The sequence below is a fragment of the Hypanus sabinus genome, chromosome 8, assembly GCF_030144855.1.
Source record: "Hypanus sabinus isolate sHypSab1 chromosome 8, sHypSab1.hap1, whole genome shotgun sequence".
NCBI classification, from domain to species: domain Eukaryota; kingdom Metazoa; phylum Chordata; class Chondrichthyes; order Myliobatiformes; family Dasyatidae; genus Hypanus; species Hypanus sabinus.
This window is the reverse complement of record NC_082713.1, coordinates 39,528,017-39,672,195: the sequence shown is the minus strand read 5'-3', so window position 1 is coordinate 39,672,195 and position 144,179 is coordinate 39,528,017. Positions and strand designations below refer to the sequence as shown.

At 40.2% G+C, this 144,179-nt stretch overlaps 2 protein-coding genes across 2 annotated transcripts; both read left to right on the top strand.

The window, feature by feature from the left end:
• The first annotated feature begins 23,922 nt into the window (after window positions 1–23,922).
• Window positions 23,923–25,236, top strand: LOC132397718 (transcription initiation factor IIA subunit 2-like). The gene has a single exon (XM_059976487.1). It carries the CDS (start codon window positions 24,764–24,766, stop codon window positions 25,103–25,105), a length of 342 nt encoding a protein of 113 aa, XP_059832470.1. The 5' UTR covers window positions 23,923–24,763; the 3' UTR covers window positions 25,106–25,236.
• A 7,166-nt stretch (window positions 25,237–32,402) lies between these two features.
• Window positions 32,403–132,342, top strand: arhgap20b (Rho GTPase activating protein 20b). The gene is made up of 15 exons (XM_059976988.1): window positions 32,403–32,548; window positions 81,360–81,445; window positions 90,147–90,317; window positions 90,898–91,047; window positions 91,143–91,184; window positions 93,730–93,814; window positions 96,357–96,434; window positions 103,023–103,089; window positions 105,156–105,344; window positions 111,421–111,599; window positions 112,082–112,243; window positions 113,758–113,867; window positions 120,350–120,539; window positions 123,332–123,449; window positions 127,646–132,342. Exons 1-15 carry the CDS (start codon window positions 32,465–32,467, stop codon window positions 129,373–129,375), a joined length of 3,441 nt encoding a protein of 1,146 aa, XP_059832971.1. The 5' UTR covers window positions 32,403–32,464; the 3' UTR covers window positions 129,376–132,342.
• Window positions 132,343–144,179: the final 11,837 nt, after the last annotated feature.

Here is a 144,179-nt window from a genome sequence, read left to right as displayed (position 1 = left end):
AGATTTTGATGATCTTCAGAAACCTTCAGGGCTTTTTTCCCCCTTTTGACAACTATGACATTTCTAGTCTAAGAATGGTTTTTGCCTGTGATTAATTAGTTGTTGTATCTCCTGATCCTTGTCATCCAAGTTATCCAATCCCTTCAGGTAGAGAAACCAGGAGACTCTTTGATGGTGATGGTGACTTTAGGCCAGCGGACACTCTGTGGACAATGTTGACTGGAAATGGTCAGGTTGTCAGTGAGTTTCTGACTGAGTAGAGCTTTCTTTTCAGGGTTCTTGAAAGCCTCAATATTGATTTTCCAATGGTTAGTGTGTTTCTATTCCATCACCGTTCAGGGACAGTTTGATAATGAGAGCCGACCAGATTGGGCCATGGTCAGTCTAGCCATCTTTGGCATGATCTCACAAGCTAGTATGTTGTAAGGCAAATTGTAAAGTTGTTTCTGCTATTTTAGCTTAAAGCAAAGAACCAGTGAAGGGAGAAGCAGTGCAATTAATTAGGCTTCAAAACAGGCGTGGAGCATGGAGTGAACAAGCACACTTCTTTTGCACAACTTGTCAATGAATGAAATGGTTTCAATAGTTAAGTTGTAGTGTGCAGAGTGGATGCATTGAGTGAGGCAAAGTTTGTGTCAGAATTGAATTCTATCAGGAATCCACCTTGTTTTATTAAGAAAGCCATTAGCCATTGGGTTAGTGAGTTGGGGAGGGAGGGTGCTTCGGTGGAATGGGGGTGAGAGTTAAAAATAACATGTCTATTCAGTTAAAAGCAAAATGACTAAGAATACTTGAGAGACCAGAATTGAGTTCCTAATATTACCAAGAGATCTGAGTAAATCTCTGACCAGATCAATGATAGGGCTGGGGTTGGGTGGGTGGGGCTGAGTTTGTGATGGGGTTTGCAGAAGCCAGTTGTTAGTGAGCTCTGTTAATCCTTTTGTAGATGTCACTCAGATTTGCAAGAACATTTGCAGAGGGGATTAAGCAATTTTGAGTTGGAGGAATTGAAGGTGGAGTTGAGCATTTTCAAAGCAGGCTTGATTAAGAGAGGAACATTAACAGTTCAACTCCTCAAGGACCGAACAAGCAGCCATTGCTGATGTATCCTTCGGAAAGCAGTGACCCAATCCTAAATATTCAATCATCCAGTCCGTCCCAAGCAGGCCATGTATAAAGATGAAAGGAATTTATTCTCCAATGAAGATTTGAAAGCAGATCTAAGCTATTGGACCTAATAGAATTTTTAGTTACTAGAGTAATACTTTACTCATATACTTTCACATTGAGAAAACTTCTGGAGAAGATGGCGCCGAGCTGTCTGTCAGGTTTGTGGCTCAGACTTAGGCTCTTAGATTCAGCGGGATGGTTTTGGGAATAGTCCAGGGAGTTTAGGGACAGAAATGTGAAGGGATTAGAGGTCAGAGGCAGTAAGTGAAGAGTCAGGTGCAGGAGCTGATGATTGGAGTCCAGGTCAAAGACCTGTGTTGGGTCAGCAGGTGATGAGGACGTAGACCAGTTAAGGACTATGTTTGGCTGTTCACAATGATGAAGAACCAGTGACCCTTCAGGTAGGTGAGTCTCAGGTTCTGAGCTCTGTGGGAATCCAGAGGGTGAGACCTGGAGTTCAAAATCCTGTGCTCGGCGAGTCCTGGGGTCGATATCAGAGGTTGAAGCCTAAAGTTGAAGACGGAAGTCGACATGAAGGACCAAGGCCCTGAGATAGCATAACCGGATGTCAGAGGCCTGTTGCCTGCGAATCTGTGAGTCCTAGCCAGACAATGCAGGTTGGGAACCAGGTGACTATGAGTCTGAGAACCCAGGTCCAAGGATTGGAGTCAGAGGCCTAGAGATGGCCTATCTTGGGACTGGCGACCTGATTGTGTGAATGGGTGTCAGGGAGGGTTGGAAAGGCACTTATTTTGCTGTTATTCCTGTGTTTGGTTGTTCTTGTTGTTGCTTGTGTTGCTCTGCTAGACGTTCTGGACATGCTACTTTGGGACCGGAACGTGTAGCAACACTCGCAGGCTGCTCCATCATATCCTTGGGTTGTGTTATCTGTGAACGCAAACAACGCATTTCACTCTGTTTCTGCATCTGTGTGATAAATAAATGAATCTAAACCTGAACAACCACGATCTTTAATGAGGAAGCATACAATCAAATTTAAGTATCTGTGGATATTTTAGTGCTTAAGGTCAGAGTGAATAATTATCTGTTGGACTGGAAACGCAACAAGACCACAAGTACTAACACAATGACGGCATCAATGACATCTTTTCAGCAGTTTTCTTGCTCAAAGTAATAAAAACTTGGCTGTACTTGGTGTTTTATCACTATTAGTTTTCTTGCTTTTGACCCTGTTGGCCCCTTAAAATCAATTCTCCTCTATCCAGCATGGAGGAGCTAGTTGGGCAGGACAGTCTGACTTCTGACAAACATGGGTCCTCCTCCAGCACAGAGGTGGGAGGTGACTCATTTTCTGGGCCACAATTTCTTTCTAACTGTTAACTAGCAAATAGCAATGATGAACAAGAGTTGAAAAAAAAACTACAGATTCTCCCCATCTTGATAAAATCTTTTTACTTCCACTGGGCCAGAAATGAATGGAGCTTATTTTGAAACAGAATAAAAGTGGTACACGCATCATACTTCACTTCCTTATACATCTCACTGTCTTCATTACTCTGTAAGTAATCGTTCAACGTGTGCAGCAGGATGTTGGAGATCTGTTGTAGCAAGTACAACCTTCTTTGCAGCTGTATGTTGGGGGAGCGGTATCGGTGCTGGTGATGGAAAAAGACTAAATATATGTTGGATCCACCCTTGGCTACAACCTGGACTCTTTTGAGTTAGTGGCAGAGAGGAGGTCGCTAAACAAACTGTTATCCATTATGGACAATCCTCTCCATGACCTACTCTTTCAAACAGACTCATTCAGTTCTGCTGTCACAAGGACCGTCACAGAAAATCTTTCCTACCAAATGCAATAAGCATACCCAACAGTTCATCTCTGTGTGACAGGGGAACACACGTCACAGTACAATAACAAATGAGAGAAGATCTGCAGATGCCGGAAATCCAAGCAAGGCACACAAGATGCTGGAGGAGCTCGGCAGGGCAAGGTAGCATCTATGCCAACCTTTCAGGATGACACCCTTTGGCAGTAGTTTCTGTTTTATTATTGCACATTGGTACATTATCATTGAGTATATTATCATTTTGTACTTCATTATTAGTTAAGTCTGCACACTGCTAAGCGTGTTTTTAAATGTTGCTGCTGTAATGAAAGCTTTTCTCACTTAGGATTAATAAAGTACTTTATTATTATTATTATTATTATTATTATTATTATTATTATAGCAATTATTATTATTGTTGTTATTTAGTCACTGTTGGTTTTGAAGAAACAAAATGATCCACATCACAACCTCACACACAACGAACAAGGTAAATATCCAGAGAGCTTTCTTTCATGGTGATGCTTGAGAAGCAGAGGCCAGCAGGGTGGTACTATGGCCTACTGAAGCAGTGTTGGGGAGATGGGCTGAAATCTGTCTTCAGGTAGTGTCTGTGTGGAGTCTGGATGCTTTCTACCCTGGGTGCTCAGGTTTCTTCTCAAATCATAAACATGTGTGGATTGGTAGGTTAATTGGTTATTGTAAGTTGCACCGTAGATGAATTGGTGCAAATGTGGGGGGAACAAAACAAATGGGGTTAATATAGCTTCTTGTAAATGGGTGGTTGATAGCAAGCCTGACTTGGTGGGCCCAACAGCCTGTTTCTGTGCTGGATGAATCTATGACTCTATGGAAGTGTATGGATGAATAGAATCCTTTGAATAATGTTATGACATGCCGTATAAATGTTGCTTTGGTTTCAGACGCCATCCAAAAGACAGCACAGCTGATATTCTGTCAGTACTGGACCAAAACGTCAGTAGTGATTATGTTCTTAAATGTTGGTGTAGGAATCTTTTCAGAAGCAGACAAATCAGAACCAACATAATTCAAGTGTTGATCAAGCAAATAAAAATGTGCAGAAAAATATATCCCTTCCAAAGATGCAATTAATCTGAAAGTATTTTACTGTTTTACTTCCTGTTCCTTAAACAAAGGCACACTACCTTTTTTCTATTTATAACAGTTCAGAGTGTTGATCTGAATTGTCGGTAGAGTGTGGATACAACTGATGAGAGATTGACGTTGGGCTTTTGTCCACTGTTTTCTATGGCACATATTTACAAGAGTTGGAGAAAACAATTGAAAATCCTGAATTCCCAGTTGAATGGGAGATGGGTGGGACTGTTTTCCATTTCCCTCAAATAGCAAGTCAGAAAATTTGTTTCCATTTAATATTCTCAATAATTATTTGACTTGTTTTATAGTAACTAAAAATTTACTATCTCGATGTCCCAAAGGGCAGTATCTTTAATTGCCTTTTAAAATCTGTTACTTGTTTCTAATTAACCCTTTATGATACGAACCAGCCTTACAAATCTCCCTAATTCAGTTTGTTTGGGTGATCACACAAAGAGTAGCAGCATACCTCACTGCCAGCGGTTTTGGATCAGCTGTGGTGGATGGGGCAGAGGATTACCTGCCATTAGTTACGCCTCCCAGTCTTGACATAATCTCTCAACCTAGACTGGGAAGTTTACGTGGGATAAGGAAACGACTGGGCTGAAGTGTAACATGCTCTCTGTCAGGCCGAATGATCTGTCAGTGAAGTGCATAATTAATGAGATAACCAAGAAAATCAATGAAGGCAGGGCAGCAGCTTAGATCTATACCGACTTTAGCAAGTTTTTTGACAAAGTCCTGTTTGGTAGGTTGGTTCAAAGGTTAGGACATGAGGAATCCAAGACTGGATAGGCTGTAATTATTCCCACTGGAACTCGGGAAGCTGATAGACAACCTGAAAGAGGTTTACAAAATTATGAAATACATACTGAGATATTCAGTCTTTTTTTCTAGTGCATGGGAGTCCAAAACTGGAGGACATGCAGTAGGTTTAAGGTGTGAGGGAAGAATTTTAAATGAGAGGCGAGGAGTCTTTCACACAGAGGATGGTGGTTACATGAATAAGCTTCCAGCTGAAGTAGTAGCAGTAGCAATGCTTAAAAAGAATTTGGACGGGTACCTGGATAGGAAAGGAGTGGAGTGACACAAGGTTGAATGCAGGCAAGTGGGATTCGTGTAGATAGACATCACGATTGGCACGAATGAGTTGGGGCGCTTCTGTGCTGTACAACTCCACTGCTCTCATCAAACCCATCAGAGCAGTATTCAGGAAGAACAAAGCTGTTTGAAATGGTAACTTCCAGGAGTAACATTGAACCAATGTTCTGATGCTCACGAGGAATTGAAAAGAAATCCCATGAATATATAGGGAATGTTCTACAATATCCTGGTCCATATTTATTCTCCATTAGTTCATTCAGAACAAAATTACCTCATTATTACAATGGTGTTTGAGGTATCTTTATGTGCACATTACAACAAACTCTATATTTTAAATGTTTTTTTTAATTGGGAAACATTTTATCATGTCCTGAGATAATACTGCAGCAAATTGTTTCACAACTCAAGCAAAAAAATTATCCTCAGTTGGAATACGAGAAAAAGACAAAATGATGCTTGTAGTACTTTATCAGCTTAGGACTTAGGGGTTAAAGGATCAGAAAAGGGTTGAAGGAGGCAAAAAGCAGTGACCGGATCTGTCACAAAAAGTCAGATTAAGCAAAATTACTTACAGGCTTCCAAATGATAAAGAGTACATTGTATTTTAAACATCATTTTCTATTATATTATTATTGTGAACAATACAAAAAGAAATGGTGATAGAGGCACTGGACACCTTCGGGGAATTGTGAGTTATGGGGAGCTGGCATAGAAAGGGTATGAACGCTGGGTGGATCATTTATGATCATATTGACCAGTGGGCAAGCTTTGGGGGGACAGGTTGTTAAAATCTGTTCCTATTTCTTTCTGTTCTTGTGTTTTAAGTACAACTAACCATAAAAACGAGTTGCATTAAAGCGTCAGTGGAAAACATTAGAAGATAGTTTACAAGGTGTTGTCTTGTTTGGTCTACAGTACTGAAATCTTCTTTTCCTAATCTTCTCCCTGATGTGACAAAAGGTGGTTAAGTGAAATTCAAAGCTTTGTTTAATCATACAGCTCAGTTGTAGGCAACTAATTGCCACAGATGACATTAACATGTTCATTACATCAATTAATTTTGTAACTGAGGCAGATCAAACATTACATCCGACCTCCGTTTTCTTGGAATGATGGGGATAAAGGGGAAAAACCCGACAGGAATTCTCACCCCTTTTGCTATTTCACAGAGCCATGATAACATTGATGATGTGTGGATATAGCTTGAGGACTTGCATTCAGCTGTGATAACTCCCATATTCATACATCCTGTTGACAGTTACAGAAATTGAAGCTGATAAGTTTGGCAAGACATTGGAGTTTTCTTTCTTCTGTTGACACATCGGTTCACACATTTACTTCAACAGCTTCCAGAAAATTTTGAACACTATTATAAAAGTGCAATCAGTTGTACTAGAAATCTGCACAAAGAGATTTTATATGAATTTATTCAGGAAAAAAAAACAAACTCCTCTGGAATGTGGTTCATCCATTTAAATGTAAGAAACAGATTTATTTAAAAGCAGAAACTGAACCCATACCATGCACACCCCTTCCTGAATTTCTGAAGGAAATCATTGACATATTAAGCAGGTTTATGATACACAATTTTAGATCAACTGCACCTTATCAGTGCTCACAGGTATCAATCAGTTGAGTATAATGGGAACATGGTATCCATGTCAGGCAGCTGAGTTTTTTGGCCTGAAATTGTTGCCATTAGTCATTGGTTCTTCTCAGTTCCCCTTTACTGTCTGTCAATATTGGAAACATTCCTCACTAAGTATGGCATAAATTGCATAACTTATGCAATGGGCACTGAGGCTGTCTACAAGAAGGGTCAGAGCCTTCTCTACTTCCTGAGGAGACTGAGGTCCCTTAACATCTGCCGGATGATGCTGCGGATGTTCTACGAGTCTGTGGTGGCCAGTGCTATCATGTTTGCTGTTGTGTGCTGGGGCAGCAGGCTGAGGGTAGCAGACACCAACAGAATCAACAAACTCATTTGTAAGGCTAGTGATGTTGTGGGGGTGGAACTGGACTCTCTGACAGTGGTGTCTGAAAAGAGGATGCTGTCCAAGTTGCATGCCATCTTGGACAATGTCTCCCATCCACTCCATAATGTACTGGAGTACATTCAGCCAGAGACTCATTCCACCGAGATGCAACACTGAGCGTCATAGGCCTGTGGCCATCAAACTTTACAACTCCTCCCTCAGAGTGTCAGACACTCTGAGCCAATAGGCTGGTCCTGGACTTATTTCCACTTGGTATAATTTACCTATTATTATTTAATTATTTATGGTTTATATTGCTATATTTCTACACTAATCTTGATTGGTGCGACTGTAATAAAACCCAATTTCCCTCGGGATCAATAAAGTATGTCTGTCTGTCTGTAAATAATTTCTCAGTAACAGATTCCTGGGATGCACAGGAGCCTGCGTATTGCATTGTACAATGCAGTGTAATTATTCAATACAACACCATTTCAGTGTAAACTCAGTAGCCACTTTATTAGGTACCTCCTGCAGCCAATAAAGTGGCCATTGAGCCTATGTTTATGTTTTCTGATGTTTCAGCCCATCCACTTCGAGGTTTACTATATTTGTTGTTCGAGATGCTCTTCTGCACATCAATGTTGTAACATATGTTTATTTGAGTTACAGTACTAACACTTCCTGTCAGCTTGAACCAGTCTGGCCATTCTCCTCTGACCTCTCTCATTAACAAGGCATTTCCACTCACAGGATGTTTTTTTTTGTTTTTGCACCATTATCTATAAACTCAAGTGACTATTGGGCATGAAAATCCCAGAAGATCGGCATTTTCTGAGATACTCAAACCACGCCATCTGGCACCAACAATCATTCCATGGTCAAAATCACTGAGATCATATTTCTTCCCCAGTCTGATGTTTGGTCTAACCCTCTTGACCATAGCTGCATGAGTTGCTGCCATATGATTGGCTGATTAGTTATTAGCATTAATAAACAGGTGTACAGGAGTCACTAATAAAGTAGCCCCTATGTAGAAAATTAGAGTTTTAATACATCCTACAATGAAAGAGCACCCAACATGGGCATTCAACCAGAGTACAGAAGACAACAAACTGTGCAAATACAAAAAGAAATTAATAATAATAATAATAATAATAATAACAATAATAATAATTTTAAATAAATAATAATAAATAAATAAATAAACAAACAGATAAACAGATAAATAAATAAATAAATAAATAAATAGATAAATAGATAAATAAATGGATGGATGAATAGATAAATGGATACATAAATAAATAAGCAAGCAATAAGTATTGAAAACATGAGATGAAGAGTCCTTGAAAGTGAGTCCATTGGTTGTGGGAACATTTCAATGATGGGGCAAGTGAAGTTGAGTGGAGTTAATCCCCTTTGGTTCAAGAGCCTGATTGTTGAGGGGTAGTAACTGTTTCTGAAACTGCTGTTTTGAGTTCTGAGGCTCCTGCACCTTCTTCCTGATGGCAGCAGTGAGAAAAGAGCATGGCCTGGGTGGTTGGATCCCTGTTGACGGATGCTGCTTTTCTGCAACAGTGCTTCATGTAGATGTGTTCAGTGGTGGACGAGGGCTTTACCCGGGATGGACTGGGCTAAATCCATTACTTTTTGTAGGATTTTCTGCTCAAGGGCATTGGTTTTTCCATACCAGGCTGTGATTTGGCCAGTCAATATACTCTACACCACACATCTATAAAAGTTTCTCAAAGTTTTAACTGTCATGCCAAATCTCTGAAACTTCCTAAGGAAGTAGAGGTGCTGCCGTACTTTTTTCATAATTGCACTTACATGCTGGATCTGGACAGGTCCTCTGAAATATTAACACAAAGGAATTTAAAGTTGCTGACCCTCTACACCTCTGTTCCTCCGATGAAAACAGGCTCATGGACCCTTGGTTTCCTCTTGTGAAGTCAATAATCAACTGCTTGGTCTAGCTGACATTGGAAGAGTTTGTGGCTATCACGCCACTCTGCCAGATTTTCAATCTCCCTCCTGTACGCTGATTCATCACAAAGATGGTGCCGAGTCAGCATATAGGATGCAGATTGATTCAGTCTATGATGGTGGTGTTATTAGCAAACTTGAATATGGCACTGGAGCTGTGCTTAACCATACAGTCATTAGTGTAAAACAAGTAGAGCAGGGGGCTGAGCACACAGGAGGTCATTGCCAATCTGAACTGACTGGGGTCTGAAAGCGAGGGACGTGTGGATGCACTGATTGTCCACTGGTGTAGAAGAGGATCTTCACAACTCCTGTCAGTCTTGTATAGTCATTAACGAGGCCCTGTCTGAATCGGTCCGAGTCTGGATGCTATAGAGAGTGCAGAGGATATTTACAAGAATGTTGCTTGGATTGGATGGCATAACTTATGAGAATAGGTTGAGTGAACTTGGCCTTTTTTCCTTGGAGAGATGGAGGATGAGAGTTAATCTGATAGATGTGTATAAAATGATGAGGGGCATTGATCGTGTTGATAGCCAGAGGATTTTTCCCAGGGCTGAAATGACTAACACAAGGGGCATAGTTTTAAGGTGCTTAGAAGTAGGTACCTGGGGTACGTCAGGGGTAAGATTTTCACACAGAGAGTGGTGGGTGCATGGAATGCACTGCCGGCAACGGTAGTGAAAGCAAATACAATTGGGTGTTATAGGAGCCTCTTAGATAGGTACATGGAGCTTAGAAAAATGGAGGCCTATGAGTTAGGGAAATTCTAGGCCGTTTCTAGAGTAGGTTGCATGGTTGGCACAACATTGTGGGCCAAAGGACCTGTAATGTGCTGTAGGTTTTTTGTATTCTATGTTCTGGTACTAAGAACAACTTTTCTTTAAAATTTAATACTTACCTTTCTGAATGATGGTCTCGGTGACTTCTCAACCTGCAGTCACGAGCCTGATCTGTTAAAAGCCTGAAGTTTGCAACCATCCTTCCCTGATCACTAAGATAAACCTTCTCCATTCCTTTCAACCGCAAATGCAAACCTGACTCTTGCACACAGCAATTGATCATGAATGTCCCTCCTCTTCAATCCCCTTTTTATGTCCTCCTCTTCCTAGAATGACAATCCTAATCTCAACCAGAATCCAGACCCAACCCACAACTTTCTTGAACTTATTTGCATACTCTGCTATTTTAGAATGCAAGAGATAAAGCTTTTAAGTTCAAGGACAATTCTGCAGCATCTGATATTTTGGGCACCATAGGTTTTTCAGCAGCACAATCGCAAATAAGGTTTTTGCTTTTCTCCTACAAATACCAAATTAAAGTTCCTTGGATTTTAACCTTCTTCAACAAAAAGTTAAGATTCAGACGATGGTTTATATTTATTTCTGTTCAATCAATATTTTTGTTGACCTATTTTGTTTCTTACTGAGAGGCAAAGATTGGTCTTGACCTGAAACGTCGACTGTTTTTCCTTCTTCATGCTGTAGATGCCGCCTAGTCTGCTGAGCATTTTCATGTGTTGTGATGAATAATTAGACACCTGATTCTAGAGTGAAAATATTTAAAAGATAAGATGAAACAAACCGCAAAGTTTCAATGAGGTGACGCCAAACTTGGCTTTGAAAGGCAGGCTGATTTGATCTTGCTTTTTCATGTGTGCAACTCAGCTGTCTAACATGGATACCACAGGGTGCACTCAAGTGACACCATGCTCAGGACAGCATATCTCACGTACTTCTGAGTTAATTTGCATCATTTTTTTTTCTTTCTTGACATGCTGGCATTCATTTTGTCCCCTCCATTTATGAAGGTGGTCTTCTGCTTTCAATCCGTTTCTGAGCCGTTGCTGTTGTCAATACTCTACTGCTCTGCCCCAAGCGTTTTACTTGAGTAATGATAGAAGAACTTAAAATGGCGGAAATACAGCTTTGAATTACTCAGAGCAGCAGTAAGATGCAGGAAATAGTGGCTGCACCAGGGAAGTGGGTGAAAAGAGCTCTAGCAGTGTTTGTTCATTTTTATAAGCTGGCCAAGTGAACAGGATGTATTTTGATACTGCAAAAGCAAGGAAGGTTTGGAAAGATAAGGAGTTGCATGGCTTTGAAACCTTGGCAAAACAAAAACACAAAACAAACTGTGGAATAACGTTAACAGTCTAGAAATTGGCTTGCATCTTTTTTTCACAATTGTGCTTCTCTCAAAAACAAGTAATAGACCGCTTTGCACAAAGAGAAATGAGACCTAATTGGCTACAGTAAATTAAGCCCAATTGTTGGGACCAATCAATGAAAGAAGCAGGGCTCCCATATCAGATGCTGTGGATGTTATTATCTGCTTGCACGCAGATGGTACTTATGGACAATCGTATTTTCTGCCTCCTTTTCTAAATGAGACATTGCGGATAGATCACAAATCTTAATTTTTTCTCCTCTGCAGAGTTAGATGTATATGCAAAAGGACTCTGCTCATGATGAAAAGAGATGAGACTAGCAGCCTCTGCTCTTACAAGTGGGAGATAATTTCTATATGCCACAAACAGGGGTTTCTGCTGTGAGTGGCATGAAGGTGAGGCTTCGTGTATTGTCCACATGCAAATTATTTTTGGGATGGCATGGTAGCTTAGCAGTTAGCATAATGCTATTACAGTGCCAGCGACCTGGATTCAATTCCTGCCACTGTCTGTAAGGAGTTAATAATGGTTCCCCCGTGACCACGTGTGTTTCCTCCGAACGTTCTGGTTTCCTCCCACATTACACTAACTGGTCATATGGGTGTAATTGGGCAGTGGGTCTCATTGGGCTGGAAGCCCCTGTTACTGTTCAGTATCTTTAAATAAATAAATATTTCTTGCCATTAGGAACGTGATCTGGTTAAGCATGGCATCTGCCTGCCCTTACAGCAGAGCAATCTGATGATTGGCAGCATCTCTCTATTCATAGAGAACTCCCAGCTATTCATGCACAACATCCCTTTGCTAAAAGAGAAAATCAAACTATTTTTGTGACACCACTGGAAATAGAAATCTGCTTGTGAATAGGATCTTGCTGCTATGCAGGGAAAATGTTATTCCCCTGTCTGACATTCATACTTTTGAAGACCTTCAACTGGAGATCAGACTTCTAGATGGGTCAATGTCCGATAGCATAGGGACAGAAAGGCATTGATCACTCCACTGTAGCTGTCTCCTATTCCATGTGAAGATTATTGTTAAGCCATTATAAAGAAGTGGGTATGAAATCACAATGTGCCAACTCCAGAAGACCATAAGATAATAGGAGCATCAAATCTGCTCTGCCATTCCATGATGGCTGATTTAGTATCCCTCTGATCCCCATTCTCCTGCCTTCTCCCTGTAACCTTTAAAGCCATTACTAATTAAGAAACTATCAACCTTGGCTTTAAATATAACCAATGACAGCCTCCACAGCCAGCTGTGGCAATGTGGCTTCCCCACCCTCTGGCTAAAGAAATATCTCTGTTCTAAAGGGACATCCTTCTATTCTGAGGCTGTGCCCTCTGGTTCTAGACTCCTCGACTAAAGAAAACATCTCCTCCGACTGGCCCTTTCAATATTTGATAGGTTTATTGAAATTTCATACAACCTCCCACGAGAGAATGGAGGTGGCTTTCTTCATGGTTTTGTCATCTCTCGGATTTGGGCAGGCCGGTCTACTGACGCACATTTCTTGTCCACCTAAATTAACCTTGAGATGAAAAGATCTCAGTTATGTTCCTCCACTGGGAACACTGGGCCAGTAAGGAAGCATGGTCCCATTCTCTGTATTATGAAGTGTTAAATCCAGGAAGTGTAATAGGCTGTAGCAAAATGGAGGCATGCTGCTGCTGGGGGACACTGGGCACTGGACTGTGTGATGTGCTGTGAATGGATACACACTAAATATATACTGAGAAATGGAATCCCTTCTTGAAGTGCATCTGCCATTGGAAATCTGGTCCCTTTTAAATGAAATGAGTCAGTTAACTCCTTGTATTTGATATTATCTTGTTCCACAAGCAAAAACACAGTGCCTTCTTTTAGTATGAAACAGTTCTTTGTTTCTGTCAGGCTCACAGGCTCTGCATCCCTTCTATTGCCTCTGTTTATTTTCAAGCAGCAGTAATTTTGAATACAGCAGGAGCTTTGAATAAACAAATTTTAGTTTTTGCATTCACTGTGACCAATTACCTTTTGCCTTCCAAATTATAAATGGGACCATTTCATTGCAACTAACCTATCACATTAATTTTTAATTTGAAATTCTGAATTGATTACCTATTGAAGGCTGAGGATATAAGTTATGGTCAGCCTTTAGAGATTAATCTGCTTTTTTGTGTTTGTGCTCAAAAAGAAATTGAAAACTCTTGGTGTTTTCCAGATGATAAAATGCGAGACTTCCTAGTTGTGGTATTTTTAGAATGAGTCAGTATGAATGTATCTATTGCTTTGCTTCTAGACTTTGCCAAACAATAGGAACCAGGATTGTTCATTATTGAAAGATTGTTTTACCTAATGAATAGAGGCATTTGAAAAATCTGTATATCTTGAAGGTCAATAACAATCCAGGAGGTTCCTAATTCCTCAGACATCCAGTACCAATTACACATTAATTGGCTCTTCAAATATAATGTTTCTAGTAGTTTCAGCCCACTTCAAATAGTTTTTAATGCAACACTTCCCATTCCCAGCAGCAAGGCTTGGCTCCACCTGTACTCTGATGCATTCATCTCGTGCTGTCAATTGAAATGCTGAGACTGTGACTCATGCATTTCCTCTGTACAAATCCCTCACTCGTCACTCAGTGCGCCTTGTCACTACGTTTTCCTATTTTCAGCTCTACTCTTCAGAGTACGGCAAAAAACAAACATAGGAGTTAGGAATCATAGCAGTTCCAAATTCAGAAACTGCTCAGCCACCATCAAAACTGTATGTTCCTTCAGACGATGCTATTTGAATAGACTTGCTTGACCAGAATTTGATGCTTACACTCATTGGCCTTTAACATATAAGAATAGTCCTTTAATGTACAGGCTTGCTGAATATGAAAATTAAATCCATTATTATTGATTCTCTTAAATAAACCAAAATGTGATTTATAAGATGTTGAGAGGGCCGTGCAGATTTAGTACAGACTTCATTTAATATAACTCACAGAATAAAATTAACATGCAATTAATATACAAAAAGATAAATGATAATAACGTTTCTGATTGCATGGGCTAGTGATTGTAAAATTGAAAAGAAATGTAACTAGCATTAAAATGATGCTGCCCATTGACCCTGCAAGTCCATAAGAGTGTTTCTCAAGCTGACTTGATATGAAAAGAACTGTGGTTTGATTCTTTGGTCTTTAGTGTAGTTATGCACAGCATAATTTCAGGAGTCGCGTAAGAAGCACAACTTCCTCCTGTGGCAGGAGTGCTCAGACTGAAAAAAATAGCCATTATATTAGTGGCACTGAATTGGATCAGTTGTTGCTAAGGGTGGCAGGATAGTCCCAGAAGGAGGAAACCTGCTCTTCTTGCTGATTTATTGACTTGATTATTGTTGAAAGAAGATGTGAACTACAAGGGAAAGGAAGGAAAAGAGAGAGAAAATTGAAGTGTTTGAAGGACTCTCACCAAAGAGGAGGGGCTCTCCTCAGTGCCTAGGGCCATCTGGTATGTCAGAGAAGAACGCATGGTTTTCTTCTGTTCAGGACTTGCCGACAATTACTCTGGTAAGGAATATTCCAGAAGGCTACCTTCCTACTGTTAGACTTACTTTCCTGGCTGAGTCCAGTCCTCTTCTCTCATTGTGTCAATTTGTTGTAAAAATGTCAAAATATACTGCAGTCAGATTGATGTCAACATGAGTTACTATAAGCACACATCACTCGTGCAGATGTCAGCATTTCAATTCCACATTGTGTTCTATGCTCCTCTGAAGTGCTAACCATATCTACTGATTGTTTTCACTTTTATTTAGTCATCTAGCACATAAAACGTGCGTGCAATTGTGTATTTTGACCATTTTCCTTCATTGTTCAAAGTTTCCAGTATTCACTTAAACTGGTCACCAGATTTTTGATACTGTTTGAAGAGGCCGTCTTCCTGTTTGTTTTTATGCTCAATGTACTTGGGTTTTCCATACACTCCAGGAGACTGATGCTCATTTTTGCCCTGATTAAATTAATAGCCCGGTGCACCAAACCATCTTATATTGTGCTTGATGAAGTCAGTTCTCAGGATATCAGGGATGTATTATTACAAACACATATCTCCTGTTTTATTTCTCTTTATCTCTTTCTCGTCTTTCTCAGCTTGATTGTGTTTTTACTCTTCCCCTTCTCTGATGACTATGCTGATGTTCATTGCCTTCTTTCATCTTTAGTAATGCTGATAATCCCTCACTTAAAAGAAAATTCAAGATTCTTGATATAGTGGCTGAACACACTCATCACAGCAACAATGTTGATCATAAAGGAACAATGCCACAGCCTGTTCAATTCCTTCTGAAGATTAGAGTCGAAGGTCCACCCAGCTAGGCATAATCCCAAATCTTATGATTAAAAAGAACTGGGGTAAACTTTAGGCTGGAAGGTGGGGTGAGGGTGGGGAGAGGAGGAGCAAGAGGGTGGGCATGCCACAGCAGATCTTATCTTAGCTTTCCAGAAACCAAACCTCATAATCTTCCCTCCCGATGACATCATGTCAATGGATTGTGCATGAACCACTAACCTATTCTTTATTTTAATATTGGCCATGATTTGTAAGTAATTTTTTGAACTTTGATTTTCACTGGTTTTGACTCAAGCTTATTTCTTTTAGACTTTTGGAGTACTTTGGTAGTGAAAAGCCACCTAGGTAAGCCCTTTTTTCAGAACTAGATGAGATTCCAGGAAGTGCTCTGGGGTGACACAAAAAAATGTCCTTAACACATTTTTTTATTGTAAGGGTATTATCGATTGTGTAATGCTGTGCTAAATTATACTAAGCAATCTAATTTCTGTGCTGACCTTATAATTCCAAACAGGAGAACATTAGCTGAGATTTGTTAGGGCGTATTCTGGAGTTACGGTATATAGCAAATACTAATTTTAACAGCAGCTGGGCTTCATACCTGAACATGGATTGTGGACTGAATTTAAAATGTAGCTCTGAATAACAGCTTTCCATTTGACTGCAGGAGCCTGCATATACATGAATGTGTCCCAGCATCGGTGGGAGTTAACATTCATTTTGAGTAACTAGGGTATGTGTGTGAAGAAGGAGGTGTTCGAAAACTATATGTAATTCAAAGGAAGCATTGTAGGTACATTGTCTCTATAGATTTGTCTTGGTTGTCACCTTTGATCTTTAGCATATAAAAATCCTCATGTTATATTGGGTCAAGCTGGGCTCTTCGTCCAAATATATCTCACTATGATGCTTGTGGCTTGCTTTTGCTGAATAAAACACCAGCTTCTGTGTCTCTCTGCTGACTTTGTTCACATCACACTTTTAATGGACAATGGAGCAAATGGAGGAACGTTCATGCTGGATTGCCCATTTGCCAGATGTTCCCATTCTTTCATAATGAAAGAAAATTTAGCTGATGATGATGTCATCTAGATCTAATTTACATCCAGAATTGAATTAAAAAATGGCATTTAAATAATGGCATCATAAAGGATATTTAGGAAAATTAAAAATGGAGTCAGATTTAGTTCAAGAAAAGGTGACTATGCTTATGAATGCCAGTCATCTCAGGCTATGAACATTGTTGCATCTGTTTCTTGGAAAGTGACTGGGTCAGGTGTGGGTAAGATTGCTGATACTTACATATCTCCATTTGCATTTGCTTGCAGCAAGACCTGGAAAACATGCAGGCTTGATGTGATGTCACAAGTAACATTTGCACCGCAGATGTGCCTTTCAATAATAGCTGAATGTCTAATTATCTTTGTCACTCAATAGTATTATCATTTCAATGCCCCTTGCTAAAAACGCAAAAGGAGTCAACTATGGTCAGAAATATAACAACTGGCTTCTACTGTAGCAAATCTTCTTCATATTCTTTTCCCAGTAATTACAAGGCATGAATCGTTTATAATGGAATATTCTTCACTCCATGGATGCATACAGATCCAACAGTACTTAAGGAGCTTAATAACTTCTAGAACAAAGTAACATGATTGGAGTCTATAGCATCACCCTGAACACTCTCCCATCACTATGGCAAAATGGACAATAGAAATTCAACCATACTTCTCGAATGGCATCTTTCAAACTTACTATTCTCTGACATCTTGTAGGGCAAGGCAGCAGGCAAATGAGACTGTAACCACTTATAAATTTCACTCAAACTAAAATACAGTCCTGACTTGGAAAGAAATTACTTACATCATCACTAGGTGTACTAGGTGTACATCCTGCTTATTAGAGTCAGGATCAGATATCAATTATTAAAAGCTGATTCTAATCAGAATCAGAATTAATTTTAATATCACTGGCATATGTCATGAAATTTGTTGCTTTGCGGCATCTGTACATTGTAATTGTACCAAAACTATAAGTTACAATAAGAAATAAATTAAGTAAGTTGTGCAAAAAGAGAGTCAAAAATAGATCGAGCCGGTGTTCATGGGTTCAATATCCATTCAGATATCAGATGGCAGAGGGGAAGAAGCTGTTCCTGTAATGTTGAGTATGTGTCTTCAGGTTTCTGTACCTTCTCCTTTTGAAGGGTCCCACTTGGTGACGCAATAATATCAGCGCTGGACTCCGAGTTCGAATCCAAGTTGGATTGAGCGTCGAGCTAGCAACTCGGTCTCATAAAAACAAGAATAGTTTGCTACGGAAACCCTGTCATGACGGTGCCCTGATAACTCCACTGCCGAGTTAAGGTCTATTTTCCTTCTTCTTCTTCCTTTTGCAGAAGTCCTCGATGCTGGGTAGGCTAATGCCCATGATGGAGCTGACTGAGTTTACAACTTTCTAACCCTGTGCAATGGCCCCTCCATAAAAAATGGTGATGCAACCAGTTAGAATGCTTTCCATGGTACACCTACAGAAATTTGAAACAGTCTTTAGTGACATACCAAGTCTCCTCAAACTCCTAATGAAATATAGCCACTGTTGTTCCTTCTCTGCAGTTGCATTAATATAGATCTGGGATAGAACTTCAGAGATGTTAACACCCAGGAACTTAAAATTGCTCATACTTATCTTTGCTGATCCCTCAATGAGGAATGGTGTGTGGAAAGGAAAGGAGATTGAGAGGGGATCTGATTGCAACATATAAGATTATTAAGGGATTGGACAAGATAGAGGCAGGAAATATGTTCCAGATGCTGGGAGAGTCCAGTACCAGAGGGCATGGTTTGAGAATAAGGGGTAGGTCATTTAGGACAGAGTTAAGGAAAAACTTCTTCTCCCAGAGAGTTGTGGGGGTGTGGAATGCACTGCCTCGGAAGGCAGTGGAGGCCAGTTCTCTGGATGCTTTCAAGAAGGAGCTAGATAGGTATCTTATGGATAGGGGAATCAAGGGATATGGGGACAAGGCAGGAACCGGGTATTGATAGTAGATGATCAGCCATGATCTCAGAATGGCGGTGCAAACTCGAAGGGCTGAATGGTCTACTTCTGCACCTATTGTCTATTGTCTCTTCATTTGACGTCCCCATCTTGAAGTCTACAATTAATTTCTTGGTCTTATTGACATTGAGTGCATGGTTATTGTTGCAACACCACTCAACCAGCTGATCTATCTCACTCCTGTATGCCTCCTTGTCACCATCTACCAACGATAGTTGTGTCATTGGTAAGTTTATGGATGACGTTTGAGCTGGTCCAGTTGTGGAAGTAGAGAGTAGAGCAGTGGGTTAAGCACTCGTTCTTAGTGTGCGCCAGTGTTGACAGCAAGAAGGAGAAGACGTTTTCAATCTGCACTGTGTGTTCTCTCCTGGTGAGGAAGTCAAGAATCCAGTTGAAGTGGAGGAGCTTGTTGATTAGAATTGAGAGTGTGGCTATGTTGAAGTGTTGAATGCTGAGGTGTAGTCAATTAACAGCAACCTGCTGTAGGTTTTGCTATTGTCCAGGTGATCAAAGGCTGAGTGTAGAGCCAGTGAGATTGCATTTGCTATAGTGTTATTGTGGCGATGCGAAATGGCAACAGGTCCAGCCAATCATGTGGCAGCAACTTAGTGAATAAAAGCATACAGACCTGGTCAAGAAGTTCAGTTGTTGTTCAACCAAACATCAGAATGGTGAATAAAAGTAATCTAAATAGCTTTAACTAAGGAATGATTGTTGGTTCCAGAATGGGCGGTTTGAGTACCTCAGAAACCATTGATTTCCTGGGATTTCCATGCACAACAGTTTCTAGAGTTTACAGAGAATCATGCGAGAAACAAAAAATATCCAGTGAGCTGCAGTTCTGTGGGAGAGAGAAAGTGTTGTTAATGAGAGAGGTCAGAGGAGAATGGCCATATTGGTTCAAGATGACAGGAAGGCAATAGTAACTCAAATAAGTCACGTTACAACAATTATGTGCAGAAGAGCATCTCTAAATGCACAACACAGCAAACCCTGAAATGGATGGGCTACAATAACAGAAGATAACAAATATACGCTGAGTGGCCATTTTATTTGGTACAGGCCTCTGAGTGTACATCTTTACTCAATAGATTTCAATTGACAAACAACCCTGCAAATCTTACCTTCAAATGGGCACATAGCTGAGGCTCTGAAGTGTGTCTCGCTGTGTTGGAACATTACTTCTGCCTGAGGAATTGAGAAAATCTGAAATAAAGTTAAATTAAGATTTTTTAAATTTAATGCAAATAAGCCATGTACATCTATCAGAATAATGAACAGGAAAATGTATTTATCAGTTTTTTGAATATATATTCAATTTAAGCATTTCACAAAAAGCCACAATTTCAATTTTGTAGTGCTGGAATTTGCTTTGAAGCTTTCTTAAGTGGATTTCCAAGCAGTTCTCTTGATTTACACTTCAATCTGACCTCAACACATTCAATAGCCCACTTATGAATAACTTTATAATGATTGTGAACACTACAGACTGGAATCCAAACCCCTTTCCTGTTAAACATACTATCCTCTAGAAAGCAAGACGGTACCTAGAACAGGCAGATTGTCTACGAGTAAATGTTAATATTAATTTTATTTCATCAATTGCAAATATTTATTTTGTGGCATGACCTGGCCAATTATAAACCAATTCAAGTATATGTTTTTGTCCATTTTTGACAGGAAGCAGAACTGGGCTGAGAAGTGGAAGATGGAGTTCAACCCAGTGAAGTGATTCACTTTGGAAGGTCAAATTTGAAGGTGGAATACAGGGTTAGTGGCAAGATTCTTGGCAGTGTGGGGGAACAGAGGGATATTCAGTTCCTCATCCATGGATTCCTCAAAGTTAGCCTGCATGTTGATAGGTTGGTTAAGAAGACTTATGATGTGTCGGCCTTTATTAGGGGATTGAATTCAGGAACCGCGAGGTAATGTTGCAGCTCTATAAAACCTTGATTAGACCACACTTGGAGTATTGTTTTCAGTTCTGGTCGCCTTATTAGAAGAAGGATGTGAAAGCTATAGAGAGATGCAGAGGAATCTGAAGATTTACCAGAATGTTGCCTGGATTAGAGAGCATATATTATGAGGATAGGTTAAATGAGATAGGGCTTTTCTCTCTGGAGCAAAGGAGAATGAGAGGTGACTTGATAGAGGTGTTCAAGATGATAAGAGGTTTAAATTGAGTGGATAGTTAGAAACCTTTTCCAGGGGCAGAAATGGCTAATAGCAGACAGTATAATTTTAAGGTGATTGGAGGAAAGAATGTTGGGGGGAAGTATGTCAATGGTTAAGTTCTTTACACAGGGAGTGGTGAGTGAATGGAACACCCTACCGGGGTGGTGAAAGAAGCAAGTCTATTAGGGGCATTTAAGAAACTCTTAGGTATATGAATGATAGAAAATTGAGGGCTATGTACAGTAGGAGGGAAGGAATGGATTGATCTTAGAGTAGGTTAAAAATTGGCACAAAGATGTGGGCCAAAAGGCCTGTAATCTCCTGTGACATCCTATTGTGTTTTATGTAAATCCACCACTCTACCTCATATTTAAAGAGCCTACAGACCTCATTCCACCATATCCACACTCTTATCCAAAAATGATTAGCCCTCAACCCCTCCCATGACTCCGACTGAGGGGAGTAAGTTAATACAAGAGTGAGTATGTTGGTACCTGATTCAACCAATGCAAGTTACTCTATCTAGTAATACTCCCAAGAGTCAATAGCCATTATACCTGCCTCCTTAATATGACCCAGAAACAGATAATACCAAAAGGACAAATAATTTTACTGTCAAACATAAAAGGATAGCTTTCAAAGCAAGATCCTTGTCAGAAAATAGAGCAATAGCACCCGGATAACCAAAGGGAAAGATGCTGTTATTTTTCCATTGATTGAGATGCTGATATCTGTCGATTCCCAGCCAACAGAGGCTGTGGAGTGGTCATGATGTATGCATTGTCCGCAAGTGCCCATATTAAGCACACATAAAGAGATTTTGGATTTCTCTATCAGAAGCTAAGTGACTTAAGTTCAAAATGTTTCAGAACTGGAAGTTCCACCAAGTGCCAAGTGACAAGGGAGGGTTAGCGCGGAGGAGGTAGCACCAAGGTGTGAAAAGGTATGTGGGAGTGAAGGAGGTGGTGCAAGTATTAGCTGGTGAGCCAGCTGCTGAACCGTTTGATAGTGGATTGTCAGAGTTTTCCTGTTGGTTATCTTAAAATATATACATCCTGAACGTTGTCTGATAGGGTTCAAGAGAGAGAGAGATGGAGAAGGAAGAGGGGAGAGGTTTTAGTGAGAGAGAAAAAATTTCAATATTATTCTCAGCTACAATTCTGTCCTTGATATGAGTGTCTTGACTTCATCACACAACAGTCTATTCAGACTGGCTTTTTAATAATCAAAAAGACAACTTGTTGACTAAAAATACAAGGCAATGGGATCAGCAAATATTCATTCTGAAGTTCATAAACTTAGCACCGAGGAACTTCTGACATAAATCCAAAACCTCATCCTCTGCATCTGGGTAGATGATGGCATGGCCAGGGGACTTCAGAGATGATTAAGGAAGGAGGCAAATATGGCAGAAGGACACCTTAGCCATCACCTCCCAGTAGCTTAAGAGATTGTGCTGCAGTTGCAATGTGGAACCCATCTATCTGGAGGTATGGTGGACCTGACAACTTCAAGAGAAATGTAAGGAGCAGCGTCATCAATGATGCCTTTTTCAATCACTCCAAAACCTTTGGTTCCATCACTTGGGAGAGACCCTGGAGTACACCCCTCAAATCTGATTGACACCGTATTACCTGCAAGCCACATTCCTAATCAATGGGTGTGTAACAGAACTATCAGTATCAAGCAAAACCTTGCTTTTTGGACTTTTTAAAAACCTTCTTGCTGTAGTTTATCTCCAAAAAGTTTTCTGCTGAAGTGTAAGTAATCTATAGAGCTAATGGGCAATTGTTCAAATCACCCTGCCCCCACTCTGGCAACAAAACCAGTAGTCAAGTTGTAGTGTGCTTGTGACACGTTCATTCATTAAGGAGACATTGAGTGGCATTGTGGTGAAGCTAGGAGAACTCATCTCACAGGACCAGAGACCCATGTTCAATTCTGACCTGATGTCTGGAGTTTGCATCTTCTTCTTGTGACCATATGGCTTTCCTCAATATCCAAAATACATACTAGTTGGTTGGTTAATTGTCCACTGCTAATGGATCCTAGTATGTGTCAGAATCTGGGGGTTGGTGAAAAAAGGTGCAGATGTGCATTTTGAAGGAGGCAGGGTAAAGGGTCATGTGAAAACAGCCGTTTCCCCTTATTGTTCAACAGTAAACAATAGATTGTTGTGGTAGGAAACAGTATCGCAATTAAGCATTCTGGTATAACATTGCAACTTTCTAATTCTGGAAGGAAGCATTATGAATTTTAGGATCTCTACATAATGAGAGACAACTTCAATGTTCTTAATGGTGCTCAGTTGTCTGAATGGAAATATAATCCTAAAATTCTGATGACTAATGCATTCCAGGATATTAGCATTCCTTTTTTAAAGAAATTCATTCCTTTTTACTAGAATATTAATCAACCAAAACTATTTGATACAGATTAAGTCTAATCATCTTTAGATGCTGCCATGCATAGTGTGTGCCACACACATATACGTGGCAGATAAAATTCCAGATAAGGCAATTCTGTTTTTATTCTTAAGACAAAATGAATAACTGAACAGTGTGGCCCTACTTGACTTTGTCATCTAGTCATTACAAAAAGTTGCTTTTTATTTGGTTGACAGCTGGTAATTCTGAAATTCAGCAGTGTATTAGACTTCATTGGATGTTATATGCAAACGGGATGGATAAAAACAAGCTGCAAAATTTTCCACATAGATGATTCATTACCATCATTCACCATCCAAGCCTGCTTGAGTGGTGGAGTTGAACCACAGTAAATGTCAATGCCCACATTGGAGGAGCAATAAATGTGCTTAAGTTGCAACTTCTGATTGTGCATCATCTCCAGAGTTTATGGTAAGTTTCTTGGTATTAACTTCTGACCCATCTCTTCATGCCTTAAAATGGGTTGTTCTGGCCCATAATATAAATTATAGAATACTCCATACACAACATTGCCATGGGTTTAATTAATAACAAATTGTTTGATCAGTCAACATTCAGATTATTGTTAACACCAATTTCATTATGAGAACAAGTTTGTACTATAGATTTTGCTAGAGTTATAATTACTAGAATGTTATGTGGATGAGCCTTTGATTCTGAAAGTGATTTAAATCAGAGCTTCAGTCCACCAATATCTGGTTTTTGAACATTTTATTCAGGCTTAGGATATGAAAAGTTTCAAATATGAAGTCAGCAGCTTTGGATTGATTGTGTCCTTGAGCATGAGACAATGGTTCCTATCAACAATTTACCATAACGTAATGGATAATGAAGCAATGAGGAATCTAATTGGATCCATCACTAGGCAAAACTGAATTAAGCTGAATTGGATCAGTATGTTGTGAAATCCATAACTGTAGAAGAATGTATATGAAACAGAAGAATATGCTTTTGACAAAATGGGTTTGAAACATAATGAATTCCAAAATAATTCTCATTTGCAACAAACTATATGAATTAGTAGATTTAGCAGAAAATTAAAATCAAACTTTTGATCTAGGCAGGTTGCTGCCAGCAAGTTTCTTTTCAACTTCACTGCTCAAAATTAATGTTGGCATTAAAAGCATTTTACAATCCAGATGACAGATGTTAGATGTGGAACATTCTGCATACTGACAGCTAGAGCTGCTCGTGTCCATAAAGACCATAAATTGACTTCTTTCCATCTGCATTCTTTGACTGTGTGTAACATCGCTCGGTCTGTAATCCCTGGTTAATGTGGAAGTTCAGCGAAAGGGAAGAAACATCAGTGTTCATTCTGAAATATCAGTTCATACACTTTCATGGAAGTTAATTAATTTAATGAGAACAAGGCACCGAAATGAGCACCTGGTAAAGTTTTCAGCTCTGCTGTAGTAAGGAATCCCACAGCTAAAGCTACATGGCAGCAGTGATGGCGTATCAGCTGTACCAGAACACGACGCAGGGGAACAGTCTGCAGGAGAGCCTGGATGAGCTGATCCAGTCCCAGCAGATCACCCCTCAAATGGCTCTCCAGGTCCTGTTACAGGTTGACAAACCAATCAACAACGCCTTGGCGCAGAGAGTACGCAATCGAGTCAACTTCAGGGGCTCTTTGAATATGTGCAGATTCGGTGATAATGTAAGGACATTTGTCCTGAACGATGTGGAATTCCGAGAGGTTACTGAACTCGTCAAAGTGGATAAAGTGAAGATTGTAACTTGCGATGGCAAAAACACTGGTTCGAAAGCTGCAGAGTGATTTGTCACCAATGAAGGCCTTTTGCTGAAGCAGCATCCAGACTAGATGTATTGTGATTGATTCAGCTGTTTTGGACAGCAGTTGGCTGATCTCTAACTGCTTCATGAAACAAATAATGGGGTATAAGTGTATCCCTTGGATGTACAATATCAGTGAGAATGTTACCTTTTATAGACAGTGTAACTTTTTTATGTTTGAAAGATGAATCTCTAATAAAGTTTTATGTAACCTTTCTTTGCTCCAAAAAAAAGGTATGTAGTCAGTATCTAGTGCAGGGTGAGTCTGCTGAGCTCATGCTGGGGGATACTAGAACTAGTGAAGTTGCTAACATATTGAATTGGCATTCACTCTTCAATATAAGATCAGTGTATCTCCCTTTGTTTCGTTTCAGGTTCAGTCTGTCTTCAGGAATCAAACAAGATTTGTTAAAATTCAGTGTTTTAAAGCCATAGGACCAAAAAAAACAAACTGTTGGAGCAGCATTGGACCATTTGGCTGTCTTGTTCCGACATTCTATCATTTATTATCCCTCTCATTCCCATTCTCTTGCCATCTTCCAGTAACCCTTAACACACTAACTAATTAGAAACCTATCAACCCCTGCTTTGAATAGGAACAGCCAGCATGGCTTTGTCAAGGGCAGGTCGTGCCTTACTAGCTTGATTGAATTTTTTGAGGATGTGACTAAACACATTAATGAAGGTAGAGCAGTAGATGTATGGATTTTAGCAAGGCATTTGACAAGGTACCCCATGCAAAGCTTATTGAGAAAGAAAGGAGGCATGGGATCCAAAGGGACCTTGCTTTGTGGAGCCAGAACTGGCTTGCCCACAGAAGGCAAAGAGTGATTGTAGGCAGTCATATTCTTCATGGAGGCCGATGACCGGTGGTGTGCCTCAGGGATCTGTTCTGAGTCCCCTACTCTTAGTGATTTTTATAAATGACCTGGATGAGGAAGTGGAGGGATGGGTTAATAAGTTTGCTGATGACACCAAGGTTGGGGGTGTTGTGGATAGTGTGGAGGGCTGTCAGAGATTACAGTGGGACATTGATAGGATGCAAAACTGGGCTGAGAAGTGGCAGATGGAGTTCAACCCAGGTAAGTGTGAGGTGGTTCATTTTGGTAGGTCAAATACGATGGCAGAATATAGCATTGATGGCAAGAATCTTGGCAGTGTAGAGGATCAGAAGGATCTTGGGGACCGAGTCCATAGGACTCTCAAAGCAGCAGCTGTGCAGGTTGACTCTGTGGTTAAGAAGGCATACGATGCATTGGCCTTCATCAATTGTGGGATTGAGTTTAAGAGCCGAAAGGTAAAGTAGCAGCTATATAGGATACTGGTCAGACCCCACTTGGAGTATTGTGCTCAGTTCTGGTCGCCTCACTACAGGAAGGATGTGGAAACCATAGAAATGGTGCAGGGGAGGTTTACAAGGATGCTGCTTGGATTGGGGAGCATGCCTTAGGAGAATAGGTAGAGTGAAAATGGCCTCCCTGGAGCGACGGAGAATGAGAGGTAACCTGATAGAGGTGTACAAGATAATGTGAGGCATCGATTGTGTGGATAGTCAGAGGCTTTTTCCCAGGACTGAAATGGCTAGCACAAGAGTGCAGAGTTTTAAGATGTTTGGACGTAGGTACAGAGGAGATGTCAGGGGTAAGTTTTTTACACAGTGTGGTGAGTGCGTGGAATGGGCTGCTGGTGGCAGTGGTAAAGGCAGAAATGATAGGGTATTTTAATAGACTCCTGGATAGGTCCATGGAGCTTAGAAAAATAGAGGGCTATGGGTAACCCCAGTAAATTTCTAAGGTAAGGACATGTTCGGCACAGCTTTATGGGCCAAAGGGCCTGTATTGTGCTGTAGGTTTTGTATGTTTCTATGAATATACCCAAAGGCTTGGCATACACATTGATTGTGGCAATAGATTCCATGGACTTACCACACTCTGCTAAAGGAATTCCTCCTCATTTCTGTTTTAAAGGGACACCCATCTACTCTGAGGGTGTGCCCTCTGGTGCTAGACATCCCTGCTAAAGGAACCATCCTCATTCACTCTACCTAGGGCTTTCGATATTGAATAGGTTTCAATGAGAAGCCTCCTCGTTTTTCTAAACTCCATTGAGTACAGAAAGAGTGCCAAAAGATTACCATTATGATTTAGCTAAGGCAGAAGCGTATCCCAAACATATCCCTATAGATCTCCAATTGCTTGGTCAAGTTCAGTATTCTAACAGTATTTACCAATGATGCTGGGAATGCCCACGAAGGTAACTATTCACTAAGAGCATTGGAACAATACCATGCTTCTTACAGCCTGTCCTCCTTCATACAGTAAAGATAAGAGATAGGCTTGGCATCTCCTCATTGTAAACTTTGCCCCCAGCTGCTGTGCTGCTCTGGGAAACTTTGATTCCTAGATAGAAAGAAGAAATAATACCCACAAAGCTGGCTGAAGTGGAACTGTACTTGATATTTGTAAAACGGTATGTACAATTAGAAATGTAAGAAGCACACTTCATTCCAACACAATGATTGCTGACCACATTTATTATATTTTCAATGCTGCCCCAGATTGCTATTTGAAGTAGATATTGTGATACAGAACTTTATAATGAAATGTGAATAAACCAACACAGCTTGAACTGAAATGCGACACTCTTTTCCACACTGCCTCAGAAAAATGTAATTAAATACTCTGGTATAAAAGTCACAGCCAAATCCAAACACGCCAGTCATCCAGTTCAGCTTTCCCGTTCACCGTGAGGCTCAAAGGTCAGTCTTCACATTTTTGAGTTTTCCTTGTGACTGTCTCTTTCACAAGCTGGATAACTGGGGTAATGTTCGATGCTATAGGAACATGAATATTCCTGTGTCACATGAAAATAAAACGTTACTACTCACTGACACCTGGGTAAGTGGTGACTCAGTTTGCAGCACTCTCATCATTTAGTTGGAGTTATAATAGAACCAGATCTTTCAGCCATGTCGAGCTGTTATGATGCCTGGTTGCAGAGAAGTGCACCTTGACCATAGGCTCCCATTCCACACTAGCACCCTCACTGACTCCCATTCCACACTAGCACCACTCTCATAGACTCCCATTCCACACTAGCACCACTCTCATAGGCTCCCATTCCACACTAGCACCACTCTCATAGACTCCCATTCCACACTAGCACCCTCATAGACTCCCATTCCACACTAGCACCACTCTCATAGGCTCCCATTCCACACTAGCACCACTCTCATAGACTCCCATTCCACACTAGCACCACTCTCATAGGCTCCCATTCCACACTAGCACCACTCTCATAGACTCCCATTCCACACTAGCACCACTCTCATAGACTCCCATTCCACACTAGCACCACTCTCATAGGCTCCCATTCCACACTAGCACCACTCTCATAGACTCCCATTCCACACTAGCACCCTCATAGACTCCCATTCCACACTAGCACCACTCTCATAGACTCCCATTCCACACTAGCACTCTCATAGACTCCCATTCCACACTAGCACCCTCATAGACTCCCATTCCACACTAGCACCACTCTCATAGACTCCCATTCCACACTAGCACCACTCTCACAGGCTCCCATTCCACACTAGCACCCTCACTGACTCCCATTCCACACTAGCACCACCCTCATAGACTCCCATTCCACACTAGCACCACTCTCATAGACTCCCATTCCACACTAGCACCACTCTCACAGGCTCCCATTCCACACTAGCACCCTCACTGACTCCCATTCCACACTAGCACCACTCTCATAGACTCCCATTCCACACTAGCACCCTCATAGACTCCCATTCCACACTAGCACCACTCTCATAGACTCCCATTCCACACTAGCACCACTCTCACAGGCTCCCATTCCACACTAGCACCCTCATAGACTCCCATTCCACTCTAGCACCCTCATAGACTCCCATTCCACACTAGCACCACTCTCACAGGCTCCCATTCCACACTAGCACCCTCATAGACTCCCATTCCACACTAGCACCACTCTCATAGACTCCCATTCCACACTAGCACCACTCTCACAGGCTCCCATTCCACACTAGCACCCTCATAGACTCCCATTCCACACTAGCACCCTCATAGACTCCCATTCCACACTAGCACCACTCTCACAGGCTCCCATTCCACACTAGCACCCTCATAGACTCCCATTCCACACTAGCACTCTCATAGACTCCCATTCCACACTAGCACCCTCATAGACTCCCATTCCACACTAGCACCACTCTCATAGGCTCCCATTCCACACTAGCACCCTCATAGACTCCCATTCCACACTAGCACCACTCTCATAGACTCCCATTCCACACTAGCACCACTCTCACAGGCTCCCATTCCACACTAGCACCCTCATAGACTCCCATTCCACTCTAGCACCCTCATAGACTCCCATTCCACACTAGCACCACTCTCACAGGCTCCCATTCCACACTAGCACCCTCATAGACTCCCATTCCACACTAGCACTCTCATAGACTCCCATTCCACACTAGCACCACTCTCACAGGCTCCCATTCCACACTAGCACCCTCATAGACTCCCATTCCACACTAGCACTCTCATAGACTCCCATTCCACACTAGCACCCTCATAGACTCCCATTCCACACTAGCACCCTCATAGACTCCCATTCCACACTAACACCCTCATAGACTCCCATTCCACACTAGCACCACTCTCATGGGCTCCCATTCCACACTAGCACCCTCATAGACTCCCATTCCACACTAGCACCACTCTCATAGACTCCCATTCCACACTAGCACCACTCTCTGAGTGAAGAAGTTCTCCCTTAAATATTTTACCTTTCATCTTTAACATATACCCTCTAGTTCTAGTCTCTCCCAATCTCAGTGGAAGAAGCCTGCTTTCATATACCCTATCTATACTTCTCATAATCTTGTATATCTCTATCAAATCTTCTCTACTTTTCCTGTGCTCCAGGGAGCTAAGTACTAACCTATTCAACCTTTCTCTATATCTCGGGTCTTCACGTCCTGGCAAATATCCTTGTAAATCTTCAATCTTATTGATAAATTTCCTGTAGGCAGGTGACAGGAACTGCATACAATACAACAAATAAAGCCTCACCAACACCTAAGGCAAATTCAAAATAACCTCTCCCCCTTCAACCCTTGTACTCAATACTTAGGCGACTTTGTGGGCTCACTCCGGCCTCATACCTGTGAGCACAACAGTCTGGCGTGACAGTCTGGTCTGAACTGTGGAAGGAAGTGCTGCAAAGCTAAAGGGGTTGTCTGCTCACAGGCGACTGTTACTAATACAAAGCAGCCTCTGCAAAGAAGCTGTGTTCTGCTGGCTGTCTTGTTGCCCATTACCCACTCAGAGGAGGAGCTTAACACCCCAGAAAGGGGATAAACCAGCTCACTGATTTGAATGGTCCCGACTCTAGGCCATGGGGATAGGTTAATGCTGGCCATAAAATGTCAACAGGGTGTTCATCCTTTGGGGAACATAGCACAGAGGCCTTATCTTGACCTCATCAGACTCTGCCTTAACCGTGTTGATATCAAGAGGAATAGTTTAACTGCTCACCATGGAATCCTTCTCTATGTATTTTCCAAGCAAATCGCGAAGCACAGAGCTGGACACAGAACATTTGCAATAGTAATTTAACACTTGTATATTCTGCTGTTGGGACCAGTGGGCTGAGCCAGCAGCCATTCAGACGTCAGCATGTCTTGGATTTTGCAGAGTGTTCGGCCAAGTGTTGGACTTTGGACGCAGGTGCATCTGACCGCCTCCTCCTTTGGTGCTGAACCCCTTTCTGATGTGATGGAGAAAGCGGATAGGGGAACTATTCGAGCTGTAATGCAGGGTGAGCCAGTGTGGAATTGATGTTCCCGTGGAGAATAGTATTATATTTTACTTTTATTTAATGTTTTAATTAGTTGTCAGCATTTCAATTTGTTTTCATTTTTTTTAACTACTTAACTATTAGGAACATCTACAATATGTTTAAAAGTTTGTTGGGGAAGCTGCAGGGTCTGAGACCCTCCCCTCTTGTCTCTGCAGGATATCTTACAGGTACAGAAGCCTAGCATGGCCCACCTTCAATATTCAGAATATTAAACCTGGGCAGTCAGGACTTCCCGGCAGCCTGGCGGATCTGAGTTGGCCTAGTGCAGTAATTATCCCACAAGCAACATCTGACAAACATAATCTGGCCTTTATCTGATTGATGTTTTGAGGAACTTGCTGCATGCATAGTGAGTCTTGCAATTCTTGCACTATCTCAGTGATATCATACAAGGCACAATGTAAATACACCCCTGTTTTCTATAATATAACAGCTTCCACAAAAATGCAGAATGTTCAAATATTCATTCTACTCAACAGTTTAGAACTCACTGCCATCAGTCTTCTTTCGACCTGTAGATTGTTTACTCTGATGGGTGGTTATGATTCAGATCTGGAACGGGAGCACCAGAAGCTATGTTTAAAGCACAATTAATTTGCTTCCTGCTCTCTTTTGCTGGCTGCCCCTGCTGCCCATTGCTCACTCAGAGGAGCAGTTTAAAATTCAAGAAAGTGGGACTGGTGTGTGCATTGGCAGATAAACCAGCTGACTGATACCAGCCAGCCAGAGTCTTGGCTATGGCCATAGGATAGAGTCAATAGTGGAAGTGTCAATAGGCTGCTTGTCCATGGAGGACAAAGCACGGCAGCCTAATCCTGACACAACTAATGCCTTCATTTTGTCAACCTTGTACTGTTAGCAAAAGCAATAGTTTGATTTTTCACCATGGAATCTTTCTGTTACGCCTTTTGCAAGCAACTCACTAAGCATAGAGCTGGGAGCTACTAAGGCAACAGAGACCATGCTTTGAAAGTTTAACACTTTTGTATTCTAGCACTGTGATCAGAATTTATTAACAACTGGGATCTGATTTAATTTACTAATTCATTTCAGTGTTAACATACAATGGGGTAAGATTGTTAATACTGAAAATCAAAAGGAACCTCTCGTCAGAGTCTCCCTGTTTAAAAGTAGCTTCTGTACTGTTAACACAGACTGCTGTGCCTTCAGCACTAAAGGGTTACAGTAAATGAGGCACAGCTAGATGAGGATGCCCTTATTTAGTCAGTGAGGAGGAACAGCCCATGGATCAGAATAGGACTCTGCCCCAGCTCAGAGGAAAGAAAAACTGTGCAACTCTCATTCAGAGATCAAACAGCAAGTCCAGTCAGATCATTATCAGGGGATTTATGCAGACTGCGAGAGCAAATACACTGCACAAATCATTCCTCCCGTTGGACATGGGAAGCAAGAAACATGTGCAGTTAAGGATCGAGGCAGCATCATGACTCCTCAACAGAGTAACGGAGACGAGAGGAAACAAAAAGAACGTGGAAGTGAAATGTTTGGAAAATCAGAGACAGAAAAGGTTGGTTTGAAAAGATAATTCCCAGCCACAGACGTAAACTTTCAAGAAGATCAAGGGTTAAGGTAGTTTTTTTAGATAAGGAATTATAGATAAGGTTTGATGTAGCATGAATCTTTATCCTTTATATATTTATATATCCCATGAAATATTCTTTTTAATATAAATGATGTAGAGTGTCAGTTTTAAGAAGCTAAACTGCTACAGTTCTCTATCAACAGCAAGTTAAATTGAGATGCAGGAAGAACCCGTTTGAATTTTTTGGACAGTACTTTTAATATGTTCAGTCAGGTTAAACTAATGAAATTACAGGAAAATAAATGGTAATAATAAATATTTTATAAACTATTTCCAGTGTGATGATAGTACTGAAACTTTTCCAATGCTCAACTCATTGATAATTTACTGATAACTTCATTAGTCTACAAACCATTTGTATATTAATAAGTTAGTGGTTAACCCACTGTTGACTTATGGACTGTTTTATTAGTGTGGCTGACCCATGAATAACTTATGGTATTCATTATTTTAAAGCGCATTTGCAAACATCCTCTGTGGCATTTCATTCTGCAGAGAGCGGCTTACTGTAGTTACTGTTGCTGTATATTGTTCACTACGGTTCTTGCAGTATATATTTCATGAATAATTTTACCATTGGGTGTGGGAAAAGGGGTCCAGTTATACTCAGGAAACCTTCCCGGAATCTTTCGGATCTTTGTGGGGAGAACGTGAAACCATCTATTGGTCCATTTGTTTCAGTTTACAACTTTCCTGGTCTTAATCCTACAGTCAAGTTGAAAACGTTGCTCAAAAATTTGCTTTTGGTACTTTAAGCTTGCTTTTGATGTGCGGAGGAACAGCAAATATTTGATGATCTTGTGCTGGAAAAGTCAAAGGCCCAGGTATTGTGCACAAGTTGAATGGTTTTGTGGAACGTCAAAACTTCGGACAATCTGCCTCATTACGACCTTACACCTTATTGTCTACCTGCATTGCACCTTGTCTGTAACTGCCAAGAAAGTTCACCAGCCCCTCTAATTTCTCAGGAGGCTAAAGAAATTAGATGTGTCATCTTTGACCCTCACCAGTTTTTAACAATGCATCATCGAAAGCATCCTTACCAGATACATTGTGGCTTGGTCTGGCAAATGCTTTGCCTGTGACTGCAAGAACCTGCAGAGAGTTGTGGAAACAGAAGCTGTGGATTCTATTTAAGCTTCTCACTACCTCAGTAAATTAGCCAGCATAATCAGAGACCCCACTCATTCCAGATATTCTCCGTTCTCCCCCTGCACAAGCCCCCATCAGGCAGAAGATACAGCAGCCTGAAAGCACACATCACCAGGTTGAAGGACAGCTTATTTCCCACTGTTTTAAGACTATTGCACGATTCCCGATTCCCTGTACAATAAAATGGAGTTTTGGCCTCACAATCTACCTTGTTCTGCCCTTACAGTTTATTACCCCACTGCCTTGCACTTCCTCTGTAACTGCATTGTGTATTCTGTTATTCTTTTACCTTCCACTACCTCAATGCACTGCTTTAATGAATATATGTATCTGTGTGAATGGTAAGCAAGAGAAGTTTTTCACTGTACCTTGAACATGTGACTATAATAAACCACTTTACCAATTAATTTACTAATTTATCAGTCTGCCATTATGAAGAACACAAAGAGAACCAAGTACTGTATCTTCAGTAAGGGTGCGTTGATTGGGTGTGCCGTGAGAGAAAAGTCCCCAGGTGGTTCTGGAATGAGTAGGGGATTGTTGGGGAGGGTGTGATGTTCAGGCTGTGGATCAATGAGTGGTGAACAGTTGGGATCAGATGGTGACTTATAAGGAAATCAAGTTGGACAAGGAAATTGGTGGAAGGATCATTCTGGAATATTGGTGGAGAGGTTGGTGGGGGTCAGGCATGGAGGTTGGTGAGTGGAGGAATCTAGTGAGGTGGTTGATGGAAAGATTGAGTCAGGAGGCTGTTGGGAGATCAGCCATAGAGACTCATATGAGTATCAGGCTGGGAAGTGGTTAGTGAGGTCAGTTGATACTTGGAGGTTACTGGAGTGAACCGATCAGTTTGGGAGGTGACCCAACTGGGAGTTTTGTAGGGAGCTCACCCTGGGAGATTGGCAGGGAGACTAGGCCAATGATTGGGTAAACTGGAAAGGTGGGAAGGGATTACAGTTGTGCTGCTAATGCCTGAGGACTGGGGTTTATCAGGGATTAGGAAAGGTTTCAGAACTGAGGACTAGGTCGTAGAAGTTGTTACCCTGGAGTGGTAGGAGTATGAAGAAGAGTATAAACAGCCCAACCAGCACTGGACTCATGGGCTGTGACCTGCTCAGTCTTGTACGGAGCACTGAAGCACAATGCTTGTAAAGCATTGTTGCCCTTGCCATCTGCAGGCTTTACAGTGACGGAGAAGAACTTCCTTGTGCCTTGCTCCCTACCAAATACTACCGTGCATTGTTGGGCTTCTCCATGCAGGAATGCAACAGATTGATGAAGAAGCCAGAACATACCTGGTCTTCAAATTCCTTTCATCTTAAATTTTCACCCAAACTACAAGACTTTGTAAATTTTATAAGAGGCACCTGAGACTATTGTTCACTATGTGAGGAGGTTGATTCTAAAAATTCAGAACCAACCCCCTCACATAGTGAACAATAGTCTCAAGTTTTACATTCTCTCTGCATTGTGTGCCATACATAACTCTTAGTTACTGGCTTTGAGACTCAGTACAAGCTATAAACACACAATCCAGCATGTTATTGATGAAATATCACAGTGTTCTACTTCTGGATAAACTTTTATCTTAGATGAGCTGCAAACCCAAGGGCCTGTCTGCTTTGTTAGGAAGAACCCACATAATATCAATAGATCAGAATTCTTGACCGTTAATCACATTGATGTATCCAGAGTCATATTGAACATGTTGCATTTGTTTAAAAATAACTTCAAAAGAAAGCAATTACTTAGATATCAATGCTTTAGTGTCTATGGAGAATGAAGGAAACTCATCATTGTAAGCTTTCATAAGCCTTTACTTTTGTTATCCTGAGTGGGGGTTAAGCAGATTGAAAACACTCCATGTTCACAGTTGGGATGAGGTTTTGGTGCTGGTGTGCAATGTCTTTTCTCCTGCAAACATAGCAATGTTCACTTCCTCCAAAAAGGTCTTTGTCTCGTCTGTCCACAGATCATTGTCCCTGAAGTACTGTACGACATCCAGGTGGTCTTCTGCAAACTTGAGATGTGAAACAATTTTTTTTTGAGAGCAGTGATTTCCTCTGTGGTGTCCACCATTCTTGTTCAGTGATTTTCTTACAGTGGAACATGAACAGAGACTTTAGCAAGTTCTAGAGATTTCTGAAGGTATTTTGCTGTGACTCTTGGATTCTTTTTCACCTCCTTCAGCATTGCACATCATGCTCTTGGGGTGATCTTTGCAGGATACCCACTCCTAGGGAGAGTAGCAACAGAATTTCCTCCATTTGTATACAATTTCTCTTACCGTGAACGGATGAACTTTCAGGTCTTTAGAAATGCTTTTGCAGTCTTTTTCTGCTTCATGCATCTCTACAACTCTTCTTCTAAAGTCCTCTGAAAGTTGTTTTGATTGAGGCATGGTGCGCATAAACAGATCTTTCTTGAGAAGAGTAGGCTCTGTCAGTAACCTGACTTTATGTGTCTTTTTTTATAGGGCAGGGCACCTCTACAACCTATACCTCCAATCTCTTCTCACTGATGGAACACTTGACTCCAAATAGCTTTTGTAGAAAGCATTACCGCAGAAGTTTACATATACTTTCCAAAAAAACCCTCTAATATTGGATCATTTTTCTCAAAAAATGGATGAACAAGTATAATGTATTTCTGTGTTATTTATTTAACTGAGTTCTGTTTATCCACTTTTAGGATTTACGTGGATTTGATCACATTTTCAGTCATATTTATGCATAAATAGAGAAAATTCTGCAGAGCTCACAAACTTTCTCACACCACTGTACAAAAGACAACTTGTCATTTAAGGAGGCATTGGAGATGCCTGTTTGCTTGGGGGCTGAATATAGCAATAACTGGTATGTATGTGAAAGAAGGATGATTGGATACTTAGGCAACTTTCATGTCTTCAGGATTTCATCAAGTGCTTCAGGCATAATCGACTATATTTGAAATGTAATCATTGCTGAAGTATAAGCAAACACATCAACCAAATTGCAAATAATAACGTAACAACAGGTTGATCTTACATAACCTGTTCTTGTAGTGCTGGTATTGGATAGGAGAGCAGATGAACTACTATTTGAATACAAACATTGAATCTTTTATACCAACTTAAGCTGGCAGATGGTGCCTCAATTTAATATATCATTGGAAAGACTAATTTTGCAAATGACTTATAAAATATTATTCAGTTATATTATCAGAATTAAAAGTAATTACTTCAGATAGGATTCCTTCTAAGCCATGTGTATTAATGTCAAAAACTAATAGATTGTGTGGGCAGATTATTTGTGAACGTGAAATAATTCACTGTTAATTGATTAATGCAAAGAAATCTTTTTTATTTGTTGTTACAGCCATAAGCTTTCAAACTGAACATATTTCTCAGGATAATGTTTACTTTCTTCAGAAAAGGAGATCGTATTTGTTTAACTAAACCTATTGACAACTAATGTATATTTCTAGCTATAGTTATACTATCTACTCTAACTTCATGCACGTCTATCATATATAACTGTATCCAACAAGGGAGTCTTCTAAACAGTGCAAAAATGCTTTACATGCATTTGCTATGGTGAAAGATTGTTCAGTGGCAAATACTTGTAAAAATAAAGAGCATAAGCATGTTTGGAGCTTGAATTTAAATTAAACCAATGGCGAAATAATGGCTATATCATCTTTTGGGATCCAACTTAAATTCTAGCCTAAATGATGAAATAAAGGATAATTTTTCCCCACTAGTTTGCTGTAGGTATCTTAAATGAATTAAATTTGAACAGTGTCAATTCAGTTCCCTGTGGACATAATATACCAGTTCTAAAAAAAACATACAGCAGTCCTAAAGAGCTGCCAAAGACTGATTTCTGTCAGGATGATAAAACATTACAGAAGGTACATTCCCTTGAAGTTGTGACTAAGACACAATCAACAGAACATTTAGTCCAAAGAAAACTCTACAACACTTAGAGAAAGTGTTTAATACTGGCCCAGGGTGCCGGACATGGAAAGAACAAAGCAAAGAAACCTGTTCTCCGACCTCACTGAAAACATCACTGAACACCTCATGCAGTCAGTGCAGTGACCTTCTCTAAACAGGAGAAAGGGTCCTATTTCTCTCTGATAGAATCTTTCACCCTGCTAAGAAAGAAAGTAGTCACAATCATACTGTAGATATACTTGTAGTTCCAGGTTTGAGTCTGAATGTTTGGAAAAAGAAATGTATAACAACACATTTAAATTTCACGTTCATCATTACAATCTAAGAATAGTAGCCAAGTTGGTATACCTTAGTAAATAGATTCTTTGCTTGTTAAAGCTGTCGTGACTTAATAAGCCTACTGATGGGAATAGCCCTTCAATTTTGCTCATAAGTAGTTAACATTTTCAGCAATTGGAGAAATGGAAAAATCAATTTGCAAAGGTCATAGGAGCATTGCTAAAATTGATATTACATTTGCTTGTTTGGAAATGTAATATGTGGGCTAGATCCAATATGTACCAAATCCAATATTTATCTTATAATTTTACAATTGAGGCACATCTGCAATTAAAGTGTCAGTGACTATAGCTGTGTTTAGATGGCAATGTTTGAAATCATAGTCCTTGGATTTTGCCAAGGCTCCAGTTTTTACTGGCTAGTAAAACACTAAGTATGTTAATGATGATGTGTTTCAACCTATGTTTAATTGTCTCCTTCCAGCAACAGAACATTTTTGGAAATACTTGTAATATTTCAAAATCTTGAAATAAGATATATGATCCAGCATAGTGACTAATTGATATCTATAAGTTGAAGTGAAAAAGTCCTGAATTCAATATAATGAAAATGCAATGATGAAGAAGAAGCAGAAAACATACTTGGTGCACCTGGTTGACCGATGTGAGTGGAGCACCAACACAAAGGTTGTGTACAAGAAGGGCCTCTATATCCTGGGGAGACTGATATCCTTTGGAGTGTGCAGGCCTCTCCTTCACATGTCCTACCAGTCTGTTGTCACCAGTACAATCTTCTATGCAAAGGTGTCCTGGGAAAATGACATTAACACAGTGATGCCCACAGGCTCAATAAACTGATGAGAAAGGCTGGCTCCGTCATAGGAGTCAAGCTGGACACACTGGTCTGTGGTAGAACAAAGGACCCTATGGAAAATCCTGGCAGCTCTGAACAATGTTTCTCACCCTCTGCATGACGCCTTGGTAGAACAGAGGAGCACTTTTAGTAATAGACTAAGACAACTGTGCTGCTCCAAAGAGTGCTATAGGAGGTTATACTTATCCTTCTCCACTAGGATCTATAATGAATTAACCTATAGCCGGAAAAGTAATGACCCCCCTCCTCCCGTTAGACTGTGGTAACTTATTTTTTAATTCTTTCTACTAATATTTAAATCTGTGGCTTTGTAATGCCATTGTGACACTGTAATTTCCCTTGGGATCAATAAAGTATCTATCATTCTATCTATCAATCTATTGCTAGTAGCATATTTGCAGTTTGGAAAGAGCCACAAGGAAAGATGTATGTCACAAGAAAGACTGAGAAGGAGAACGAGCAACAGCATGTTGGATATAAAATGGCAAATGGCTTGTCAGGCTAAGGGGCCGTAGGGACCACACCAAGGGCCAAGGTCTCAAAATAAGTTGTCAACCAATTCGGACTGTGGTGAGGACAAATTTCTTCACTCAGAGCTTGAAAACTATTTTAATTCTATCAACGATTTCTGAATACTCATTAATTGAATATACCCAAGGCTGACTCTAATCATTTTTTAACAGTAGCAGAATCAAAGGACCTGTAGACTGGAATTGCAATGCAATATCAGACATTATCTTAATACGTGACATAACAGGATTGAAAGGTACTTTTGCTTTTATAATTACATTCGTCTTGTTCATGTACGAGAAGCTTTCGAGCATGAAGGAAAATCATAAATGACTTTGAAATCTAGCAGTTGTTATGCAGTCAAACATTATAGTGATTATCAAGAAAGACCATGTCACTTAATAGTCACTTTACCTGAGGGAGATGATAAGGCAGAATCCTCTGCTCTTCAAGTAGCACAATGAAATGCTTAACTTGATCTACCAAATCAGCTTATAGTTTTGTGGTTAAGTGACTGGGGATTTTTCAAGACAACTTGACTTGGTTCACAATTGCTCAGAGGTAGCACAAACTAAACAAAACCATGAATGTGTACAAGATATGATTGTCACTGTCACTGTTGCTGTCACTTCAAGCCTGGATGTGAAAAGTGTTCAATGTTATCGTTATTTGCTTATTTATTTAATTATTTCTTGAGCAAGTCCAATATTTATAGTCCATCCCTAACTTGCCTTGAGGAAGTAGTGGCAAGCCCCCTTCTAAACCACAGTACCATTGCTGGTGAAGGCACTTCCACAATGCTGTTTGATAGGGACTTAGACTCACTGACAACAAAAGTCCTTCAGCATATTTCCAAGTCAGGGTGGTGCACAACTTTGAGGAAACAGCAGGCCATGGATTTCCCATGCACCTTCTACATTGTTCTTCTTGGCGTACAGTTCAAGGTTTGGGAGTCTTGATGAATAACTACATTGCATTTTGTAGCTGGAACACATCACAATCTAGGTTTCCTGGCAGTGGACAGTACGAATATTTGGGATGTAGGATTGGGAGTCGATCAAGGGGCATGGTTTGTCCTCAATTCCATTGAGTTGAAACTGCATTTGGTTGGGCACATAGTGTGTAGTCCTTCACACTTCCAACTCGTGGATGGTGGAAAGTCTTCTCAGCTTCTGGAGCTGAGTCACTTACCACAAGATATCCAGCCGGCATGCATCTAGTTTCTCCAGTTGGTTGTATGTCAATAATAATCCTCAAGGCATTGATGATCAGGGACTTGGTAATGGGAATACCATTGAATGCAAAGGGTGGGCTTTCAGATTTCCTTTTATTTCATTGACCTGAATGTCATTTGCCTGAATGTTATCTGAGTCTTTCTGAATGCATTATTCATTTCCTGAGCAGTTACAAATGGACTTGAATGTGGTGCAGCCATTAGCAAACTTTGTTACATCCTACCTTTAGAAGATCACAGATGGATGTTAGCCCTTGAATATTGTCCTGGTGAACACCTGCAATGATGTCCTGATGCTGGGATCATTGTTCTCTATCAAATACAATCATTTTCCTTTGTGTGAGTTCTAGTTCAACCATCAGAGTGTTTCTCCGTCGATGTCCATGGACTTCAGTTTTACCAGGGCGCCCTGTTGGCATATTCAGGGGCCTTGAAGGCAAGGGCAGTGACTCTCACCTCAACTCTGAAATTCAGCTTGTTGGTCCATTAGTCAATGATGATACAAGTGAACCATTCCTGGCATTGAAGTCCCTGCCCAGAGTATCCGTGCTCTTGATACTTCTCATGCCATTCAACAGGGAGGAATACTTATTAGTTAACTGAGAGAGGACAGTGATAATCAGGGGCCTTATCTATTTCCCATCATTAATTGTCCACCACTAATACTGTTGTGAAAATGGTGGTGAGCCACCTTTCCCCATCCAACATCCTAAACGTTGAGACTATGGGGTTTGAAGCCAAGTAATCCTAGAACTACTACTTTGCACATAGCATTAGACAGCCAGCTCTGCCAGTGTGACAGGATATACTCAGGGGCTGTGATGGTGAAGTCCAGCACATTCTCTGTATGAATACATCAAGCTTTAGCTTGGATAGTCTGTGGGAAACTTCTCTGATCTAGACATCAGTCCTCATCTGTTTGTGGGGAGAATTTTGCCAGGTCTTCTGCACTGGGAGCAATTATACCATGCCTACATTCAGTGTCAGATGAATCCTTTGCCCTTTTATTTAATGTGGCTCTTAGTAATGTCTTACTGGTCAGCTTAGAGTCAACCACACTACCCGGGGTAGGGAGCTTCAGTCGGACTCATCCTTGAAGTGCAATAGTGGGTCATATAGGTTTTACTGCAATTGATTCGCTTTGTGGATTAGAGTAGTTATGAGAATGTAAGCAAAGATGATTCTAAATTAAAGCATTACGGTTAAATTCCACAGCCACAAGGCTCGATTTTGTGCTCATATTCTGGATTATTAGGCCAGGGACCATGTTATATATGCAGCTATTAATTTACTGAACCATTACCATATTCATAGTATGTCAGAAGAATTGAGTGTGTACAGCCACTATTATTGGAATAGAGCAGTGTGCATAAAATTATATCGAATACTAGCCGTACATAGTGAATGAGTTAACAATGGTCATTACTGGAAAAATATTAACATAATCTTTTTATTAATGTGTTGGATTTGATTTTTGAGTCTGGAAAATGTTTGGTAAAATATTGTTGCTCTAAATCAAAGCTCATCAAATCATTGTTTTCTCAGTTTTGTGCCAAGGGAGGGACAAATGCTTTCATTGTAATAACACTGAATTCTAGAGTGAGTGGTGAGAGCAGATGGGATGAATCATTTATTTAAACATGCCTTTCCTTCTCTGGGAGTACTAGTTGGTACAGTGGGTCAAAGCACTGTTAGACATAGAGTTGTGCTGATAGCTAGGAGAATGGCTACTCATGTGAAACCCAGATTTTGTTGTGGTTTTGCAAGGGGATGGGACTGAAAGTTTCTGTTTCCTTAGACAGCAGCTCTCAGAACCTATAATAGTTCTTTTGAAGGAGCATAATCGCCTATCTCTTTTGTGTAAGGTGTCAGTGGTGAGATTATTATGCAGCTACCACCACTGGCTGCCAAATCATTTCTATACATTGTAAATAAGACTGAAATATATTCAACATTTCATTTAGATATCATCTGTGACATCAATCCCAGCTCTGTGCAAAAACAAAGCTATTTTGAAGTATGTGCTTTTAAACATATTAATTAAAAATGATGAGGGGGATAGATAGTCACTTTTCCCAAGAAAGGGGAATCAAAAACTAAATGGTTTAAGGTGGGAGGGGGGGACCTGAGGGACAACTTCTTCATGCAGAGTGTGGTGCCTATATGGAATGAGTTTTCAGGGGAAGTGCTTGAGGCAGATACATTAACGACACTTAAAAAAAACATTTGGACAGGTACATGGATGGGAAAGGTTTAGATGGATATCAGCCAATTGCAGGGAAATGGGGTTAGTCTAGATGGGTATCTTGATTGGCCAACTGACTGGGGCCAAAGGGCTTGTTTTCATGCTGTATTACTCTATGACTCGATCTTCATTTATTAAAACCTAAAAAAGTTGACATTTCAATAGGTAGAAACTCTGTGTGTTAAAAGACTAGAAAATCCAGATTTCATTTCTTGGCTTGGTTGAATTCACATGTAAAAACAGTTGGGATCCTAGAGTGGGCATCAATACATTGGGACCAGTTTGAGGGAAGATAGCAGAACTAAGAAAGATCACATTCTTAATTAATGTCGACACTTTCCTAGTGGAAGCCACTGATCAAGGATTAGTGCTGGTAATACCTGTGGATTTTCCAGGGCCTCGAGACCAACTGTAACATCTCAGTCTGAATGTCTAAATCATCTAATTCAAAACAGACCAGGAATTAAACTTGCTACCCAGCTGGTCTGCTTGGCTCAGTGCAACATGAGTTATGTTTTACTTCTTTGACATTAATGTGCTTCACTACATCAGCATTGTTATTTGGAATGGAAAGATAAACTTGCTTTTGTAACTAATCATATGGTAAATTAAATGTTTTTGCTGAGGCATCTGAAGCTATGGAACTGGTGCAGGAAAAGGACACGTTGGAAAGTTGTTCTAGTTTGTCAGTATTATGATAGCCCTGTGATCAGTCCAAAGGCTCCTTTACCAGAAAATTTATATTGTAAGATGCAGGGGAATGCTATGAGGAATTGGGGAATGGGGTACTCAAGGGAAGTGTGAATCTTGATATACAAAATATGGAACATTTCTTTATTAATATTCACCACTATCAAACGTATCAATTGAACCATATCCACCATTATTATTCCTTGTTCATTTCAGAGAGTAGATGAGTTAACAGTTGAATTGGTCCAAATAAGTTGCCATCACATTTTATAAGGTGATGGTCTGACAAGGTTCTCTCTGCTGATAATCAGTTGCTTAAAAATATGTGTGGATAGGCATCAGTTAAGGATAGGATCAAGCTCATTCTTGAAGCACTCCATGTTCCAAAAACCTTGTTGGAACTTGTTTCGGCTCTTGCATGAGGCCCTTGGGAGAGAAACCACGGAAACGTTACAGCTTAGTGAAATGATAGCCGGGTTTAAGTGAATCCATTCAGAGAGACAGAGAAAGAGGTTGCTGGAATCAGGTTTTTATTAGAAGAGCTCTGTCCTGTTTGACATGTTTATATTTCTGTTGACAAATTAAAATGAGTAAATCAATTTACCTTGCTTGCTCTTGCTCTGTTTGTGTATCTGTCCCTTTAAATGTTAGCAGGGAACCCAGTTTCTTTCCTTAGCTCCTCTGGCAGGAAGTGCTAATAAATTTGCCCCATCCACCCGATGGCTGGGTAGAGCATATTCACACTGCTGCAATTTCTTTTAAAGGTCAAACATTCTCCATGCTGAAAGAATATGCAAGACATTATGCTACTTATGCACTAAAAAGATTGTGAAAAATAAGCATTGAAATGCTATTGTATTGCAAGTGACATATCCACATTTTGTGATTTAATTTATAGAAAGGTCTTTCAAAGTGCCAAAGCTTCTAAAGGTACTTTGATGTTCAGTGGCAATAATAATTTCTTCTCTTAAAGAAAACTTAATTCTAATTGGTTGATTAACCCCAAGAGCAGCTTTTAATGGTCATGGTTCAGGAAGTGCAAAGCTTCTGATGTGATAGCTCTTCAGTTGAATTTTTGATGTTGGTATAAATTTAAATACACTTTATAAAATGCACTGCTGTCTTTCTAATCATTAGTCAGTTCTTCCAATGGGTACCCCAGTGATCCAGGTTCTTTTCTCAGTCTGTGCTGAGTTTACTGATCTTACTGATCTCATTTAGGGTGGAAAATGTGAGATATTAGCTCAATCTCTGGTTTAGAGCTGGTTGATATTCATTAGTGGCATATAGTGTCTTCCCACTCTCCCTGACCCCTCAACTCATGACTCTGTTGAGTAGGGACGAGATTTCCTCTGATTGTGAAATAGCCAGCTAGCAATTTCTATCCAAATTTGTAAAGGAAGGAAGAGTAAACTATTACGGAGTGAGTTGTACTCTTGGAACTGTACCCAGGAATGTTATAATGGACAGAGAAATGCACATCTCTAAAGAAAATAATTTCTGCTCTAGATATCTTAACTGTTAACATGTGATAATCGATGAACTTCCATGTGCTGGTTTAAGGCCACTTTCCATTTTCCGGTGGTCATCAGCACATCTACTGGTCCCATATTTGTTAGTTCCTGGCTACTGGCCAGCTCTGGAATGTTGCTGGAACTGGGAGTTGTGGGGAGGTAGAGGTACAAGGAAGGTGATAAATAAGAAAGATGAAGAAGGGCAGAAAAAGAGAAGACAGAGAGGAGAACAAAATTTTAATCAGATAAAAACAAATAAATATAAATTGAAATAAAAAGTTTCTTATGATCCTTTATAGCAAGAACTTTTCAATGAAGTCACTGTTCATGATTGTGGCTTTCAGCAATATTAATCAAGACTGTTGGAACTTAGGGAGAAACATGATTTCACTTGTAATTGTAACCTATTTTTAATGTTTACTATGCGATTGACATCTTTCTTTATGTCTGTCTTTCTCACTCTGTCTGAACCTCAATCTCTCTCTCTCTCTCTCACACTCACTCACTCTCACTTTCTTCCACTTACCATGTTTTTACTATATGCTGAACTACTATTCACTTTTAATGAATTAATAACTGCAGCCACCGTAGGAAGAAGTACACTAAGGTTCAGTATCAAAGTTAGAACTTTTGACACCAGTGCATTGGTCACGGAAGGCGGTAGGTGGTGGTGAGAGTCCTTTCCCTGGAGAATTCCTGTTTCTTTCCTAACTTTCATGTCACTATTGGCCAGTGGTGCACGAGTTTAAATCAACGTTTCCACAGTCACTGGACTGCGAAATCTAAGCTCACTGCTGAGATAAGTAGATGCCGCGATGCTTCTTTTGGTGAGATGATAAACAAAAGGTCTGAGAGCAATTTTAAAAATCATGATTTTTTTGAAGAAGGCAGTCATTTGTCCTTGATGTCCTGTATGATTTTTATCTCTGAATCAACAACCGAAACAATTGTTTGTGAAACCTTATAGTGTGTATTACAATAGAGGCTACATTTTAGAAAAAGTAAATAGGCACATACTGCTTTAGGATGTATTGAGATCATGAAAGGTCCTAAATAAATAAAAGTATTTCTTTCTTTTCCGCCCCACACATGTCCAAAGACAATAAGATAGAATTACAAGATCACCTGATACTCCAACAAATAAATTAGCCACAATGAAATGGTGGAGCAGACTTGATGGGCCAAATGGACTATTCCTTCTCCAATGTCTTATAGACATAGACACATAATACATAAAAAACTGGGAAACTTTGTCTAAGAAATTATGTAAAATCTTTTCTGTTCTTAAGAGTGGAAAATTAAAAGCTGTTCTAACTCATTTGCTGTTCTTTTAAATACTGGATCGTTGGGATCAGGACATGTGGTGAACTAACTACATATACCTGTCTGGACACGCCCCCCCCCCCCCCCAACTGACTGCTCCTGTGGCTCCTCCCACGGACCCCGGTATAAAGGCGATTGGGGACTCCGCCCCAGCCTCAGTCTCCAGGATGCAGTGTGGTGATCAATTGCTCAATTGCTGCTTGTTCTTTCTTCCAGCCAATAAAAGCCTATATCTCGCCTCACGTCTCCAGGAGTTATTGTTGTTGCATCAGGACACACATAGGTTGAAGGGCTGGAGAGGAGGAGGCAGGAGAACGTGAAACCTGTACCTCGCATGCAGTGCAACCACTCCCAAACAGAATTGGCACAGCACTCTCATTGATCTGGATCAGTGTAGATTGTGGATGATCGAAGTCCCAAACAATTTGCTTCCCCAGTTAATTCCCCCGGTCTCCCTTTGCTTTCTTTCACCCTGGATGGTGTACTGTGACATGGACCTTGACAGTTCTTCCTGCCTTCTGAACTGAGAGCAATAATCTATGATTCCACCTGAGCTCGTTATTGCAGGGAAAATCGAACTTGATTGGGTCGATTTCAGCATTTACTACCAATGGCAAATTGATGAAAATGAAAAGGTGAAACAGGCAGGTTGTTTAACAGACAATTCATTGGCTGCTATCAGATTTCAGATCTGCAGTATATGCATCTAGATATCAGAAGGTTAGATATGCCTGTCTCCTTCCATGAATATACAAGTAAGGATTTTAAAAATGATAAACATATCCCAAGAAGTAACTTCTATGTCACAATAAATGTGTAATTATTTCACCATACAGATTAAAATCACTAGAGTATAGCTGAACTCTAAATGGATATGAGCCAATTTCTCATAGTTTAAACATACATTTTTTAAATTAAGTTCACATTGGCACAAAAGTAAAACCCTGAAAAGTGAAAATTCTTATTATTGTTCATTTTCATTTACCTTCCCTCATCGGACATATTATTTTCTGTTGCAAAGTTATCATTTATAAAAATTGGCAAGACTCTTCTAAAATACATGATATGTGAATCAGGGATTAACATTCAGCAGCTGGAAATCCAGTGTATTGTGTTGGTAACCAGTTTAACTGCAGGCCTCATCATACTCAATCATACTTCTGTCTTTGAAATTAAGTGAACTCCTGACTAATTCTGTTGGCATGCAAGTAGAGAATTTTATTTATTCCCTCCTTTCTTCCTTGCCAGCAGTTAGCAAAGGGGCATTTTATATACTTAAATAGGCTTGTCGATTTCCACCACATTAGTGGGATGAATTGTGACTGTGAGGCAGGGTAGTGGGCATTTGGAGTTGCATTATTTATCTTTCTTTAAATTTATATTTTGTAACATAAACAATCTTATTACTAAATTCCCATCTATTAATTCAGCAGTGACTATGTACTCAAGCATAAACAATGTTTTTAAGTGTAGGCACTTCAAATAAACTCAAAATGCTTCACACAATGATAGTTACTGAGCCAAAAATACCAGCACCTCACCAAAAGTAATAACATCAAGAGTCAGTAGGAATTCGCTTTTGAAAGTACACTTTGAGGGGAAAAAATGTTGGATAGAGTTCCAGCAAAGCTCCCTAGCTACTTTTATATTGTTGTCCTTGTAATTTGATTTCCAGGGATTTAGAATCTATTATTCTGCTTCCAACACTTCTACTCTTCAATCTGTTTCCTATAATGGGAAGAGGAAAATTTACAGAGGTTACTTTATTTGGTTCTGCAAGTCAATCACTGGGCCATAAAAAATAGATTAATAGATTAAGCTTTGGACAGTAACTTCTAGATACTGAACTAAAAGAACAGCCAAGCAGCTGTAGCTGAATAAGACCTCAGCTTAACAGAAAACTGAAAGGGAATCGACTCTAATGAGGTAGAATTATACTGGAGCTTCAGCCTGCATAATGATAGGATTTGAAGCCACAATATTTTGGCCAGGAGCCCATGACAGTGTCAAAAGAAGCAAGCTGACACCATTTCCATAAATAAGTTTAAAGAAGGCGCTTCTGTTACCTCATTTCTGTATCATAATAGAAATGCAAAACAAAAGCAGACTATCACTGGAGACTTCCAGTAAAAATATTAATTTATCTGTTAGCTTTTGAGGTTCCAAAGGGCATGCTGTGAGTTTCATTTTCACTTACAGTTTTAAATTTTATGTTGCCTTTGTATTCTTCTTACATCTGAGGTAAGGTTATTGTAGTGCTTTCCTCATGAAGTGCCTGCAAATGCAAGTGGATGAAATGGCTATCAAAGAATAATAATTGTTTTTTAACAAGGCTGAACCCTTAGCACCCAAGCAACATACATACTATTCCTATGATTCCAACTTCAGACTTCCTGTTTGCGTTACTTCTATTGTTACAGATTAGGTACTAAGCATTACTCCCTCACCCAATCAGAATTCAGTATGGCCATATGTGGAAATATGGCACATAGATTAAAATATACACATGAGGAACTCATTGTTGACCTTTATCAATGTTCATTAAAAATTGTGTTTATATTTCATCTCAGATACTTGTTTCATTTATTTTATCTTTATTTGTTTCTTTTTATCCTTGAGTCATTTTTATTCTATTGTTCACCTTTGTGTAGAACTACAGATGCGGACTCCATCTTTTCAAAAGCTCGTGCTTCCTTTCCAGCTTGATTGCTGCTTCCTGTCGATTCTCGTTTCTAATCAGTTACTTCCTTAACACCATGAGAAAAATGGCAGCAGATTCACTGAGAATGAACAGTGACAGAAGTGCTCCAGTTTCCATCAAGCACTTAACCTTTTGTTTACTTGTTTTGTTTTTGAAGTCAAAAATGAAAATCTCCTGAGGGTTGTTTACTACAGAAGTAAAGCCTAAAAGAGCCAGTGGCTCTTCTTAAAATTTCTCCTGTGATTTTTATCCATCGTTATTTCCAGAGGCACAAGCAGCAAAAATATAACTGATGAGAAGGCCTGCTGCAAAGCTCTAACTTTTTATTGAAGTAGATGAGGGTTAGAATTACAAAAAATGATGCAAGATGCCCATCAGAATGTAAAATGTCTCAGGTATGTAGTTTTAAAACTGACCTAATAGCTCAGGCTGACGCTAAGCTGCACACAATGATGATTTACTGAGAAGTAAACATCAAAGGAGATCAGAATTCATATCTTGAGAAGCAAAAGTGTAAGTGGAATAAATTCTCCAAATTTCACTCAAAATTTGTTTTTTTTTGACACAAGTTACAAGTAATATGTGCACTGAAGCTATTACTCTGTTCCTAGTACACAAAAAAATATGAACTGGAAAGATAAAGGACTGCAGGCATTGGAATCTGAAGCAAAAGAAATTGCTGTAGGAACTTGGCAGGACAGCCAACATCTGTGGAGGGAAATGGAAAATTAAAGATTCTGGTCAAGTGCCTTCATCTAGTTTATAAGTGCCCAGATGAAGGGTTTTGACCCAAAATATTGACTGCCCATTCCGCTCAAAGATTGAATTGGGTGTGCATCATAGTGGGCTGCCAACTATTGGCTCAGACTTTGCTTCCCTGCAAACTTTAGCCACATGATGAACAGCTACTGCACTTTTTCTTAATTGAAAAGTTGTAGAGAAGTCTGTGAGGCTGAGCTCAGGATGGCCTGTGAGTGTATGTCTGTTTAGGTTTGTTCTCTGACTGTGGCCTAGTGGGGAAAGATTTAGACACTGATGGAGGAGTATGTGTAGAGTTGCGTGTGTGGTGGGTGTCAGACTAAGAGTCTATAATATGAATAAAGGGGAGGATATCAGGCTGTGCCTTGTCAGCTGGCAGATAGAAAGAAGATTTGTACACAGGAGCTCCAGGAAGGAAAGGCCTTGGCAGATCACAAGGATTGGCGTTTGGAGAGCAGATGATTGGAGGTTCAGGACCTCTACATCAGCGAATCATAATCTTGGTTGGTCGAGAGAACTGGAGGTGTCAAGTTCTGGAGATCAGGGCCTTAGTGGGCTGGGTTGATGGATGGTTGGTGCTGCTGAAGCGTTTGGTTTGGCAAATAGATTTAACTGATAGTTCAGCACTTCACTGAGAAGAACAAGCTTTTCCAGACAAGCCCATTGAGAATGACAACAAATGAGATTTATACGGGGAAGTTCATCACCCACGCTCACCAAAGTAGAAGTTGTGCCAGAGCACACGTAGTGGTTCAAAACTGAAAGAATCTGGGGTTTTTTTTGGAAGTGACTTTAAATGACCTAGAAATGTGTAATACCTCACCATTCCAGAAATATTAGCTTTGTATTGTTGAAAAAATGAATGTTATGTGATTACGTTTGTAGACACATTAGAAATATCCCATGATTACATTTGTTAAAACAATATTGTTCTACATTAAAATCAATTGCCATCATAATTTACCTGAATGTATTGTAGCTTTCTGCATCTGCTCTCACACTTCTGCAGCATCCCGTGACATGGAGTTCAAGAGTCACAGATGGTACAACATGGAAACTCGCTCTTCACCCCAACGTCTACATTGACCACCAATCACCCATTCATCACCACATTGACCCCAAATATTATACTCCCCATTCTCATCAGCTTCCCCCAGATTTGATCGTTCACTCACGAGGGCAGTTTGCAGTGCCCATTTAACTTACAAACCCACATGCCTTTGGGAAGTGGGAGGAAACCAGATCAGCTGAAGGAAAGCCATGGAGTCAGAGCGAGTACATTTAAACTCTTCACAGATAACACGCAAGATTGGAATTAATCTCAGTACTCTGGCTTCATGAGATACTGGCTATATAGTATGGAACTGTGATTCCTGAATCTAACTAGGCAAACTAAAGCTGCTTTCTTTTTGTGCCTAGATCATAGAATGGGCCAGTGCGGGATAGGCCATTCAGCCCACAATGTTGTGCTGATCTTGATGCCAATTTACAAGAAATGTTCTTCACCTGAGTATCACCCATATCCCTCCATTCCTTTCAATATTCATACACCTAAAAACCTTTAATCTCCACCAAACTGCCTGATTCCAGGCACTTGCCATTGAATGTTTAAAAGCTTGTCCCTCACATAATTTTTAAATCCCACCAACCTTCAAAAATGTTCGATGGTGTTTGACATTTCCTCCCTGGGGAAGTATTGCCTTGGGGTTCTCTTTGATCGACAAGGACATTTCACAGCTTTGCTTGGCCTTCCTAACTGCCTGCTTGAGCACGTTCTGCTATTGGTATATTTTACAAGGGCTCATGGCCTGATTCTAGTTTTTATTAAACCTCATGCAGAGCATGTTTCTCTTTTCTTCCTGATTGAATTTAGAGCTCTCAGGTCATCTAAAGTTCCCTTACCTGTCATCCTTATCCTTGCCCTTTACTAGAGCACGCCAATCCTGAGCCCTTCTCAGCTCATCTTTAAACAACTGCCAAGTGGCAGATGTGGTCTTGTCTGACAGCAGCTGCTCATAATCAATGCCTCTTACCTCTGGTCACAACTTGCCCAGCCCCTTTTTAATACCTTCCCACCAGATCTGGTTTTTGTCCTTACTCATAGCTATTGTAAAACATAATGAGGCATGGTCACTAATCTCAAAATGTTTACCCACTAGCAAGTCTGTCATCATTGCCTAAAACCAGATTCAATATGCTTTCTCCTTTAGTTCGACTCCCTGCATACTGTTTCAAGAACTCCTGTTCTTGGATGCACTGAAGAAATCTTGGCCCATTAAAGTCTCTTTTATAAATATGTTAATAAAATATCGACATGGCACATGATAACGATGATGATTAATATGAGACAGACTGTCCAGCTCATTGATGAACAGTTAAATTATGCAGTAGAATTCAGCCTGTGTGAGAAGTTTCACTAAACTAGTGCTCTCTTTGGATCTTGTATTAACACACACACACACACACACACACAAAATTGTAGTACAATATTTTGTCACAGCTCTATGCACCTGGGTTTGACCCTTACCCTGGGTATTGTCTGTGCGGAGTTTGCATGTTCTCTCCATATGGTTTCATGGGTTTGTTCCAGGTTCTTCACTGGGACTCAACTTTGCAACTGGACCCTTGACTTCCTTCCCAATCAGTAAGGATAGGCAGTTGCTCCAGTGCCAAGGTTGTTCTCAACACTGGTGCCCCACAAGGCTGTGGCCTTCAGCCCTCTGTTCTACTTCATAGTAGAGAATATCGCCAGTGGTTTGTCCTGGTCTAAGCACGTTGACACCATGGCTGAGAAAGCATCTCTAGTTCCTCAGGGGTCTAAAGGAATGTGGCATACTCCCCTTGTTCCTTCCCAACTTTTATAGATGCACCCTAGATAGCATCCTATCCAGATGCATCACAACCTGGTACGGCAATTGCACCGTCCGTGACTGTAAGAAGCTGTGGAGTGAGTGTTGTACACACCACTCAGCACACCACAGAAAGCAACACCTACATGTTTTGCTGCCTCAGTAAAACAGCCCGCGTAAGAAAAGACCTCACAGACCCCAGATCTTTTCACCTCTCCCATTGGGCAGAATATAGAAAAGTCTGAAAGCACATACCACCAGGCAAGTACAGCTTCTATCCTGTTGTTAGAAGTCTATTGAATGGTTCCCGCACAATCTACCTTGTTTTGTCCTTGGACCTTACTCTCTACCTGCGCTGTTCACCTCCAACTTCTCAGTAATTGTAGCTTCTCAGTAAGTGTACCACACTTACACACTGTTGTAATGAATTGATTTGTATGTGCTGTATGCAAGACAAGTTTTTCACTGTACCTGGTACTTGTGACAATAATAAAGCAATTTGCCAGTCTACCTATTTACCGCATCCCATAGGAGTATTGGTAGGTTTGACTGGCTACTGTAGATTACTGCTGATGTAGATTAATGGGAAAAGAATCAAAGATATTAATGGGCATATGTCAGAGAACATAAATTGCCGTGGTACAGGAAAATAGGGAGAGTTGGAATGGGATTAATGGGATTGCTCCTTTGGGAGACAGAGTAAATCCAATGGCTGAAAGACCTTCTTCAGCACCACAGTAAAACAGGTTAAAAGTTTATTCTAGCTTTAAAAAGAATTTTTTGAGATATATAACACAATTAAACTCCATGATTACTTCCTATCAAAAATAATTCAGGCAAAGTTATAAGATAAAGTTTTAGTTTCCCTACCTCTGGAATATCACCAAAGAGCTCTTCCTTGACCATGCACTGATCATCTCGAAGCTCTGTATCAGCTTTCATCTTAGCTTCGCACGCTTCATACAACCATATGCTCCCCATCACTCTAACTGATAAATCAAAAATAACTAGGAAGATTGAAACGATTGTCTTGCATTCTCTGAAAAACTCCCAATTACTCCCCATGTATTTCTTAGAATATAGAACATTTTCCTACCATGATTGTTTACCGTCATTTTTGCAAATATCTCTCTCTCTCTCTCTCTCTTCCCCCCCCCCCAACTGAAGCTCCTTTGCAATTGGAATCCTCAGTCACATGTTTATTCCATTTCTCCAGTTGTTTACTTGCCAGTATACAACCTCCAGCTTCCATAAACTCTGATATAACATGGAAACAGAAAATGCTGGAAATACTTAGCAGCACCCATAAAAAGAGATTCAGGTCAACAAGTCTCTGCCAGAACTGGGAATGAACAATTACCTTTCAGTTGCAGGGAAGGTGGGGGAAGAGTATGTAGGACAAAGAAGACATCTCTGTTAGTGTTGAACCCGGGTGGTTATAGGAATCAGCTGTAGAGGTAATCTGACAGATGGGTTAATGGGGGCACATTAGAGACAACTTTCAGATAGACAATGGAATGAAGTTGCATGTTGTATATTATAGTAATTCCTGCAGGATAATTCACTTCAAATCAATTTTTCCCTTTGATATCAATAACATTTTCTTATTTACACTCCTTTTCCCTTTCCCTTCACTTTTAATTTCCTCTTCTATTTTCTATCAGGCATTACAGCACAGAAACATATCTTTTGGCCCACAGCATCCACAACAACAAAAAGGAATTCATCTATGCTCATCTCAGTTTTCCTCTCACCCTCCCATCGACTTCACCTCAAATCCCCTGTAATCCATCTACACTATCAACAACATACAATGGCCAAACAAACTCCCAACCAACACATCAGAGAAATTTGTAGCATGTGGTCACAGGGAGAATTTACAAGCTCCACACAATTAGCATCTAATGTCAGAATCCAGTTTGGATCACTAGAGATGAGAGACAAGTGTGCTCCTACAACAATTCTATTTGAATAAGATGATACTAATAATAACATAATGTAAGGAAACAATTAAAAATATATAGCCAGGACAGCTGACTCTACAGATGTTATTTCAAGATATTTATAAAGTCATATACTTTTAATAGAATATTGGATTTGGTTCTGTATGCAACCACATAGAAAACTTTTTATGCATTAGAAAGCAAGAAGGCTTACCCCGGATGGAAAGTGGAATTATCAGAAAGCTATTTGAGATCTCATTCTCTGTAGAAAATGCCATAAGTGAAGTTTCATCCATATATTAAAAATAAACTCAAACAGATAAAGTAAATTGAAACTTATGTGACATGTTAAGCCTGGCATGTAGAACTGGAGTATGTAAATTTCAGTTTAGGAAGAAGTTCTTTATTTATAGAGTGATAAATGTTTTAAATAATCTACTTGACATTTTAGTAGTGCCAATACAGTAATATAGTTGAATGTTGCTTGGAAGGTTTTGGGTATTGGAATTATGAGTTTTAATAGACTGACTAACCCTTCTGTTCCTTGAATTTAAATGCTGATTTCTTCATGTGATAGTTAGACCATTGCCAATATCTTTCTCAGCCATTTTCATTCTTCATGAGTAAATCTAAATCTATGAGTGCGCTCAAGCTATGCACAGCTGGGTCCAGCTTGGCCTGGCTGGATAGTCATAACCTGATTGTTTGTAGCTGAGCTCACCAAATGAGGACTGTTGGGGGAAGGAATGGGCGTTTGTGGGGGATGGGGCAGCAATGTCTGTCTGTTTTCTTCCCCTCTCAAACTCAAAACTGCCAAAGCTTTTACCCTAACTTGACCTCCACTGTGCGTTGGCTTATGACCTGTTACTTATTTCACATTAGAGATTGCAACCACACGGCTTGGTACTAACTAGTGCATTGACACACACTTTTGGGAGGAAAGCAAACATTTCTTGTTACTTAACACTTAACAAGATGATTTAGTGGTGTAAAACACTGTGCACGCCCATGAAAGGTTAATAGATTGCAGTGTGTCCAAACTACCCTCATGTTTCTTTCTTTCATTTTCTTTGTTTTTATGTCATACATGAAGATCTTGTTATAAATCAAAATTGAAACATCTGTTCTTTCTTCCTCAACATCTCATGGATGTTTCATAACCTTTTGAACTCATCCACATCCACTGTCTCCAGTTTCTTGTTCAATATCAGAAATATCATGTTTCTTTAGATCTTTACAAAGAATCAGACAAACAAACAAAAATTAACCTCTGTCACTCAGGACACTGCAGCTTTATTTTACAATACTATATTCATATTAATAAGAAGTGTATTAAAAAGATCTTCCTGCCCTGACAAAAAAATGGCTATTCTTGTTTACAGTGCAGCAAAACTATTTCCAAAATTACTTCTGTGAATTTTGTGCTAATCAAAATGAGAGATGAATGGAATAGCTTTCCATTTCAAACATCAGTTTTGGAACAAACATTATTCTGAAGTCGGATGAATTGTAAAACCCATTCTTCTCCTCTTTCATTGTTCCCCTTTAAGTCTCTCACAAAACCACTGGCCTGTCAGAATGAAATTGTCACCACCTACTGAGTCCATGAATAACAGGAATGAAGACTATTTATCCCCTCATGTCTATGCTGACCACGATGGAGCTATGTACTCTAATCCCAGTTCTTAGTTAAATCCCTGGAAATTAATCTCCCAGCCAAGCCAAAAGGGACATTATATACCCTCTGCTGAGGCCCCTCATAATATTATATGTCTATATTAAATCTCTGGTCAATCACCAGTGTTCCAAATACAACAGCTCTATCATAGCCAATATCTATTATTAGACCATTTTGCCATAAACTGGGACATGGATAAAACATTCCAATTTCATTTCAGATATAATCTTCTCTGTCAGCAGCTTGAAAACAACCTTCACCCGATTTAAACAGCAACACACACAAAATGCTGGTGGAACACAGCAGGCCAGGCAGCATCTATAGGGAGAAGCGCTGCTGACGTTTCAGGCCGAGACCCTTCGTCAGGATTAACTGAAAGGAAAGACAGTAAGAGATTTGAAAGTAGTGGAGGGAGGGGGAAATGCGAAATGGTAGGAGAAGACCGGAGGGGGTGGGATGAAGCTAAGAGCTGGAAAAGTGATTGGCGAAAGTGATACAGAGCTGGAGAAGGGAAAGGATCATGGGACGGGAGGCCTCAGGAGAAAGAAAGTGGCGGGGAGCACCAGAGGGAGATGGAGAACAGGCAAACAACTAAATATGTCAGGGATGGGGTAAGAAGGGGAGGAAGGGCATTAACAGAAGTTAGAGAAGGCAATGTTCATGCCATCAGGTTGGAGGCTACCCAGCCAGTATATAAGGTGCTGTACTTCCAACCTGAGTTTGGATTCATTTTGACAGTAGAGGAGGCCATGGATAGACATATCAGAATGGGAATAGGACGTGGAATTAAAATGTGTGGCCACTGGGAGATCCTGCTTTCTCTGGCAGACCGAGCTTAGGTGTTCAGTGAAACGGTCTCCCAGTCTGCATCGGGTCTCACCAATATATAAAAGGCCACACCGGGAGCACCGGACGCAGTATACCACACCGGCCGACTCACAGGTGAAGTGTCGCCTCACCTGGAAGGACTGTCTGGGGCCCTGAATGGTGGTGAGGGAGGAAGTGTAAGGGCAGGTGTAGCACTTGTTCCGTTTACAAGGATAAGTGCCAGGAGGGAGATTACTGGGAAGGGATGGGGGGGTGGGGAGGGAAAAATATGTTTGGTAGTGGGATCCCGTTGGAGGTGGCGGAAGTTACAGAGAATTATATGTTGGACCTGGATGCTGGTGGGGTGGTAGGTAAGGACAAGGGGAACCCTATCCCGAGTGGGGTGGCGGGTGGATGGGGTGAGGGCAGATGTGCAGGAAATGGGAGAGATGCGTTTGAGAGCAGAGTCGAGGGTGGATGAAGGAAGACATCTCCTTCGTCCTGGAATGAAAAGCCTCATCCTGAGAGCAGATGCAGCAGAGACAGAGCAATTGTGAGAAGGGGATAGCCTTTTTGCAAGAGAGAGGGTGGGAAGAGGAATAGTCCAGGTAGCTGTGAGAGTCTGTAGGCTTATAGTAGATATCAGTCGATAGGCCGTCTCCAGAGATGGAGACAGAAAGATCAAGAAAGGGGAGGGAGGTGTCGGAAATGGACCAGGTAAACTTGAGGGCAGGGTGAAAGTTGGAGGCAAAGTTAATGAAGTCGACAAGCTCAGCACGCGTGCAAGAGGCAGCGCCAATGCAGTTGTCGATGTAGTGAAGGAAAAGAGGGGGATGGATACCGGTATAGACATGGAACATGGACTGTTCCACAAAGCCAACAAAAAGGCAGGCATAACTGGGACCCATACGGGTGCCCATGGCTACACCCTTGGTTTGGAGGAAGTGGGAGGAGCCAAAGGAGAAATTGTTGAGAGTAAGAACTAATTCCACTTCACCCAATTTGTCTGTATTTGATTTAGATGCAAGGCATACTGGTGAAAAGTGTTGTACAAACCAATGCTCTATCTTGTCCAACAAATCAGCTTTAAAAAGGTGATGGATTTAACTCCATTAATCCTTATTTAGCATGTCCTCTTCAGTTTACCTACACCTTACTATTCTGTTGCCAAATGTCCTCTTTCTGTTATTGTTTCTGTCGCTTGTGGTGCATTGTAGATTTCAGATAAACATACTTCTCAGTTGGAAATGCACCTCCATTCTATGCAAACAGACCACTTACCCTGCAGAATTCCTCCAAGAAGTGAACATAAGTCTTAGCTAGGTGTCCAGAGTACATGGAGGATTTATGTCTTACCCAAGGAAAAAAAAAACATCAAAGGTCATAAATGTGGCTTATTAATGTGGCTCATCTGTTTTGGTGCAGTTGGTAGAAAGAGATTTCACTACTAGGGAAAAACACTGATTTGATTGCTCACTGTGTTGGCACATGGCCAAGTGGTTAAGGCATTGGTCTAGTGATCTGAACGTCGCTAGTTTGAGCCTCAGCTAAGGCAGCGTATTGTGTCCTTGACAAGGCACTTAACCACACATTGCTCTGCGACAACACTGGTGCCAAGCTGTATCGGCCCTTGCCTTTCCCTTGGACAACATTGGTGGCATGGAGAGGGGAGACTTGAAGCATGGGCAACTGCCAGTCTCCCATATAACCCTGGAAACTTTCCAAGGCGCAAGTCCTCGAGACTAATGGATACCTATATGATTGCTCACTCATGAGAGCAGTTTGTTGCTATGGGTTGATCAATATTTGCCTTCAAATACTTCACTTGGCCTGTTGAGTGACTTTGTATTGTAATGGGCTAAACTGGTACTAATCACAAGTTCAACCTTATTTTGTGAATCATCAGGGAAATCAAAGTCATCAGTAAAATTGTCTATATTTGTGATGGCTTTATCAGACCATTCAGGTCCAGGCCCTACTACTAAGCTTATCAACCACTCTTTTTGCTCTTCCCCACCTTTCACCACACCTTCTAATTACACCCATCGTACACTCTCTATTTGGATATTTCTCAGCTTTGGTTTTGCATACGCTCATTGGCCACTTTATTAGGTACACCTGTGCACCTGCTTGTTAATGCAAATATCTAACCAACCAATCATGTGGCAGCAACTCACTGTGTGCAGACATGGTCACGGGGTTGTTCAGACCCAACATCAGAATAGGGAAGAAATGTGATCCAAGTAACATCGATCGAGGAATGATTATTGGTGCCAGATGGGGTGGTTTGAGTATCTCAGAAACTGGTGATTTTCACTCATGATATTCTCAAGAATTTACAGAGAATAGTGCAAAAAACAAAACAAAAAAAATCCAGTGAGTGATAGTTCTGTTTGAAAACATCTTGTTAATGAGAGAGGTCAGAGGAGAATGGCCAGACTAGTTCAAGCTGACAGTAATTCAAATAACCATGCATTACAACAGCAGTGTGCAAAACAGCATCTCTGAATGCACAATATGTTGAACCTTGAAGTGGATGTACTACAGGAGCAGAAGGCATCAAACATATAGTCAGTGGCCACTTTATTAGGTATAGAAGGTAATTAATGAAATGGCCACTGAATGTATTTTTAAATGTCAACTCACAAAACTGCAAAGGAGCAAAGAAATAAAAATAATTTAATCCAACTCATTTGACTATGTTCTGACATTATAACTACCTGCCATTGAAATGGAAACATTGCAGACTGTAGCAGATAAATCAGTAGTTTCCAGCAAGCTGATGGTTTTTTGTTTAACAAGTCTGAAGAATTATAATACTCATCTGATTTTTTTGACACAAGTAATTAATGGCTTTAGTTAATGTAGACCAGATGGACTGGGACTGAATCCTGGAATCACCAGTGCTCTGTGCCAGCAGTAATAACAAGTGACTGAAACTTAGTTTTTGCAGTTCCAATTCAGCGAAGTTCAAAAAAAAGTTGCAGAGTTTCCATGGGGAGCTCCAGGAGACTAGATTGGATAGCAGCCACCCCCCACCCAAAAAAAGCTGCAAGAAGTCAAACCTTCAACTGGTGGCATGGAGATTGCTGAATTCAGACTGCCTGCTCACAATAGTGAATTCAGTGTTCAGTCAGTGCTAGCACAACTGTTGATTTTCATAATTCCTCATCAGGTGGTCCAATTCTGCCTGTATCTGCTACCAGTTTAAGTAAGCACTGTTCCTCAAGGTAGCCTGTACCTCTTGATGGGGTGGCCCACCATGACATGTATGGTTTAAGACCATAAGACATAGAAGCTGAGTTAGGCCATTTGGCCCATTCCATCTGCTCCATCATTCCAACATGTCTGATTTATTATCCCGCTATGAGATCTTAAGACAAAGGAGCAGAATTAGGCCACCATGATTCATAGTACGGGAGAAAGGGCTTTGGTGGAAATGGAGGAGAGACAGAGTTCTTCAGCCACACCTTCACAAAGACAATGGGCCAGTTATGGAAATCAATTCCAAAAGTCAATGGCTAAAGATCTGGATGCATCACTCAAAGAAGTGCATTGACCTCATGTGCATGGTCAGAGGGAGGAGGTAAATATACTCTACTATCAGCTCATTAGCTTCAGACATTGTTCAATTCTCCAATGCACCATCGCTTGCCCAGCACCAATCTCTATCATGCAAGTCGACAGCATATAATTTTTAATAGATTTTACTGCACACTCACTCACTTTTAGACGACACACATCTAGACTTCACAGCTGACATACAGAACTGATTATTTACTCGTGATAGGTATAACATCCAAACACTCCTCTTCCTCTCTCTCTCTCTCTCTCTCTCTCTCTCTCTCTCTCTCTCTCTCTCACTCCTGTAGCATAAAATAGTACACAAATGAAGGTAACAGCAGCTAACCATGGGCAACTTACTCTACATCCATTTAGGACACAGCATTGCCATCATAGAAGAGATCATTGGAGAGTTGGTGGTCAAAGGCAGACATCACTGAAGATGGTAATATACTCATAGCTAGGAATCCTTCTCACAGTCTGCTCCCATTTTACCTTAAATCTCTTCATATTTACAAACTGGAAAATCAGAAGTATACTTATCTCTTACCATCCCTCCTCCACAATCTTAACAATAGGCAATAGACAATAGGTGCAGAAGTAGACCATTTGGCCCTTCGAGCCTGCACCGCCATTCTGAGATCATGGCTGATCATCTACTATCAATACCCGGTTCCTGCCTTGTCCCCATATCCCTTGATTTCCTATCCATAAGATACCTATCTAGCTCCTTCTTGAAAGCATCCAGATACCTTATACCATTTTTCCCTTCCAGATGCATTTTTCTCCTAAGTGGATGGTCTATGTGCCAAACTATCTTTGTTGCCCTTTTACCATCATTTGCTTAGTTGTGTATTCAATTCCAATGGCACAGCAGACTACCACAGAATGAAGTCATATGAATGGTACCCAATGCCTGACTTGGTGGATGAATCATGCACAATCACACACCAGATGGAGGAAGTGGAATGTTATTGGTTTGGAATCTAGCGTATTTAGTAGTTTAGTAATATTTGAGTAATACTGTAAATGTATTGTTTGATTAAGCATTCTTTGCACAATTCATTTTGGGTTATGCATAAATGTATGTGAATGCAATACACGATAATGCCACCCTGTCATATTTGAGCGCCTCACTGAAGAAAAGAAACTAAATACACAAATATCCCTGGCTCCCATGTTTTTCTTTCAAATAGTCTCTGGCGTAACAAAAACATAACAGTGGCAACTGTTAAAATTGACCCAAGATGACTACCTACCTATTGAAGCTAAGCACGTGTTTTTCTTCAGTGGAGTAGAAAGAGAGAGAGGTTTAAGTTAAATAAGAAGTGCAGGACTTTTTTTTCTTTGGAGGGGGAGAGAAACATTCGAGTAAAAAAAATGGAAGAAAACAGACTGGATTGGTGTGTTCATGAACAGTGAGTACTGGATGACAATAATAATAAACTAAAAAAGCAGAATTGGCTAGCTACTTTGGAAAGATATACATGTTCTATTGGACAACAGATAACTGGGTGATGTGCATTGAATGAATTGAACAGTATTTTGAAGCAAATTAGATAGCCAATGAAGAGCAAGTGCTAGTGTTACTAAGTGCATAAGTGGAAAAGCATACAGTATGCTTAGAAGTTGAACTGCTCCAACCAAACCAGCTGAAATGAGCTTTTCTGATATTGTGAACATAATGCAGGAACATTTATAACTGAAACCATTGCTGATTGCAGAACACTAAAGGATTCATAAGTGGAATCAAAAGGAAGAGGTGTCCCTTTCAGCTTATGTGGCTGAATTGAAGAAGTTGTCTGCATATTGTCAGTTCAGTGATAGGCTTAATGATGCTCTGAGAGATCATTTAGTTTGTCAAATCTTACAAGAAAACATTCAAAAATGGCTCCTAACTGAAACCCAACTTACATTTAAAACATCAGTTGAAATAGCTGTATGAATGTGAACGTGAACAAAATTGCAATGTCTAAACAGAAACTGGCCTGGCCAAACACATTGTGTTACCATTGTGGCAGGGGCTCACATAGAGCAGGTTTAAAGGCAAAACTTGCAGAACATGCAGCAAAGTAGGACACATACAAAGAACACGTCGGTCAGACAAAAATAAATGGACTGCACAGCGAAGATAAAAAGATAAAAAGCCAAGTTGCAGTTTCAAGAAGAGCACTAATCTGAATGCTGATCTGATCATGATGGGAGTGAAATCGGACTGCCTAATCATGAGATTTACAATGTGAAAATTAACAGGGGCAAGTAATATAGCTTACAACAGAAGTGTATGGCAAATTCATTAAAATAGAATTGGACACTGACTCGGCTGTTTCAGTCATCCCACAAAACAAATTTAAATGGCATTTCAAAAATACTGAACTGAGGCCTGCAGATATCCAACTAAGAATTTATATGGGAGAAAAAATAACTCCTGTGAGAATGACATTTGTAACAGTGGAATAGAACAACCAAAAAGCCACTTGGAGCTTGTATGTGGCGAAAACAGGAGGACCAGCATTGTGGGGTCATGACTGGCTGAGGCAACCACAACTTGGTTAGAGATCTATGTCACATCCTCTGCAAAAGAGTCAAATTATGGATATATATATATATATATATATATATATATACACACTTACAAGTATACAAGCAAGTAGGCAGAAAGTGGGGAATCATGGTTGAGAAAGGGGGAAGTGAGAAGGGAGGGAGCAGGAAGAACCAAAGAGTCATTCTGATTAATAAACCAATTCTTTAGAAATAAATGACTTTGTATACTGCCTCCAGGCTGGGTATGTCTGCACGCACACCACCCACCACCCCTCGCACCCTTTCTCTGCTATTTGTCCCACACCCCTCCCGCGGAACCTTGCCCTGGCCCTTCCCAACATCCTTTGCTCCAGCCAGATTTACAAACTCACTCTCCATTCCATGTTGACTAATACAGTACCGTGTAAAAGTCTTAGGCACCCTAGCAACATATATGTGCCTGAGACATTTGCACAGTACTGTATGTGTAAACAGCGAAGTATGTGAATGTCATGCCACCACTCACTAAAGCAAAGAAACTAAGTGCACAAGTATTCCCAGCTCCTGTGTTTCTCTATTGATTCGTTACTGGAGTTACAAAACATAACAAAAAAAACCTGAATTGTCTTTTAATGCCTGCAAAGTGAAGAATGTACATAGCTACTGCACCACAGGGAAACGGTGGTCCATGCAAAGCCATATGCTAGCTCCAAATATTACTCTCTGCCAGGAAAGAATGAAATATCCTTAGTTGTGTTGGAATTAGGAACTTAACGAACTCTTATACGTGAGACTGATCAAAAGACTGCAACGTGCTTTTCAGATTTCTAATTCCACACAGGAAAGAGCCTGAAGCATGGTCACAGTCACCTCAACAGCCAACAATCATTACCTGATCTGAGGTGGAATTGTAACTAGAGCAAGTGGCAGAACTCAATGTCCTTATGGAATGCAGAAGTCTTGCACACTCTTCTAGTTGAGGCCCAGGTTGCCCCCTGAATACCCAGGCCAGGTATACCCTCCAGCTGAGCTGTTATCCTCTTGATTCCATGACTCCTTCAGCAGCTTGTTGGCTCCATATTCTCAGCTATTCAGTATTCCAAAGTAATGATACTGATGCAGCCATGGCTGAGAGCAAATCATTTGTGCAGAAGCATAAAGCCAAGGCAAACACCCTTTGGATTTACTGTAACAGATTTAAAGAATTTCAGAAAACTCCAATCCTTGAGGAACTATAACAGCATCAAGTATTAGATTTTAGGAGTAATTGATAATCCATTTAAATAGCATTGGTAGAGGGTAATTTATGTTCCTCAGTGTAACCAGCTGTTGATGATTAAGATGGGGTAATGGCTGGTCAACTGAGTCTCAACTTGGCAACATTACACACATCACACTGCTGGTCCGACATCCGTACATACGTGGCTTGGAATGTGGGGTTAGTTAGCATAGCTGTTTTCGGCTGACGTGGAAATGATAGACCAAGCACCTTCCTTAGTGACAGAATTTTTTGATTATATATATATTTTTTAGAACTTTAGCAACAGTTTGCTTTAGACTCATTAATGGCTGAACTACCATGGCCATCACAACCTCATGGTAGAAATCGGGAAGTATTGGTCTCAATAAAAAGGTTTGGCCAAGGAGGTGGAGGAGTGCTTACAGGACTGTTTTGAATTGCTGGACTGGACAACATTCAGGGATTCATTTTTGAGTCTGAACGAATATGTGACAGTTGTCATCCACTTCATCAAGACCTGTCTAGATGAGAGTGTGCCTTTGAGAACATAGCCCAGACATTCCCAAGTCAAAAGCCATGTGTGAGCCAGGAGATTCGTAGCCTACTGAGTGTTTGATCTATGGTATTCAAGATCAGTCTTCCAGAGGTATACAAGAAGTTTAAGTGCAATCTACTGAAGGCTATTTTGGGGGCAAAACTACAATTTCGATTGAGGTTAGAGACAGAATCTAATGCACATCAGTTCTGGCATGGCTTGCAGGCCATTACTTCCCACAAAGAGAAACCTAACATCATGAATAGTTCAGATGCTTCACTCCCAGTTGAGCTCAACACCTTTTATACATGCTTTGAAAGGGAAAAGAAAACTGCACCTGTATGAATCCCAGGAGCATCTGGTGACCCTATGATCTATCTTGGAGGCCAACATCAGAACTTCTTTTAAGAAGGAGAACCCTCACAAGGCATCTTGGTGAACCTGGTGGGGCTCTGAAAGTCTGTGCCAACCAACTGGCAGGAGAGTTCAAGGGCAGCTTCAATCTCTCACTGCTGCAGATGCAGTTCACAGCTGCTTCAAAAGGGCAACAATTATCACATCTACCGTGATGAAGAACTTGGAGAGGTTGGCCATGGCTGGAATCAACTCCTGCCTAAGCAAAGACCTGGACCCACTGCAATTACTGCAATAGGTGGATGCAGTCTCACTGGCTTTCCACTCGGCCTTGGATCACTTGGACAGTAGTAATACCTACATCAGGCTGCTGCTTATTGATTAGAGCTCAGCGTTCTACACAATGATACCCTTCAGTTCTTATAAACAAGCTCCAAATCCTGGGCCTCTATAGCTCGCTCTGCAACTGGATCCTTAACTTCCTCACCGGGAGGCCACATTCTATGCAGGTTGAAAATAACCCCTTCTCCTCGCTGACAATCAACACTGATGCACCTCAAGGATGGTGCTTAGCCCACTGCTCTACCCTCTCTACATCCCTGACTGTGTGGCTAGGCACAGCTCAAATGCCATCCATAAATTTGCTGGCAATACAACTATTATTGGCAGAATTTCAGATGATGACGAGAAGGCTTGCAGAAGTGATATAGATCAGCTGGATGAATGATACTGAAACAACAAACTTGCACTCAACGTCAGTAAGACCAAGGAATTGATTGTGGACTTTAGGAAGGGGAGGTCGAGGGAACACACACCAGTCCTCATGAAGGGATCAGAAATGGAAAGGGTGAGCAGTTTCAAGTTCCTGAGTGTCAAGATCTCTGAAGATCTTGCCCATTCTTTCTTGTTGTGGATTGTGCGGCAGGGAGCTGGGGTGATCTCTTAGTTTCTGTGCGAGGGAGGGGTTGGGGGTGTTCAGGGTTTATGAGTTCTTGTTTTCCTGCAGGGGGATTGATGTCTTTCTTTCCTGTATGTGGTTTTCTGTATTCTATGACTATCTGGAGAAGACAAATTTCAGAGTTGTATTCTGCATACTTACTTTGATAACAAATGAACCTTTGAACTTTTGAACCTTTGATCTATCTTGGGCCTGACAGACTGATGCAACTACAAAGAGGGAATGACAGTGCAGCTATATTTCATTCGGAGTTTGAGAATAATTGGTATGTCAATTTCTACAGACATACCATGGAGAGATTTCAAACTGGTTGCATCACTGTCTGGTATGTAGGGGTGACTGCATAGGATTAGAATAAGCCACAGAAAGTTGTAAATTCTGCCAGCTCCGTTGTGGGCACTAGCCTCGCCAGCCTCAGAAACGTGGATCCATCATTAAGGATCCCCATCACCCAGGACATGTCTTCTTCTCATTGCTACCATCAAGGAGGAGGTACCGGTGACTGAAGACACAAATTCGACATTTTAGGAACAGCTTCTTCCCTTCTGCCATCAGATTTTGGAATGGACAACAAAGCCATGAACATGACCTTAACAATTTGCCCCTCTGTTTTTGTGTAACTTTTAAGTGTGATATATAGTTTTTAAAATATTATATATTTCAATGTACTGCTGCTGTAAAACAACGAATTTCATAACATATACCCGTGATGTTAAACCTGATTTAGATTCTGATTCTGATTCCTGTTGGATTCAGATTAGTCTTCAAACGATGGTACAACAGAATCTCTTGTTGTCGGCCATATATCTATTGACATCGACAGCCTTCCGGTTTAGTACCTGAGCATTTAACTGACAGCATTATGACTTTGGCAAGGATTATAGAGATTGATTGTAAAAAGTGAAAAACTATGGTGAGATAATTCAGGTATTCTGCTCATTCTGGGCACTAGCACATACGGTTCCGTTTGATGTCTTCTCTGTACTTGGCACAAAACCAATTAAAAGATGTTAGACTTGTTGGAAGTAATTTTAATTGTGACATCATTGCTGATGTCAGGAATCTAGCAGCAAGGCCTCTTTAAGGGAGAGAGCTGGCAGAGAAATGGCTATTTGGTGGAACTAACTTTCACTCAGTTGCTTCACTTCTTTCTTTTCCCAGCACAGTGTTAACATTTTCAAGATGTTGATAATGACACTGTACAGTACTGAGCCAATACAAGCAACAGTGCATAAGGACGAATATAACCGTCAAGACCAGAATCTCGTTTTCCTATGTACTTTTCTTTGGGAATTCATTTTGCGTTCATTGTCGGGGGGAGGGTAATGGGCTGATCTGCCTCTACATATTTCCTGCGCTTACAAGTTGGGAAAGGGCTCTAAAATTTTGCAGGCACTTAGCATGGGTGGATGTAGAGTGGGCAACACCAAGGCAATGCATTGGGTGTATGTTTGGTATATGGTGCTGTTGAGTAACCTCACTTTAACATTTCTTGCAACTGTTCTAAGGCCTAAAGGGAGTGCAGACAAATGCTGGCCTGGCCATCTTTTTCTTGACAGGCATATTGTATTTCTAACCTTCAGGAGGACTAGTTAGTGTTTCATATAGATTACCTTCCTGGAACCAGCATATCGAAATGGATTCCACCTCAACAGACTGTAAACAGAAAGATTGGACGATGGTTCTCACTGACTTTTCCCAAGCCCTGTTTCTTCACTCTTACTTTGCTATCCATTGAGTTCTTTCCACTTTAAATAGCTTTAGAAAATTCTGAAATGCAAACTTATCAAAGGCTGAAGAAATGTTTTCTCCCACATCGAGACACTTTATTTAGAGCACATCCTTAACTTTTCCCACCATGGATGAAATGCTTCCTGGTTTCCTGTCTGTCTAACAAACACAAGTTATGCTGGAATATTTTATCCACCTAAATGATGCTATAAAATAAGGCCTGTTCAATAATCAAACTTTACTTTGCTGTTATGATAATACTGACATTTTAAAAGATAGTCTTGAGCTTGTAGCTCGTTGTCACTCAGAACAATATTTGTGTGTCAACTTATTTTGGGTTTTCCATTATTCTACCTGTTCCTAGGCTTAATACAATTTGATTTTTGCATGATATATGTACAATCAGCCATCTCTCTCTAAGAGTAAATATGAGATATTGGAGAAGGAAAGTTATGTCTGAGAGATGATTTTAATCTTTGATAATCACATTTTGAAATATAACTCAACTGAGGCTTAAAATTGGCTGCCACACTTGCCTACAAAACAACGTCTACACTTCAAAGGAGTCTCAGGCTGAAAAATGTTTTGGGATGCTTGTGTGGCTCCAGTCTAACCCAATATATTAACCCTTAGTTCTCCTTTAATACTGCCTAGCAAATGGCCCTACTATATCAAACCAGGGCAGGTGGGTTTGGGAAATATTTCTGGAGCTAACTAAAAGAAAAATATTTTTTATTGGTTGTAGTCCTGAGGTTAGTTTTCAGCTATAAATGTTCTGACAGCATTTCTTCTGCTACCTTACCCTCTCTATGTGCAAGTGTCTGTTTGGGTGTGTACGTACTTCAGGAATGTTGAAGAAAATAATGGGCTTCACTTTCACTCGCCTCTTTTCTGGAACATGCTGGTTGTTGATACAGCCCCTATTCTTGGTTTTTATCAAAATACATTATCAAAATGTTGAATATTCACATGCAAGTCAAACATTAATGCCTCATAATCTTATTCAATTGCATGTTAATTAGCGATACTCATCATTTTCAGTCAATTATCATGAAGTTCAGTTCAGACGACATTTGCCTTGATCTTGTTTACAGAACATTACAGGCTATGCTTCATTCCTTTTTGTACTTTCAGCAGCAATTAGTGGGGAAAACACATCAAAAAGCAGGAATACGTTTCATAGGGTTTGGGAATGGGATGGCATGTAAAAGTTTAAGGTCAACACATTCATATCAAACTCCTGCACAAAGCACATAACACACACAAAATGCTGGAGGAACTCAATAGTTCAGGCAGCATCTGAAAAGCGGTGTTTCGGGACAAGACCCTTCATCAGGACTGGAAAGGAAGGGCGAAGAAGTCAGAATAAGAAGATGATGGAGGGAGGGGAAGGAGTACAAGCCAGAAGGTGTTAAGTGAATCGGGGGGGGGGAAACGGAGTGAGAGGCTGGGAGGTGATAGGGGGAAAGTAAAGGTCTGAAGGCACTCTATAGGAAAGGAGAGTGGACGATGGGAGAAAGGGAAGGAGGAGACACACTAGGGGAAGGTGATGGGCAGGTGAGGAGAGGAGAAAAGGTAAGAGCGGAGCCAGAGTGGGAAGAAGAAAGGACAGGGAGAGGGAAAATTATGGAAGTTAGAGGTATTGATGTTCATGCCACCAGTTGGTGACTACCTGGATGGAATATGAGAGTTCCTTCAACCTGAGAGTGGCCTCATTGTGGCAGTAGAAGGAGCCATGGACCGACATATTGGTATAGGAATGGGGATTGGGATTAAAATGGTTGGCCAACGGGAAATCCTGCTGATTGCGGATAGAGTGAAGGTGCCGACAAAGTGGTCTCCCAATCTATGTCAGGTCTGACTAATGTAGAGTTGGCCGCATCGGGAGCACTGGATACAGTAGATGACCCCAACAGATAGGCAGGTGAAGTGTGGCCTCACTTGGAAAGACTGTTTGGAGCTCTGAGTGGAGGTGAATGGGCAGGTATAGCACTTCCTCCATTTGCAGAGAATGGGGGTGAGGTAAAGATGTGTTTGGTGGACGTATCCTATTGAAGAAGGCAAAAGTTCCAGAGAATAATGTGTTGGATGAGGAGGCTCAAAGTGTGGTAGGTAAGCACAAGAGAAACTTTATCTCTGTTAAGGTGGCGGAAAGATGGAGTGAGGGCAAATGGGAAATGGAGGAGATACGGGTGAGTGCAGCATCAATGGTGGAGGAAGGTAAATCGCATTCTTTGAATAAAGAGCACATCTCTGATATTCTAGAGGAAGAAGCATCCTGTGAACAGATGCAACAAGAATGCCCTTGAATAGAAAATCCTACAAAAAGTAGTGAAAACGGCCCAGTCCACAGGTAAAGCTCTCCCTATCATGGTGCTATTCTGCATAGAGTGGTGTCGCAGGAAGACAGGTTTTGTAGGACCCCTACCTTCCAGGTCATTCTCTCATCTCACTGCTTCCATCAGGAAGAAGGGACAGGAACCTCAGAACTCATTCCCCCAGGTTCAGGAACAGTAACTGCTACTCAACCATCAGGCTCCTGAACCAGAGAGGATAACTTCATTAATTTCACTTGCCCCATCACTGAACTGTTCCCAGAACATATGGACTCACTTTCAAGGACTCTTCATCTCATGTTAGACCATAAGACCAAGGAGCAGAATTAGGCCATTTGGTCCATTGAGTCTGCTCCACCATTCAATCATGGCTGATACCTTTTTTTTCATCTTCTTCTCAAACCCAGTTCCCAGCCTTCTCCCCATAACCTTTGATACCATGTCCAATCAAGAAACTATCAATCTCTGCCTTAAGTACACCCAACAACCAGGCCTCCACAGCTGCATGTGGCAACAAATTCTGTAAATTCACCACCCTTTGGCTAAAGGAATTCCTCCACATCTCTGTTTTGAAAGGGTGCTCTTATATCCCGAGGCTGTGTGCTCTTGTTCTAGACTCTCCCACCATGGGAAACATCCTTTCCACATCTACTCTGTCTGGGCCTTTCAACATTTGAAAGGTTTCAATGAGATTCCCCTCATCCTTCGGAATTCCAGTGAGTACAGACCCAGAGCCGACAAACGTACCTTGCATGATGACCCTTTCATCCTTTCATTCCTGGAATCATCCTCCTGTCGTAGACTCTCCCACCTTTCCACATCTACTCAGCCTAGGCCTTTCAACATTCAAAAGATTTCAATGAGATCCCCCCACTTATCCTTCTGAATTCCAGCAAGTACAGACCCAGAGCCATCAAGCGTTCCTCATATGATAACCCTTTCATTCCTGGAATCATGCTTGTGAACCTCCTCTGGACCCTCTCCAATGCCAGCACAGCTTTTCTAAGATGAGGGGCATAAAACTGTTCACAATACTCAAGGTGAGGCCTCACCAGTGCCTTATAAAGCCTCAGTATCACATCCCTGCTCTTGTATTCTAGACCTCTTGAAATGAATGCTAACATGACATTTCTTTTCTCACCACCAACTCAACCTGCAATTTAAGCTTTAGGATGTTCTGCACAAGGACTTTGCATCTCAGATTTCTGGATTTTCTCCCCATTTAGAAAATAACCCGCACATTTATTTCTACTACCAAAATGCATGACCCTGCATTTTCCAACATTGTATTTCATTTGCCATTTCCTTGCCCATTCTCCTAATCTGTCTAAGTCCTTCTGCATCTTATCTGTTTCCTCAACACTAGCTGCCCCTCCACCAATCTTCATATCATCTGCAACAAAGCCATCTATTCCATCATCTAAATCACTTACATACAGCATAAAAAAAGCGGTCCCATCACCAACCCCTGCAGAACACCACTAGTCACTGGCAGCCAACCAGAAAAGATCCTTTTATTCCCACTTGCTCCCTCCTACCAATCAGTCAATGCTCTAACCATGTTAGTAACTCAGCATTTATTCTTTTTCAATTTATTTACTATTTCTATTTATTTTTTCTCAGCTCAAGCTGGTAAAACCTGAGATAGGGGTATAGACAAGCATGCTCATTTCTCAATTTCTGGGAACTTCTAGAACATTCTCATGCTGTATAGTATTGTGGCTTTCTGAAGATTTACATAGATATTGCTGTATAGCCCTAGTTGTTTAATGCTGTTGTGTAGTACCTTTGGGATGAAGATCCAACTATCGAGACAATGTATACCCTTTTCACATTCCAAAGACTTTCAATTTACTCTTTTCATTCAGCATAATTATTATTATTTATTTTTCCTAAGCTCAAACTGGTAAAACCTGAGGTACAAGCATAGCCAAGTATGCTCATTTCTCAACTGCAAGGAACTTTTGGACTATTCTAGTGGTGTTAGGTTTCTAAACTTTCTGAAGATTTATACAAATACTGCTGTGTAGGTCTGATTGTTCAATTCTATTGAGAAGTAACTTTGGAATGGTACCAGTTGTAGATATTACTCTTGGGACAATGTTTACCCTGTTTATGTTCCATAGTCTTTCAATTTCCTCTTTTAATTCAGAATATTTCTGGTGTTTTTCCACTGATTGAACTCTGTATGATATATGGGTTTGGAATGGCTATGTCTATTAAGTATAGCTATTTATTGTTACTATTATTTTATTATTTATTTTTTCTTTCATTTTGTATTTGCACAGTTTGTTGTCTTTTGCACCCTGGTTCTTTGCCCTGTTGGTGTAGTCTTTCATTGATTCTAATATGGTTATTGGATTTATTGAGTATTCCCACACAAAGATGAATCTCAGAATTGTATATGGTGACGCATATGTACTTTGATAATAAATTTACTTTGAGCTTTGTGATGAAGGAACTGAGAAAAGGGAATGGTGTATTTATAGGTTACAGTGTGGGAATAAATATAGTCAAGAGTCAAGTATAGACAAGAGAGCTGTGGAGGGCAGCAGTTGATGTCTTTTCTTTCAATGACTCCAAGGTTTTTCTGTATTTCTTGGTTATCAGGAGAAGACAAATCTCAGAGATGCATTCAGCATACATATTTTTACAATAAAATGAACAATTGAATCAAATCTTCCTTCATCTCCTTGGCAGCCTCTTCTATATTAGACTGTGGCTGGCATGAACACAAGACCTTCAAATGCTGACACACTTATGCAGTTGTTAGTATGGGCATGGTGTGGCAGCTGTGAGCTCCAAAGGGAACCCCAGAGATCCAGTATCAGACACGAATGTTAGGGGTCACACTGTACGTTTATCATTGATTAACTTTTGCAATGGAATGTAGCTGTTTATTTAACACCTAAATACAGGGCTTATGTCACTTGAACCCACTTTAAATTGAATTCATTTTGTGAAATCAACACTGATGGTTGCCCCAAATCTCAGTGTTCTATGTCCATTTCAAAGCTGCAGACTTTTTATGTCAAATTCAACAGACACATTCCTCAACAAATATATGAGTTAAGAATTATGCTGCTCATTTCTTTGTGACTCACCCATGTGGACTTCATGACAAATAATGTTCTGCAGTAACTTTGTCTTTTGTTACCTGAATCATTTCCTCTGTTGGATGCCTCGTTAACTTTTACCGCCTGTCTCAGCATTTTGTTCCCATTGAACTCCAGTTCCCTCTTTGCAGAGTGTATATAACTGAAAGTCAATAGCTGGAGGTTCCTTCTCAGTGACAAAGTTACTTAATGCATTTTTCAGTTCTCCAAACTTCTTTCCAGCAAAATGGACAGTTGTCAGACTCTTCCCTTCAACAGAAGGCTTTGTTCACTACTGCACTTTTTGTCTTGGTTCTGGTGGCATGTCGATTGCCTCTTCCTCTCCCAGCACTGCAAAGGACGAGAGAACAGATAGAAAACTGCAATCTACTAAACTATATCAAGGAGTAGTAAATCAAGGCAACTGGGCTTGCTGTGTTGTCAAGAAGACATTTCTCCAATCACCCAAGAGGCCTCTTCAGTTCTGATTCATAGTTTTCCAGCTTATAAAGATGGGCATTTTGAAAAGGGAGGATAGGTGGTTTGAAAGAGGGGTTAAAGAAGCCACCTTTGTCAAACTGGAAAACCCATCCCTGAACAGAGGGGGTGGGTTATGACACCACCTATCAGCTACTATCAGTGTCTCCACAACAGTTCACATCTCCATGCATGCAAAGGTAAAACTAATGACCATCTTATTACCTCTACGACTCTTAACAACCCTCATGCGGTTGCTTCACTGGAATATTCGCAGAGCTTATAAACCAGAAAATTACCCATCATGGATCAGAACTGAAGAAGCCACACAGATGAGTGGTGAAACATCTTCTAGACAACACAGCAGGTCCAGTTGCCTTGATTTACTACTGCTTGAGATACAATGACCAGGGTGACTGAGATCCTCCATAGGCATAATGTACTAAACTAGTACCCTATAATAGTGAGCATAGTTTTTCATTCATGGCTTCGTAGGCTGAGCCAGCATATAATTGCCCATACCTAATTGGGTAACACAATGGCATAGTTGTTAGTGCAATCGCTTTACAGCACCAACTGGGGATCGATTCCCACTGCTGTCTTTAAGAGGTTTGTATGTTCTCCCCTTGACCATGTGGGTTTTGTCCAAATACTCTGGTATCCTCCCACATTCCAAAGGCATATGGTCAGGTTGGGATTAGCAAATCGTGGACCATAATATTTTGGTTAAAGTGTATTTGCACTTGCCGGCAGCTCCCAGCGCAATCCTCGCTGATCTTTGACACAAATGACTAGCTTAACATTATATCTCGAAGTTTTAATATACGTGTGACAAATGAAGCTAATCTATAACTTTACCCTTGTGCAGGCAATGGTGAGCTGTCTTCTTTAACCACTGCCATCCTTGAAGCTTGGTTGTACCCACAACGCTGTTGGGGCTGGAGCTCCAGGAGTTTGATCCAGTAACGGTTAATGTACAGCAACAGATTTCCAAATCAGGATGGTCTGTGGTTTGGAAGATAACTTGCAGGGGTGGTGGCCCTGTGCTTTTGTTGCCCTCCTCCTTCATGCTGGTGGGGGTTGTGGGATTGAAAAGTGCTGTCTAGGGATTCTTGGCATCCTGTAAATGGCACAGACTGCTGCCACTGTGTGTGAGTGCTGGATTGAATGAATGGTTGTGGATGGGGTGCCTATTAAATAGGCTGCAATGCCCTGTGTGTGGTCAACTTCTTGAGAGTTGCTGAAGAAGCACTCGCCTGAGCAAGCAGAGAGTCTGCTCTATTCTTGTGTCACATTGGGTATGTGGAAACTTCAAATCAGTTTCTGGTCTATGGTAACTGCCAGGATTTTGATAGGATAGGAATTCAATACAATAGACAGAATTTCTGAGGAATTTCATTTAATATCTCTCCAGTGGCATAAACCTACATGTGCAGGTGAAAAGCTATCATTGTTAATTCAACTTCCTAATTCTTGTGAAGACCAAATCATATCACCTTACACAGTATTGTCAAAACTCTCCAGAACTACTTTGCGACTGGTCAATGAGATCCTGCAGAATATTTTGACTTGGATCTGAACCTGCAACTGAGCAATCAACTTTCATCTTTACATCTTAGCCATTAACACTGGTCTTAAAATACCTAGCACTTTTTTTAAACTGCCTCATTTAGAATGCCTGGCTCTTGATCTTATTAGTTCAGTATATGTAAAGTATCTTGCTGTGAATGCTTCCTGATCCTGCATTCTTGCCATCAGGACCCATGTGAACTTTTCACATCTGCAGCTGTTGGGGTTTGTAGACCAACACTAGGTGGCCTATTTGATTATATCTGAAGCAGCAAGACATTACAATTGGGCTTCATTGTTGCTTGTCCAATGAAAGCAATGCTTCCCACCTGCTCAGTCTACACAACACGAGAACTGTACCCACTGACTTACACATAGCATGCACCTCTGCATGTGCTTTTCCTGAACTCCTTCACATTTCTCATCAGAACTTTAATTTCAATCTGCATGCAATCTCAAAATTCAACTCTGGTGTTTTGAACTATGCATGAAGCAGACCTTTGTTAATGAGTCAACCTTGCTGGATAAATATGTTTTGCAGACACAGTGCTCAATAGACCTTCAATAGTCATTTGTTAATTGACTCCCTGGGGTGTGTTTCTAATGATTGATTATCTCTACTGGTGCTGGAATAAAGTGACCTTGTAATATCTTAACAACTTCATTAAGTAAGACATTAGCAATGCTGTGAGGTGCCATTGAATTAGCTACTTTTCCACTGAAATAATAGCTCCGTTTTTGTTCTCAAAAGTAATTTTGCTATCATTTCCTCTGTGATGTTGTCAGCGTAGAAGAACTTACCCATATGACTGAATGTTTCTCTTTGTTTTTTTCACTCCATATGACTTTGCAATGTTTGGACCATCAGTTTATACAAATTCTTCTCTGAACGTGCTGCTTTTTAATCAGTGCCATCGTCACCCTGGGGACTCAACGCAGTTTTGTACAATACTCACAGAATCCACCAATCTCAATGATCTGGGCTTTCTATAATATCTGTTTATTACAATGGTCCCTTAAAAGGAAAGCTTCGACAAAGAATGCCTCAGACCTCGGGGTGGGGGTGGGGGGATTTTATGTGACATAGAATCACATTTTATTATTAATCCTACATCTGCTTGAACTAACAAATGGTTGGTGAGTGTACTTTCTCTGTAGGTATTGCACTGTATTCTGTTATTGTTTTACCTTGTACTACCTCGATGCACTGTGTAGTGTATTGATCTGCATGGACGGTGTGCAAGACAAGATTTTCACTGTATCTTGCTACACATGGCAATAATTCTAATAGGAGAAATGGTGAAAATAAAAGGAAAACTTTTTAAAATATAATTTAAGAAGGACATCGGTAAACTGATTTATAGAATGCAGGATATTAACATACAGGTACAGTGAACATTTAGGAAGATAAATGATACAGTATGTTTACAAACAAGAGAAAATCTGCAGATGCTGGAAACCCAAGCAACACACACAAAATGCTGGAGGAACTCAGCGGGTCAGGCAGCATCTGTGGAAAAGAGCACAGCTGACGTTTTGGGCTGTGATCCTTCATCAGGACTGGAGAAAAAAAGACAAGGAGTCAGAGTTAGAGGGGAGAAACAAGGTGAAAGGTTAAACGGAGGGGTGAGTGATGAAGTAAAGAACTGGGAAGTTGATTGGTGTAAGATATACAGGGCTGGAGAAGGGGGAATCTTATAGGAGAGGACAGAAGGCCATGGAAGAAAGAAAAGGGGGAGGAGCTCTAGAGGAATGGGCAAGTAATGAGATAAGGTGAGAGAGGGAAAGGGGAATGGTGAAGGGGGGACATCATTGGAAGTTCAAGAAATCGAAGTTGATGCCATCAGGTTGGAGGGTACCCAGACAGAATATAATGTGTTACTCCTCCAAACTGGGTGTGGCCTCATTCTGACAGTAGAGGAGGCCATGGAGTGATGTGTTGGAATGGGAATGGGAAATGGAATTTAAATGGGTGGGCACTGGGAGATATAGTATGTTGTCATTATTTACAAGTGGATTGGAGGGTAAAGCACTCCTCCTTAATTAAGACCAGTGCTGGAGTTCTGTAGATAGCTCCATGCCCGTTTTCTTTTGAACTAATGTGTGTAGTCTCTGCATAAAGTATCAACCAATTAATTCAGGTTCAGTTTATTGTCATTCAGCTGTATACATGTACATCACGAAAGAAAATAACGTTCCTCCAGACCAAGGTGCACAACACAGAACATGTAACTCACACACATAACACACGAAGTCATATTACCACTAGTAAATCAAATATCCTATCAGGTGTTTATATGCTACAAGTTAAAAAGTAAACAGTATAATGCTACTGGTGGTTTGTATGTGAAGAGACCGTATGATGAGATTCATATGTGGTGGCAGGGAGTTCAGTCATCCTGCAGTCTGGTGGAAGAAGCTGTTCCCACCTTAGAAGTTCCTGTCCTAATGCTATGGTACCTCCCGCCTGATGGTAGAGGATCAAAAGAGATTGTTGGATGGATCGGAGAGATCAGTGACATTGCTAAGTGCCCTGTGTACAGAGTGCTCCTGATAAATATCTCTAATGGATGGAAGAGAGACCCCAATGATTTCTCAGTAGTCCTCACAGTTCTTTGTAGGGACCTGTGGACAGATAGCTTGCAATTCCTGTACCAGACAGTGACACAGCTGGTCAGGATACTCTTGATGGTGCTCCCGTAAAAATTGTTTAAAATGGTCCTGAGGGAGGGGTGGGGGGGTCTCACTCGCCTCAACCTCCTCAGGAAGTAGAGACACTGCTGTGCTTTCTTAACCATAAAGGTGGTGTTCAGGGACCAGCTAAAACTGCTTGTTATGTGCACTCCCAGAAACCTGGTGCTCCCAGCTCTGTCCACGGAACAGCCATGTGCGTGCATTGGGGAGTGGTCAGTCAGCACCTTCCTGAAGCCCAGAATAATCTCTTCAACCTTCTCCACGTTGTTGTACTCACTCCATTTTACCAACCGCTCTGCCCCCTCTCTGTACCCCATCTCATGGTCGTTGTTGATGAGGCCAGCCACTGTTGTGTCATCAGTAAGCTTGCTGATTTGGTTTGAACTGGATCAAGCAATGCAGTCAAGTGTCAGCAGTGGGATGAGCACACAGTCTTGGAGCGTGCTGGCACTCACCGCGATGGAGCTAGAGATGCTTCTGCCAACACCGACTTGACAGTGGCCTTTCTAGTAAGGAGTCCAGGATCCAGTTACAGAGAGAGGAGATGAGACCCAGTGATGAGAGTTTACTCACTAGCTTCTGAGTGTGATCGTTGAAACGTTTCTTGTTCTACTATAGAATGTTCTGGATGGTCCTTCTTTGTGTTCATTTAGGACTAAATCAAAAGAGTGCGCATGAGAAAAGGAACCAGTCATAAATTTATTTATTGGCAGAGCAACTATGAGGTAGTGTATGTTACCTAATGCTGCTTCTATTTCTTACTTTGGAACAATATTTCTTCTTATCTTGTGTTAAATTGTGGATAAGCAATCTGACCATTCAGAGACAGTTGTAATGAGTTAGAGCTGGTTGTTGACAGGGTGTGTGTGAGTCTTGATGATTTGAGATGACAGTGCCAAAGGGCAGGGGGATGATGAGAGAAAAGGGTAGTTCTCTACCACAGGACTGTGAGCCAAGGAATTTTGAAATCGAATCACTTTTGGACAGGTTTGCTTTCAGTTTTATAAACAGTATGTATAGCTGAGGCTTTGTGTAAAGAAACCAAGATCTTATTTATGTGCCAGATAAACAGATTGACTTGGAGACATGAAAAGCCAAAGGAGACAGTTGCTTTCCAATATCCCAGAAGAGAGCAAAGGGAGAAAAGACAAGGAATCACTTGACCCAGTCAGGGAATTATTAGATGATCCACCAGACCCCGAAGGTACAATGATTGAATGGATGTTAAACACCACTAATCATTTAGGCCAGCCAATTTGTGTACAGTCAGGTTCCATAAATATCTTTCATTCTAAGTGAGAGAAAGCAATGGAGCATCAGAATATTTGAGCCCAAATTGATGGGAGATCTGGAACATCAATTAGAACATCATAACTTCCTTAACCAGAAAGCTCTGGTTTGACTTTTCTGGTGCAGAAGAGTCAATCCAGATTCTGGGTTTGTGCTTCTTGCCTAGTGGCTATTGTTTAGACGTTGTATATCATTTACTCGTACTAGAGTTAGATGTTCGCAGTTTTGAAGTAGAATGAGACAGATGATTTACAATAAAGTCCATTCCACTTAACCAAAGTGTACATGAAGGATATACATCTGAGTCCTAATAGATTAATATTATATGCAGTGAGTTTCCACTTGAACTCTGTTTATTATACAAATTAAAAAGTAGCATTGTGCAAGTAAGGAAGTACATTCCAAAGAACTTCACATACAATGAAGCAATTTTGAAATGTAGCCACTTTTGTAATGAAGGATGCAGAGGGATCATTAGTACACAGTAAAGTCTCACAAATATCCATTAAACAACCAACTGCATCACTAATGGCTGTTAAATATTTTGGTCAAAACAGATCAAAGAGCATAAAAGGAACAAAATTATTCAAATACGCTGGAAAGAACCTACTGAATCAACACACAACATGTCAAACTACACTGAGGGATGGTGCTGGGATTGGTTTAGTGGAAGTACTTTGCCAAGTTAAAAGGTTGACAGTGGAAGCAGCATAATACAGGACCAGGACACAAACAAACCCTGAACAGCAATGCCAGACTGAGATAAGATGACTGCTACTAGACTGAGACAGGGGCTGGGAAACTTGCATTAGAGCAGCTTCTAATGCTGTTTTTGGAAGTTACAGGAAGGACCACAGGTTCAGTTGCAGGTTTAACAAAAGCATGCTGACTATTCCTATTCAAACCCTACCTTTCCATCCCAATCCTTGGGACCTTCTCCACTAATTTCCTTTCTATTGATGTAATGCTCATTGGAACTGGTTTAAACCTGCACTCCTTCTGATAAAGGGGATATTTACAAGACAATTATAGCAATGAGCAGAAACTGAGTTGGGGGTTGCTTTCTTTGAATATAGGACACTGAAGGGAGATTCAAGGAGGTAATGCACAATTGAGAATCCTAAACCCGGGGACCATGGATTTATGTCAATTGGTTCAAGGATGGTTGGGAACTGAGGAAAATTACTTTAACTTGCTGAAATGTAGGGGTCTGGAATTCACTGTTTGAAGGGCAGTGGAGACAGAAATCATCACATTTCTCATTGCTATGAACAAGCTATGGATCCACTTTCAAGAACCCTACAACTCTTGTTCAGTATTTATTTCCTTAGTTTTTTGTTTGCAGTTTGTCTTCTATTGCACTTTATTGTTTGCCAGTCTTTGTATGTAGTTTTTCATTGATTCTGTTGTATTTCTTTGTTCCGCTGTGAATGTCTGCAAGCAAATGAATCTCAGGCCAGTTTATGGTGACATCTAAGTACTTTGATAATAAATTCACTTTGAACATTTACTGCATATCTTAATTAGCAATAAAAGGACTGAACACTAAGAGGAGGGAAGTGCCACCACAGTTTGTTTTTGGGCTGAAAAGAGAACTTGAGACTGAACCAAATGTAATGCTTCAGATCTAATAATTAAATGTTCAAAGGAAATGAGCTGTACCAATTTAGTCTTCAAACAATTCTATATTCTTGTCTGTTCTGAATTCTGTATTTGTCTGTATATCTCATTTTTAATTCAATAATTTCTATAAATCATCAAGTTGATATATTAAAGAGCAGAAACATTTTGCTGTGATTTTGTACTGCTGTCAAATATGTAGCACTAGATCAAAGTTGAAGAAATTAAATGGTATGGTTTTTCTTTTATTACACAGAAAATGAAACCGGTGTTGGAGAGGAAACGCTCTGCACCCTCCATGGTCTTTAGTAAAGCACTCAGCAAATCTAGATTACCATCCAGGTAGGAACCCAGATACTTTCCTAATCTAAAACTGGTGTAACTGTGACTGATTGTAAAGACATAACTGAGCCAGGAGAACAGGCTACCCAGATAAAACTCATAACAAGTTTAACAGTATGAATAAAAGAAAAGTTAAATTGATAAACATGCAGAAGTAGAAAGAACATTTTCTTTTTAAATTATTAAATAAGCACTTTATGTTGAGGAAATAGTTTAAACCAGTTGCTGACTGGAATGTTGACATTCTGGGTCCATCAGGGGTTCCAACTTGGGGTCCATGAGTGCCATGCTTAGTGGTATTTGTCCATGGCATAAAAAAGTTGGGAACCCCTGGCCTAAATGCTCTAATTATAATGATTTTCTGATGACACATTAGGCAGAACCCTGTCAACGGCTGTAAGAGAGTGTTGTATTTCCAAAGTCGCTTACAGGACTTTCTTCAACTTTTAATGTTCTTTCACTTTGTTGTATATGAGTTGTTTATTTTTTTGTTCTGCTTGTTTCCCCTCTTGTTGTATGACACTCCTCTGTCCCTTATAAAGGAGGCAGAGAGTCTGTGGCATGTCAAATTGTCAGGTGAACAATTAGTTTTTGTTGTGTTCGGATCATGCTCTCTCTTGGGGCCTTTGCTATTCCTCGCTTGGTGAGTGGTGGGAGCTGACGCAATTTGCTGTGGTAAGTAGGGGAGGAGGAGGGGGAGGGGCGATGCTTTGCTGCTGCTTGTGCATGGGGGGGAGTAGGAGGGGGCTTTGGGGTTCTAATGTTTTTACTGTCACTCAATCTTTGGGGTACCCTTCTCTTTTCATGGATGTCTGTGAAGAACTTCAGGATGTATCGTATACATTCTCTGATATTAAATGGAACTATTGAATAGGGAACTGTCTATTTTTTGCCTTCCATCCTTTTCTCTTTTCCTTTATGTCGTCAAAGACCTTGCAATATTAAACAGGTTAATCAGCATTAGCAACATTCTGTGCTTTTTCTTATCTCTCATTACCTGATTCTACCATTATGTACCATTTGCTGTATTACAACTCCAACCCCACCCAGCTCCATCTGCCCATCACTCCCCATCCTCACCTGAATATTAAGGAAAATGAAATTCTTATGGATATTAATTTAAAAGCTATTTACTGTGATTCTGATTATTCAATTTGTGATAAAAGTAAGCGTGCTTTTTTAAAGGTAGCTGTAAATTCCACTGGATTATGACCTATATCATCGAGGTAAAGTACATAACTCTTTTAACTGCCTTAGCTTTATGTCATCTCCTATTACCCTTTAGAGAAATTTTTCACTATTAGCAACTAAATGACTTTTTTTTGTCCTCCGATCTCTGTTATATATTCGCAAACCATTTCCATTGTACAACTATCAACATGACTTGTATATAAGCATCATCACCATCATTATGTGTCGTGTTGTATGACATGGGCAATCATGGTCTTTGACCATGATTGTTCTTGGCAATTTTTTTACAGAAATGGTTTGCCTTTGATGCCTTCTAGGCAGTGTCTATACAAGACATGTGACCCCAGCCATATTCAATACTCTTCAGAGATTGTCTGCCTGGTGTCAGAGGTCGCATAACCAGGACTTATGATATGCATCAGCTGCTCATACGACCATCCACTACCTGATCCCGTGCCTTCATATGACCCTGATCTGGGGGCTAAGAAAGATCTACCCCTTGCCCGTGCATGACCAGCTGGCTAGTTGAGGGAAGGAGTACCCTACATCTCCTTTGCTAGAGACATATCTCCACCCCACCATAAAGTAGCATAATTAAATGCTGGAACTCCCTGATGAAGTTTACACTAAACCATTGACTCTCATTAAAGTACATCATTTCCAGGTCCCTACAACCTGTGGAATGTTTAGCAAAGGCTCATGGAGTCATAGAACGCTGTAGCACAAAAGCAGGCCCTACGGTCCATCAAGTCTGTACTGAACCATTAATCTGCGTAGTCCCACCAATATGCTCAGTGAGTTGTATTGTCTTCAACAGCAGAAACACAGTGTGGGATTTCAGTCTTCACTCTTCTTTCAAAAGTTCTTGACTTTATTTGGCAACTGGCAGCACAAACAATCTCTCCATGCTGGAAAATACGACTGAAAAGTCTAAACAGCTGCTCTGATATATTGCTCTCTAATTAACTGTTGTCAGTTTGGCTTAGACTTTATGAACATCAGTGGAATTTTCTTGCTCCTGATCTGTTTACAGAAACCAGAATTTATGCTACCTAAAAGCAGGTTCAGCCTTACCCTGTCAACGACTTGATGCTGTACTGACGCACGGGGATACTGCAGGAGCCATTATTAGTAATCACCAACTTTTACAAGAGTTGGCACATTGTCCAAGTACTTCAACTGAAAAACAAAACTAATTCAAATTTTACACATAGACAATGTAACAGAAACAGAATTGACATTGCATCGTGTAACTTGAATCTTGTTTTATTTTGCCTGGTCAGTTCATTTATTCAATCTCTGTAGTTTTCTTCCTGTCCCTGCTTTCCTGGAGTGACGTTGTTAACTCCAATAGGAAATGATTCCCCACAGACAAGCAATTTTCCAGTGCTTTGCTCAATTACTTAAGCACAACCAACTGTGGGACCAAAAGGAGGAACTGATTCTAATGGCTGAAGGGTTCATGGTTAGAAGACATTGCTTCGGATGACCGGCAGTACAACTGGTGGCAACTGTGCAGGAACTGTTGGGATTCCAAGCGCAGTGCTGAATACAGTGATGGAAACAATAACAACTCAAAAAAAATTGCACCTAATTCTGAAATGCAGTTAAATGTGATCAATAAGGCAGTTCATTAAAGACAGTTCATCAAAGGCTGTTCATCAAAGACAGTTCATCAAAGGCTGTTTATCAAAGACAGTTCAGTCCTTGGGCCATCATCTTCAAAGGTCCAAGGTCATCCGACATCTAAAAAATAAATCCAGCTTACAGGATGTACTACTTTCAAGAGTGAGGAATTAGAAGAAGTTTCTCTGCCTTGTGTTTAATTGCAGCACTCCAGCTGTTCTTTCACCTGCGATATGGCACCTCATTGAAGGTCAGGAAACTAAATCAAGAAAATGAGGTGAAATGTTTTGCAAAACAAAGGAATTCACTGCACGAGGAATAAAGATTTTTTTTTAAATTTTGGGTCAAGCATGATCATAGAAGCATGGAGAATAACTTCGGATCTGAGAATTTGTAGAAATGGAAGTGTGGTTTAGCTCAAACTTTTCCTTTCAGAACCTACACATAATTATTCTATTAAAAGTTCTACCACCCTCCCCCATTCTCTACTACTAACATCCATTGATGGCCTATTTTAAGGAGTGCTAAATGCTTCCACTTTCCCTGAAAGAAAGCCCAATCAATGCTATTAATATCCTGATGACCTTCCAATGCCTCTCTCAATGAATGTCAATCAGCTCCCATTTAAAAGAGTCAGATATAATTTGACTAAACCATCTCAACAATTCACATTCCAAACCTTCATGAAGCATCTAACAACACATCTCTCTTATTTTCTTCATTTCACACACTGAGTTATTACTTAATCAGTATTAATTTAGTCTGTATCACAGAAGATAAACACAAGAGATTTTGCAGATGCTTGAAATTCAATAGACAATAGACAGCAGGTGCAGGAGTAGGCCATTTGGCCCTTCTAGCCAGCACCACCATTCACTGTGATCATGGCTGATCATACACAATCAGTACCCCGTTCCTGCCTTCTCTCCATATCCCTTGACCCCGCTATCTATAAGAGCTCTATCTAACTCTCTCTTGAATGCATCCAGAGACTTGGCCTCCACTGCCTTCTGGAGCAGAGCATTCCACATATCCACCACTCTTTGGGTGAAAAAGTTTTTCCGCATCTCTGTTCTAAATGGCCTATCCCTTATTAAACTGTGGCCTCTAGTTCTGGACTCACCCATCAGTGGGAACATGCTTCCTGCCTCCAGTGTGTCCAATCCCTTAATAATCTTATATGTTTCAATCAGATCCCCTCTCATCCTTCTAAATTCCAGTGTATACAAGCCCAGTCACTCCAATCTTTCAACATATGACAGTCCCGCCATTCTGGGAATTAAACTTGTGAACCTACGCTGCACTCCCTCAATAGCAAGAATGTCCTTCCTCAAATTTGGAGACCAAAACTGCACACAATACTCCAGGTGGGGTCTCACCCTTGTCCATTTTCATAGTTACATCCTCAAAAAACTCCAGAAGATTAGTCAAGCATGATTTTCCCTTCATAAATCCATGCTGACTCGGACTGATCCTTCTACTGCGATCCAAATGTGTTGTAATTTCCTCTTTTATAATTGACTCCAGCATCTTTCCCACCACTGACGTCAGGCTAACCGGTCTATAATTCCCTGTTTTCTCTCTCCCTCCTTTCTTGAAAAGTGGGATGACATTAGCCACCCTCCAATCAGCAGGAACTGTTCCTGAATCTATAGAACATTGGAAAATGATTACCAATGCATCCACGATTTCTAGAGCCACCTCTTTAAGTACCCTGGGATGCAGACCATCAGGTCCCGGAGACTTATCAGCCTTCAGACTCAACAGTCTATCCAACACCGTTTCTTGCCTAATATAAATTTCCTTCAGTTCATCCTTTACCCTAGTTCCTTTGGCCACTATTACATCTGGGAGATTATTTGTGTTTTCCCTAGTGAAAACAGATCCAAAGTACCCGTTCAACTCATCTGCCATTTCCTTGTTCCCCATAATAAATTCATCCGTTTCTGTCTTCAATGGCCCAATTTTGGTCTTAACTATTTTTTTGCTATTCACATACCTAAAGAAGCTTTTACTATCCTCCTTTATATTCTTGGCTAGTTTACCTTCGTACCTAATTTTTTCTTGGCGTATTGCCTTTTTTGTTATCTTCTGTTGCTCTTTAAAAGCTTCCCAGTCCTCCGGTTTCCCACTCATCTTTGCTATGTTATACTTCTTCTCTTTTATTTTTATACTGCCCTTTACTTCCCTCATCAGCCATGGCCGCCCCTTACTCCCCTTAGGATCTTTCTTCCTCTTTGGAATGAACCGATCCTGCACCTTCTGCATTATACCCAGAAATACCTGCCATTTTTGTTCCACTGTCTTCCCTGCTAGGGTATTGTTCCATTGAACTTTGGCCAGCTCCTCCCTCATAGCTCCATAGTTCCCTTTGTTCAACTGTAATACTGACACATCCGATTTTCCCTTCTCCTTCTCAAATTGTAGGTTAAAACATATCATATTATGATCACTACCTCCTAATGGTTCCTTTACCTTGAGGTCCCTGATCAAATCCGGTTCATTGCACAACTCTAAATCTAGAATTGCCTTCTCCCTGTTCGGCTCCAGTATAAGCTGTTCTAAGAATCCATTTCAGAGGCACTCCACAAGCTCCTTTTCTTGGGGTCCAGTACCATTCTGATTCTCCCAGTCTACCTGCATGTTGAAATCCCCCATGACAACTGTATCATTACCTTTGCGACATGCCAATTTTAACTCTTTATTCAACTTACACCCTACATCCAGACTGCTGTTTGGGGGCTTGTAGATAACTCCCATTAGGGTCTTTCTACCCTTAGAATTTCTCAGTTCTATCCATACTGACTCTACATCCCCTGATTCTCTGTCCCCCCTCACAAGGGACTGAATATCATTCCTCACCAACAGAGCCACCCCAACCCCTCTGCCAGTCAGTCTGTCCTTTCGATAAGATGTATATCCTTGAATATTCATTTCCCAGGCCCTGTCCGCTTGAAGTCATGTCTCTGTTATTCCCACAACATCGTACTTGCCAATTTCCAACTGAGCCTCAAGCTCATCTACTTTATTCCTTGATTATTGTCAGAGCAACACACTCAAAATGCTGGAGAAGCTCAGCAGGTCAAACAGCATCAACGGAAAGGAATAAACAGTTAACATTTTGGGCTGAGACCTTTCATCAGGACTGGAAAGTCATTCTTTCTGCAAGAAGCAGGATTTCAATTCCCATTCCCACTCCAACATGTCAGTCCATGGCTTCCTCTATTGCAATGATGAGACTGCTGTCAGGTTGTAGGAGCAACACCTCAAATTCCATCTGGGTAGCTGCCAACCTGATGGCATGAGCATCGATTTAGACCATAACACTATGTTAGACTAATTTAGACTATAACACTAAGTCATAGGAGCAGAATTGGACATTCAGCCAATCAAGTTTGCTCTGCCATTTCATTATGGCTGTTCTATTTCCCCCAGCCCCAATCTCCTGCCTTCGCCCTGTTTCTCTTTATGCCCTAAGTAAACAAGGATCTATCAAACTCTGCCTTAAATATACCCAATAACTTGGCATCCAGAGCCAGCTGTGGCAATGAATTCCACAGATTCACCACCCTCTGGCTAAAGAAACTCCTCCTCATCTGTATTCTAACAGGACATCCCTCTATTCTGAGGCTGTATCCTCTGGTTTTAGACTCACACACTATCGGAAACATCCTCTGTAATCTACTCTATCGAAGCCTTTCAATATTCAATAGGTTTTAATGAGATCCTTCACCAGTCTTCTGAGGCGATGTCCACACTAGACCGCATAATTTAGAAAACGCCGGTTTCGCGTAAAAACGATAGGCGTCCACACTATGCGTTTTTGAAAATATCTCTATCCACATTGAAACAGAGATTTCGGCGAATCTCCTCCTACTGGGCATGCGCAGGACACATCTACTGAAAACAAGCGACATATTTGGTACCGAATCTCGCCGTAAAAGTGCGTGCTTGTTCAGTGAGAGACTAGAAAAACTTAAAACGATGGACAGCTGTTGGCTCTCATGCAGAAGAACTTAAAAGTTAAAAAAAAACAAATACTGGAGTGTACGGAGGCAACCAACAGGGAGTTCACGGACTGTATGAACCGGCTGACAACAAACATTGAAAAATTGACTAACTGTTTTGCATTAATAAAGTACCTTGTTAAATGTATAAAACATGTCTGCATCAGTGTTATCTTGTATTTTCATACAATGTTACATTAGGCTGTTACACATCTATTGTCAAAGAAATACTTGCATAAATAGGTAAATCACCTTCATACGAGCAAGGACAGAAAACAGGGCAAAGTGAGTATACTTATTTATTCAGTAAGTTATGGGTCAAAGTATTTGCTGAGTACACTTCAAACTCTTCGGGCTTCAGTCTCATTGCTGTCTGTTCTGAAACTGTTAGGTTGCTTTCAAGAAAACAATGAAACGGCGCGCTGTCATCTGACAGCGTTTTCAGATTTCTCTGGTTACCCTGTCCACACTGATCTGCCTGAGTGGTGTTTTCAAAAATACCCAGCCTGGAAAGCGTTTCTGAAAAACTCCGGTTTAGGGGGATGAAAACGCTGTTTTAGTGTGGACGAAGGGTAAAAACGAAGAGAAAAAGCTTCGGTTATGGATTTATCTGGTGTAGTGTGGACGTAACCTGAATTCCAGTGAGCACAGGCCCAGAGCCATCAGACACTCCTCATGTAAATCTTTCAATTCCAGAATCATTTCCATGAAACGCCTTTGAACCCTCTCTAAATTCAACACATCCTTTCCTAGATCAGTTGCCCAAAACTGCTCACAATGCTCCAAAGGAGGCCTCACCAGCACTGTAAAAAGCCTCAACATTACATTTATGCTTTTATATTCTAATCCTCTCAATATGAACGCTAACATTGCATTTGCCTTTCTCACCAGCAACTGAACCTGCAAACTAACCTTTAGGGAATCCTGCATGAGAACTCCCAAGACCTCTTTGTGCCTCGCCATTTAGAAAACAGTTTACACTTTTACTTCTTCTACCTAAGTGCATGGCCATACACTTCCTGACTGTATTCCATCGGATTCTTCTTTGCCCGTTCTCCTATTCTGTTTAAGATTCCTCAAACTTCCTGTAATCTTTTTTACCCCTTCTTTTTCTTCTTCTCTTTTCTCCCGTTCCCCACTCTGGCTCCCTTCTTACCTGTTCTCTTCTCCTTAACTGCCTATCACCTAACCCTGGTGCCCCTTCTCCTTCCGTTACTCCCATGGTCTACACCTCTCCTATCAAATTCCTTCTTATTCATCCCTTTACCTGCTCCAGCCACCTGAATTCACCTATCACCTTCTAGCTTGCACTCCCTCCCTTTTCCCCACCTCTTATTCTGGCTTCTTCCCCTTCCTTTCCTGACATGGTTTTGGCCCAAAATGTTGACTGTTTACTCCTTTCCATAGAAGCTGCCAGATCTGCTGAGTTCTCCAACATTTTGAGTGTGCTGCTCTGTATCATAGAATACATTTTTCCCATTACATCGTTCTCCCAGTTTTCTATTATTTCCATCAGATTTTTTTCCTATTGTTGTGGGGAAGTAACTGCAATCTCCACGGTTCCTGTCTATAGAATCATGATAACAATCAAGAATCTCATGTACAGGCAATCGCTCCGTGTTGCAACATTCCTCTTTGGTAAAATCATAGGTAGGGTAGCAGCACTGAATCAGTCAATGAATAACAATTTACATTTCAAACACGTTTCCAATCTGATAATACAGCTGAAATTATCTCATGAAGGGAAATGTTGTATGATTTTAAGTGTTTACATTCTTGATGCAGAAGGCAAAAAATCTTAAAAACGTATTGCTTAGAATCAATATGATTGTCTTTTCCAGCTTGCAGACCATTTTAAAAAATGTGCTTTTCTGCAGAGAGCAGCTGATTTCACCCACATCTCCTGACAGTAAATCCTTGGTCCGAGCCTTCAGCAGCCCCACCACAGCTTTCATCATGGATGAACGGGTCCAGCTCACAACAGGACTGCAGACACAGGAACGTCACTTCTTCCTCTTCAGCGATGTCCTGGTGATCGCAAAGTTAAAGTAAGGGTTTCACAAATATTGTTTCTACCTGACAACACCACAATTCAAATGACTCCTTTGCAGCTGAAAGTAAATGAACATCGCACACATATCCTTGTGTTACCATGTTTAAATAGCCACCTGTTCATACATTGTTAATGACTGCACAGAAAAAGAAAACACACGCATCTCAAAAAAGGATAGGCTGTCTACTTCTACTACAAACTGGATGCAAACATTTGTTTGTCACATGTTTCTACAAATTATACTAAAACTAGAGTTTGGGTCTCTCAAGATTAAAGCTGACAAGAATAATGCAGTACATTCATGCATACAGTCCTGGAAATTGGAAAACAAAACTCCTCCAATTTGTTTCCAAAATGATTTCATCTTTTGTTCCCCAAGGCACTCCTTGGGACCTGGTAAACTTCCTTAATTTACAGGTTGCATTTCTTCATGTATGAGTTCAGATGCATACCCCACCTGCTTTTCACCGGTGAAAGGTTTACAGCCAAGACTAACTCTCACTTGGCCTTCAGGTATACATTGGAGGTTTATCACTTGCTCTGAAAATTTTCTTCCCTTCTTTAATGTTTCACAGGTCATCGACGAGCCTAAAGCTGAAGAACCAGGTCAGATTGTGTGAGATGTGGACTGCCTTCTGCATTGATGAAGTGTGTGAGAGGAAGTCAACTCCAGAAAATTCATTTGTTATCGGATGGCCAACAACTAACTGTGTGATCACCTTCAGGTAAAAGATCAGCTTGCTTTCTTCTGTGTAAGTTTCTTAAAAAGCTGCAACTTGGCAAAAACTTACCTACTGTTTTTTTTCTAAACACCTTCCAGTTCATCAAATGTGAGGGAAAAATGGCTTTCAGCACTGCAATGGTAAGACGTTTAACATCTTATTTAAGCAATTGCACATCTTGTGTTTTAAACAAGGTGTGATTATGACAGAAATATGTCAAAGTGGGCAACAATTTTTCTAATTATATTCTTGAAATAGGATATAGATTCACTGGTGTTGGCCACTTGCTGTGACTACATTCTTTATGACTCAAATCAGTGAATATCTACTGGATGTTCAATTTCAGAAGACATCATAACCTGACACAGACCTGTCTTGGCTCTAATTCCATACATCTTGAAAATAATTCAAGAATTGAGCATGACTCTTAGTGTTACATTCATAAGTGAAGTAATGGTTACATGTAGGGAAATAGCTCCTAATGTTGCCGTTTTCAATGTGTACACTATATCTCTCTACCTCCACTGGCACCCCAACCACAGTCCCCACAAGAATTTATCATTGCTTGTTTCCCATGAGGTTCTCAGTCATATGTTGCCTGCCAACAAGCTTAAAACATCCAAAAAAGGAAAGAGCAGTGGTCTATTTTTCACTCATCTGAAAACAGTTGAAACACCCATGTCCCACTGTATGTGGGAAAAACAGTCTGCGTTAATTTGAAGTTTATCATAGGACCTGAGAATGTGAGGAAAACAAAATACACTTAAAGAGTAATACATGAACAGGTCAAAGTAGTTTAGATGCTAACCTGACAAGTGAAATTTGCCCTGTTCATAATTATTTCAGAGTTGACAAAATTCAGAACCCACTTAGAACTGGCAGACCAGCTGTTAACACAACCTAAACATTATTGATATTCCCACCATTATACCTTGCCAGATCTTTAGAGTGAGATAAAAGTGACAAAGTCTGGTAATCTGGAGTTTGGGAATCTCTGCAATACCAGGCATACAAAAATTTGAGATACAATTGTAGAGGGAAATCTGTTGCACTTTTATTCTGCTGCTTTCTTGTTATGTGAGGATGTCTGGGTTTCCTTCTTCATTGCTCTGGAAATTAGGTGGTGCAGTTACAAGGAAGATGTAATGGGAGCTTCAGAAGAAGCAGGTGTTGGCTCTGTAGTTCTGTAATAAAATGTTGCACACTATGCATTACTAAGAAAGTACTCTTTAATTCATTCTATAGAGAAGCCTGATTGGCAAAATGGCTTCAACAAAGGCCATCTAGGAGAGCCATCAGTTCTCTTCAATATGATCTTTTTACATCACTCCTTACTGTTCAGTAGCCAAAATAATAAAGTTTTTCTACTTCTGAAAAGCATTTCAGTGATTTCATTGATATAGCCTTAGGCATAAAACTGGCCATGACTAATGATATCTTCAGTGTTGCCCTTAAAATAGTCCTGGATAAATATTTTGAATGCCATGCTGTCATTCAATGCTCACACTATGAAGATGCTGCATACTGTGGGAACCTTCCTGCCAATGATTTCATATTTCTGTTATGGCTGTCTACTGCATTTCCTTTTTACTACTTATTGCCCAATTAAAAGCATTCTGCAGTAGTATATAACACACCACTCATACAGTTTAGCATTACGTGTGCATCTCCTTATTGTTACTTCTCCGTCTCTTCAAAGTCTGTGTTATAAAATGCAAAATGCCATTGCTATTCCGGTTAACTATCTAAAGTATTGGAAAAAAAACCTAAAGTCGCACACTTTGAATTTCTCAACGCAGTCCAATTTCAACCAAATTAGTTTGGTTAAAATGAACGTGTCAGCAATGTGGCCCTGAATACCTTTGTCAACTCTGCTGAAGAAAGAAATCCACTTCCACAGCATGGAGTATCCCAAAGCTCATCAGACAAAACAAATTACTTTTGTAGTTTCATTCATATCATAGTTTTATGCAGTACATCAAAACCTTCAAAGGCTACAGCCCAGAGTCATCAGTGCCATGAACACTTCTAATAAATCAAATCCGACAAATTATTTGTGCCGTTTACGTAAAAGAATGAAATTGTGCTCAGCTAATTTCAGCCCGTTTTGATAAATGCTACGGTGTAAAGTTATGGAAGGCCAAAGAAGTAGACATAAATTCAAAAAGGCAAGCTGTAAGCAACAGTATAGAGATACTCTTCACTGTTTACGTTTCATATTGCTCTAACATTGCACCAATCCCAGGTCCAGGGAGATCCATTTAGATCCCCGCTGCAATAATTTTAACACTTGTGATAGGACATTTCAACTCAGAAAAAAAAACAGGATGCATATTCATTATTGTACTTTAGGATTGTGCTGGAAATCTTTTGTGAACATCCAATAATCAGAACATGTAACTCCTCTTATTATGTCTTACATACTCAGCTGGCCTGCTAGCACCCTCTAACAAGACTGACACATTAAGAATTGTTACTTCATTAAGGGAGTGGAACTATGAAACTGTATGTATACCCCTGAGGAATTTAAAAGGAAGTGAAGTATAATAGTCAGAAGAAATAGTGGCCAAGATGAAAAGGAGGTTATTTGTCTGTGGAATGTAGTTGTAACAGATCAAAAGAAATTGTTCAAAACTTCAACTTGTGTGACAAGATACCAATCATGATTGCTTGATTTGTATACAGGCAAATCAAAGAGATGAAACAAGAAGAACATCCAAAGAAAATATCGATGAAAGTGTTAGTGATGACAACTCAGACTGGTGCCTTGGTATGTGTAGTTGCTACTTATTTTAAAATACAACTAAATAAAAACAGATCAATTTCTTTAATTTTTTTATAACAGTAGATTGATGCTCTGAAGAGCTTTAAAAGTGCCAGGAATATGATTTGCCAATTGTCACCTCTTACTTGTTTGAGGAATTGGTTCGTGTTGCACAGCTCCACAGCCATCAGCAGCTTCCCCAAGCTACCAATGGCAATGCTTGGGACTGAAAAGTAAAAGGTTTGAGGCCATGTGACTTCACACTAGGATGGGTCCCACTCCAATTTGATGCACTTTACATGGTCTAACAGTCAGAAGGTGTCTTCAATTTTTTTCAAAAATCCTTAACCAAGAATGAGGGGAACACCTATAGCATTCTCACAGTTGCCTCTCCTGAGATCAGCTAACTCTGCGGAGAAATAGGTTTTACAGTAATTAACTGTGCAGTGTGTTTATCCAGTGAAACTAAGGAGGAGCCACTTTCCACTTATTGTTGAATATGAAAAAAAAATATGCGAAGACTCTCGCAGATGGAATAGAAATAGAGTGTAATACTTGCGGAATAAATAAAGGGAGAAATGTGGAAAGTGTGGCAAGCTGGGAAATCGATGTAAACAACACAAAGATAAAAAATAATTGGTGCACTACCTATTTAAACCCTCTTTTCTGCTTTGTTATGGAATAAGTGACTTTTTTTAAACTTAGCATCATACTCAAACTTTGAACTTCGAACCAGCATTAACTCTTGCATTACCCCTATAGCACTTCATTTCCTTAACATCCAAGGATGTATCAGTCTTTATCTCCACAGCCCTCTTAGGTAGAGAATTCCAAAGTTTCACTGTCCTCTGGGTGAAGGCACAGCTTCTCATCTCAATCTAAATGGCGAACCCTTTATTTTGAGATTTTGACCTCTGGCATCCGTGCAGCCAGCTGGGTCTGCTTCTATCTCATCAAGTTCCATAATATTGAAATCTATTTCAGTCAGATACATGCTCATTCTTTAAAGCTGTAATGGATAATGGCTGAGTCCCCCAGTCCACACAATCTGTCATAGATAGACAACCGTCCTCACCCCTACGCCATCTCAGGAATCAGTCCAGTCAACTTTTGTGGTCCTCTTCTTTATAGTTATTCACAGCTTTAGATAGGGAAAGAATTCCTAGCCTTATAACAGCAGTCTGATACCTTTACTCTTGTGTTAATATCTCTTGCAATAGGCACCAATATGCAGTTTGCCTTCTGAAATGCTTGTGGTGTCTGTGCGTTAACTTGCAGTGATTTCTATACAGGGATACCTTGGCCGTTCTGAACACCAACACTTTTCAACTTCTTAGACTCTGGGCTTCCAGAGAGTCTGCTAGTCAGGCTCCCTCACCTTAGATCTTATCACCATACTTGGATATCTGCTCACTGCACTAATAGGACCATAGCTTCCTGCTCATATGATCTGTGATGATCTCCCCAGAAATGTACGTTCATTTAATGAATGTAATCTATGGGAGCTATTTGGGAGGAGGTGGGAAGTGTGTTATCCTAAGCAAGGAAGATTGGGGAGGATGCTGGCAGAACTCAGCAGGTCAGGCAGCATCTGTGGTGGGAAATGGACAGTCAGGATTTCCTTCTTCTGGACTGAAAAATACAGGGCAGTCAGCCAGCATATTTAAAAAAAAGTGTAAGGGAAGGATGGAGCAGGAGCTAGCAAGCAATAGTTGGACCCAGTTGAGGAGAGGTGACAGGCAGGGAGAGTGGAAATAGTGACAGAAGTTGGGAGGTGATAGGTGGAGGCAGCAAGAGGTTGAAGATGAGGGAATCTGATTAGGGATGGAGGAGAACCATGGAATCATGTGAGGGAGGTGTGGAATGGTAGACAAGGGTAACCAATGGGAGGACTGTGTGGGTGATGGGCAGAAAGTGTTAGTGGAAGGAACAGGCAGAGTGTAAGAACTGGTTAGGTCAGGGGGAGAGAGAAAAGGGACAATGGGGAGCAGTTTATCAGAAATTGGAAAATTCGATATTGTTGGACTCTGGACCACTCAGGTGGAATATAAGGTGCAGTTCCTCTAGTTTGTGTTTAATTTCATTCTAGCAGTGGAAGGGTCTTCCACCTTTTAAACCTGCAACCTGCCCTCTAGATTTCAGTCCAGATGAAGGCGTCTGACCTGAAATGTTGACTGTCCATTTCCCTCCATGTGTGCTGCCTGACCTGCTGAATTCCTCCGTCATCTGCAGTCTCTTATGTCTCCAAGGGAGAAACTATATTGGAATTCCATAACACTAACCTTCAAATTGGCTATTTTCATCAAATAAAGTTCTTTCCATTGGAGGTGATGCGTACAGGAATGCCAAAATGGTACTTTCTTGAGGCTGAGCATAAATATACTGTTTGGGGCAGAGGCGAGGGATTTTTACCAGACTGGAAATCTTACGGGTGATTTGGAATTGCTTGAAATGGAAAGTATTCAATTTCCTGAAATGAAACACTTCTGTTTTGAAAATTATTAAGCTTGCCAAAACCTTACATTTGAAATTGCTTTTGATTTTTTAGGCATTAACACTCAAGGTGGGTAACACAGATACGGCAAGAAAGGTCATTAAAATGGCAGCTCAACAGCTCAATGCAAAAGTAAGTCTAATGTCTGTTTGTTTATGTTTGTATAATATACACCTGATAATCTGTACGTTGTATATCTGGATTTCTCAAGCATGCATCTCACAGGTGGTTTTGAAAATGCTGATGTTCAGCCACTAATCTGGACTGAATCTTGAACAAACTGTAGCTGCTCAGAGGAACATCAAAGGGCCTTTGTAAGCTAGTAAACTTGAGGAGCCAGCTCAGCAATTGAAGTTATTTTGCGAGCAATACTTTGCCCCTGTAGCCATGTGTGATGCTGTGTGTGCTGGATACAAAGTTATTACCTATGAATTAGCAGATCCTGTTTGGCATTGCTTCGACCAAAAAGTTGTGACTCAGATAACATATATTTTTACAGAGCAGATTCCAATATAGTAGATCTGTATGATTTGATAGTGTCAGCCCCTATTGTCTGATCAATTTTGATTTAAACTTAGTGTGCTTCATGTTTGGAAATTTACTTTCCATTTCATGCTTGAAGATTCTGCTGATAAGAATTTATAGCATGCAATGCAGAATTTTTTTACCTAGTTCAGTAGTAACGGTGTACTTTCTAAGCTGTTCTTTTATGGCTTTAAGTAAAGGGAGCCTGATAACACTCAGGGTTTAGATGTTGTTTATGTTGAAGCTCGCAAAGTTTGATTTATTAGTGTGAAATATCTGCACTTGCAACAGCAAACTAAATGATAGTCATAAAGTCATAGAGCAATACAGCATGGCCCTAAGTCAATGAGTCAATGCCAACCACAGTCCCAAATTCCTGTGTTCGACCCTGCTCCTTGTGTACTTATCTAAATGCTTCTTTAATGATACTTAATGTACCTTCAAAATTTATATTGGAATCAAACGGCTGCAGTAAAAATTGATGATAATATAAGCATTTGGACTAAAATTCAAAAAGGAGTTAGGCAGGGATGCGTTGCCCCACCAGAATTATTTAATATCTATAGTGAAATGATTCTCAGAGAAATAGAAGACCTAGGTGGGATAAAAATTGGAGGTGATAACATCAACAATATAAGATATGCAGACAATACAATCCTAATAGCAAGTGCTGCAGAAGACCTACAAATCCACCTAGACAAAGTAATACAAACAAGTGCAGATTTTGGTCTAACCATCAACCATAAAAAAAACCAAACGTGTGGTAATATCAAAACAGCACGATTCTCCCAACTGCCAATTGTACATTGATAACCAAGAGACTGAACAAAAGACCAGCTTTAATTACCTTGGTAGCTTTATATCACAAGATGCTAGAAGTAAAGTAGAAATAAAAAGAAGAACTGCCATTGCCAAAACCAACTTCCAAAAAATGAAACCCATTTTTTCAACAGACACATTTCTATGACAACAAGGCTTAGGCTACTAAAATGTTACATCTGGTCTATCTTGCTGTATGCTTCTGAAATACAAGAACTCCAAAGAAACTTAGAAGAAACAGAAAAATGGTTTATTAGAAGAATGCTGAAAATATCATGTAGAGATAGGGTAACTAATGAGACAGTACTCCAACGTGCCCATACAAAAAGATCTTTAATGAGAACATTAAATGAGAGGAAACTTAATTTCCTAGGCCATGTCATGAGAAAGGCGAAACAGAATGCCTTACATTACAAGGCTATATGCCTGGGAAACGCAGAAGAGGAAGGCAAAGATGAAAATATACAGACACAGTGAAAGAACTAACAAATCTAAATGTGTGAGATACCATTGACGCTGCGAGGGATCGTTCGATGTGGAGAGCCTTGATCGCCCAAGCGTGTAATGCATAAGGCACATGAAGAAGAAGAATGTACCTAACTCAACCTCTTCAGCTGTCAAATCATCAGATGGAGTTACCACCCTCTGAGTGAAAAAAAGGTGCCTCTTTAAGTGTCCCACCTCTCATCCTAAATCAATGCCACTAGTTTTGGACTCCCTACCATAGGAAAAAACCATCTACCTTATCTATACCTCTCATAATTTGCCCCTCATTCTCCTATATTCCAAGGAATAAAGGCAAAGCCTGCCCATCCTCTTCCTATAAGTCATGCTCTGTAATCCTGGAAACATCCTTGTACATCTTCTCTGCACTCTTTCCAATTTAGCAACATCTTTCTTATAACAAGATGCCCAGAACTGTATATAGTACTCCAAGTGCTGACTCACCAACACCTTCTACAACTCCCAAGTACACATATCCCAACTCTTTTACTCAATGCCAGTGTATCAAATGCTTTATTTACCACCCTGTTTACCTGCTTTCAAAGATCAATGTGCTCCTAGGCCTCTGTTTCATTATACTCCCTTGTGCCCTCCCATTCATAGTGTACGTCCTACATTGGTTTGGATTTCCAAAATGCATCACTTCACAATTATCTATATTGAAATCTATTTGCCACTCAATGGTCCCCTTGCAATCTACCATAATGGGCTTCACTGTCAACAGCACATCCTAATGTCATGTCATCTGCCAACTTGCTGATCAAGCCTTGTGTATTCTCCTCCAAATCATTTATGTAAGTAATAAATAACAATGGTCCGACCCCACTGACCCCAGAGTAGCACCACTGGCCACTGGCCTCCATTCCGATTAACACATTTCAAACATCACCCTCTGCTTCCTACTTCTGAGCCAGTTTTGAATCCATCTCACCAGCTCTCCTTGGATTCTATGGGACCTAACCTTCCAGGCTAGTGTACCATGTGGGACCTTGTCAAAGGTCTTGCTTAAGTCCAAATAGATAGCATCCACTGCTCTACCTTCATCTACCGTATTGTTTACTTAGAGTCATAGAAAACTACAGCACAAAAAGGCCAGTTGGCCCATCTAGTCCATGCCAAACCATTTAAATTGCCTAAACACACCAACCTGCACTCAGACCATAGCCCTCCACACCCTTCCCATCCATGTTTCTATACAAACTTCTCTTTAAGCATTGAAATTGCATCCGCCACTTAAGCTGGCAGCTCATTCCACACTCTCAGCACCCTCTGAGTGAAGTTGTTTCCCCTCGTGTTCCCCTTTCACCCTTAACCTGTGACCTCTAGTTGTAATCTCACCAAACCACAGTGGAAAAAAGCCTGCTTGCATACCTATATCTCTCATAACTTCTTCACAAAACTTCAAAAGTGTTGTCAAGTACGACTTGCCACACACAAAGCAATACTGACTCCTCCTAATCGGACTCTGTCTATCCAAATGCTGTTTGACCCTATCCCTCAGAGTGCCCTCTGGGAGTTTCCCAGTTACTGATGACCAGCCTGTAGTTCCCTAGTTTATGTTTGCTATGCTTTTTAAACAACAGCAATACATTAGCCACTTTCCAATCTTCAGGAATTTCACGTCACCAGTGGTGAACAATGATTCAGAATCAGGTTTACTGTCACTGTCGTAGGTCATGAAATATGTTGTTTTGCAGCAGCAGAACATTATAATAGATAATAAAAAAAAACTATAAATTACAATCAGAGGTATATCTATACATAATTTAATTAAATGAGTAGTGCAGAAAAAGAGGAATAAGATAGTGGTGTTCATGAATTCATCATCAATTCAGAAATCTGATGGCAGAGGGGAGGAAGTTGTTCCCGAATTGTTGAGGCTCCTGTGAAGAAAAGAAGGGATTATTGAATCCTGTGCAATGAAGGAATTACTTCCACAGGGGCCTCCACAATTTCCTCTCTCTCCTTCCACAACGGCTGAGGATGCAGAGGCCCTTAATGTGCTGGAAGGGCACAACTACCTTCTGTCTGGTAATACGAATGTCCTACATCTCCACTTGTTTCTCTTACTGCTTGAGCAACCGTGATTTAAACCTCAGTAAAAATGTCGGGAAATTTTGGTTAAAAATCCCACCCAGCTTCTGCGGCTCATGACATAGATGGTCTGGTTGATTTCTGAGCAGATGTTCTTTTCCCTTAGCCTCTCTTTTACTCGTAATATTGCCATAGAACCTCTTGGGATTTTCCTTAACCTACTTACCAGATCCACCTCATATTCTCTCCTTCCCCTCCTGATTTCCCTCTTCACAATAATCTTAACCATTTTATAATCATTAAGTGATTCACTCATCCTTGACCTTCAAATCGCAGTGTAAGCTTCATTCTTGTTCTTGACCAGAGCCTCCCTATCTCTTGATAGTGAGGCTCTGGTTTGCTAAACTCATTTGTTTTCCTAGTAGGAATATGTTGCTTCTAAATTCTTTGTATTAGACTCTTAAATGCCTCCCACTTGCAATTTGTTATTTTCTTACCCAGTTGACCTTTGCTAGATTATGTCTCGTTATCCCAAACTTAGCCCTGCTCCAGGTTAGAATGCTTATCTGTGGAGATGACCTAAGCTTTTCCTTCAATTATTAAATATAATACAGTTATGGTCACTAAAGCCAAAATGCTCCGACTGCCACTTCAGTTACTTGGCTGGTCTTGTTACTTAAGACTAGGTCCAGAATGGCATATTTCCAAGCAAGACCCTCTATGTATTGAATCAAGAAATTTTTCTGGACCTATTTCACAAATTTCACCTCGTCCAGTTCTTGAAAACTGTAGTTGACCTAGTCAATACTAGGGAAATTAAAATCTCCCATTAATGCATTCCTTTTATTCCTACAATTATAAACAATTTCTCTACATCTGCTCCTCAATTTCCTGCTGAATATTGGTTGATCTATAAAACACCACCACTAGAGTGACTCTTCCCTTTCTGTTTCTGTATTAAGTACCTTAATGCCTAGATATTCTAGCATATATTGAATTTTTTAAATCAAAACCTGATCACTAAATATGATTGGGATGTAGTAGATTTCACAGGATATGGTATGGTATTGGAGCTGCTGGACTAGTGAAATGGGGACATTTGGTGTGAGATTCACAATTGACAGGACCCTCATAATTTTCTAAACTAAGAACCTATTCTTCAAATAGTGTGGGTTTCACCCATAGGAAAAGGCGGCCAAACCTGGCTCGGTATCAAACTGTTAAAAGTAAATTCATTCAGGCTGTAATAATCAAATAAAATCATTTTCTACCAGCAAATGTAAGAAACACTGACACAGTGGTGTCAAGAAAACAACCTCTCCCTCAATGTAGCAAAACCAAAGGAGCTGGTTGTGGATTACAGGAAGAATGGAGACGGGCTAACCCCTATTGACATCAATGGATCTGGGGTTGAGAGGGTGAACAGCTTTAAGTTCCTCAGCATAAACATCACCAAGGATTTCACGTGGTGTGTACATTATGACCTTGGCATGAAAAAGGCACAACCCCGCCTCTTTCCACCTCAGACAGTTGAAGAAGTTTGTTATGGGCCCCCAAATTCTAAGAACTTTCTATAGGGACACTATTGAGAGCATCCTGACTGGCTGTATCTCTGCCTGGTATGGGAACTATACGTCCCTAAATCGCAGGACTCTGCAGAGAGTGGTGTAGACAGCCCAGCACATCTGTAGATGTGAACTTCCCATTATTCAGGGCACTTTCAATGACAAATGTGTAAAAATGGCCCTAAGGATCATTGGAGACCTGAGTCACCCCAACCACAAACTTTTCCAGCTGCTACCATCTGGGAAGCAGTACCACAGGATAAAAGCCAGGACCAACAGGCTCCGGGACAGCTTCTTCCACCAGGCCGTCAGACTGATTAATTCATGCTGACGCAACTGTATTTCTATGTTGTATTGACTGTCCTGGTGTATATAATATTTATAATAAATTACTGTAATTGCACATTGCACATTGAGATGGAGACGTAACATAAATATTTTTACTCCTGATATAAATAAGGATGTAAGTAATAAAGTCAATTCAATTCAATTCAAACTGGTAGACTATCTGCTCATTACTCTTTATACTCCCCATCCCACTCGACCCCTTCTCTGCACTAAGAGGCCAATAGCACAAGCTCGCCCCTTTCAAGAACAGTCAGGCTTTGGTCTTGTAAGGAAGTTCAAGAACTTTATCTTAAATGAACAAAAATCTGGTTATTGAACTATCATTCTCTTTCCTTCATGACAGAGGTTCCTTTGAATCTCCCAGATCGCAATGAGCTCAGAACTTGGCCTCCCAACATTTGTTCATTGAGGTTAAAGATCTGCCTGGCTCCCTCCCTCCTCATCTCTTTCCCCACACTAACAACAAGCTTTATTATCTCCTTTTCCCAATTAAAAAAAAACACGTTTCCACTACCTGCTGAACTATAACTTGTGCCCAGTTGGACAAACACAGGCCAATTCTTGTCCCTGTGAGGAAGAAATACAACTCCCAGTTGATAAGAAGCATGTGTCCAGCACTCTTTTCTTTCAGTTCCTCATGTACAAGTAACTGACGGAGAGCCACCTTGCCCTATGAAATGAAACCTGCCCTCTAACATTTTAAGGGTACGGTATATACTCTCTCCAACCCCAGTCCTGCCTGTGCAATTACTTCCTAAAGAAGGGTATGAGTTAACTTCCTTCAAGTTACTTGTTTAATTTTCTCTGTTGATTGTGGGCTTTTCCCAATCATTTTAAGGTACTGTTTGCCAATCTACATTCCTGTGGACTGGAAACAATTTACATGTACTAATTTTTTTTAAATTTTCTTTTTGAAAACAAACAGGATAGTGCAAGTAATTACCAGCTTTGGGTGATTTCGGGAAAAGAGGCAGCACCCTACCCCCTGATTGGTGAGTCTTGTACCGAACAGTATTTTCATCTTTTTAGGTATTGAGGTGATGTGTTCAGCAAAGCAAAGGCATGTTAAAAAGGAAAGGCTTTACTTCCATATGGAGGTGGAATATATCTTTTGGCACCTGATTACCAACTGGGTAAAATTGGTGAGGTAATGGGTTATTCACACCCGGGTCAATCCTGCTGGATTGAGTTACCTAAACAATATCAAAACAGAAGCTGAGATGTTGTGATTTGTTTTTTCAGCATGAACGATAAAAATCAGCAGGGCTTCCTGCAATTACTGATGGAAAGCTGCTACTGTTGGAGTTGAATCTGAATTTGATCAGAGTCAGAGAATTCCCCTGAATTAGATTGCTTGCTGACATCTGGCTCCTAGGCACTGGTCACAGTGAAGACTGATATCAAAAAAGGCTCCACCATTGCCATACGCTTTTCACAATGTTCTCAGTTCAATGCTGAACCTCATTTCCAACAAGCTTCCCTCTGGAGAAGAGATCATCTTCACAACTAATGAAATACAGTTCAACTTATGGCAATTACACTCCAGAAGCAAGATCAAAGAGACAGTGTCAACTGATTCACCAATGCACACAACAGGTCAGGCCTTAATCTCAATCTACCTTCTTAGAATAAAGGATCACAAAAAGACTCAGGAAAATGTTGTCCAGTTCCTAAACCTCAGCAGCTGTCTATCCTCAAAGGTGTTAATGACAATGAAAATCATCACCAAATGTACCAGCACGATCTTTAGTTGATCGAGGTGATGCGGATTTGAAAATCAAGACCTTAAACCTGGCACGAACCTCATTATTAGAGAGGCAGTAGTAATCACTGCCTTCCTCTGAACACCTGAGATCTACAGCAGACATCACAGGGAACTGGCAAAACACTGCCTCTGTAAATCTCCAACTTTACTTGAAGGCCAACTGAAACAAAGTTAGTGTTCTCATGCTGGTTACTACCAGATGATGTGTTGGACTGGCCACTTAATTCACAAGCCTGACACTAGAATCCTCAATTTAACATTCTGTTCCAAGTCCTCTCAGAGGTATCAAGTAGGTAGAGAAAATAATTCAAGGATGCGCTCACAGATTAGTCAAAGAAGTTCGAAATCTTTATTGATCCTTGAAATCTCTGGACCGTGATGCCCAAAGCTGAGGAAGAGTATTTGAGATTGTAGCAAGAACATCAACAGCATGCATTGGGTTCATACAAAAGCCCTGTGTAAGTGACGGGTGTGCATCTGCTTGTCTGGACAGCAACTTCCTGCTTCATTTGCATAAGAGGCTCCAATTCCTTCCTTGGCATTGCTACCATGAAAGAAGAAGAGGAAATGGAAGAAGAGAATGATGATGACATTGATTAATATTATTATTATCATTCCAGGACACAATTTTGTATTAAGGATCCATCCATTCACTGTACCAGGTCACTCTTTTCTGGAATTATAGTTAGTACTTTACCACTTTTGGTTGCAATGTTGCTCCTCTCACCTCTATCGCCATTCGATCTGCCTTTGCTCCTTTCACAATCCCCCGATCCCTCTCTCTCACCCAACGATATTCCAAACATAAACTTTAGAATGATATTATGGCTGTTGCTTTTTTTTTTCTCATAGAGGTGGGTGATTTATGTTCATTGTCAGGCTGAATGCAATGTTGCCTAACTTGCCAATGCCCAGTTTTAGATTTGCCCAGCTGTACTTTGAATAGATGATCAATATGTTTCTGAAGCGAGATTGGACGCCAAGGGTACACCTCTAAACAAAGTAGTAGTATCACATTACTGTTGATAACCATTGATAATTTGTTCCACAAGCAAAAGTGAAATGCATGGTCAGTTATTTGTTCAGATTTTGTTCATCGAGGGTTCATTCAGATCATTCACTGGAGAACTACATTAATATTTTTTGGACATGTATCATGGAATATCCTACATCCATTATCTGAGGAGATTCTAATATTGATGTTGCTTAGAAATTTAAGGGTAAACGACTCTTTCATTTTAGGATGTATGTTGTAACAAACAAAAAGACTGAGCTTTCCAATTTGTGTTTCAGGTCACGAGCAACCATTTAGTGTTATCATGAACTGTGTCAGAGACTTTACTGCACATGTGGAGCAATCTGATGGTAATGTCTACTCCCTGGGTAGTAACAGGGTTGTCCTCCTCGAAGATCTCCCAAAGTCTAAGCAATGTCAGTTTATTCTGAAGCTAAGACCCCATCCGGATATTCATATGATCAGAGGTGAGTAGAGTAAAGGATGAAATAATCAGCAACATTTATTGTGTAATGGGGATAGGTTTTCAACTAAAGAGCCCCTGCTTGGCTTGCTGTAAAAATGGTCCAAGTGCAGAGGCTGTTATCTTGAGGACACTTACGGCAGTTATTACAATAATGACTAGGTAAGCTTTTCTTAGTTGATGGATGATGGGAGGTGAATTCTCTGCTTTAAGTATTAATGACATCAAATTAGATCACGTTCATCCTTTTTGGTTCACCATCTTCTCTTAACTAACACAGTTCAAACAATGCAGCACCCCTTCATCTTTGCAAAGATGGTTTGAATTCATTGACAACAATTATGATTACCAACACATAACCTGCCCATCAGTGTTTGGAGGCTCTGGTCCATGCAAACGTGTCCCAGCTCTTCAAGATTGGGTTTTCAAGCTGAAGTTATTCCATTCTCCACCTAGTTTAGGCAAGAATTCTCTTGAGAATAAAAATTACGATTATATGATGGCTGGAAATGGTTCCAGTGCTGATGTTATTAATGGGTCTGAGGGAGGTGTGACAATGATCAGGGAAAGGAAGTAGTAGCAACAAAATGTAGATCCCTACAAAAAGTGACAGGAGATGAGATCCGCTAGGCTGGTCGAAGGTTTGCTATGAAAGTTCTGATCATACTTTATTGTGGGCAGTTAAGAAGCCAGGAACAAAAGATGCATGGGGGCGAAGCAACGATTAGCCGCGTGACTGATCCCTCGTGTGTGGTCTGAACCATCAGCACAGACTAGTGAGAATTTGGCATTTTTGCTTGGAAAGGATGAATACCTTGACAAGATATGTGAATAGTAAATGAAATGAAGAGATAATTCACAATAAAAACATTAAAATAACATAGAGGATAGGATAAAGAGCCAAAGGTCCTCCGTAGTGGAAGACGACCTTTGAATGATGTCATTATTTTCACCTTCAATGACACAGGTGATTTTGCAGACGCTGGAAATCCTGAGCAACACACGAAAACATTCTGGAGGAATTCAGCAGATTAGGCAGTATCCATGAAGGAAACCAACAATAGGTGTTTAGGGCTAAGACCCTTCATCAGGTTTGGAAAGGAAGAGGACAGAAGGCAATTTTCACATGCTGTTTAATACTTAGAAAAAAGACTTCATGAAAAGAATGGTGAAGACATAATGCAGGAATCATATGAAAAGTGTTTAGGAGCTGCAGATGGGTGAATGAGTGATCATTCTGAAAGGCCAGTGGTTCTTGAGTCAGGCACAGACACCAACACTGTGTCGATTTAAGAATGACACAGAGAAGCAGCTATGATAGATAGAAACATCGATGTTGCAGGTAGTGCCACGATCTCACAGTTTCACTGATTCTAGTCTGCTGTCTGAATGGAGTCCACATGTTCTCCCCTGTGACTGGAGGTTTTCTTCATAATGCTCTGGTTTCGTCCCACATACCAAGGAGATGCTGATTATTTGGTTAAGTGGACAGTTAGGTTAATTGGGGAATGGAAGAGACTGGCTAAGACAAAGAGTTTTCTAATGTCTCTGTATTTTCTGGGCTTGGAGATGATTTTAACATGCCCACACACGGAATGAGTTAAGAGTTATGGGTCACTTACTTGCCAATAAACATCTCGGGCTATTTTGACTTATTCTGAGCCAGTGATGGGGCCCCTTCTTCAAGTATGCAAGTCATTTTGTGATGGTCTGTGGAACCAGACTGCAGCTTTAACTTCTGGCTGGAGCAGATAAATCATAATGTTTTTCCTACTTGGTGAAGATGGTTGGGAAAGAGTCTAGTTGGATGGAGATCAAATAGTTATAGCTTCTAATTGTATGAAATATTCTTTGTGAAGTCTAATAGGGAAATTTTGGGCTTTTCATGCTGTAGATTTTATTTTTCCTTCTCTGCACTGCCCATCCAAATGTACAACTTTCCAATTGCAATATTATTATTAATTCCTCTTTAGCTCATCTGGTGTTGGTTTCTGTTCCTGAGGTTCTGCCGAACCATCACCCGAAAATAATCTGGTTAGCTGCCATTTCCATTCTATTTCAGATGGATATCAAACTAGGGTCATGTCGGCAAGCAACTCCATTTAAAATTACACCCAACATTACCTCCTTGATTACAGTCCCATCTCACGTATCTTTTGCAATTTCTTTCATATCCCTCAACTTACAACATGTATGAGGTTATACAAAATGAACTCCATTGTTAAGGATCCTCTGGTAGAAAGTGATTCTTCAAACAATTGCACAACTTGAAATTGACAAAAAGTCTGAGGAAATCTGCTTTCTTAAATGAACAATAAATATCAATTTTCAAATACTCGTGGTAGAATATCTGAGAAAATGACTTCGGTCTGCATTGACACGTTTATTGCCATTATTGTATGATTTTGGTTATAAGCCTGTTGACTGTCAGTATCCTATTTTACCAGTACCTAAAACAGATATTGCTGTGGGTCAATTAACATATACTAGACTCATGGCTTCTGCAGTTTGACTGTTAAAATTAATTTCTCCTTCCTAGGAGAGTAATCCACAATATTCATTATCTGGGGCCAAAGAATGCAATGTATAGCTTCATGAGAGCAAGGTCAGATATGGCTCAGTGTTTGAAAAACCTGTGGTCAATCATTGCCAATAACTATGGGAAGAAAGGTGAATTGCTGAGATGTTGCTCACTTCAGATATAATGATTGGAATCAGAGGTCTACAATGCCTTGGGACAAGTTTCAGTGCATTGTTAAATATACATGCAGAGGCCACTTTATTATGTATATCTGTACACCTGCTCATTAATGCAAATATCTAATCAGCCAATTATGTGGCAGCAACTCAATGAATAATAGCATGCAAACATGATCGAGAGGTTCAACTGTTGTTCGGACCAAAGATCAGAATGGGTGAGGAAATGTGTTCTAAGTGACTTTGACCGTGGAGTGATTATTGGTGCCAGCAGGATGGTTTGAGTTTCTTAGAAACTGCAGATTTCCTGGGATTTTCACTCACACCTGTCTCTAGAGTTTACAGAGAATGCTGTGAGAAGCTAAAAATATCCAGAGAGTGGCAGTACTATGGGCAAAAGCGCCTTGTTAATGAGAGAGCTCAGAGGAGGAATGCCGGACTGGTTGAAGCTGACAGGAAAGCAACATTAACTCAAATAACTGCCCTTTACAACAGCGCCATCTCTGAAAGCACAACACAATGAACCTTGAAGTGAGTGGACGACAGCAGCAGAAGACCATGAACATACACTCAGTGGCCACTTTATTAGGTACAGAAGCCCCTAATAACATGGCCACTACGTGCAGTAGAGTATAAAATCAACAGTCTCAGGTAGTGTAACAGTTAACTGCTACAGCAGGTTCCAATACCCTTGCATCACCAGGAGAAACAGAAGCTTGGGTTCTGAAAAGGAAATAAAGTTATAAAAGAAGATCAATTCCTACTTTCAAATTCTCAGCTCAGTTTAGAAACTCCCATAATCGTGGAATGTTGCAGCATTCAAATACTAGGTAATTTCCATTTAGAATATATTTAAGTAAAGCAGACTTGGGGATTCTTGGTGATTTTCCCAGCCTACCCCAGAGACCGTTTGTGTGTATTCCAAATACAGTTTCATCCAAGTTAGCAAAGATCACGCAATCAAAACTGGAACCTTCTGTTCCGCCTGGTCTTAGAGCAGAGGTCTAAGTTCAAGTAAAACAATTATAATATCATGTAATTGAGAAATCCTTTGAGATAAGATTGCTATTTTAATGTTGGAACAGAACATGCATGTTTGGAGATAATTTCTTCCTGTTGCTCTGGTCGAAGAGGTTGTTTACTCTTTGTAACAGTTTTAATTGAAGTGGTTTGCGAGTGTCCCTTGGGCTCCTTTGTAGTTGTCTGTAGCGAAGTTAAGATTCTTCACCATGTTGGCATGCAAACGACTCCTGTGTGTATATAGCTCCATTGCAGCTTTGTTAGTGTGCGCAGGTTTAGTACCCCCTTATCTGAAGTTCCAAAATCTGAAAACCTCCGAAATCCAATTTTCTTTTCTGAGTGTTGACTTGACGTCACCGATGGAAAATTCCATAAGTTGCTAAGAAGGTTCCCAGGCAATGTGCAGGTTACTGTACACCACAGACAGTCCTGAGAAGTGGCCTCACATACCTAATGAACAGAAGTTAATAAGAAATAGAGAGACACTGTATAGAGTGAAAAGTGAAGACCTCGATTGTGTATGGAAAGAGCGGATTCATCAGTGTCGGAGTGAACATGTGCTGCTTAACGGCAGGCTGATCATGAAACAAGCAAAGATCTATCACGGTGAACTGAAAACTGAAGGTAACTATGAATACTCAGCAGCTTGGTTGCAGAAATTTAAGAAGAAGCACAGCATTTAATAATTTAATAAGATTTGTGGTGATAAAGCATCAGCAGATCATGAACCAGCGGATAAATTCATTGATGAATTTGCCAAGATCTTTGCTGATGAAAATCGAACATGCTGAACAGCTGCTTCAGTATACACTGGATGCGTGATGAACAAGTGTAAGACAAAAACTGCTTAGCACGTAAGGTCAGAATTAATGACGATCCCAAGCTATCTCATTATACATTCCGAAATCTGAAATCGGAAACACTTCCGGCTCCAGGCATTTTGGATAAGAGGTACTCAACCTGTATTAACATTGAGAGCTTGTATCTGTAATATCATGGGGAAAATGTGTGCTATTAAATATGAATGGGCCCATAAACTCCATTCAACATGCTAACAGACCCTTTGGCCCATCGTCTCTCTACAGGCCAGCTAGTATCTCGCTGTACTAATACCAATTTCCAGCACTGTACAAATATCCCATCTGTTCCATGTGTCCTTCTAAATGTTTCTTAAAATTTGAGAGAGTATTTCTATCTACCATCATCTCAGGTAGAGTCCCGGATTCCAAGTTATCGTCTGGATGTTAAAGAGACAAATTTATCACAATCCAAATATTCATTCCTCTCCTAATTTTGATTACCTCAGTCAGCTTCCTCATTCACCTGCCCCCACCAAACCACCTCTAGTCAAAACACATTTTGTCTCTCTTCATTGAGAAGAAGTTCCAACCTGGCATTTCTTCTCTGCACCATTCCCAATGGAATCGCATCCTCCTAACCGTGCGGTGACCAGAACTGCACACGGACCTATAACTTCTGTTATATAAAGTTATACTTTTGTTTTACAGATTATTTCCAGATAGGCTATCCCTGTGCTTTCCCACACTTGGGTTCACATCTCAGAAGTTTGCAATCAGCAACTCTATCACCTGGGCTTAAGTTGAACAGTATCCAGTGTTTTAATTTGCTTTTTCTTAAGAAATATGAGTATTGTATTAAAACTAAGGTTAAATCTCCATCAAAATGTCCTTTTATTCACCTTGATTTACATTATTTCTTGTGAGTTCATTTGATTCTTCCATCAAAGTTAGGGATGATACTTTAAAGCACTTCGGCAGAATTTGTTACTCATTGTGTTGAAAATTTGTCATCAAATTGATGAGTGCATATGTGACGATAGTTATTCAGGTGGTACATCAGCATCAAAGGCACTCAGGTCAGGTTAACTTGAGTTAAGTATATAACCTACCGGAATCACATGCCACAACACAAATTCTGAACATTTCCTAAATAATTAAGTTTCCCACACAACTCTTTTCACACTACCAACTTTGTGCCAAATTGTTGTGTATTTCTGCTTGGACTCCACTTCTAGATAGAATTAGATTGAAGCAACATCAAGCTTGTTAAATGTGGGCCTTCATGCAGCTAACAGAGTCTGAACATGTTAATCCCATCGATATTACATTTTGCGCCAGCTAAACCCTACCTATGTTATATAACATGGAAGTTTAAGTATTTCACTACACGAAACCTAGAGGACCAACAAAACAGTAATATCTAATGCAATACTTTAGTTGCATCCTTTGTGACAATTCCCACTTCTGTTTACTATTAGTATTTCTCTAGTAAGTTCTTTCTTTTATGGCCTGTTAAATATTTAAATCACTACAATCCACTTTTGTTAACTTGTTTTGTTCCAGAATCAACTCCAAAAATTCTTAGAAAGAGGAAGTCAATAATAGATTGGGCTCTAAGACGCACTTCCAGCAACCAGTCAGAAAGCAGTCTTGCCTCAGAGTCTCCAATAACACCACGAAAGCTTTTTGGACTGTCGCTGCCCTCCATCTGTAAGAACGGTAACCTTCCAAAGCCAATCATGGTAAGGAACGTGGTTGGTAATGGCTCACTCCAGAAGTGATTTATTGAAGGACATCCTGTGGACAAAAATACTATATCAATTTCTTTTCTTTTTCATTCTGTTAGCTTTTCTCCTTTTTTCCTATTCTTTTCTTTTAACTTTTTTGTTCTTATGTACTTCATAGTACATAAGAACATTGAGCTTCATAGAAGCTTGTTTTATGCCTTTCTTTGTTGTCAGGGTTCCAGGCCAATGTTTAACATTAAGATCAATAGATTATTGTATATCATGGGATAAGGGAATAATACACGGATAAAAAAAGGTGAAGAAGAGGTGAAGGGCCAATCAGTCTGCTCCTTGTGTTCTTAATATTAAGACTAAGGTTAACCTTCTCCTTGGGTTCAGTTAATGCTTTACTTTAAAGGGAGAATTAATGACAATATCTTCATTAAAGTAACTCATCTTTTTTTTGTTATTGAGTCTGGCGCTTTTTTTTCCTACAGGATATGCTTGTTTTGTTGTACCATGAAGGCCCCTCCACCAAAGGCATTTTCAGACGTTCGGCAAATGCCAAGACCTGCAAGGAACTAAAGGAGAAACTGAATTCTGGAAATGAGGTGCATATGGACAGTGAATCTGTGTTTGTGGCAGCTGCTGTCATCACGGTATGAGCTTTTATACCTTTCCAGTCAAAAGTGCAAAGATTTTCATTCTGCCTTAAAGATGGAAATATATTCTCTTGGATTTTAGTCTTGAAAGCACAGAGGATAAAGAGAAGCTGGCACAGACTATAACAGAATCTTGCTAACTGTATTGCATTCTTTTATTAGAGGAAATCTGACAGACTTCTGTTTACAACATGGAACTTTGTCTTCTTGGAACAGATCAGAAACATAAGCATGGATTGCAGATCCATGCTTATGTTTCAAATTTAAAAAAACAGAAGTATAATTACATAAATTATTCCGATTATTTTCAAACATTGTGCTATTTTTGTAGAATAGCTCTTAAATACTTCTGTGCAATAACATAATAATTATTTGAAAATTATCTATCCACAATTTTATGTGAGCATGCACTAGTTCCTTTACACAAACATAACTTATTGTTTTTAAGATTTTCATAATGGTTTCTCAATAGCTCCAGTTGAATTTTGCCTTGTCATCTGTGACCGTATAGATGTAGCTTAGCTGTGAAATGCCTCAAAGGGGCCTCATTACCAACTTTTTTGCTATCCACTATATAAAAAATCTTTATTATTGCATACAGAGTGTGGGTAATTCCAAAACCACTCACCAGTTAAATTTTTACATGTAACATGTATTCATTGCATACTAAATATTATATGTCACAAAGTTTCATGGGAACACTCCAAAACTCACTCTTGAGAATATCTTGAGCAACACACACAAAATGCTGAAGGAACTCAACAGGTCAGGGAGCATCCATGGAGGGAAATATATAGTCAATGTTTCAGGGCAAGATCCTTCATAAGGATTCGAAAGGAAATGGACGAGGGCATTCTATCAGCACACAATGTGTGAAGGCCAAATCACACTTGTGCATGATGTTTACTGAAGCACTTTTCATTAGAAATGTATTAAGGATTACAAATAATATACACAGTGGAAGAAAATATTTTGGAATAAATATTGATTTATGAGAGCTCGTGTTTTCTTAGCAGCGACTAAGACTTTAAGAAAGAGAATTAAATATGAATGATATATTTCAGAAACAGTAAACATATTGAACATAACAAACATATCGAACATAGTAAACATAACAGTGAACATAGCTACAAGAAAATTAAAATTAAGGAAAATTTCTTAAAAGGATAGGTTTTTCCATGTCTTTACCAGAGGTAGGATTTCAAAAATCTACCCTAAAGAGGAACTTAGGCACTATTGCTGGGTTACTGCTCACTGCACTGTATCAAACTTCAGTGATTACCCAATCACATGTAGTGGGAGCTGTCTAAAGAATAGCTTTGACATTTTCTTAATATTTGTACCACTCTGTGCTTGTAAGAGTTGTTTCATTCTGACAATTGTGTTGTAATTTTTCACCCTCTTTAGGATAATCAAAATCAGATTTAAAAAAAAATATTTTGTGTTTTTTTGAACTTTTAACAATAGTGATCAAAAGACTGAGAAGAATCTGAATTTTTTTTTTTGTGTAGGATTTTCTACGCAATATCCCGGGCAGTGTTCTGACATCTGAGTTGTATGAAAAGTGGATGGAAGGAATAGAAATTAAGAATGAAGAGGGAAAGATACTGTCCATAAAGAAGTGAGTGAAACATTTTTTCCACAATTATCATTTTATTGTTCAGTCTTTGGTGTATTAACTCAAAGTGAATGAACCCATCTCAGCAGGAGAATCACTTTGCAAATCACAGTTCACTTAGGGGCTGCAGATTGCAGATTTTATTAGCCTTCTTTAGTTGCTCTGATTATGAGGCAGTCCTTGTGGTGGTTCCTTACGTAGGGAGTTCCTGTGATGAGAAGAATGGTGATATATTCACCTGATGATAATGCAGGACTCAGTAGAAGCTTGCGGGTAATATTTCCATGCACCTGCTGTCCTTGTCTTTCCAGCTGATGAAGGGAAGTGATTTTAGAGGCGTTGCTGCAAAAACATAATTGTATAAGGCCTAAGAGTGTTGTAAAAACAAGCCTGAAGGCTTTGTGTGTCAATGCGAGGAGCATTCGTAACAAGGTGGATGAATTGAATGCGCAGATAGTTATGAATGAATATGATATAGTTGGGATCACAGAGACATGGCTCTAGGGTGACCAAGGATGGGAGCTCAACATTCAGGGATATTCAATATTCAGGAGGGATAGACAGGAAAGAAAAGGAGCTGGGGTAGCATTGCTGGTTAGAGAGGAGATTAACACAATAGAAAGGAAGGACATTAGCCTGGAGGATGTGGAATCGATATGGGTAGAGCTGCATAACACTAAGGGGCAGAAAACACTGGTGGGAGTTGTGTACAGGCCACCTAACAGTAGTAGTGAGGTTGGAGATGGCATTAAACAGGAAATTAGAAGTGCGTGCAATAAAGGAACAGTAGTTATAATGGGTGACTTCAATCTACATATAGATTAGGTGAACCAAATTGGTAAGGGTACTGAGGAAGAGGATTTCTTGGAAAGTGTGTGGGATGGTTTTCTGAACCAACATGTTGAGGAACCAACTAGAGAGCAGGCCATTCTAGATTGGGTATTGAGCAATGAGGAAGGGTTAGTTAGCAATCTTGTCGTGCGAGGCCCCTTGGGTAAGAGTGACCATAATATGGTGGAATTCTTCATTAAGATGGAGAGTGACATAGTTAATTCAGAAACAAAGGTTCTGAACTTAAAGAAGGGTAACTTTGAAGGTATGAGACGTGAATTAGCTAAAATAGACTGGCAAATGATACTTAAAGGGTTGACGGTGAACATGCAATGGCAAGCATTTAAAGATCACATGGATGAACTACAACAATTGTTCATCCCAGTTTGGCAAAAGAATAAACCAGGGAAGGTAGTGTACCCGTGGCTGACAAGGGAAATTAGGGATAGTATCAAGTCCAAGGAAGAAACATATAAATTAGCAAAAAAAAGCGGCACACCTGAGGACTGGGAGAAATTCAGAGACCAGCAGAGGAGGACAAAGGGCTTAATTAGGAAAGGGAAAAAAGATTATGAGAGAAAGCTGGCAGGGAACATAAAAACTGACTATAAAAGATTTTATAGATATGTGAAAAGAAAAAGATTTGTCAAAACAAATGTAGGTCCCTTACAGTCAGAAACAGGTGAATTGATCATAGGAAACAAAGACATGGCAGACCAATTGAATAAGTACTTTGGTTCTGTCTTCACTAAGGAGGACATAAATAATCGTTCGGAAATAGTAAGGGACCGAGGGTCCAGTGAGATGGAGGAACTGAGGGAAATACATGTTAGTAGGGAAGTGGTGTTAGGTAAATGTGTTACGTATTCAGGCAACAATAAATATATGAGATCGGCAAGGGTTTCTTATAACAAACAACACGTTTATTAAACACAGAAAACAAACCCCCCAAAAGTAAACAAACACTACCGTAACCGGAAACAGCTGCTGAGCGGCAGCCCAAACAGTTCGTAAAGTGATATTGCAAAAACAGTTCTTTAAAGTGGTATTGCCAAAAGTTCGATATGCTCACAGTCCATTTAAAAGGAGAGACTTTACAGGACGATTTAGGTTCTCTTTCACATCGCTTGCTTCGATCCCTGACATCGAACTTCCCACGAAGAATTCACGAAACAGAACGGCTTAAAGGCACTGACCTTTCCTTCTCCACTACCTTCAATCCTTTCTAGTTAAACCTAGGGATTAACACGAAGATAGTCAACGAAATCCTTCCAAATAAGGATCAAACAAAGGTCGCCCCCGTTTCACCGTAGAAAGCGATTCTCCTCGATCTTTAACTTCCGAACTTCGAATCTTCACTCTCCTCTAATTCTCAAACTAACAGAATCATAAAGAACCTGCTGGCAATGACCTTTTAAACTTTAGACATTAAATAAAAACTTCATCCTTCAACTAAACTGCGTCATCACTTCAAACACGCAGTGGCATGAAGTCAACTTGGCAAATCCAGCCACGAACTGCCCCTCCTCACCGGGTGGGGTCTACCTTTTATAACCTGTAAAAAAAACCTGTCACATGATCTCTACTGGTGGGAAAATGACATCATTCCACCATCACAAGACCATCACCTCAAGTCCAGTACAGCTTCAACCCCAGTCACATGACAAGGGCTCCACTGTCATGTGTCACGAGTACGTAACAAATGGAAGGGATTAAAGGCAGATAAATCCCCAGGGCCAGATGGTCTGCATCCCAGAGTGCTTAAGGAAGTAGCCCAAGAAATAGTGGATGCATTGGTGATAATTTTTCAAAATTCCTTAGATTCTGGATTAGTTCCTGAGGATTGGAGGGTGGCTAATGTAACCCCTCTTTTTAAAAAGAGGGAGAGAAAAACCAGGGAATTATAGACCAGTGAGTCTGACATCAGTGGTGGGGAAAATGCTAGAGTCAGTTATCAAAGATGTGATAACAGCATAATTGGAAAGAGGTGAAATCTTCGGACAAAGTCAGTATGGATTTGTGAAAGGAAAATCGTGTCTGATGAATCTTATAGAATTTTTTGAAGATGTAACTGGTAGAGTGGATAGGGGAGAGTCAGTGGATGTGGTATATTTAGATTTTCAGAATGGCAGGCAGTGACTAGTGGGGTACCACAAGGCTCAGTGCTGGGACCCCAGTTGTTTACAATATATATTAATGATTTAGACGAGGGAATTAAATGAAGCATCTCCAAGTTTGCGGATGACGCAAAGCTGGGCAGTGGTGTTAGCTGTATGGAGGTTGCTAAGAGGATGCAGGGTGACTTGGATAGGTTATGTGATGTGAGTGGGCAAATTCATGGCAGATGCAATTTAATGTGGATAAATGTGAGGTTATCCACTTTGGTTGCAAGAACAGGAAAACAGATTATTATCTGAATGGTGGCCAATTAGGAAAAGGGGAGGTGCAACGAGACCTGGGTATCATTGTACACCAGTCATTGAAGGTGGGCATGCAGGTACAGCAGGCGGTGAAAAAGGCAAATGGTATGTTGGCATTCATAGCAAAAGGATTTGAGTACAGGAGCAGGGAGGTTCTACTGCAGTTGTATAAGGCCTTGGTGAGACCGCACCTAGAGTATTGTGTGCAGTTTTGGTCCCCTAATCTGAGGAAAGACTTAGAGGGAGTAAAAAGAAGGTTCACCAGATTGATTCCTGGGATGGCAGGACTTTCATATGAAGAAAGAATGGATCGACTAGGCTTATACTCACTGGAATTTAGAAGATTGAGGGGGGATCTTATTGAAACGTATAAAATTCTAAAGGGATTGGACAGGCTAGGTGCAGGAAGATTGTTTCCGATGTTGGGTAAGTCCAGAATGAGGGGTCACAGTTTAAGGATAAAGGGGAAGCCTTTTAGGACCAAGATGAGGAAAAACTTCTTCACACTGAGAGTGGTGAATCTGTGGAATTCTCTGCCACAGGAAACAGTTGAGACTGGTTCATTGGCTATATTTAAGAGGAAGTTAGATATGGCCCTTGTGGCTAAAGGGATCAGAGGGTATGGAGAGAAAGCAGGTACAGGGTTTTGAGTTGGATGATCAGCCATGATCATACTGAATGGCGGTGCAGGCTCGAAGGGCCGAATGGCCTACTCCTGCACCTATTTTCTATGTTTCTATGTTTAAAACAAGGAGCCTTGGTGAGTTGCTGCAAAGCACTTAGGAGATGGTACAGCCTTGGCGATGAAGAACATTACTGATGATGATGATGATGAAGAACTGCTTGAGTGCTGTGGAGCTGTGCCTGGTGATACAGTAGCTCATTGGTAAGCAGCAGCCAAGGTAACACGAGCTATAAAGGTGGGCTGTATCAACTCACCTAACTCATGAATGTCCCACAGAATGGAAATATGCCATCCTTGGCCAGTTTGGACAGCAACACAGTGACCTCTTTTTGGAGGCACTTTGGAGTTGAATTTTGGCTTTGGCAGTGGTATATCCATCCAATGAAAAAGCACATCCAGACAAACAGAGAGATTTCAACACAATTGTTCCTTGTGCCTTATAGCTGATGAATGGCCTTGGGGAAATTAAGACTTACTTTTCAGCCAAGTATCTAGAAATCAGAAATTTCATCCGATGTAGTAAACAGGGTCCCCATTAAGCTAAAACCTAATCAAGATTCTTTCAAAAGATTGTGAATTTAAGAATCGTAAGTTATTATTAGGGTGGTTTGCAGTCTGATTGTCACATTAAAACACGATCTGGGTGGTTCTCAGATTCAGCTGCCTGTGGAGATCTTAGCTGATGTACCTTTGTCACAAGGAAGCATGGAAAATTATATCAAGGCTAAATGCTCCAGCCACATAAATACTTCAGCCTAGAATTTTTTTATTGGAATTAAATCTGGAATTTTTAGGATAGATTCAATACTTTTATCAGCTATTTTGGAAATGTGATTTGGTTTGAAAATCAGTGTAACTATATTAGCTGATGATAAAACATCTTTAGCTTGTAGTATTTTATGGAGATATAAGGGTCTAGTTATATTGAGGTATTTGCAGATATTCTCCTTGCCTCAATTTGAGGTTCCCATTTACTTTAAGAAGACCACTAGCATACTGGTACCTAAGAAAAACAAGGTAACGTGCCTTAATTGCTATTGCCCAGAGGCACCTACATCTGCCATCATGAAGTGGTTCAAGATGCTGGTCATGGCACATGTTAAGTCTTACCTCCCAGATGATCTCAACCCAGCTACCGCTGAAACAGGACAATGGCAGATGCCATGCCTCTGGTCCAATGCTCATCTCTGGAGCAAATGGACCGTAAAGACTCCCATGTTAGACAATTGTTTATTGATTACTGCTCTGCCTTCTATACTATACTTCCAAGCAAACTATCTCTAAGCTCCTAGAGCTGTGACTCGACACCTCCATTTGGAAGTGGTTTTCCTGAAGACAGATTGTAATCAGTGAGGATAGGCAGCAACAAATCCACCACGATTATTCTCAGCAACAGTGCACCACAGAACTGCATCCTCAGATCCTTACTTAACTCCCTAAACACTCAGAGCCAAATTCATCTCCAACATCCATCCATAAATCGCAGATGACACCACCGAAGTGGGCTGTATTTCAAATAACAATGTCAAAGTACAGGAGGGAGAAGGCCTAGTGACGTGTTGCCAGGATCACAATCTTTCCCTCAACGTCAGCAAATGGAAGAGCTGGTCATTGATTGCAGGAGCGGTCATGGAGGTGGGTGGGGGGTGGCAGTACACATACTCATGTTTGCATCAGTGGTGCTGAGGTCAAGGGTGTTGAGAACTTCAAGTGAACGTCAACAACAGCCAGTCCTGGACCTAGCACGCCAACCCCTCTACCTCCTCAGGAGGCTAAGAACAACTGACCTGTCCCCTCTGACACTCTCTAATTTTACTGATGTGCCGTAGAAAGCATTCTATCTAGAGGTGCCCTTGCTTGGAATGGTGATTGCTCTGCATATGACAGCAGAAGAAGTGCACTGAGTGGTGGACTTAGCTCAGTACATTATGAAAGCCAGCATCTTCTCCATGGACTCTGTCCACATTTCTCCCCCTCCCAGTGAAGTAGCCAGCATAATCAAAGCGCCCACCCATCCCTGACATTCGCTTCTCTCTCTCCTTCCATCAGCCAGATGATACGAAAGCCTGAACATACATACCAGCAGGCTCTTCTGTTCCTCTATTGTAAGACTACTAAATGTCTCCCTAGTATGATAAGATGGACACTTGACCTCACAATCTACTTTGTTATGACATCATGCCTGAAAGTAAATACTTTACAAACTGAAAATACTTCATTCTACGTTCTGTAATTGTTTTACCTCGTACTACCTCAATGCACTGTTGTAATAAATTGAGGTCTATGAACAGTATGCAAGACAAGATTTTTGCTGTACCTTGGTATATATGTGACAACAATAAACCAATTTACCAATTTAGAGAGAAGTTCTAATTACTGTTCCAAAGCTGTAAATTTTCAGAAAATCCAAAAAAAAACTGGAAGTGGTGGTAATCTGAAATGCAAACATAAAGTTCTCAGAGGAGTCTGCAGGATTGGCAGCATCTATGGGAAGAGAAACTGAATGGCATTTTCAGGTCTAACTCATCAATAATTTTGATGTGTTTCAGTCTGATTGAGCAGCTTCCTGAAGCAAATATCCTTCTTCTTCGTCACCTATTTTGTGTTTTAAACCGCATCGAGAGAAACTCAGAAGAGAACCAGATGACGGCTTTCAACCTGGCTCTTTGCATTGCTCCAAACATGCTGTGGCTTCCGACCCCCATGAGCCCAGAGGAAGAGAGCAAATGCACAAGAAAGGTAAAAAAATACTCCTGCAAAGAGTTCAGAATTTACAATAACCTATTATTTGGTAATGTTAATAGGGAGATACTGTATTAATCAATGTTCTCAAATCTCATTAAAGGCCACAATACTAACACATGTGGAAGGTCCACTGTGGAGACATCTAAGGACACAATAACAGTTATTTTGTGGGTGGTGCGTATTTTTGGGATTCCTTGTAGCTATATTCCTGTGGGCTGCTATCACAAAGATCTGTTTCAGCTTTCAACAAGTTTATCATATCTATTGGAGAATCTGTACAATGCTATTGCACAATGCATTGACTTCAAGCTCATTGTTTGGTGCATTAGCTGTAGTAGAGGACTGTTATGACTTGTCAGCTCTATCTCACCAATCACTGTTATCTTCCCCCGCCAGTAATGAGAAGTAAGTTGAGAAAAAGGAGGGAAGGGAGAGAGGAAAATTATGAACTCATTCTAAATCAGGTTCTTGCCAAATAGTTGAAAAGAAATGACCATTTATTAATGTTATTCTTAAATCAAATATTTACTCTATATTTGCTCTGTCCACTCATCTATAATCCCTGACCATTAAGCACAATTGTAGATTCTAATCATGAGGAAATTGTAATTTATTAATTTATAATCTGTAATTTAGTTTGTAATTTGTAATTTATTATTTGATAACATTTATCATAATTAGAATCAGATTTTCTTCCAACTGTCTCATAAAAGTTCAATACAAGTTAATTCATGTTATTGGACACAGACTGAACTCTGAATCAGAGGACTTCTTGGATTTGTAGTATGATTCCACATGCCTGTAGTTCCTACATACTGGATGTTTGGGGTACAGACAAGTAAACAGATTGGATAAATTCCTGTCATTGTTACCCTTGAAGACTAGTGCAACAGAGTCACTACTTACTAATTCGATTAGTCCTGACAAAGGGTCTGGGCCCAAAACATTGACTGTTCGTTTCCACGGATGCTGCCCGATCTGCTGAGTTCATCCAGCGTGTTGTACGTGTTTCTTTGACCCCAGCATCTGCAGTGTACTTTCTGTTTACTAATTCTATTGTTGTATGTTAATCAAATTCAGCCAAGGCAATAATGGATATCTGCACTAGAAATTTGTCTTTGTTGCTTTTGCGACAACAGCTGTTGTGCATTGTATTCTACATCTGAAACATAATTCTGGTGACTACAATGGAACGGAATTTCAGCAATTTTCAGTCACAGTTATGCGTTTGGCATATGCGGCCAGAAAGAACTTCATACTCTGTTAGCATTAAGTATCAGTGCATAACGTCAGCTTGGATGACATTTTCAGATCAATGGTGGGACATGAACATTGCCAACTAAGAGAACCTGACACTCAAATGGGAGAAAATTACCCCGTGGCTCAGTGTGAATGCCAAAGCATTCTTTCACTACCCATCCATCTTTAACTCCTTAATATAACTCAGTAATTCTGGTACACATATGATCATGCATCCCCACTGCTTCTGCTCAATGGGACACCATGCTACCTTTAGGCTCAAGGTAGACACGAGCAAAAGGTCAACTGTCAAATCTGGAAAGTCCATGCAGACTCAACATCACAGAAGCTCTTACGTCACTGAGCAGCTTCAAAAAATTGATTAATGAACAATGCATTGAAACAGACAAAGATCCAGGTTAGAGATGTTTATCCTTTCAACAAAAGATTTCGGGTTACACAAACCTTTTCTCAACCACACAGGCTCTGTCAGTGTCACCATTCTTACCACTGGATCTTTCAGCCTCTTTCCATTCTTGGCACTTTGATCACCTCATTTCTGCCACTTGAGGTGATCTTCAAATACTACTCTGTCAAACCCTGCAGCATTATCATGAAGCACCCTTTTCTTTTCTTCTGCCTCATTCCCCATCTCTACAACTACCTCACCTTCCATACCCTCCTTGGTTTCTTTACCCCACTGTCCACCTTCGCTCTTGTCCCCCCACTAACTCTTTACCCTCTTGCCATTTTTAATCCTTCTGGGTGGTGTTGCCCAGTAAATGTGCACAAAGCATGCCTCAGTTCTTAGTCAGCAGACTCAAGTTTATGTCATGGGACCTGAGCTTGCAAACCCAGCAGAGGCATTGTCAGCCATTCCTTTCGAAATTGGATTGAAAATTGAAGTAGAATTTTAAATTTTCTGCTGAATTTTCCCTTTGAATTGATCCATCAATTTTAAGTTAAATGGTTACTTAAGTTGATTAATTTTCCTAGAGCTTCTGATAATAGTTACAAGCTGTCTATTTCAAATCAGACAGTTTGCCTGTGGCTTTCAAGAAGAGATAGCTGTCCAGGAAACTTCCATGGATGTCGAAGAAAGAGAAATCAATGTTTTGTAATAATATTACTCACTTCAGACATTAACACAGAAGTTGAAAACAACTTTATAATTTCACTAGTTAAGGAACAACTTAATCACAACTATAATGTCCATATTGTGTGATAGCTGCTGTTTGCTAACATAGTCTAACTTTTTAATGTTTTCTATAATACACTTCTCAAAACAGTATACTTAAATACTGTCTCTCAACGTAAAGTAATCATTGCCTTCCACAAATTAATCAGTATCTATTTGTTCTTCTGCTTCATTCCTAAGGCACTATGCCTATGGGAAAGAAAATAAAACAGATTGTTACATCAAAGGTTATTACAGAGATATATAAGTAAAGTGGCTACTTTACTTGGAACCTCCTGCACCTAATCAAGTGGCCACTGAGTGTACGTTGCATGCAGTGATGAATTACATTCTGTTTTCTTTCTTTCAGGTGGCCATTCTTGTACAGTTCATGATTGAAAAGTCTTCCCAAATCTTTGGCAGTGGGCTAAATACTCTCTTTGTGGGATCACAAACTGTCCAGCGGGGCAATTCTGAGGACTCTCTAGGTTTGTGGTGTTTTGCTCATTGCTTTTTCGTGGACTTTGTTTGACTGTTTCTCAAGATTTAAAACAATTGCTTTTATCAGCTGGAATTCTTATCCATAAAATATCTACAAATAGTAAGTTGTAAAAGCCCAAGTGACAGAAATCTGACATCTGCTCAGGACGAGCTGTGATCGTTAAAGATCAGTAGTTAAAATTATAGTTCGAACTTGGAAATGAGGTGAGCAGAGCTGTGTATGTTGATCATGTACAGTACTCAGTCTAAATTGTTCTGTCAGTTTCTCTTAACTTTCTCTGAAGCTCTGCAGGCGTTTTCTAAATATGTGTTTAAATCTTAACAGATTTATCATCACTATTTCATAACTTAACATCTATTAGTCAAGAGCCCTTTTACAAAAGATTAAACATGTGCTAGGTTCCCATATTAGCTCTGTTGTGACTTAGCTGATAACACAATGTAAGTCGTATGTTTAACCTTAAAGGTGGAATTTTAAACCTGGAATACTCACTGATATTAAATCTCTGTGCAAGTGTTACCTTGCTGCATCATTCCTGCTTAACACTGACACAAGGTAAAGTAGCAGGTTGGTTCCACCAGCGTTTTGTGTGTGTTGCTTAACAGTGACTTCTCTAACTTCCGTTAATGCCCCTCCTCCCCTTCTTACCCCATCCCTAATATATTTAGTTTTTCTCCCCCTCCTCTTTTTTCTCTCTCTCTCTCTCTACCTGTTCTCCATCTCCCTCTGGTGCTCCCCTCCCCCTTTCTTTCTCCCGAGGCCTCCCGTCCCATGATCCTTTCCCTTCTCCAGCTCTGTATCCCTTTTGCCAATCACCTTTCCAACTCTTAGCTTCACCCCACCCCCTCTGGTCTTCTCCTATCATTTTGCATTTTCCCCTCCCCCTCCTACTTTCAAATCTCTTACTATCTTTCCTTTCAGTTAGTCCTGACGAAGGGTCACGGCCCGAAACGTCAACTGTGCTTCTCCCTATAGGTGCTGCCTGGCCTGCTGCGTTCCACCAGAATTTTGTGTGTGTAGCAGGCTGGAAAATGGGGAGCAGGATGCCAATTTTCTAGGTACATTATTGTTACAAGAATATTCTAGTGGTTCTGCTTCGTACAGTCCTTGAGTATCCTGCTTTGGGTGATTACTGGTTACAAAGCCCTGAATGTGGATGCAGCAGCAATGCAAATTAATTTCTACCAGTGTATTGCCTGCACTTATCAGTCTTCATTCAGTGTATAAAGCTCTTAAACCAGGTCACACAGTCAAGATTCTTTGTCGTGCTTTGAAAGCATTGTCCAGGTTGGGCTATCCATGAATTGTTTAGAAGTGGGGTTAAACTGAAACATTGTCTATTCTAAATAAGAACAGCAACAAAGACAAAACAGCAAAAAGGTGCAGTGAAACAGAATGGTGCAAAGGTACTCGAGCAAGCTGAGTGGTGTAGGAAGAAATGCTGAAGTGACAATAGCAGACTAGCTATGAAATGTAGAATTAAACTGGCTGGGAGCATGGCTGAATAATGAGGGCGGGGTTGTGAAAAAACTGATTGGTTCAGAAGTCTGATAGTAGTGGAAAAGAAGCTGTTCCAACTTTTAGATTCCCAGAAGTATCACAGAAGTTAGACGAGAGGAAAGGGAATGGCCAGGGTGATGGGTATCCTTCATGGGTAACCTTTACGAGATAATGACTGTCAAACTAAACTGGATGGAAGGAAGCGATGGAAGGAATTTGAAGAAGAACAAGGGAATTCAGTTCAAACCCAAACGTTCCAACCTACATCACTTAAGCAGATTATTTGATCATTATTATTTATATAAACTTGTTGAGTGCAAACTGACTGTCATCTTTAATCAAATTGCATTGGTGAATGCACTTTAAAAAGTACTTTACCAGCTGCAAAGCACTTCGGACTTCCTGAAGTTATGGAGAATCTCTTCCCCAGAAGTCATTCTAATTTAATACCAGGTTATAGTGTTATAGTCTGTATTGCCTGTAGTAGGGGTACATTTGCCTTTTAGTTAGTTGTGGTGCCAAATAGAATGTTTTCTCCAGTTTTGATATACTGCAACTGCAATTTTTTAAGGCTATTAGAAAACAAAAAGAATAGGAGCAGGAATAAGCTATACACCCCCTCACGCAGGCTCCATTTTTCCACTGACTTCGGCCTCACTTTCTCATTGTTTCCAATAAACCTTATTTCCCTATGGTGCAAAAATCTGTTGTCTTAGCATTGAACACATTCAGTGACTCAGTCTCCAGGACTCTCGGAGAATTCCAAGGATTCGTGGCCCTCACAGGGAAGAAATTCTTCCTGAGTCTGATGTTAAATGAGCAAGCCATTATTCTGAAACTATGCTCTATATTTCTAGATTCTTCCACACCGGGAAACTTCTAAACTAGTGCCTTCCTTCCACCACCCTCCCAAAACCCCACCCAATAATAAAGGTTTTCCTTCCTTAGTAAAGTTTGTACATGCCGACTTTCTGTGTTTCAAGTGCACAGAGCACAGCAGCTTTTTGAAGTCTATTTCAATTTAAAATTTTACCAAAGAGAATAATCCCTACATTATAATACACCTGCCAAATTTTTATCCACAGTTAACCCACTTATGTTCCTTTGTAGACTCATTCTGTTCTTGTTACGTGTTCATTCTAATAGTTACACCCTGCCAGCCTTAAAATCACCCAATTATCTTCTGTTTTACATTAAAACATAATCTAAACCAGTTTATTCCATTAATTACATCCATGTAGTTAAATTAAGGAATTTAATTATACACTGCCTGGTGTAGACCTGAAGTACAGAGACTAATCTATGACAAAATGTGCTGATGTCAGATAGAAAGTTAGAATGCTCTTCTAATACAGATGGGACAAAATCTGCTAGAGTTTCTGTTTTATAGTCTAATAAGCAGTTTTTCTCACAGTGCATAATAGGAGTTAGGTTTGGGTTGGCTATGATAACTAATTGAACACCTTCCCTTGGAACACAGTCTCCACCACGTCTACATGAATATGTACAGTAGCTTTGATCATTTGTGGAAAAACACTGCAACAAGGTTCAGTATGTTCAGACAAAATCATGAAATCCATGTGGAAACAATATAACTTGTGGAAGATGGCGCAAGTGCGACACGGCGACGACGCTGTACGGGCAACAAGCAAAGTATGAACTATTCTATTAATAGACTCTTTCTGCACTATGATCACTGCAATCTACAGACTGTGATTTCCCTTTGGGAGCGTGCTTTTGAACCGTCAGTACAACCTGGTGTTTTTATGATTTCCTGATGGATTCAGTGAACTGGACTTTCGAGAATGCAGACAGCCACAGCGGCCACTTGGGGCCGTATCGGAGCAGTGGTGCCTGGCCCTGAGAGCAAAATATGAACTGATGTTTGGCTGGTTTAAGCGCTGAGCCAGCTTAAAAAGATCAGGGATGAACCACTAACGAGAGAAAATCTGCAGATGCTGGAAATCTGAGCTACACACACAAAATGCTGGAGGAACTCAGCAGGTCAGGCAGCTTCTGGAAAAAGAAGTACAGTTGACGTTTCAGGCCGAAACATTTCAGCAGGCCTGTGGTCAGAGAGTTGGAGAGCAGCAGGGGAGCAGTGAGAGATAGTTTCACTGAAGTCCTAATGAAGGGAAGATTTAAACTTCTTCAGGGAAGGCATCCCTGGACAAGACTTCACCGAGTAGTAATCCAATTGCAAACAAGAGGAAATCTGCAGATGCTGGAAATCTGAGCAACACACACATTAGGCTGGAGGAACTCAGCAGGCCAGGCAGCATCTATGATAAAAAAGTACAGATGGCATTCCGGGCTGAAATCCTGTTCAGATCCCTGGCAGACTCACTGTTCAACTCACTACTCTGTGAGGCTCACTCACCTCGGCGGTGAACTGGCTCTGTGGCTGTGAACTCACTTTCTGGGACTCCATGGTTAATGTTCTGTGTGTAATTTGTTTACTTTTTGATCATTTGCACAATTTGGTCTCTCTTTTACACATTGTGTGCTTGATTGTTGTGTGAGTTTTTAACAAGTTCTATTGTGTGTTCTGTAGCTGTCTGCAAGAAGATGAATCTTGAGGTTGTATATCATGCACATATAGTAGTTTGATAATAAATGTACACTGAACTTTGAAATTTGAACTTTGAACTTAATATATTTCTTTCAATGTCATTTTTACAGATGTGGACTCGATACAGCCACACTATTCTTCTGATGATACAGAGTCAGTGTCACCTGATCAAAATAAACAAAATCTTCAAAAAGAGCAGCAAAGAAACTCGGTCTTCATCGCCCTGAATGACTCCAAGCAGTATGCTGCTGAACAAACCGAGAACATGTGGAGTCAGCAAAGGTTCTTCAATGAAGGAGTGTCATCCAGGACGTTGCTAGAGAAAAGCGACAGTGGAGACCTCTGTGAGCAATCGGAAAACGAGTCCTTGTATTCTTGTTCCTCCGTTTCTTCACTTGCAGCTATTCAGAGCATTGAGTCAGCTCGAGACCGTTGTTCGTCAGAGCCCAGTGTTTGCCTGTCGCACCATCTTGCTTTGTCACATGAGCCAGTGGCCCGCCAATCCAGCTGCGATGCAACCATGACTCATGGCCATATTGATTACCTACAGCAGTTGAAAATGCTTCAGATTGAAAGCCAGAATCTATTAGATGATGGGAGAGAACTCGTTTCTAATAAAATGAAATATGCATTTTGGAGATCTCCTCAGATAAATGCCAAAATGAAGCAGCCTAACTCCCATAGACTGAATTTCTCAACAAGGTCAAGTTTATCTAGTCTGTCTTCTCCTACAACCTCTCCATCAGAATCATCACTTAGTTCAATAGATAGTGCCTTCTCTTATTCTGAATCCTCAATGTTTGGTCATAATGACTCTTTTCTCTCAATGTTGGGGAATTCTGGAAGAAACCAGGTGTCCTCATCTTATACATCCAATAGGTTTTCTGGTAAATTAGCTGGGGCATCGCCATCTTCAGTGACTTCCTGCCTTGATGATGTGCATAGGTATAATGGCACGGAGAAAGAAAGGAACATGGATTATGAAAATGAGGGAGAGGATTCTGCCCAAATATCAATGAGACACAAAAATCAAGCATCTTTGGACACCGGAAATTCTGAGAAAGATGCTGAATGTTTTACGAATGTGACATGTGTTGGAAAAGGTCACACGGAGAAAAATCTTGTCCCAAATAACACAGAGATGTTAAATGGAGAAAGTCACCAGGAAATAAATAGTTTGACTGTTCTAAATGCAACACAATCATCAGAGGACCCAACTAATAGTACTATTAAACGCACAAAAATAACCTTCTATGTGACTCCAGGAAAGATCTTACCTATACAGCACCAGGGTGATCAAGATGTGCAGAACCCTGAAGTTACTGAAGCTGAACAAGATGAGAAAAGCCACTATACCGTTTCAGCACCTAGAAAAGAGACTCTAAGATGTTCGTCACAGACTATTAAGCTCCACATCCCACAATCTGTGTTTTATGGACAGAATTCACCTTTAGTCCTTCAGTCAGTGGGCCGAAGACAAATCGTTGAAAGGTCCAAAGCCTCTGAGCAGAATATTACACCCGAGGACTTTTTACCCATAAGTCCTTCCAGAGACTCGCAGAGCGACAAGGACTGTTCCAGGCATTCTCACCGTGCTCAGCAATGCAGCAATAGCACAAGTAACAAAAGACATACTCTTCACATTGTAGTGCCTCCCTCGGTAAAAAGTACTGTCAAGGACTACTTCTTTCATAATGAGGCTAAACTCTGCTTCAGAGACGCTACAACAGTTGCGAGTGAGGTAGTTAGAAGCAGGCAAGAATGGCAAAGGAGCCAGTGCACCAAGACATATTTAGAAGACTTTGAAAATATTGTTTACACAGATGAATCTTACGTCTAAAAATTCTATCAGATGTTTTCATTACACCTGGTCAGCTCTTCATATTTTGTTACTGATATACCAGTTCCTACATAAAAGATGACATGGGTGGTACTTGTGTATATTAAGCACCGGCAGCATTAACATGGCCTAGAGGATTTTGTTTCAGTCATTAGCAATCTCCTACATGGTTGTAGGATATTCTCCATCCATTATTTTAATGGAAAAGCTAATTGCTTAAAGCCTTTTGGAGTATTGACAGAGGGCCAATTTTTACTTTTATATTGCTAATATTGAAAGAATCCTTGTCTGTATTTATATCATGACAATGTTTCTCACAACCACTTCCTCATTTTTGTTTCCCTCTGGCTTAAGCACATCCAGTTTTTTTTTGGAATTTTTGACTTCGATGTCAAGCTGATGTTGATGGCTTCCCTCCATGATATCTGATCCAAACTTTGTGATTGAGCACTCAATTTGCCTTTGTAAGAGTATTGCACTAACTGAACAGGCATTTGGAAAGATTACCATGAGGTTTCAGGCATGTGACTGGTCCAGTTATAGCCCTAAGCACATTGGGACCTATAAATCAGGTGCTGCACATATTGATGATTGAGGTCATAGAGTCACACAACTCAGAAACAGACACATCTGCCCATCAAGTCCACATGCTGACCTACAAGCATCCATTTACCACAATAGTGTTTAGTCCCCCCACATTCCATTAACTTCCCCTTAATTTCTCCCACTCACCTACACATTGAAAACAATTTACAGTGGCCAGCTAATTCACCAACCTCCACATCTTAGGGAATGCCGAGGAAGCAGAAGAACCTGGCGTAAGCCACACAGTCACAGAGAGAAGGTGCAAATTCTACAGCACCAGATATCAGAACTGAATGCTACCAGCTGGATCTGTGATGTAGCAGGTTTATGCGCTGTGCCAGCCTGTCACCCAACAGATATCTGCCTGTAGGGAGGAAATCTGCACTATTTAAAGGGGAAACAAATTCTACATGTATAGGTTTGCTTGATTACTGGAATGTTTGGTTGACCATTCCACCAATCGCCTTCACCGGATTGCTGGGTTTGATAAATATAGTCATAATCTCTATCACCAGGATATGCCATTTACTGTCTGTTACAGATGACCTCAATCGAGAGGAGGAAGGGGGAGACTATTATAATTGGCTTCTCATGAGATTAAGCTGTGCAGGTGTTAAAGGTTTGTTTATCCAGTGTGTGCACATGACTATCAGGCAAGAGCAAAAACAAGCCCGTTTAATGATTCTCGTTGGTTGTCCTGGAAAGCACAACAGAGAATGCCATTAGATTGGATATTTATTTGCTCACCTCTCTGGTTTCTTGCCTGACTTTATACAGATCACGCAGTGAGAATGAGAGAGTATGGCGCTCAAACCCAAAACTTTGGTACATTCCTTTTACATGTTTTCCACTTGGGTTTCTTGTTAACAATGGTACCCATTTCTCAATGTCATATAAGGTGTTGATAATTTTTATTTTGAAAAAAAATGCTGTCCCTTTGTTCCTGCATGAACAATACTGATTGTATAGTGTATAGAGCAGAAGCAAATGTTAAACTATTGCATTTATTTTAATTTGAGCTATTAGCTACCTTGAATGTTACACATTTTGAGGAATATCTTAGATCACCATATTTATTATAACTAATGAACACTAAAGTTTTTTTTATAATTATATAAAGTTTTATTAAAATTAGTTAATTCTATGTGTCATTGTAACCTGACTATGGAGACAAGGTCAAACTCTCAGTGGAATAATATAAACTGAACTCAGTCAGAGTGGGCAAGGGAGAGGAAAAATAAACAGACTCACATTATTGTGTGCTAATTGTAGGAGCACATGTTTGTCTGGATGTTAATTGAAGATAACACTGGGTTTTAATTTGACAGCCCAATAGCTAACAGTGAGCAAGAATTAATTGTCTCAACCTGCAGATAAAGAATGACTACCCACAATATATCGTTGCTCAATGGAACCTAATCCCAGTAATAATTTGAACCACAATAAGATGACAGAAAACTATGGGGCCGGTATGCAAGGAGTTGGGGCAAGTGGAGTGGAGAGGGACGGGATTGAAACGTATAATACAGCAATGCTTAGCGCAGCTCAAGACTTTGAGAGGTGCAGTAACCTGGATAATAGTGAATGGGTTCTACATTCATTTGGATTAAACACTTCAGAAATTATTGGCAGAAAAAAATGATAGTTATATTGAGAGATTTGAGTTTCTGGTGAGAGTTTGTATGGTCACCTAGGCGCAGTGGATGTCAGAATAATTGGAACAATGCTTGAAGAGAAAAATGGTAATTTTCTTTTCATTCTGGGATTAAGTAAAGTATTTTTCACCTATGCTATCCAACTTGCCAATAAAGTCATCAAATTAAATGGCATGGAAACAGACCTCTTGGCCAGCTCTTCTATGCCCATCAAGGTGCCTACTGAGCTAGACCTATTGCCTGCATTTGACCCATATCTCACTAAATCTCCATACATGAGCCAGTCCAAATGTATTCTAAACACTAATTGTCTGCAGCTTTCATTCTAATCAGAAAACTCAAAGCATCTGCTATCAACCTTCATTGTAAACTGTACTGGAACAGAAAAGAAGTGTCAGACATGTTTATGTAATGACTTCACATCACGGTAATTATTTTTGTGTTGCACTCTCCTCATGCTGATGAGGAAGTTACTGCTATTGTACCAAAATATGATTGGATTCCAAATAAAAGGATGCAGCTGCTTCAGGTGAGTGCTCTTGCTGTCTGCTACAATAAACAGCCTGAAATTCCAAACAATGGAAATGGAGAAAGATGTTGGCAGATAAGTTTCTGAATGATATTGAATGGCTTCCCACTTAATTTCTGTTATACATATCTGGTTACATAGAGCTGTAATCTATTGACAACATTCTTAACATGAAGGGAAAAATTGTCAATAATAAAATTGGATCATAGGTTTTGACTTGTCTTAATTTCTCTAAACAAATCAGACACTGTAGTGTTTTATTTTTGAAGCTGTCCTTAAATTTAGATTTATGGTATAGTGAAATCTTTGATTATGTTTTGTAACAGCAAAACATAAAAACTAATGTAAAGGAAAACAAGTGAACAGGACATAACTTTGGTGTGTTTATTTTTACTGTAAGCGAGGTGCACACATAATGTGGTAGTGTCAAGACATAAGCAATTCGTGTATTTTTGCATATAACCATAATAAATTAAATAAGCAATGAAGAATGCTGAATCAAACAATACATTTACAAGATTGCTCAAATAGTACTGAAGTATTAAATTCACAGAACTCCTCCCTGCTTAGCTATAAGATGATGAGAGGCATTGATCGTGTGGATAGTCAGAGGCTTTTTCCCAAGGCTGAAATGGTTGCCACAAGAGGACACAGGTTTAGGGTACAGGGGAGTAGGTACAGAGGAGATGTCAGGGGTAGGTTTTTTCCTCAGAGAGTGGTGAGTGTGTGGAATGGGCTGCCAGCAACGGTGGTGGAGGTGGATACGATAGAGTCTTTTAAGAGACTTAGAAAAATAGAGGGCTATAGGTAAGCCTAGTAACTTCTAAGGTAGGGACATGTTCAGCACAACTTTGTGGGCCAAAGGGCCTGCATTGTGCTGCAGGTTTTCTATGTTACTATGAACTCTAACTCAATATAGAATGTATCTCATATGTATACATTGGATCTGATATAATACAACTACTATACAGACCTCCTCAGTACAGTAAATTTTAAATTGTCCCATTCGGGCCTGAAGATTTAATCACTATGGGGGATTTCTTACTCTTATGGGATAGTGCCTTTCCTGACAAGGGGAATCACTCTGCTCGGCAGGTGAAACTTGTGGCTGTGAGAACAACCTCAGATCCTGGAGCCTCCTTGGTTGTGTTTGTAGGAGTTGACTCTAAGACCGCAGAAAGAGGTTCTGGCCATCTTTATTCTCCTTTTCTACTCGGATCTTACCTTTTCTCACCTTCCTTTTTACTTCTTGTGTCTTGTGAGTATCTCTGAATTTGCTAATTTCTTCAGAAATTAGGTCTCATTCATCCTCTTCCATTTCCACAGAACTTGCGTTATCCTCCTCTCTTTATCTATTTTTTTCTTTATATGTTGTGTATCTTGAACTTGGGAAGGTTCTGTTAGTTCACTGGAGTATTCTCTTATTAATCTTTTTCTTGGTCCCTTTATGATTTGGTCTCTTAAGAAACATGGAAACAGAAAACCTACAGCACAATACAGGCTCTTCGGCCCACAATGCTGTGCCGAACATGTACTTACTTTGGAAATTATCTAGAGTTACCCATAACCCTCTATTTTTCTGAGCTCCATATACCTGTCCAGGAATCTGTTAAAAGACCAGATCGTATCCTCCTCCACCACTGTCGCTGGCAGCCCATTCCACGCACTCACCACTCTCTGCATAAAAATACTTATCCCTGACATCTCCTCTGTACCTAATTCCAAGCACCTTAAAACTGTGTCCTCTCGTGTTAGCCATTTCAGCCCTGGGAAAAGCCTCTGACTATCCACATGATCAATGCCTCTCACCATCTTATACATCTCTATCAGGTCACCTCTCATCCTCTGTCAACCTAGTCTCATAATGCTCCCCAGGCAATATCCTTGTAAATTTCCTCTGTACCCTTTCTATAGTTTCCACATCTTTCCTGTAGTGAGGTGACCAGAATGGATCACAGTACTCCAAGTGGGTCTGATCAGGGTCCTATATAGCTGTAACATTACCTCTCGGCTCTTGAACTCAATCCCATGGTTGATGAAGGCCAATGCACCATATGCTTTTTAGCCACATAGTCAACCTGTGCAGCAGCTTTGAGTGTCCTATGGACTCAGACCCCAAAATCCCTCTGATCCTCCACACTGCCAAGAGTCTTACCATTAATACTATATTCTGCCATCATATTTAACCTATCAAAATGAACCACCTCACACTTATCTGGGTTGAACTCCATCTGCGACTTCTCAGCCCAGTTTTGCATCTATCGATGTCCCACTGTAACCTCTGGCAGCGCTCCCCACAATTCACTACACCCCCAACCTTTGTGTCATCAGTGAACTTTCTACCCATTCCTCCACTTCCTCATCCAGGTCATTTATAAAAATCGTAAACAGAAGGGGTCCCAGAACAGATCCTTGAGGCACACCACTGGTCATCAGCCTTCATGCAGAATATGACCCATCTACAACCACTCTTTGCCTTCTGTGTGCAAGCCAGTTCTGGATCCACAAAGCTCTCCCTCTCACACTGTCTCTGAGCTTTCTCTATTTGTGAGCAAACGCCCCTTCATCTCTTCAGTTCAGTTCTCACCCTCCCCAGCAATTCTAGTTTAAACTCTCCCCAATATCCTTAGCAAACCTGCCTGCCAGGATGTTGGTCCCCCTCAGATTCAAGTGCAACCCGTCCTTTTTTTACAGGTCCCACCTGTCCTAAAAGAGGTCCCAATGTTCCAGAGATCTGAATCCCTGCCCCCTGCTCCAATCACTCAGCCATGCATTTATCCTCCATCTCATTCTATTCCTATACGCACTGTCACGTGGCACAGGCAGTAATCCCGAGATTACCACCTTTGAGGTCCTGTTTCTCAACTTCCTAACTCTTTGTAGTCTGTTTTCAGGACCTCCTCCCTTTTCCTAACTATGTTGTTGGTACCACTTTGTAGCACGACCTCTGGCTGTTCACCTTCGCACCTCAAGATATTTTCTCTTGATTTCTGCATCCTCAGCCTCATCTGATGAATCCTCTGTTTTTGTGTCTCCATTGACTCCTTTCTTTTTGATCTTCCATTCAGCCAGCTGGGCTTTGGTCTTTGCATCTACTTTTACAAGTAGCTTTTTGTCTCCCACTTAAAAGTTCATGCAATAACCTTAATGCACACAGAGTAGATTCTGGTTCTTTATACTTACAAATGCCAAATGCTTGCAACTTTGCTGAAGCTCCTTGAACTCTGTTCCAACTTAAAACCAAATCACATTTTGCAAGTAACTGCCTGATTACCATCTTAGAAGCTTTCTTAGATATGTTCCCGATAAAAACTGTTATAGTCAGACCACGGCTTTCCTCACTCTAACACTTCCTCTGAGCAACATGTTCCTTCCTTAGTCTGCTATGCTTTCCAACCAGAGGCACAGAAGTTGAAACCAACTCCTGTTTACCTGCTGTTAGGCCACGGTTCATGGTGTACAGCATGGAGACAGTTTGGCATCATCCAGTATGTGGCATGTAAATAGTGGATGAGTCTGCAATCAAATTGCAGTTGTCTCAGCTACTCATGCCCCCACAATGCTGACCCTCCTGTTTTTACCACGTACAAGTTCAATGTGGCTTATTGATTCTTCTGTTTCATTGTTCCAAATGTCATTCCCACAGGAATTACCTTTTCTTCAATATAAGTTCCCAGTTGGATATCTGCAAAGTTCAGTTCATTATCTTTGAAATGCCATTCAAAATAATCTTGTGGAATTACTGAAACAGCTGAGCTGGTGGCAAATTCCGCTTTAATTTATTTGCTGTTCACTACTGTCCACTTTGCTTATTGATTATTAATTTTCACATCATAAATTTCAATCCTGTCTCACTCTCATCGATATCAGATTTTCCATCAACAACATGCGGATTAGTGCTGTTTTTGAAACAGCAGCTTGACTTTCATCTTTGTCTCTTCCATGTGCAGTCCATTTATTTTGGACCTGCCTGACAGGCTCTTTCAATGTGCCCTACTTTGTGGCATTTTTTGCAAGTTTCACTTTGAAACCTGCATTGGTCTGGTGTAAGTGAACCCCTGCCACAATGGTAATGCAATTTGCTCAGCCAGGCCAGTTTTCGCTTAGACATTGCAATTTTGTTCACACACTTTTCAGTCCTGACTGCAACTCAATTGCATCTCTGTCTGCTGTTTCCATGGATACAGCAATTTCAACTGCTCTTTTAAATGTAAACTGTGCTTCAGTTAGGAGCTATTTTTGAATGATTTCTTGTCAGATTGCACAAACTAAATGATCACTCAGTACATCGTTAAGCCCATCATTGAAGCAACAATGCTCAGACAATCTCTTCAATTTGTCCACTGAAATGGACTTTCCTTCCTTTTGATTCTGCTTATGAAATCTAAAGCATTCTGCAGTCAACAATGATTTTGTTGTAAATGTCCCTGCATTACTTTCATGGTATCAGCAAAGTTCATTTTAGCTGGTTTGGTTGGAGCAGTTACATTTCTAAGCATTTCAAGCAATTGCATTTCTAATGCCTTTAAATCCAATGCACTCAGCAAAACTAGCACTTGTTTCTCATTGGCTATTCCATTTGCTTTAAAATACTGCTCAATCCATTCAATCCATACAAAATTCAGTTACTTGTTGTGTAATCAAATACATCAAAATTCCCAATATAGCCAGCCATTTCTGCTTTTTGAAATTTATGATTAGTGTCACCATTATTTATAGTCCTGTAAATTTGTTTGTTTTCTGCCTTGTTTAAGAAGTTGACTATGTGCGACTCCTTTTCTAAAATGTATGTGTTGCCCTGTTTTTTTTTACTCAACCATTTCTTGCTGCACTTTTTAAAAAAAACCTTGAACATCTTGCAGTGCTTCAACAGGCAGATTGTCATCTTGGGTTCATTAAAATTTCCTCCTTGCCATTGCCATGTTTTGTAACATTAAAACTAATAGAAAAGAAAACTAGGAAGCCAGGAGATAACTGGTGTATGTTTGTTTTTACTTAAAGCAAGACACGCACGTACAATGTGGTAATGTCATGATGTATGCAATTCATGTATTTTTACATATACTGTAGCCAGAATAAATTATATAAACACAAAAAAATGCTTAATCAAACAATAGATTTACAAGATTACTCAAATGTTACTGAGGTATTAAATGCACACAAACTTTAACTGAAAGGATAATGATTTGTGGTATAGCATATAGTGTTGGAGTTGTGAGTGAATAGCAGTAGTAGAATAGTGACATAATAATATAAGCAAATTTTGGCCATTTGCTGAAGTGATGCGCTCTTTAGTTAATCAAATATTTTGGCTATGGCCTTTATGATGGATAGTTCTATTCTGTTCATTTAAAGGTCACTGTCATATGAGAAGCCAAAGAAGGTAACTTTAACCTATCACTTGATGGAACTGAGATGGGTCAGTGGAGCCTGAAGTAATTTCAGGTAAAATACAAACACACTCCTTTCCCATATACAATTTAGATTAAAATTACCAAGTACACATTCCACTCCACCTCACACCAACCCTCCCCATTCATCTTCCCTGAAACCCTTTGTCACCTTTAGTTATACTTTATTTGTTGCAACACTTTCTCTTTGCGTTAGAGATAACCACTCTGGTTCCTATCAAAGGGTTATGAACCGAAAGTCAGCTCTGGTGCTACTATTTTAAACATCTGCAGCTGTGAACAGTCATGATATTTAACAAGCCATACTTTGCACCCTAACTTCTTCCATAGATGGTACAACTTCAGAGAGGATTGTGCTCCGAAGCTGGGAACGAACTGTTACTTGTTTGTGCAAATCTTGTCCTTAGACATTCCTCAAGTACAAAGTGTAATAATAACAGATGCAGAGTGGGTCGATTAGCATCTGAGAAGGGAAAATAGATTATTGCTTCAGGTTCAGCCATTCGGATGAATTAAGCATTTTGTTTTCTGACATCGGTTGAATTGTATTTTCACTTTTTTTTAATTGTACTACTTACAGTACCTCTTCATTTGAAACAGTTTATATAGTATAAAGCTGGTAGTCATGTACTGTGTTAGAATTTTCTTATTTCCTTATGATATCGGAGGCTACTTAGTCTCTCAAGTCTCTACCAGATTTGAGACCAACTCCATCAATTCCATTCCTCCACTTACTTCCTGACGCCTATTCTCTCCCACCTGGGGGAAGACCTCTTTACCAAAGGTAAAGTGTGCAAACTCCACAAAGAAAGCAGCAGTGATCAGGATTGAACCTGGGACACTGAAGCTGTGATGTAGCTGCTTTGTCTGCTAGTCCAAGTTTAAAGTCAAAGTTCATGTGTGCTAGAATGGTAAGTATCATTAACATTCAGACATGTCAGGAGTCATAGAATGAATAACTTTTTCAAAAGCAATGAAGTTCTTCCAAGCCTAATTACTAGGTTTTTTTTTCTGTACAACAAGATCCAAATAATAATAACAAATGAATGATAATTAATTCTGTTTGAAATTCATGTCAATTCTTATATATACAAGTTCTTGGGAAAATCCTAGTTGTATTTCTAAACAGAAACATATTTTAATTCAGTTATACAATAATATTCCTCTTATTCTGGCTACAGAAAGCCATTGAGTGATACAGCTTAGAAGGAGATTAATTGGTTTCATTATATATAGGCTTGTTATTTGGCTAAATGGTCTCTCTTCATCATTCTTCAATAACTACGTTTTTATCTTGCAAGTATTTATCAGATTCCCTTTTGAAAAATAAAATTGAATCCTTCCTCCACACTATCAGGAAATGCATTTAGAAATTTTTCCTCATTTCTACACTGGCTTTTTTTCTAGTTGCCCACTGTCAAAGGATACAGTTTCTTCCAATGTGCCCTGGGCGTTCTCCACTACCACTTTTACATCGGTCCTTCCTTTCCTTCCTCTTTCTTCCTTTTATGAAATGACTAAACCCAGCCTCGGTAATTGCCCAAAATTATTGTAATTCCTTATCTCTGATGACCATTGAGTAAACTCCCTCTGTGCTCTCTCTAAGGCCTTGACATTCTTTTCCAAGCATAACATTAAATGTTCTTGCGCAGCTGAGATTCATCCAGCGATTATAAAGATTTATAAAAACAAAGTTTACATGAAGACCTCCTTAACTTGTCCTGCTGACTTCAAATTGCTGTGTGCATATACACCTCCCTCTGGCAGATCTCTCTGCTCCTCCACTGCCTTTCACATTATATTTTACGTCAATACTAATCCAGGTATGGGAAAGGGTAATTCAGAATTATTCTTGGCTTTCTAGTCTTTAAACAATAAATTTAATTGGCAATTTCCTTTAATCCAAATTCTAAGAAGTCTATGGTGCATTGTAGACGGGTCATATTCTGCATGGAGGTCAGTTACCAGTGCTGTGCCTCCGGGATCTGTTCTTGGACCCTACTCTTTGTGATATTTATAAATGACCTCGATGAGGGAATGGAAGGATGAGTTAGTAAATTTGCTGATGATACGAAGGTTGGGGGTGTTGTGGATAGTGTGGAGGGCTGTCAGAGGTTACAGCAGGACATTGATAGGATGCAAAACTGGGCTAAGAAGTTGCAGATGGAGTTCAACCCAGATAAGTGTGAGGTGGTTCATTTTGGTAGGTCAAATTTGATGGCAGAATATAGTATTAATGGTAAGACTCTTGGCACTGTGAAGGATCAGGGAGATCTTAGGGTCTGAGTCCATAGGACACTCAAAGCTGCTGCGCAGGTTGAATCTGTGGTTAAGAAGGCATATGGTGCATTGGCCTTCATCAATCGTGGGATTGAGTTTAGGAGCCAAGAGGTAATGTTGCATTTATATAGGACCCTGGTCAGACCCCACTTGGAGTATTGTGCTCAGTTCTGGTCACCTCACTACAGGAAGGATGTGGAAACTATAAAAAGGGTGCAGAGGAGATTTACAAAGATGTTGCCTGGATTGGGGAGCATGTCTTATGAGAATAGGTTGAGTGAACTCGCTCTTTTTCCCTTAGAGTGATGGAGGATGAGAGGTGACCTGATAGCAATGTATAAGACGATGAGAGGCATTGATCATGTGGGTAGTCAGAGGCTTGTTCCCAGGGCTGAAATGGCTAACACGAGAGGGCACAGTTTTAAGTTGCTTGGAATTAGGTTCAGAGGAGATGTCAGGGATAAGTTTTTTACTCAGAGAGTGGTGAGTGTGTGGAATGGGCTGCCGGCAACAGTGGTGGAGGCGGATACAATAGAGTTGTTTAAGAGACTCATAGACAGGTACATGGAGCTCTAGAATAGAGGGCTATGGGTAACCCTAGGTAATTTCTAAGGCAAGGAAATGTTCAGCACGGCTTTGTGGGTCAAAGGTCTTCTATTGTGCTGTAGGTTTTCTATGTGTTTAAGTTTCTATTATGTGTGGATGAGACTGTCTTCCCTTTAGAGTAAGTACATTTTAGAAGAAATTATCATCTGATGCAATTTAGCTCATTTATCCAAGAAGAAGTATATAATGTTCCCTGCATTGCCTTTCATTAAATGCCCTTATAAATAAATTGAGGCTTTTGGTCTTCACTGTGCAGACCATTCCAAGGTATCAGAATGACTTAATTGGAACTTTCAAGATTTTGAGGTAATTGAAAACATTCAACTTTTTAAGTTGTTCTTGGTGATTTTTAAACTTGCATTTCCAGTCATTTGAACCTACCAGCAAGAAGCAAGAGCTGAAAAGAAAGAGAGGGGAGCCAGGAGTTTGCAAACTGAATAGTATTGCTTGTGAAATTGCTTGATAAAGCTGGTCACATAGAGTTGGAGGTCCATGAACAAGTCTTCTTTGGGATATTGGAGGCGGTGTGATTCAGTAACTTATAATTCCTTGGAGGTATTATTTCAGAGGATTTGTCCTGAGACCAGAACATGAGTGACATTTCAAGGAAGGCACAGCAGTGCCTCTATTTTCTTAGAAGTTTGCACAGATTCAGCACATCACCTAAAACTTTGATAAACTTCTATAGGTGCCCAGTGGTTGCATCACAGCCTGGTATGGAAACACCAATGACCAAGAATGGAAAAGCGGACAGAAAGTAATGGATACAGCACAGTCGATCACAGGAAATTGCATCACTACCATTCACACCTACAAGGAGTACTGCCACAGGAAAGCAGCATCCATTATTAAGGACCCCTCTATCCAGGCCATGCTCTCTTCTCACTGCTGCCATTGGAATGGAGGTACAGGAGCCTTGGATCTCACTACCAGGTTCAGAAACAGATACTACCCTTCAACCATCAGACTCCTGAACCAGTGTGGAAAACTTCACTTGCCTCAAAACTGAACTGATTCCATAACTTTGGTATCACTTTCAAAGACTCTACAACTCAGGTTCTTAGTTTTATTTATTTACTTGTTCATTTATTATTTTTTAATTTCTCTCAGCTTCAGCTGGTAAAAGCCTGGGGTATGGACATAGCCAAGTATACTTATTTGTCATTTGCTAGGAACTTTCAGACTATTCTTGTGGTGAAAAAGAATCGAGTGCTTTTCCAGCATATATGATGGATAAACTTCTCAGGCTTCCAGGACGGTACAGGTATCGATTATAACTAACATCTGGATGACAACCTCTGCCATCTTCTTCAGACATCATCCCTGAAGAAGATGGCAGAGTTTGTCATTGAATTGTTGGTTATAATCGATACCTGTATCTGGCTGGAAGCTCAGGAAGAGATTATTTTACCTTGTTCATGTTCCAAAGTCTTTCAATTTCCTCTTTTAATTCAGCATATTTCTGGTGTTTTTCACTTATTGGTTTCTGTAAATCATGTTTGTTTGGAATGGCTATATATATTAACTAAGTTCTTGCTGGTTTATCCTGTATTATCATATCTATGGTTATTATGGATTATCCTATCTGTAATACCTGATTGGTGATAATATAATTTGTGGTATTTTGACTCTAAAATGAGATCAGGCTTGTATTTATAGTAAGGTGTGATTTCATTTATGAGTTTGTATTTTAAAGCAATATTTTGATGAATGACTTCTGCTGCTTGATTGAGTAAGTAATCAGATTGTGTTGAACTGCAACAGGATCATATAATATGTTGGATTAATTTTCTACATTTATCATGAGTTTCTATTGTGTATTTTTGATAATATTTTATGTTAACCTTTTGGTCCTGTCTTGCCACAAGGAGCCCTTCTGTTTCTGAGAAGAGATCTCCATCTCTGAGCCAGGCATTCAATTGCTTCCTTGTTGACATCTAGTCTGCTCAGATTGTGGGGATGTCTTCCATGGAGTGTCATGCTCTTCCATTGGTTAACTTTTTTCTTCAATAATGATATCTTCATTTTTCTGGGTCGTACTCTCATTTAAGTTTAGTGGAGTATACTTCGTATCAGAATTGCATATGCTCGTGTGGATACCCCTTTTTGTTGATGAAAGTATATCCTTCGAAGTTTTATCTGACTGTTGTATAGATTTTTAATGACTGTTATTCCTCTTTCCCCTTCTGTCCTAGGTAGTCTTAATCTAAGTGCCTTGGAATGTACATAATGTTTTCGGAAATTTGTCATTTCAGTTCTTATTTTTCTTTATAAATTTGCCAGATCGGTTTCAGACCAAGAATACATTAATATAGGTAGCAAAAGTGTTTAGCTTCTTTGTTATATTTTCATTGTTGAGCTCTGTTTGGCAGATTTTCTTAAGCCTTGAAGTAAATTCTGTCAAAAGTTTTTCCTTTATCACACTGTTATCTATTTTCTTTCCTTGTTGATATCACAGATTCTTTTATGTATCATATTCATTCATCGGTTGTACTTTATCTGCTCTGTTCTGTGTTCTATTAGCTCTATTGCACCTTCCTTCCAGCTTAATGTTCTAAATTTATCCAGTCCAAAGTTTATGTTCATAACTTTTGAAAATAGTTCTACTACCTGAATTAATTTCTTCTTATTTTTTTTTGTATTTGTGTAGTTTGTTTTCTTTTGCACTTTGGTTGCATGTTAGTCTTAGTTTGTATGTCGCTTTTCATCGATTCTATTGTATTTCTTTGTTCTACTGTGAATATCTGAAAGAAAATTAATATGGGTGTAGTAAATGATGACATATACGTACTTTGATAATAAATTTACTTTGAACCTAAAATTTTTAGAAAAGTTTGAGAATAATTGTGTACATTTCCGGATCTGTTAGGGAATAAGCAGTATGTGTTTTTACTAAATGGCTTGTCTGTGTTCTTCAAAATTTTTATGTTCGTTTTTAACTAAATGACATATTTCTCATAAGTAAGTGATCTGCAAATCATTTTTTATTTATTGATGATATGCATATTTATATTCTTTGACTGTGAGCTGAAACAGTAACAGAAAGACAGATAGACATTTTATTGATCCCAAGGGAAATTGGGTATCGTTACAGCTGCACCAATCAAGAATAGTGAAGAAATATAGCAATATAAAACCATAAATAATTAAATAATAATAAGTTAATCATGCCAAGTGGAAATAAGTACAGGACCAGCCTATTGGCTCAGGGTGTCTGACACTCTGAGGGAGGAGTTGTAAAGTTTGATGGCCACAGGCAGGAATGACTTCCTATGACGCTCAGTGTTACATCTCGGTGGAATGAGTCTCTGGCTGAATGTACTCCTGTGCCTAACCAGTACATTATGGAGTGGATGGGAGACATTGACCAAGATGGCATGCAACTTGCATAGCATCCTCTTTTCAGATGCCACTGTCAGAGAGTCCAGTTCCACCCCCACAACATCACTGGCCTTACAAATGAGTTTGTTGATTCTGTTGGTGTCTGCTATCCTCAGCCTGCTGCCCCAGCACACAACAGCAAACATGATAGCACTGGTCACCATGGACTCGTAGAATATCCTCAGCATCATCTGGCAGATGTTAAAGGACCTCAGTCCTTTAGTAAGTAATATTTCAGCTTTAATAAGTAATATTTCATCTTTATTAAAGTAGGAGCATAGAAATGTCCATGAAAGAAACAAAGTGTGTAAATTGACAATTTGCTTTGGGCTGTTTCCGTTTTTTAAACAGACAGAC

Bases quoted from the DNA above. Each gene is read 5' to 3' on its own strand.
- LOC132397718 (XM_059976487.1), top strand. From the start codon at position 24,764: ATGGCAGCAGTGATGGCGTATCAGCTGTACCAGAACACGACGCAGGGG.
- arhgap20b (XM_059976988.1), top strand. From the start codon at position 32,465: ATGACTCCTCAACAGAGTAACGGAGACGAGAGGAAACAAAAAGAACGT. The intron at 103,090-105,155 runs GTGAGTCTTGTA...TTTGTGTTTCAG, and splicing joins AGCACCCTACCCCCTGATTG to GTCACGAGCAACCATTTAGT. The intron at 112,244-113,757 runs GTATGAGCTTTT...TTTTTTGTGTAG, and splicing joins TGGCAGCTGCTGTCATCACG to GATTTTCTACGCAATATCCC.